This window comes from Acipenser ruthenus, chromosome 17, assembly GCF_902713425.1.
Source record: "Acipenser ruthenus chromosome 17, fAciRut3.2 maternal haplotype, whole genome shotgun sequence".
Lineage (NCBI taxonomy): Eukaryota > Metazoa > Chordata > Actinopteri > Acipenseriformes > Acipenseridae > Acipenser > Acipenser ruthenus.
The window spans coordinates 65,110-189,596 of record NC_081205.1 but is presented as its reverse complement, the minus strand read 5'-3'; the positions used below and the strand labels follow the sequence as shown (position 1 = coordinate 189,596).

Sequence of the window (124,487 nt, the reverse complement as noted above, 5' to 3'; positions counted from 1 at the left end):
AGAGGGCCCTGTAGTGCAGCTGCTCTCAGATCATTTCCCTGTACAGCACAGCTGCTCTCAGATCATTTCCCTGTACAGCACAGCTGCTCTCAGATCATTTCCCTGTACAGTACAGCTGCTCTCAGATCATTTCCCTGTACAGCGCAGCTGCTCTCAGATCATTTCCCATGTACAGTGCAGCTGCTCTCAGATCATTTCCCTGTACAGTGCAGCTGCTCTCAGATCATTTCCCTGTACAGTGCAGCTGCTCTCAGATCATTTCCCTGTACAGTGCAGCTGCTCTCAGATCATTTCCCTGTACAGTGCAGCTGCTCTCAGATCATTTCCCTGTACAGTGCAGCTGCTCTCAGATAATTTCCCTGTACAGTGCAGCTGCTCTCAGATCATTTCCCTGTACAGTGCAGCTGCTATCAGATCATTTCCCTGTACAGTGCAGCTGCTCTCAGATCATTTCCCTGTACAGTGCAGCTGCTCTCAGATCATTTCCCTGTACAGCACAGCTGCTCTCAGATCATTTCCCTGTACAGTGCAGCTGCTCTCAGATCATTTCCCTGTACAGTGCAGCTGCTATCAGATCATTTCCCTGTACAGTGCAGCTGCTCTCAGATCATTTCCCTGTACAGTGCAGCTGCTCTCAGATCATTTCCCTGTACAGCACAGCTGCTCTCAGATCATTTCCCTGTACAGTGCAGCTCCTTTCATCAGTGAGAAGCTCAGGCGATTACTGTTACTGTAATGTGAAATGCCATGGCAGTGTGGATGATTGATTCAAATCCCTCTACCCATTCAGCAGCAGCAGCAGCACGACAGGGTAATCAGTCATCAGATTGCAGATCCTGGGCAGCTGGACATGCCTGTAAGGGAGGTGCTGATGCCTCACTGCTCGTCTCAACAGAACCCTTTTGCATTGCACTTTGCACTGATTACTCGCCAGCATTTATCCCAAAGAGCTTCCCAGGTAACAGTGAATGTTCCTACAGAGCATCATTAAAATTCATTTTGAAAAGCTCTCTGGTTGCAGATAATTATACATCAGAGTCAGTTTTGACAAGTGCAATGAAGTACAATGAGAGTTGATGGGTTTCCTTAGCTGAGGCTAATACATCTCTTGCTAATTATAAATAATAGTAATACATCTCTCTCTAATTATAAATAATAGTAATACATCTCTCTATATATATTTAATAGTAATACATCTCTCTCTCTATATTTAATAGTAATACATCTCTCTATATATATTGAACTTTTCTTCCCTGCTTTTGATGTTTGCAGTTATTCAGAGTGGTTCTCATTGCGACTGCATGACTCAGATATCTGGGAGGTCTGTGTTACTTTAATTACTCCAGTGTGTGGCTTACTCCTAGAGTAAGAGCTAATGTGACACTCCCTGCACTGCCCCCTGTGTGTAAGACTCCCTCTGGAATCCCTGCACTGCCCCCTGTGTGTAAGACTCCCTCTGGAATCCCTGCACTCCCCCCTGTGTGTAAGACTCCCTCTGGAATCCCTGCACTGCCCCCTGTGTGTAAGACTCCCTCTGGAATCCCTGCACTCCCCCCTGTGTGTAAGACTCCCTCTGGAATCCCTGCACTGCCCCCTGTGTGTAAGACTCCCTCTGGAATCCCTGCACTGCCCCCTGTGTGTAAGACTCCCTTTAGAATCCCTGCACTCCCCCCTGTGTGTAAGACTCCCTTTAGAATCCCTGCACTCCCCCCTGTGTGTAAGACTCCCTCTGCACACCACGGGCCGAACCATTACCAGGTAAGCCACCTGGGATCCTAAACTTGAATATAAAGTTAGTAAATTCATGTGAATTTAACAGAATTGCAAAGGATTTCAGTGGAGTCTGAATTGCTCAAGTTTTGAGGTTCATTTGAAATGAATATATTCCTAATGAATTTAAGTGGAACATAATCTTAACATAATAAAAAGAACCCACTTTCCACTGCCTAACAATCCCTGTGGGCTGGACAAAAATATCAACACATTTTATTACCAAGAGAAATCATACTAGTGTATCAGCTGGCTGGGAAGAGCTGAAGCTAGTTACTCGCTAATATAACACAGCACAGCTTCTGGCCTGGTTTGCATAGCATCTTGTAATTAACAGTTAGCCGCTGTATTATAATGAGCTTGCTTCCCAAGGCTGCTGCTGTTGCTGTGCTTGGCTCCCTTGCAGCTCGACCCTGTGCAAACGAGTGCAGATCTCAAAGCAGTCACTTCCACCGAGCGCTACAATGGAGCCGCACTGCTCCCGGCAGCCCTTCTGCATGCCGGCTGCAGTGTCTCCATGCAAGCCAAACACCAAGGGCTCTGCTCAATGAGGAGTATGCGCTGGATACACTGCAAACAGCTGTATGAGAAGTGAGTTATTACACCAGCTCTGCATTTTAATTTCAGCTTAAAACGTTATTGCTTCCACTGACAATGCATGCGCAGGGATCACTGCATGAACAATAACTCTGCTAGTAATGAAGTGAGCATGACTGGGAGCTAATGGGCAAATAATTACTCTGTCAAGTCCTACAAAAGCCCTTCACAGCTGGTAACTGAGCAGGACTGGGAATATAGTAAAAGGAGACTGTTGTTTATGAACATTGGGGCGTGTGCAGATAGAATTCAGCACTGTGAGTCCTGGGAACACAAAGGAAGGATTCTAGGCTGGATGGAGTATGAAGCAGAGCTCTGGTCAGAGAGATGTGTTTCCCTGGGCCAGGCTGACTGTAACAGCACATCTCATTGCAGGAGCTGCTGAGTAGAGAGGGGCAGGCACTCTGGGGTCCCAGCGCTGTGGTTCAAATGCATCATCTGATCCCCTTAGCCAGACACCACTCCACCAGAACTAACTACATGTCATCACTGATATCACTGGTAAATCCTATTACAGGTCCTATGTGTGTCCTCAGTACCATTTCATCAACCCCTTCGTAGAGTGAGCGGACACACCTGAGAATGAGTGGCTCTGTGCCACGGCCTGCAACAATGCCTTCATTATAGTATCTCCACCCACTGTACTGTATCTCAGGACAGATAACCAGCCAGCACTGATGTGTGAAATGTGCCTTAGCAGCTCCACCGCCCGAGGACTCCAGTCAGCTACAAGTCTCAATTACAGTCACGCAGGTCCTTCATTAGACTGCTCTGGCATTTCTTTGTGTCCAGGCTATATCTGACTGCAGTTCAATTTGTATGGAAGGATCACCTGTCTATAGCGATCGCTCCAGGCATCCCTGCATGCACAATTCTCATGTTAATCACCCAGCTGGAGAAACACACCCGGCTATAAGCGTTGTTATAATCAAGCGTGACTGTGCAGTATGTGCTTGACAGCTAATGAAAACAATAACGATGAAACAAGGACAGCCTTGGTTAAATGAGAGCAGCATTATCACAGGACTCACTACTGACACCTGCAGGTGAGACGATGCACTAGAAGCCCTCAGAATACAAGCAGTCACCCCACTGGCTTAAGAGCCTGCCCCTCTCTGATCTGCTCCCAGCATCCACACCAGCAGCTCTCCTGACACAGGCTTCCACTGCAGCAGGGTAACCAGGGTAGAGTCTGGTACCAGCGCTGCCTCCTGCTGAAGAAACCCAGCTTGCTAGGTTCTCTCTCTGCATGTCCTCAGGGAGCGGATTAGCGAGCAGTGTAAACATTTCCTACCTGAGACAGAGGGGGCAGTTTGAGGAATGTACTGCCTGGTACCTCAGGGACGCTCGTATTCATCCAGTCCGAGTTCAGTAATAAAATCCAGCCAGTTTGCCAGCACGTGCCCAAGCCTGCAGAGCAGTGTGTGGCTCCTGAATAGATAACAAGACACAGAACTGATTACTGGGCAGGCAGACCGGGAGAATAAAGGCCATCAGAACACATCTGCCATCACATGACTCCTCTTCATCTGAGCATTGGTTAGGGTTGTCTTGTCAGGCACAGCATTGAATCTTTGTGACGTGCCATTACGGGCTATCGTGTGACCAGCTTCCTTCCAGTTTGATCCCTGGGTGTTTGGAGAACGCTCTCTGAACGTCATGGAGTTTCTTACGAGGTTAACATGTTCAATAAGACATAGAAGCAGAATCAGGGGCTCTGTAGTGAAACGGTTCCTCTAATGCTCTAATCTCCGATCTCATTCCCCGAGACCTGTCTTTAACTGCCTGATCTATCAGGGTCACAGTGAATGATACTGAACTAATTCTGTTAGTCCCTGACTGCTCACCCCAGAAAAGCTGAAGTCACTGAGGAATTCAGAGAAGTGAGGGAGTGTGCAGTGCCCCATCCTGCCAGTGCTGACCCAAACACACATGTACCAAAACTGATCCACTGTCCCTTTATGAGACAAAGCTTCCGTAATGCTCGTCAGACCAAAACAAAGCCAATCAGTGCAAAGTATTAAGAGAAGTAACACATTGCACAATTTTGTGCTTGTATAAAAGCTGATTAAAGGTTTTGAATATTTTACTAGAAATATATTGAGCAGAGCTCTCTGGAGCAATGTGATATCAGCAAAGCCACTAAGAATAACAGGTTGACCCAAGGGGGCCGAGGACTGAGTCCTGGACATGTTGACACAAGAGAAATACCAATTAATAAGACAGGTTTGAAAGAAGGACCTCCAAAGTTCAATAAACAGGAGAGATTATTTGCTATCTTGACCTTTTAAAGCTCTTTTCTTTTAATGATCTCCATTTGAGCATTGCATTTTGTCTTAATTATCAGGTACTGTAAATGCCTGTATGTGCTTCCCTTGGGCCATATTTGAAGAGACATAAAGACAACAGATTTCTAATGGGGGGATCAGCGATTAGGAATGAACCACAAACAGGACTAGAGAAACGTAAATCAGCCAGGTAAATGAAACACAATGCAGAATCTGGAATTCGAGGGACTGATGAATCTACAGCAGCACTGGGCACAGAGTCAAAGCTTTCTAATGGACTCTTTCTAAAGCTTTCTAGCTTTCTAAAGATAAGGAGCATTAGGCTTGATCAAAGGCAGAGATTAGAAGTCTTTGATGCTGCACAGTATTCAAGGTAGAGGTGCAGTGTGTCATTCAGATTCTCTGGAGAGGGTCTTGTGTTCAGTATGTAACCACAAGCTATTGTAATTCGTCAGGAGTTTACAGAAAGTGCCCCCCACCCAGCACCAATGCATTCCTGTCTAATTATTTTATGGATTACTGAGAAGATTAGACTTTATCATTTTTTTTCCAATCTTCATTTTAATGAGAATTTCACGCTTCTAATAGAAACAAACCTTGTGAATGTAGAAATCCGTTTACATTCCGTAGTAGCATTCGTGTCTTACTTTATAGTCAAGACAACCTAGACTCTACTTTACTAACTACACCTTCTCCTGTACCCTGCTGCCCACTATCCATAATGAAGCCATAATGACCTTTTCTGTAACGTCATCCAGGTAAGAGGTGAGTACAAAGTCATCATGAGAAATAATTCCAATGCTGTGTTAGATCCCAAGTGAAAAGACTAACCCGGCTCTCTGCAGCCTGGACATGATTGGAGCCCAGATCCTGTAAAGAGAAAAGACGATGACAGAATTGTAGGGGAGCTCTACAGCATCAACACCACAACAAACAATAATTTAGTTGTTCGCCCATTGGGATCTGAATTACAAGACGGTGACAAATTGGTCTTGACCTTATACAAAGCATCCTAGCGCACTGTATTTATCATCGTCTTCATGCCTGCCTGAGCAGACTCTAATGTGCAGATTGTGTGAGTAATCACTGTGTTTCTCACAAGCCCTGCCTTGCATTCCTAGCCGGGTTACTCTCTGCCTGGTTTTATAGATCTGTACTTTGGTGCCGCATGGAAAGAACAAGCTTCAGTGCCCGTGGTGTGACCTGTGCCTCAGTGTCTTGGGTATTGTCCTATCAGCTCAACTGAATGCTTTAATAACTCTGCATCTCTTATGGAAAGAAGTGCTTTTCAAGCCCTGACTAGTGAGACAGAGTAAGTTTGAGAAGACAATACACTATACAATATACAGGTATGCCCCAAGTCTGTGTTAAGACCACTGGTAAAGCGCTGCAATCAAAGCTACAGTAGGGTCCACTAAGCATCGACAACAAAGCGGTCTTGACCATTTGTTTGTGGCGCATGCAAAAACACTCACGGAGAGATAAACAAACATACAAGACGGGACGGGACAACAAAATGCCTTCGCCTCTCACCAACATCAACTCTAAAATTCGAGTGCGACACAAAGTTCATTTTACTTGCATAAATAAGTAAAATAGAATTTAAAGTAAAGTAATTGACATGTGAAGAGGTTTCTTCTACAACTCCAAGTACTGCAAACAGATGAATTTATTAGTGCATCGTCAAGCCTTCCTGTCAATGTGGTCGATGTGTTTCTCAACCTCTCTCTACCCCAGGGCTCAATGCTGCTATTTGGGGCTCAGCTTGAACAGCAGGGAGCCAATTAAAACAACTTCAAAAGGTGAAAAACCTGAAAATGAGAAAAAACTAAGAGCTAGTGGCAAAAGAAATCTCCTTTCAGTGCTGTGCCATTAAACAGTTATCTTACCTTACAGGTCCCTGTGCAGCCTGTAATGGGGTTTCTGTGCAATCAGAGGAAAGAACAATCTGTCAGCTATGCATGTGAAACACATGCCAAGTCTTATTCACCCGGCCCTGACGCTTCCTCACTTCTGTTACTTTTAAACAATCGGCTCGACACTTCTCAGCGGCGCTTTCCATTAGAGACCATCACAGAGGAGCTGGGACTGGAAAAGAGCCATTTTGTACACGTGGCTGTACAGAATGGATCTATTACACAGATTAGCGCTGGAGGTAACTAGGAAGCTCTGTTTCTTTAAAAAATAAACCACTGAACTCAGCAAGCTCATCAGAAAATCTAGGTAGGTAAAAATATTACCCCAGATGTGTTAATATTTATAATACTGACATGAGCACTAACACCAATACAAACTCTAATACCAATGCGAACTCTAACCCTAACACTAATGCACACTTTTCACAAGCTGCCCCTTGCAGCAATCGTAATCCATTACGACAACCTTTACAAAACTGAACTGTCACAGCGGTCCACTTGCAGTGGAGTGATCACAGGAAAAGAATTCCATTTACAGATGAATTTAACCACTTTATTTTGGCCAAGGCCAAGTCAAAAGGAAAAAGTGCAAAAAGTGCAACGACAGCCATGAACAGCTGGGTCTGTCCCTTCTCGTCATTCTAGTGCAAGGAGCATGGACTACATTTCTTATGGAAAACAGCTCCAGCTACCAATTCCATTCACATTCCCTCAGCTGATTAGTTGAGACCAAATACTGCTGAGAAAGGAATTGAAGACAGAAGCCATCAGTGAAGTCCAGCTCCCACGCTCCAGAATGTTTGAAGGGCTTTTTATTTCTAAACTCTTACAGTAGGTTAAACAGAGGTGCATCTCTCTGTATTTCTCTCCTTTAGCAAGGATATGAAAACATCTGAGCCTCACCTGCCAGCCTGTGATTGACAGCAGGAAAGAATCTGCGTCCAGCTCTCTTTCTAATAATGTAATGAAATAGAAACCCCTGTTTAACCACAGTCCCTGGAGGAAGGGCGATGGTGAGCTTTGCACTTAAACTGCACAGAAACCAAGCATAATGAGAACTCATTTCATTCAGTTCAGAAGCTACTGAAACATCCCCAGCACTAGACTCAAACAGAGACAGTGCGTGCTGTCAATGCACTGTTCTGTGTGTTTGTGTGTGCGTGCTGTCAGTGCACTGTTCTGTGTGTTTGTGTGTGTGTGTGCTGTCAGTGCACTGTTCTGTGTGTTTGTGTGTGTGCGTGCTGTCAGTGCACTGTTCTGCGTGTTTGTGTGTGTGCGTGCTGTCAGTGCACTGTTCTGTGTGTTTGTGTGTGCGTGCTGTCAATGCACTGTTCTGTGTGTTTGTGTGTGTGCGTGCTGTCAGTGCACTGTTATGTGTGTTTGTGTGTGTGTGTGCTGTCAGTGCACTGTTCTGTGTGTTTGTGTGTGTGTGTGCTGTCAGTGCACTGTTCTGTGTGTTTGTGTGTGCGTGCTGTCAATGCACTGTTCTGTGAACTGATTGAAACGTTTATTAATTGCTTCAATAATAAAACAACTCATAAACTCATAAGAGATTCTATCTGCCGTTCTGTCTCTAGATCCACTCAGAGCAGCCAGCGTGTCTCCTCTCAATCAGCCCATACACTGGCATTGCCTTCTCCTGGATCTTATCGCAGCTGTGCTGGTATTGATCAGCACTTTCAATGGCTTCTCGTAAGGGCCCAAACAGACTTCAATCTCTTTTACCAGATAGAAGAGATCAGGTCTGGGGAGAGCCGAGGGCTCCCGCTGCTTTTTCTTTTCTTTTCCACCGTTTTTCAGTTCATTAAGTTTCTTTTGTGCTCATAAATGCCGCTGTATGGGCTCGACGAGATTGGTTTTTATTTGGGCTGCTGTCAAAGAAATGGTTTAATCCTATGAGGTATAAACGAGCCCTGAACAATAGAACTCCATTAACTGTGGGGCTGAAAACAGGATAGTGTCCTTCTGAGAAACTTAAAATGAGACAAAAAAAATCAATTCAGATAGCATTCTGCTTGATGTGTGTGTGTGTGTGTGTGTGTGTGTATATGTGTGTGCGCGTATGTGTCTGTGTGAGAGATTGTATAAAACTGGGCACGTGTGTACCTGTGTATAAAACGGTGGTGTTTGGAATAGGTCCTCTCAAACAGGATAACTTAAGACACACAATCTGTATTTTTGTGGGTGCTTTCTGCCACAATTACACCGTTTCACCACTAAGGGGCACTGTAGGCTGTGGCAAAAAGGAACAATGCTAATGTTGGAAATATATGTACCTAATCAAGTAGAAATGTAATGAGGGATAACTGCACCAGTATTCATGTCATTATTTCAAGATATCTTAATGGATCAGACCTGCTGAGTTACAGTGTCTTCTTTTCAGAGAGATCCAAGTGTTTCAATGTGTGTCCCTCATTTAAATACTCCACCAGACCTCATAGCTGTACATTCATTTCTGATAACAGCCACATATTATTTGACTCATATTGATTTACTGCACATTCCATTACAGTTAATGGAATTCACTCTGCATCCAACATCCAATGTGGTTTTGCAGCGCGACTAACAATATACAAATCCTGAGACGTGCCCTAATCTGAATGCACCTCCAATTCCAGCCCTGAGACAGACAGCTTGTGTACCAGTACAGGATGGCACGGTAAATTCATTCAAATTTCTCATTGTATAATTAACACAGAACCTCTCTTCTGGTTTAATTTGTGTATAGAAACCATGCAGAAGGAGAGGAGACTTCATCCAATTCATTAGCGAGTGTGTGAGTGTGAGTGTGAGTGTGAGTGTGAGTGTGAGTGTGAGTGTGTCTGTGTGTGAGTGTGAGTGTGAGTGTGTCTGTGTGTCAGTGTGAGTGTGTCTGTGTGTCAGTGTGAGTGTGTCTGTGTGTGAGTGTGAGTGTGTCTGTGTGTCAGTGTGAGTGTGTCTGTGTGTGAGTGTGAGTGTGTCTGTGTGTCAGTGTGAGTGTGAGTGTGTGTCAGTGTGACTGTGTCAGTGTGAGTGTGTCTGTGTGTCAGTGTGAGTGTGTCTGTGTGTGAGTGTGAGTGTGTCTGTGTGTCAGTGTGAGTGTGAGTGTGTGTCAGTGTGACTGTGTCAGTGTGAGTGTGTCTGTGTGTCAGTGTGAGTGTGTCTGTGTGTCTGTGTGACTGTGTCAGTGTGTGAGTGTGTATGTGTGTCAGTGTGACTGTGTCAGTGTGAGTGTGTCTGTGTGTGAGTGTGAGTGTGTCTGTGTGTCAGTGTGAGTGTGTCTGTGTGTCAGTGTGAGTGTGTCTGTGTGTCAGTGTGACTGTGTCAGTGTGAGTGTGTCTGTGTGTGAGTGTGTAAGTGTGAGTGTGTCTGTGTGTCAGTCTGAGTGTGAGTGTGTCTGTGTGTGAGTGTGAGTGTGAGTGTGTCTGTGTGTCAGTGTGAGTGTGTCTGTGTGTCATTGTGAGTGTGAGTGTGTCTGTGTGTCAGTGTGAGTGTGTCTGTGTGTCATTGTGAGTGTGAGTGTGACTGTGTGTCAGTGTGAGTGTGTCTGTGTGTCAGTCTGAGTGTGAGTGTGTCTGTGTGTCAGTCTGAGTGTGAGTGTGTCTGTGTGTGAGTGTGAGTGTGAGTGTGTCTGTGTGTCAGTGTGAGTGTGTCTGTGTGTCATTGTGAGTGTGAGTGTGTCTGTGTGTCAGTGTGAGTGTGTCTGTGTGTCATTGTGAGTGTGAGTGTGTCTGTGTGTCAGTGTGAGTGTGTCTGTGTCTGTGTCTGTGTGTCAGTGTGTGAGTGTGTCTGTGTGTCAGTGTGAGTGTGAGTGTGTCTGTGTGTCAGTGTGAGTGTGTCTGTGTGTGAGTGTGAGTGTGTCTGTGTGTCAGTCTGAGTGTGAGTGTGTCTGTGTGTCAGTCTGAGTGTGTCTGTGTGTGAGTGTGAGTGTGAGTGTGTCTGTGTGTCAGTGTGAGTGTGTCTGTGTGTCAGTGTGAGTGTGAGTGTGTCTGTGTGTCAGTGTGAGTGTGAGTGTGTCTGTGTGTCAGTCTGAGTGTGAGTGTGTCTGTGTGTCAGTGTGAGTGTGAGTGTGTCTGTGTGTGAGTCTGAGTGTGAGTGTGTCTGTGTGTGAGTGTGAGTGTGAGTGTGTCTGTGTGTGAGTGTGAGTGTGAGTGTGTCTGTGTGTCAGTGTGAGTGTGAGTGTGTCTGTGTGTCAGTGTGAGTGTGAGTGTGTCTGTGTGTGAGTGTGAGTGTGTCTGTGTGTCAGTCTGAGTGTGAGTGTGTCTGTGTGTCAGTGTGAGTGTGAGTGTGTGTCAGTGTGACTGTGTCAGTGTGAGTGTGTCTATGTGTCAGTGTGAGTTTGTCTGTGTGTCAGTGTGACTGTGTCAGTGTGACTGTGTCTGTGTGTCAGTGTGAGTGTGTCTGTGTGTCAGTGTGAGTGTGTCTGTGTGTCAGTGTGTGAGTGTGTCTGTGTGTCAGTGTGAGTGTGTCTGTGTGTCAGTGTGAGTGTGTCTGTGCGTCAGTGTGTGAGTGTGTCTGTGTGTCAGTGTGAGTGTGTCAGTGTGAGTGTGTCTGTGCGTCAGTGTGTGAGAGTGTCTGTGTGTCAGTGTGAGTATGTGGTGCTTGCTTGCTTGTTACTAAATTATTTTTCAATTTCGGTTTTATTTAACAGAACCTGAGACAAAGAGCTTTGTTTCCTATATACCTGTACTGTACTGCACTGCACTGTACAGTTCATTTTTTGCAATGGATTTTTGTCTGAATTATGCACCCCTTTTCATTTTACAATTAGGTTTACAACTTGAAAGACACCGTGACATAACAGCATGTTACTCAACAGTGTGATAATGGGATTCTCATTACTTAGCTTTGAAAGCTTATTTTCCAAGTCACAATGGGAAATCTATATTACTTTTTGGCTTGATAAGCTATTTTTCCCCTAAATTAGGTGCACAGCTCTGAGATTATAGAAGGTTCCAGAAGAAAACCACAGGTATCCCGTGGCAACGGTTCGTATGAAAGAGAAGCAATCTTTCACCACAATGTGAAGAAAAAAAAAATGCATTTCTTACATTGATTTAAGGTGGTTTTGGATACATGGCAGAGCTAATCGTGTTGCCTGTGCTTATCACCTGATCTGTACGCAGTGTGTGTGTATATCTATCTATCTATCTATCTATCTATCTATCTACAGTGAAGTGTGTGCGTCAGTAACAGGGATGTCACTCACAAGACGGAACAGACAGCAATTCAGAAACAATCTTCAACTACTCTGATTAGCAGAGAGCCTGCCATGGCACTGCACTTAAACAGCACTCCAGGCACGCCACCCAGTCCAATTATCCAACAAACTCTGCCTGTCTCTGACTGTCACACTCATGTATTTGCTTGCTTATGAAGATAAATGGCGTTTGTATATATCATTTTTTCCCCTGCTAAGTTGCAGAACATTGCCTGGCTATTCCCCCCTGTCACAGCAGCCATTGTGCTTTTCGTTCTCATATTATATATTTCCTTTGCATTATACTGTCTGCTGCTGGCATGTCACTCAGCACTGTGAAGGCTCAGACCACATGCTGTTTTTACAGCTGCCAGTGGTACCCATCTACTCTGCAGAATTAGGGGGTTCACTTCCTAACGAGCGAGGCAGTACCCTCCAAACCCCCGAGACTTGAACCACAGCCTGAGACTTGAACCACATCAGAGTTAATACCAAGCTCTGGTTTCAAACCAAACCCTCTCCAACCCATTACATACGTTGACCCCTAATTAATTTATTACTGGCTTAATGAGTAAAAAAAAAAACTTAAATTCAGCTCAGACAGAACTAAGCATCACGGCGAAGATGCACAATAGTCACTAATGAAAAAAAATCCTCTTTCCAATTTAATTTCCCAGCAGTAAAATCTAATCTTGTAAATTGAATCTAGAAATATGACAGCTTTGTGCCAGTGTTCGTGCTGCATACCTAATCACATTGAAACTGTCCAGCAATGTGCTGCAGCCTGGGCTCTGTTCTGACAGGGCCTGCCCTCTGAGAGCTTAAAAGCCTGTGCGTGAGGGACAGTGTGAGTAGCAGAACACCCCAGAGGACAGAAGGGCACGTCTCCAGCCTCACACTCCCATCAGCAACACAGAGATGCCTGAGAAATGCATCGTGATAAGACTGCTCTATCTGATATCTAAATAAGATCAATATAAAAAAGTGTTCTAGCATCAATGTCAGGGGAGATTGTTGCTATTAACTTGGCCCCCAGAATGAGAGGTCAGGACTGAGATGAGCTCCAAGACTCAGCTGCTCTGCTTTTTAAACGTCCCCCTGGCCCTCTTCCATCAGTGACCCGCCTCGCTCCTCTGCTGTGCTTTCTCTCTTCCAGCCCAAAAGGAACATTTCATTTAGTAATCCAGGGGGACAAGCGAGAGCAACAGAAACCTGGCTTCTGACTCCACCTCTGGCGAGCCGCTGGCTGAATTATTACTACCCCACTGGGCAGTGCACTCTGACAGCCTTCCTAGATTCACAGAGACCCCCCACTGGGCACTGCGCTGACCTAACTCACCTACGAGACACACAAGCACTGCCTCTGACAAGGAGGAGGAAGGGATCCAGACACAGATCTACTGTTACACACTGATCTCCTCACTGCAGGACTGTGCAGAAGCAGAAGTGGTCTGGATTTTCAAAGCTTTTCTTAGCATGATGTATACACCTTATTATTCTTATTACAATGCACTGTATATGTATTTTTGAAACATTCTATGAATATTCTAAGAATGTGGTTGCTATGTGTCGTGTCCCTGGTCTGCTGTTTTTGAGGGTTCTTTGGTCCAACATTGATCCAACACTGGTGGAATCCAGTCCTGTCTATTGATTTTGGTTGGGATAAACACGGCTCAGTGTTATCAAAGCATTTACAGTACAAATCACTTTGTGTCTGGCCTGTGCGTTACTGGACTGCCTCGGAATGACAATAGGAACATTAGGCTCTACAGACCTTGCCAGAGTGAGGGTCCTTCAAAGTAATTACCAGCAGAATAGAGCTCTGCCAATCAGAGGCAGGCAAGTGCAGCCTCTTTACAGGTGTGATGTCACAAACCGGTTTAAATAAGCAACGTATGGAACGTTAGTCGTATAACAAAAGGAAAAGAAAACATCCTCTTTTTAATGTTGGTTTCTCTTCCTAACCCATAATAGAACATGGAGGTTTCATTTAGAAGAGACAAAAGCTTACCATTTTATTTGTTGCTTTGTTTTTGGCCCTGTTGACATGGTGACTCTTGGGATCATGTTTGCATTGCTGTCGCTTGTCGTTGAGTAATTACAAACAGGCTTTGGACATCAACTGGCCGTGTGCAGGAAGATGTGGAATCCCTATTTATTACTGTGCATGGTAGCTGGTACTGCAGCTTGCCGGCAGAATGGATCTCGTCTGGATTCGACAGTGCCCATTACTCATCAAGAGCAATGGCTGCTGGAGATATAGGTGACATCTGGATCATTTCTGCAATGCTGTCGGGGGAGAGAAGTGGAACTGCCACACAAAACAAAGCAAGCTTGTGAGGTGAGGTCAACAGAAATCATTGGAAGAAAGAGTTTTGTTCTGGACCCTTCTCAAGCAGAGGCTGCCTTTGTGTTGCGTTGTGCAGTGATTCAATTATTATTATTATTATTATTATTATTATTATTATTATTATTATTATTATTATATTGAGAATTTTTTTAGAAACTGAGCACTACTTTTGTGCACAAATCTGTATGAACATTCTGCTTGTGCAAATGAGCTAAACCAATACATATAAATGAAATGAACATGAGTGACCTGGAATGAGCCTTCAGTGCACGCCCCTCTCCCCGAGGCAGGCTGCAGTCATCTTCACAGTAATCACAGAATTTCACGCTGCACAGACTGACTCATAGCACAACTAGGTCAACAAAACATTGCTTAAAAAACAAGTTAAAGACTTTGACCAAGGCTGTGCAAGCAAACAGTGGAAAGAGGTAAAAAGAGAAGAGCTTGCGTAGACCTGCTAGCATGTGAAACACACTGCTGCAGCGATCAGATTAGCAATGGACTTTCAAACACTCATTTAAAAACTGTCCACTTACCCATAGTAAATGTGAACACAGTCACTGCATCATTACATTAACTCCTTTAGTAGTGAAAATATAAGACATTCTGAGAAATCTTCTCATGCATACTCCCACAATGAGGTTACATATGTTAGAACTGGGGCAGATTTAGGGGATGGGAAACTCCTGCCATTGGTTTAAGATCCCTGTGGAACTCCCGGTCTTTCCTTTATTAATCAACAACAGATCACATTTAATTATTAGTGATGTTCTATGGGGAAATCATGATATTAAAAGTCTTGTATTTCTTGTTAACCTTGAATGTAATTACTAGATAGAACACCACTTGCTATCAGCCACACATACCAATTCTCTTCTATACTATCTCTTCTATACTATCAAGTCTTAGGTCCCTGCTGTCCTAGATTTTTAGCAGAAAAAAGCAATAAAAAAACTAAATTATTGTGGCGCTATTGCACAAAGTCCCCTGAGGCTTTCACTTAAAATAGCTACAATGTTGTTTTTAATAACGTGCATTACTGGACTGCGCTGCCAGCTGCGGGACCGGATTGGAGCACGGCTGCAGTATGAACTGGATGCTTTCCAGGCCGTTTGGGGGACAATGCCCTGGGAAATTGTCATTATTTCTGCATTAACCTGCTATTTTTCTGCTACTTTTTATTTAATCATTGTCTGTCTTTTTCTCATCACAGTTCTGTGGAGCTGAGATGGGAAGGATTCTCAGAGGCTCAAGGTTAGCTAATCAGGACTCTCTTATATTTGTTCATGCAGTATACTCCTTTATCAGTATCTTGTACCCATTTAATCTATTACTCTGTTCCCTACATGCCAGACTACAGACACAAGCTGCCCTTAGCAGCACACAAAGCTGGAGGTAACTGCTGAGCAATTGCTAAGAGCAGCAGGTGCTGTGGAAAATGACACGGCTGCTCCCTGCACAACAAACCTGCTTCCACCTACCTTGCAAAGCGAGGCTTGCTTCTTGCAGTCACTGGAGCCTTTGACACTATTGTTCAAAATGCACTGGATTTGGATGGGTTTTCAGTTGCGGAAGGAATGGTCTTTGCAGGTGTATTGCACACTTTTTAAAGCACGAGTCTCTCTTTTTAGTTGTGCGGCTCTTTGTAATCTGCTGTGTACACTACCTGAAATCAGCAGTCGTTGCCGCTGTTCCCCTAAGGACAGTGATGAGTTCGCTTGTACTTCGCTACAGTGCTGAAGTGTCTGTAGAAACCTTGACAAATAGACAGTACACATTGATTACTGTTTGATGCAGTTTTTTTCAAAATAACTTGAACTTGTTTCTTTTCCCTACTGTTCTCTTTAGTGATGGTGCATGATTATCTGTCAAGTTCACACATCTGTTTGTAGCTCTCTGTCTGCATCACACATTTTCTTCAGTCCTTTATCTGACTGCATCTCTACCTTTTTAGTTTTGTGATTAAGTTGAATTGGTTCTTTTATTGTATTTCAAAATGTGTCGAGGATACCCATTGTGCATCATCCAACTTGTGTGCTTCAGAGTAATGAGAAAAATATCACAATGAAAATCAGTAGATAATTTCATTCTCGTAAGCGCATTCCTCGCGTCTCCTGTATTTCCAATGAGCTGGTCAGAATTCTAACAGAAATAGCTGCATTTTAAAGCTGCTCCCAATCTACAAAGCACATAGTATTGGTATACCAGTGTACCATTCCTGAAATGAACTGGAAATGGTTGCCATGACACCAAAACAGTGATTGTGATTACAGTAGATTACAATTGTCTGTATTGTTTGTCTGTATTTGTCTGTCTGTATTGTCTGTACTATCTGTCTGTATTATCTGTCTGTATTGTCTGTCTGTATTATCTGTCTGTATTGTCTGTCTGTATTGTCTGTACTATCTGTCTGTATTATCTGTCTGTATTGTCTGTCTGTATTATCTGTCTGTATTATCTGTCTGTATTGTCTGTACTATCTGCCTGTATTGTCTGTATTGTCTGTCTGTATTGTCTGTACTATCTGCCTGTATTGTCTGTCTGTATTGTTTGTACTATATGTCTGTATTGTCTGTATTGTCTGTCTGTATTGTCTGTACTATCTGTCTGTATTGTCTGTATTGTCTGTCTGTATTATCTGTCTGTACTATCTGTCTGTATTGTCTGTACTATCTGCCTGTATTGTCTGTATTGTCTGTACTATCTGTCTGTATTATCTGTCTGTATTGTCTGTCTGTATTGTCTGTACTATCTGTCTGTATTGTCTGTACTATCTGTCTGTATTGTCTGTATTGTCTGTCTGTATTATCTGTCTGTACTATCTGTCTGTATTGTCTGTCTGTATTGTCTGTACTATCTGCCTGTATTGTCTGTATTGTCTGTCTGTATTGTCTGTACTATCTGCCTGTATTGTCTGTATTGTCTGTCTGTTTTGTCTGTACTATCTGTCTGTATTGTCTGTATTGTCTGTCTGTACTATCTGTCTGTATTGTCTGTATTGTCTGTGGTTCAAATCCCGGCTCACTCACTGTGTGACCCTGAGCAAGTCACTTTACCTCCTTGTGCTCCGTCTTTCGGGTGAGACGTTGTTGTAAGTGACTCTGCAGCTGATGCATAGTTTACACACCCTAGTCTCTGTAAGTTGCTTTGGATAAAGTTGTCTGCTAAATAAACAAATAATGAAATGTACAGTGCAGATAACATCATAGCCCTTAGTTTACCCTGCTAGTCACGCTCACTTCCTTAGCCTGCCTGAAAGATCAGAAAAGTTTGACAAATGTGTGCGTCCTGATAGAATCGTTTCACTGGGATTAGAGCAATTTCAGCTTCCCCTTATCCATTATTTCAGACTGACTGGAGAATTCTTAATCTTTGGCTTCTCATCGGCTTGCTGCCTCACTCTTAACACAGCTTGGAGATTCATTACAATACACTACTATCTCTCTGTGTGTGAGAGTAGCTGGTTTGGGGTTTAAAGACACCAGGAATCTACTGAAAAGCATCGGCCAATTTTAAAACCTGCATGCAGTGCTTGATGGACACCAGAATCTTCAAGCATTCAATGAAGGACAAAGACCAACAGTTTTTAAAACCAAAAAGAAATATTTATAACATTGTTAATTACATAAAAAAATTATACTTTTTATTATTACTATTATTATTCTTATTCTTCTTCTTCTTCTTCTTCTTCTTCTTCTTATTATTATTATAATTATTGCACTGACTGGAAGCACTAAAGTAAATTAAATAAAATAATAATATTTGTTCCCTTTTGTTCTGTACAACCCGAGATTTCAACTCCTTTAGTTCAATTCCAAAAATATCTTCTCTCAGCCTGTAAGGTTCACATTGTACCACAATCTCTTTCTTTACAGTAACAAAGTGCTCCTTCTTTGATAAAGAAACAGTGATGTTTCCTGTGTAATGCTTCCAGGAGGGGTTCCTGCAGCTGCCTGGGTCCCTGGGGGTCATATAGCCCTCGTGGGCAGGGACAGTGTGCATCAGTGCAGCTCCGATCATGTCAGATAGCCCTCGTGGGCAGGGACAGTGTGCATCAGTGCAGCTCCGATCATGTCAGATAGCCCTTGTGGGCAGGGACAGTGTGCATCATTGCAGCTCTGATCATGCCCAGGTTATATCGAGCTTGAGCAGTGTTTAACAGTCGTGTTGCTGGAACTCAGGGCTGGGACTGAAACAGTGGAGGAACCAGCTGTGTGATGACATCATGAGTTTGTTGTTTCCTTCAGGTTGACTTGTCAAGTTGTGTGAAAGTCTCAAAGAGCTGCCCATATGGACAGACTCTCCTGCTCTCAGGCGTTCAGAGCTGTCCAGGAGCCCTGTGTCGCAGGGCTGCCCTGCTCTCAGGGGTTCCATCATAAGCAGTCCCTGCAGAGTGCCACCTGGCCCTTGCGGAAGTCTCTGCAGGGGCATAGCCTCTGGAATTTGCTGTGGAACCCGGCGCAGCTGAACAGCAATGGCTCCTTCTGGAGGCAGCAGTCCCGCCTGCTCACGGAGAAAGCTGGGTAGATGTGATTCATTTCAGACTCGAGAGCATCGCATTGGATCTGGAGCCTGAAAGGAAAGGAGATAGATCTGAGTAGCTTGCAGCCCACTCCTTTATGACGGCTCTCAGTCCACAACACTAGTGTAAAATCCTGTATATATGGCTTTATCTGAAGGTTATTATTCTTATTATTGTCATCATCTCTGGTATTATAATCCGGTTTTGTAAAAGAATGATTGTGTGCTTCTGCTTTACAGGCTATGTAAATTACAAGCAGATATCTCTCGTATCACACAACACGCAATGGGATGGTAGCTGAGACTGTCCAAGAGCACTGCTAATTAAGGTTCTCTGCAGCTGGCCGAAGGTGTGTCTGCAGAGCAACCCCTTGAAGGTCTGCACCTCACTGCAAGATAAAAGAGAAGGAACTCACTGGGTGAACGCCTCCTTGCTGTTGATGAAGTGGAAGAAGGTGGGTTCACAGACCAGGCTGTGGTCCTGGCACTGCTCAACGCAGGACTGCCCCTCCTCCGACAGCAGCAGCCTCATGGCACTCAGGGGGGGCCAGGTGGAGGGGCCGGCCACACTCCCAGCCCAGGCCAGGCCGCTGGAGTTCGGCAAACGGACAAAGTGACTGGAGCTGTTCCTAGGCCAGACTTTAGAATCATTCCCGATGGAAACACCTGGGATGCAGAAATCCTATGAGGGAGAGTGAACAGATAAATCACTTCTGCAGATGATATGTTCTCAAGCACAGTTTGCCACAGTGGACTAATGAACCCTCATGGTGATATCCAGATGGGTTTACATCACTGTATAGCAGTAGTGTTACAGCTCCTAAGGCCCTGAGTGTTTTCTATGTTGTATATTTATTGAGGCAGCTTTTCTTCCCCATGTTGACGAGCTGTTAAAGGAGGTTTCTCACACAAATAGATTAAAAGGCTCTCTGCTTAACTTCCAGCCCTGTTGATAAAAAAAAAAAAAACAGGCAAAAGTGGAAATCTTTACCATGCAACTAACATCACTTTGATCAGACACTGTTGGGATTAAGACTGCATTTCTGTATCCAATATTCAAGGCACTTACTACCAGCGTGTTCAACCTGTAGCCCTATTTAAATCATTAGGGCATAGCAGCAATACCAACAGTGGCACAACAATGGCTTTGGAACAACTATTGCACAATGATTTCTACTATCTGGATAGCATTAGTATCTTTATATACGTATGTTTCACCATGGTGGTGCCATTCTACCAGTGACTCGTACCATTGTGGCTCTTCATTAACACTGCAGATCATTCGGACAGGGGGCTGACAGTGCTTGATACTGACCTGGTGCTGGATGTAGGCGTGAACCCGCTCCAGCATCCCCTCACATGTGTACTCATAGGGCAGGTAAGGCTCCACCTGAGGGGCACAAACACACAGAGCATTCCCAGGGATTCACTGCAGGAGGTCAACAGCTGAAACTGCGCAACATTCCTAATAAAAGGGGCTTCCATTTCAGAGTGCCACTGCATAAATATGAACCAGGGGGTGCCTATCTATCAGTGATTCCAGTATATTTAGCAAAGGTTTGAGTGTTAGGGTTAAGCGGATATCTGAGGTTCTGCACCTGGAAAGCACCATAAAGACTTTTCCACACACAGCATCGGTTCTGACCCCAGACCAAAGAAACTCCCTTCCTTTGTGAGTGAAGAGAGGTTTGATCCCGGGTGCCAGGGGTAAAGGAAGGGGAACAGCGGCTCACTGTACCATTAGCATGTGAACCAAACCATTAAAAGATGGTGAGCTAGAGACTCAATCACAGAACTTCAAATAAGAGATGCCTCCTGCTGCACACACACTTACTGAAGCATGAATTGACACAAACTGAAGGGCCACGGACTGGGAGGCTTGTGTCTAACTGGTTAGCGGCGCTGGTAGGCAGTGGATGTTACTGGTTAATGCTGAGCAGAAGCGTATCCATGCAGCTACCAGTGTACATTTAATATAATAAACACACAGCACTAGAATACAGAGCAGTTCCCAAAACAAACAGCCCTCAGTGTTGTGACATTCTGGCAGACGTTCCACTGAAGCTAATCTGTGAAGCATGGCTGTGAATGTCTGATTCTCCATTAGGCTGCGGTTCATTCGCCTCTAATAACATGAACTCTCATCACTCACCAAAACCACACAATAGGGGCTCTATTAAATCAGCCGCAGAGAATATGTACAGGATAATCGAAAATGAACAGAGGCAGCGCTAAGCATTTAATCTCTCCCCTGACCCCTGCTTCTAGCTCCTTCTCTCATTAATATTACACTTTCTTTCTGTTCAAAGCACAGTGACTGCCATTTCCCATTAAAAAAATGATACAGTTCATTTGTTCTCAAGTGTCTCCTATTCCTGTGTAGTCTTATCATCTCTGAATGTATTTCATATATCAATTTAATATCACTTCTAAGGACTTGAATACAAACAGTTTATGACCAGTTTCCAATTCCAATAGCAACTCCTTCTTATTTGCATATCATTGTAGCTAATTAGTCCATTTCTAGAAGAAATGACATGTCTGCTATTTGTGCTATGAACTGCACTGTACTGTTGTCCTTCATATCTAAAATGTACAGCATCACCTCCGCCATCAATCCTGAAGCACAACTGCTGTTAGCGACACCTGCTGGAGGGAGCAGGAATAGCTACGAGCTTACCCCGATCCACTGACCATTAATGCTTGTTCTTAGGTGAGAAGTATGAGACATCGGGCCCTATATAATTCAAGTTGTTATCAAATGAATATTGTCATTGTATTTCTGCTAAACAAATCAAAACAGACGTTGCTCCAGATTCACTGTATCACTGTATCCTGTAGCATGGACAACAATCCGATGTGAATGGGACTGCTCATCTCTTTGCTCAGCACAATAAACCAGCAAAGTATTGATCAAGTCCCAAATTGCTGGCTGGTACCTTGGTTGTCATGACCTCTCGGATGGCAGACTCAAACTCTTCAGAGTTGTTGTAGTCCACAGTGAGAACATGGGGCCTCCCAATGTACTGCTCTGCATAGGGGTGCTGGGATGAGACCTGGGGAGAAATTACCACAATGTATTAGTCATGGGCAGATAGTAGTATTTTATAGTTTGATATCCACTTGGGTACATGGAAATAATGAATTTCAAAGACTGAGCTGTAATTGTGCTTAATGACCAGCAGGTGTAATTTGTGTACATACTGTACAGAAATCACATTACAGAGCTGGTCAGGAAACACAGCTGAGAAAAATAACCATCAGGATTTAATCTGCTCAATCACTTTGAGTAACAGCTGTAAAGAAAATCTGCAGTAGAAATAATGGAGTACTGTGAGAGTGCTGTCGAGAAGGTGACCCCCTCCTCTCTACATACACAAATATTCAACCAAGAACCGACTTGCCTCTCTCGATGTGGGCTTTCCTCTGAAGAACTCGTGGTTTAGGGAGTTGTGGGATGGGCGGAACTTGGGCTGCAGAAAGATGCATCCATTGGCTATGGCTTCCAAAGGGGCCGGGCCTTCGTAGGGAAAGCCAAACCCGATAAAGAGCTGGGGGAGACGGAGAAAGAGGTCACTTCCTGTTCTTACAAACACAGAGCTAATAGCATGATGTGAAGAAATACAAAAGCAGAGAAAACATAGAATATTGAAGACAATGGCAACGTAAGTCATTGATTTATTTAGTTTAGTATTTCTAAAATGTGCTTGTGCTAAAATGCAGCCCGGCTCACCTTGGCTCTGCGGAGGAGCTGCTGTAAGTCATTCTGGGGCAGCAGGCCGTGATTCTTCACAAAGGCAGGGACCTCCGGGGGGCGCTGCGTCTCATAGTACACCGTGCCGTGGATCTCCATGGAGCGATGCAGGATCTGCAGAAACCTCTCCTTCCCCTGCTCAGCACCCAAGAATAGAACAGCTTAGAAACAACAGCTTTTAAACATGATTGATTCATTGCAGTTACTGCTCTGGTCCCCATCGATCATTTTCTAATCCCAAATACTGCATCTATGACAAGGATCCTCAACTATATGGCGATACATAAAAAATGCTGACAAAAAATATAAAATAATATATAATGAACTAAGCAGACAGTGGGTGGGCTTTCTCTGTTTTGGCTGGGAATGCCTTTTTCTAACTGTTGACTTCCTCTTAGCTGTTGAGAAGCTTATTTTCACTCTGTTGTACGGCCTGTGGTTGTAATGGGGCGCAGCAGGACCAATCGACTCCGCAGTGAGGGTTTGCAGAGCCAATTAGGAGATTATCTCCTCCACTAAGTCTGCCAGGCAGAATGAATTCAAATAAAATACATGTTTTGCTGGGATAACAAGCCATGGGCACTGCTTCAAAAGAAGGGTAGCCCTTTTCTCTAACTAAAGGTATAATGAAATGTCTAACAAGCAGGCCCCTTCATTTTCTTTGAACCAATGGAAAGCAAATTCCTGGAGAGAGCCTTTGGGCACGGATTGGAGTTTCGAGTGTCTGTTTCGGAGCCAATCCCCAGCGAGGGAGTCTGGAGGGGATACCCCAAGGGTTATAGATTACATATAGAGAAGGATGTGAAAATCCCCAGCGAGGGAGTCTGGAGGGGATACCCCAAGTGTTATAGATTACATATAGAGAAGGATGTGAAAATCCCCAGCGAGGGAGTCTGGAGGGGATACCCCAAGTGTTATAGATTACATATAGAGAAGGATGTGAAAATCTCCAGCGAGGGAGCCTGGAGGAGATACAGTGATCCCTGCTTATAAGCTGTCCCTTTATACCGCGGAACAGGTTATAAACGCACCAGCACTTATTATTTTTGTACTGTACAGTGTCTTATCTGTGGTTCCCGACTACATCGTTACGATGAGGTAACACTGTAAAACACACTACTTTGTGTTTAGTTTCCCCACTAAGTTCAAACGAAGCTTAATAAAACAGGAAACACGTTGTATAAAATAAGAAGCTTCAGTCGCTATGCCATGTTCTCGCAGTGACAGACTGGATGCTGAGGCGCATCCCCTTCCAGAACAGTGCAATTAAAGCCAGTGGTCCAGGTCAAGCCATTTCTCTTAATCATGAGCATCAAGCTCCTGTCAGTCACACAGTTTAAATTGCCCATGTGTGTTATTAAGAGATATCTGCTGATCACTCTAAAGCCTCAGGTGTTTCATTAGCTCACCGTGTGTATCTGAAAATCTTTTAAGATCAGAACTCACAAGAAGCAGAACGACACCACAGTATATGCCAGTAAAAAGCAGCAGATTCCCCAAAGAGTATGAGATCCATTCTAATGTAATTCCACAGTGCTCTGCCTTCTGTCTACTGCAGTCCCCAAATTGTTTGCTATTTCATTGATATGTGAAACCACTGAAACAGATCTTTCTGAAGCGCACCTGAAGGTTCATTATGAATGCTCAAATCGTGTCACCTAGTTGAAAATCCTTCTTCAATGCTGGGAGTGAGGATCACAGTCAGGGAGTCATTTAAGAAGCTACATCTGTGCCTTCTTGTTTTCATCCAGTAATTGACAATTAACACAAAGCCGAAACTGGAAACATACCGAATCAGAGGGTCTGCAGGGTGCAGCCTCTCTGAAGGGTTTGAACGCACAGAGCAGTTTTAGAAACCAGAGAAGGACATGGAAGGGAATGGTCAGGAATGAAAACTAGGTTGTTATTTCCTTCCTTTTTCAGTCACCTCTGTATGCAAGCCTTGGAAGGTGTTTTCTGTTAGTGCATCATTAAACTCAGACACACTGCAGTCTAAATACTGCACAGTGTTATCTCCACACCTGTGATTGTTAATTCTAGTGAAGCATCATTAAAAAAAACACACACACACACACACACTACACAAAGACCAGTTAGCAAGAAGCATGAGATGTTTAAAATGTCCTTACCTGAAGCTGAATGCCAACAGTTAAGAAGAACGAAGAGACAGAGGAAGAAAATAATTAAAAAACTATATAAATGAATAAATAAACACATAAATAAATAAGTGACAGTAGGTGTTCTACACTTCCATAGCAGTCAATTGCACAATGCAGAAAATACTTCATTGAAGGCTCTGGGTTTGTAAGAGCCGGGATGAATTCTATGAGGGATATCTGGAGGAAGAGGCAGCACTTTACACCTTTGCCATTGCGTGTATTAAATACTCATTCTTTTGAAAGGTCCTTTTATCTGGGTCAGGGTGGAGCCTTGCAATAGCCCTTCCCTTCCCTTTCTCTTCTGGATAGAACCATAATGATCCCTTCTGAGCCCCCATGACTCGAAGTGGCTAACGGCTCTGAAAGCTCCATGTGCAATAAAGGGGAGCCCCGTGGTGCAGAATCTTCTAAATGTATTTCCTAACTAGGAGAACTTCATATTACCTCTGTTACATTACACTGCTACCCACTTTGTGTGGTTATGTAATAAAATGAATTGGTATTGATACTTTATTAAACATTGTGTTCTGCATGCTGTGACCAGCACAGAGTCCTTCATGCTTTCTGTTACATTAGGCACTGTGCATTTAAACCATTTCCCTTATTAATAATAATTGAAGGCAATTATCCTTAATGTTAATTGCATATTTATTTATTTATTTTAATGCAGGAATTTTACGCTGCATTGCCAGTTCAGTTTAGCAATGCATACATTATATTATACCTGTGTGTTTTTTTTTTTTTTTTTTTTTAAATAATGACCTTATTGAATTTTACCTTGAGGTTTTGTCAGGGATCCCCTGGGCCTGTTTCTTGAGGTTTGATATATTGGTATAAAGCACAGAAATAATACAGAGCTGTTTTTTAATTATTAATCTACCTCAAAGTAATTCTTGGTAGTAAACAGCACAGAGCAGCAGGTAAAGCAACAGTAGAGACAAGTGGATTATCTGCTGCCATTCAGAGTTCTGTTCAACTTGTCTTCCCACCCATCTCTCTGCATACCTTCCACATGCTGGCCTCCTTCCCATACACTACAGCCATGTTGTTCACTTTGTTCCTCTGAATGTATTCCTTCTGTGTCCCATTCAGCTCCTCCGACACAAACCCCATGAAGGAGTTATCTGGAGTGTGAGCTGTCGGAGAGGAAAGAGCACATGAGCATGCTTCTGTTTATTCTTAGACGCGAGATGAACACACAGCCGCAGCCCTGCTCTCTGAGTAACACTGAGAGCGCAGTTCCATTCCCCACAATCCCAGTCTCCTGCACCCTCGGGCCAGAGTCTCAATATGTATCACTGAGCAACATATGGGCTTAGCGCACTTTAAATATGTGAAGTCTCATTGGCTTTGTACAGCTGGCAGCATCCATCTCTCTTCACCACAAAGTACTAGAGTGGCAGATCGTGCAGCTCTCGTCCTTATGCTCAGAGACTGAGACTCCCCAGACCGCCCACGATGCTGGTATTTATAACAGCACTGGTTTGTGTTTTTGTTTGCAGGCTGTACTCACGGAACATGGTCATGTACTGTTTGCAGTGGAGGTTCCAGTAACCCCAGTTGGTGCGGTATCCGTGGAGCATGGCGTATTCCTCGTGGTTGTATGCGGGCTCCGTTCCAAACGTGTCAATGACTCGTATGTGGCACCTCAAGGGAAGAAAAAAGGAAGGCAGTGTAATCATGAAGTCAGTCACATGTTCTGGAAGCACTGGGGTAGCCAATTGATTTGGGTTAGCCTCTGATATTAAAAGGACTGCTTAAATGAGGAGCAAAGCTTGGGATTTCAGTATCGTTAAATAAAGGGGCGCCTTGGTGCTGTTTAACAAAATGAGGACTGAACCCATATATAAGAGTTAGAACTGCAATTTTGTTTTTAATAATTTTAAAGATTTAAATCCACAATAAAGACACTTTCTAAAGGCAGGAAGCCATAATAATAATAATAATACATAAAAACTGCTTTCCTGTTTACAAATCAATCACGGAACCGAAACTAACACAAAAAAACATATTACAAAACCAATTTGATTTTAACAGCACATCAATCCATGGGAGTAAAACGCATTCCCATGCGACTCAAAACAGCCTGTGCAGAAAACACCTCCTGAACTTAATGAATGCTTCAGTCTTTTCAAAGCCAGCACTCACTCACAGGGCTATGAAACCTGACGAAAACTCCTTCCAAGCATGTTTGCAATACGATAAGGCTGAAACATTCTGCACTGCGCTAGGTTGTTTATTTTGCAATTTCACTCACTTTCAGCTCTCAAGCATATCATTGCATTCCCTACATAATTACAGAACAGTATCAATGGCCGTCTCTACACCTGCTTCTGATAAAGGAATGGGTGCTTTAGTACAAATCACTGGAAACATGTAAGCAGGGTATGTTCTGTTAGAATGAAGCTTCTGGCTGGGGCTGTAGAGCTACACAATACATTATCAATATTACAGATACAATGGCTTCTTTGCTAAATTAATTCTGTCTCTCAAGAGCCATTCTCTCATCTCTTCTTCAAAGCCTCGTTTTTTTATTATTCAATGAACAATGGTGGGCAGACCCCTAAGAAAATGACATGCAGGCTTTTTATTTAATATATATATATATATATATATATATATATATATATATATATATATATATATATATATATATATATATATATATATATATATGTATTATACTTGATTATGACATTGCCTTTATTAACTCAGTTTTACAAGATCATTCCATTTCAGTAATTACTCTGCAGCTGCCTGGTACACTGCAGCTGTGCAAGATGGAATAAAACTGATAGTTATATGGGACAGGAAACACTCTGAGCAGTGGAGGGGTTAAAGAAGACCTGTGAGCTGACAGATAACACAGCCAGCACTGCTGCCCTCTTTATCAGTGAACTACATTCATTGCACACTGATCAATAAGCTGAAGCTGTTATCAGTTAGTTTTGATTTGGGGCTGCCTTCTATCACACTCAGCATCTTTAAACAGCTTGTGCATTTCATGCTGAAATCAAAGTATGGGATATATACTATGGGATGGGATAGATACAAAGTATGGGATATATACAACTCTGAAAGCACAATGAATAGACCTTGGTGGATGTGGACATAAATACAGGTAATTAACAGTGTTGAAGCTCCTATACACTGAGTCACAACTCTGGCTTTTTTAAAGAGGATGCACTGGAATTGAAATCTGCGATATTGGGTTTTATTGGGACAATATTTAAACACTTTAGTTCAGAGCCCATTAACAAAATACATAGAAATGTGTTATTAAAGAACCTGATGATTGTTATCATGAAATAACAACTGTAAGGGTGCTAAGGGTAGGTGCAATGAATATTGCTCGGAGGAGTTTAACACCTTGACACACAGCACTTTAGTTCTAGTCCTACAGTTAAAGACATTTGCTCTTCGAGACGGCGTGTTCTGCACCGATGTTCGCATATGTTCACAATCTTCCCTCCTGTCTACTCACTTGTGCTTCTTCAAGGACAGGCCCATGTGCTGTTTCATTTGCTGCAGCCCGTGGTAATCAGTGTAGATGAGATCAAAGGGCAACGGTCCAGTCAGGGGGCAGCTTCCTCGTCCTGGTGGCACACCCAGAAAGCTGCAAAACAAAACAAAGACGCTGTGAGCTCAAAGACACATGGGTAACCAGCGCTGTGAGCTCAAAGACACATGGGTAACCAGCGCTGTGAGCTCAAAGACACATGGGTAACCAGCGCTGTGAACTCAAAGACACATGGGTAACCAGGACTGTGAGCTCAAAGACACATGGGTAACCAGCGCTGTGAACCCAAAGACACATGGGTAACCAGCGCTGTGAGCTCAAAGACACATGGGTAACCAGCGCTGTGAGCTCAAAGACACATGGGTAACCAGCGCTGTGAGCTCAAAGACACATGGGTAACCAGCGCTGTGAGCTCAAAGACACATGGGTAACCAGGATCAATGAGAGCATACCGATTCTCAAGATCCATCACACGGAACACTGGCCTGTATCAATGAGAACATACCGATTTACACCCTTGTTTATTAAGTTGTGTTGAAAATGCCCCTTCATTTGAGTTGACTATCCATGTTTAAATAGGAAGCAATATGGAAATGATTGTCATTTAAGATAAAATTGAACAATATGACTCCAAGAGTTCTCATTGTTGAATTTACTGACTCAAAGACCCTGGACAGTTCTCAGTGTTGAATTTGTTGACTCTAAGACCCTGGACAGTTCTCAGTGTTGAATTTGTTGACTCTAAGACCCTGGACTGAGTTCTCAGTACTGCATTTACTAGCCCTGCAATCTCAGCACTCCACTGTCACTATTGAATTTTCTGTCTCTAAGAATTATTACAGCATTTTCAATGTTACATTCCCTGGCCCTCAGTACAATGTTGTTTCTATTGAATTATCATGCTCTAAAATCCTAATTCTACAGTATGTTCCCTCTATTAACTTTCATCCACTGAGATCTCAGCACTGTGTCACTCATTGGATTTGCTGCCTTTAAAATCCCTCTGCAGAATTTTCTCCCACTGAATTGAATTGGATGCTTGCAATTTACTGACACCGAGTTCTCAACACAGTATTGCATTTGCTAAGACTGCAGTATTGAGTTCCCTGTGCCAAATTTACAAACAGTGAGATTCTGGGTTCACTGTATTGAATACAGCAGTATAGCTCTAAAGACCTCAGTAGTGAAATCATTGTATTGATTCTGCTAACATCAAAGCTAAGGTCTCTGTTAAACAGCACCACTGAAATCACCAACAGTAAGCCTACTGCACATAATTGCAATGCATTTCAGTATAATCGTACTGCACATAATTGCATTTCAGTATAATCGTACAGCACATAATTGCAATGCATTTCAGTATAATCCCAGCAGAACACTTGCAAAACATCAGCAATAAAAGACTATGTGCCATTGTGCCTTTGCACTTGGCTGAAATAGTCCCTCACACTTTAGTTTAAACATCTATAATCAAGCATTTCTACATATGCTAATTAAGGTGTTGAAGATTATTAATAAGGGACAGACATTCAAATCTATACATTTTATGAGGGGAAAGTTGCATTCATATCATCTTATAAAGTATAATGTTTCTTAAAATGCTTTAATTACACAGATTATAAAGCTGTAATGATATTAATAATGTTAACAACCTAATATCACATCTAACATCTTTATACCATATTTATAGATGTATCATTAATAATGTTAACATCCTACTATCACATCTAACATCTTTATATCATATTTATAGATGTATTATTAATAATGTTTAATGGTTTAAAATACATCTGACTGTACGAACCAGCATCGAAACCAGTGCAAACGTTAGCTTTATTGTTCCTGGTAACACAACATTGATTTCATTTTAATAACCCAAATCAATACAATAAAGACTGTCAGACTAATTCACTCCTGATGGCATTCCAAAAAAAGATCTCTAATGAGCTTCGGAAATGTGCTCAAACTGTGTTATGTTTGCTCATTATTGTTGCAAAGCAATTTGTAAAATTAAATATCAAACAGTACATTTTTCAACAGAACTCATTTCCCTTTATTCAATTTGTTCTTTCAAAGACCCCTGTATCGAGTTACATTTATTTACTTTGGACTAAATTAGGTGTGCTGACAAATTATACTATTTTATTGCATGTGTTGTTATCTACCCAAGAAAAAAAAATGGTGACGTTTTTTCCTTCAATTTGACCCAGCATTGAAGGACATCTATCTACAGTGACTGTGTATGACACCTATTCCCTGGATATCAGTCCATGTGGGGCAGCAGACTTTAGCGTCACTTCAAACAGACATCCTTCAATGTTCCTTATAGCAAAAAGGATCCACTCTACAGCAGGCTGGCAGCGAAGAGTCAAACCGGCTTGTTCTCAGGGAACACCAACATGGCTTTCCAATCGGAGCGGTCGTGTTATATATATATATATATATATATATATATATATATATATATATATATATATAATTTTTGACGTGTTTGGAGTCGACATATAATTCAATTACAGACACAGCCAGTGCATGTGGAAGTGCCAGACACATTAGTAACTGGAATCAACACATCTCCTGCTCAGCTTCATTTCAAGCCTGGCTGAGCTATAATGGGGTTGTTTTTTTATACAGAGCAATGGAAATTGGTGCTGAACTGATAATAACATTTGCTGAGAGGCACCGGCTTTTTATTCACTCCTCACCTGTTTCAGTTCTTTCATTATGTAATTATTATGTAAATGGAACCACCAGACACTGCTGCCCGGAAGCAAACGCATGATCCTTACAGCAGCTCGTTCTGTGGGGTTGGGTTTAAATCCTTGCCAGTTAGGCTGCATCTCCCCTTTAAATGCTGATTGATGTTAAAGTGTGCCATTACTGGGGTTTGAATTGGACTGGTTTCATTTACTATGCATTCAGAGGAGTTCTATGTGAACCACTGCTGATTAGAGTCTAATCCGAGTGCAGTAAATGGCAGAACATGCAAATTATTTTGAATGCATGTAACAGTTGTTGAGGGGAAATCCTGTTGAGAAATCGTGTGTTTCTTGGAATAAATACTGGACTCCTTAATAGCAAATTCGATATCTTCTATATCCCAGCACATTGATTCATTCAATATAGTGAAGTAGAAGTGGAGCGAGTAAGAGATCTGTGTTCTTCCAATGCTCACTGTACTAAACTTGCACCATTGTTGAAGGATAACATGATCCATCATGTTTAAGGGTGTAACGTTTCAATCATACTATCCAGTGAAACTATAATGGCAAGGGGCTTGGTGGTACAGCTAGCCTTTCACCTCTGGAGTCCTGGGTTAGAATCTGTACATTCATTGGACAAGGTTTGAATCTCCCCCCCAACAAATGTTCAGTTGAGCTTGAGGGGTGCTTGTCAGGCAATAATGCTCTCGCTGCTCTGTGGAGATATAGAGACTATCCAGTGAAACCAATCCAGCTTTAGTTGTGACCTAACGTACATATAAAGAACATTGTGATGACAAAGGACTGTCCCTAACTAATAAAGAAATAAACACCAAGGCAGCAATTACCATGAGCCTATACAACTCGCACATTGATCCACCAGAAGCACATTAAGAATCCCCTTGCTCCACTTGTCTTGTTTTCTTTCAAGCATTTCTGCACCGGGGAATCGCTGGTGTTTCGGGTTGCTCATGCAGTTCTGTGCATTGCTTTTGATAGATGTCCTGCTGCTAGTACCATTTCCTGCCCAAGTTCCATTTAGTGCCTGAGTGCTCCAGCTCTTCAAGTGAAGCAGCATTGAGCTCAGGGCCTTCTGTGTGAATTTGTTTTCAAGGGCAAAGAGAAACAGAGTCCCGCTGAATATGATCTGTGAAATCTTCTCTAGCGAGATGCTGGGTATCTGGTATGGTGGGAATCACAATCAACATTTGCTCATTGCTTCATAGCACGTAAAACATAGTGTGTATTTCCTCCAATGTTTAAGAATGTTAGAGAACATGTCAGGGGGTATTGTGCTAACGCTTGAAGGAAATGCAACGCTTTTGTGTTTGAGAGAAAAAAGAGAAAAGAAAAGAATTCAGGAAAAATTAGAACCCGGCTCTCCTGTACGTAAAGCAGAGACTTCGAGAAAATAGACACCTGAGTGAGGAATTCTGACGCGTCTCTGTAAATGTTGAATACTCACCTCTCAATTACTGCCTCTCTCTAATTATTTCACTTCTCCAGACAATGTAAGATTACCTTGGTTTCAAATAGCAGCTATCAGTGCTGCTTGACTGAATTGCTTCAAGCCATTTTTGTTAGCAGCATATAAAATGTCAGACACATTAAAATCAACTTTAACGAACCTCACGACAGGAGGGATCCATCAGACAAGAAAGTGGGTCTGTCGGCATTGTAATTTAAGTGTGGATGGATCACATTCTTTCTACTGCTGACTTATCCATCCAGAATATTATTGATATATCGGAGAAATATCCAGAGAGAACTCAGACATTTTTTGTGAGGGCACACCAAGCCTCAAAGATAATGGTCCAAAAGTTAAGGAGAACAGATACTGGGCAGTAGCTCCATTGATGCAGGCGCTCTTCTCAGAGACTTTGCAGTTGTTCACGATTGATCACTTGTTAAACAGCTTTTCTCTCAATCTTCACTTCCAGTCGTTTACATTAATCAGGTAGACACAAAGGAAAAAAAGCGTTGATAAACCAGGTTCAACACAGCATAAACAAGTCCACAATATAGCAACACAGTTCAATGTGCTTTTCCACACCCATCAGTAGCCTCTGTTTTGTGCAGTATAATTATTATTTGAGGCTGCTATCGTTAATGTCACTATACTGGAAATGGTCATGGCATGTTTTTCAAGCTTTATTCCACCTCAGGAAATGAAATTGAAGCAGATATTCCCCTTGGCCACTTTGCACCAAGTCAGTCTACATAAGGATGTGTCAGTTAGGAGCGAATTGAACAGAACTGTTCGGAGAAACAATTTGATTCTGCTCATTATTGAGTCGACAGGGGAGTTTATGGGCAGCATGAATTACTCTGTTTCCTGTCTATTAGGCAGGCAGGGCTGTAAATATAAAGGACATATTGTCATTTTCTTTCCTATTCCACTCTGAAATCCAATTCCTCTTCAAATTGAAGCTCATTTTCATAATACTGTCTTTTTTTCAATCTACAGTTGAACCGGTCCCTGTGGTGAATTTGCTGGATCCACGGGCCCCCTGGTAATATGTACACATTCCTCTGCACAGTGGTAGAAGAACATTTAAATGAGATACACATTTGTTTGTACTGCAGCACGTAACATGCGTAATGTAATGACCTATTGTTTAAGCATTCCTGATTCTACAGCCAGGTTTATTACAGAATAGATTGTTTTAACTGGCGAGGGTAGAAAGGACAAAGCCACTGTTCTCTGTGAGGGGTTGGTTTAGTCTCTGAGCCCATCAATTCATTCTGCACTCTGAGGAATAGTCAGCAAGGCTAATAAGCAATTAATGGAAGCTATTGATGGGGCAGCTGGTCCACAGAGACCTGCCCAACAGCACCTGACCTAGACCTCTACTTTACATCAGGTTTCTGTCCAGAAAATACCTGGGCTGGAATCATACTCCTTGTGAAAGAGTCAGTCGTGAGCAGCCCAGCCCTCAGCCTGTGTCTAACAGCAATGGCCAGACTGTGCAGACAGCCTTCACCCGCCTGCAGAGCGGAGCCCTGGGGCCGACTGGCTTGCTATTTAGCTGGAGGACAGGGGTGTAGGCTGGGTCGTTCCAGCTCAAGTGGATCACTTTTAAAGGAGGTGTCTCCTCTTGATGGCACATAAACCACATGGGATGGAGAAACTGGTTCTAGGGAGGTGTTGTGTGCGTGATAAAGAAGAGCTTTAGATAACGGTGATAATGTGTCTGAGTTGTTCAATAAAAAGCACTGCCTGTCACGGTGAGTGAACTCTTTTGCAGATTCACATGTCTAGGACATAAACTTGCTCTAATGGATTTTTAAAACAGACTTCCCCTTGAGCATTTAATACAGTTCTTTACAGAGTTTTATGAGGAAAATGAACAAGCATATTCTGCAGCTTCTACTCTGGGAGCATGGGCCTGCATGGCACGATGTATCCCACAGTCTATACTGCACCATTCATTATTCTAACTCTCTGGGTATGATTTCTCATGTTCTGCAGCTTCTATTGTGGGAGAATGGCCCTGCCTGGCACTCTGCTTCAAAACTCTATAAAAGCTGCTGCAAGTGTTTCTGTGCCTGAGTAGAGCTCCCCCAAGCTGCTTTGTTATTGCAGAACCACTGAACGCTGACATCACGGAATTAATTGGAGTGCTTTTGCAAACCCGACCAAAAGCAATGTACTTGGTAAGAGAAAATGGCCAGGTATTGCAAAGCATTGCACAACACTAAACAATAGTGTTCTATACAAAGCAACATATACATCCTAAATTGAGTAGTGGATAGGGCTCTGGACTCTTGACCGGAGGGTCGTGGGTTCAAATCCCGGTGGGGACACTGCTGCTGTACCCTTGAGCAAGGTACTTTACCTAGATTGCTCCAGTAAAAACCCAACTGTATAAATGGGTAATTGTATGTAAAAATAATGTGATATCTTGTAACAATTGTAAGTCGCCCTGGATAGGGCGTCAGCTAAGAAATAAATAATAATAATAATAATGTGACACCAGACCAACTGCATGGGCTTCAATCTTTACCGCTGACAGAATGATGTACCCGTGTTGTGATCGCAGCCTCTCATATGCCACATTCCATCCTATAGAATACATTGACTTCAAACAACAACAAGTATGACCACAACAAGACATTTCATTGAGAGGGTCCCCACAAACACAGACATATTCCTGTATGTATTATACATGTGGACGGGGAATAAGATAGTGGTGCACACTCACCCCTGCAGCTCCTTGGCAGAGATGGAGATTTTCAGGCTGTGCCCCAGTGTGTAGAGAGCAGTCAGGATGTCTGCCCACTGCACCATCTCCCCCAGCGGCCCCCCCTTCAGCACCTTGGGGCTGAACACGTCCCCCGACTCCTCGGTCAGGAACCCAACGTGCACCAAAATCTGGAGCCAAGCAAAAGGGAAACCATTAATGAGTTATAACAGGGGCGATAAACACTATTACCAATGCATCTATCTAGCTATCTATATCTATATATATATATACACACAGATAAATAGATAGATATATGTCAGCGCATTGCAAATGTGTATATACACATGTTATAACACATGTTATAAACAATTAATAATGCTATTGTAATACGCTGCTATCCCTAGCCAATGATCACTACAACCTAATGTTATTGTAATACACTGCTATCCCTAGCTAACGATCGTTACAACCTGTAATAACACGTTTCTAGTAGATCCCTGAATTTAATGGAGAAATGTGAACCTTAACGGATTGAGGTTTAAACAAATAAAGAAGTTTGTCTGATTTTATAAACAGGTTTCTTCGAAAACCTTTATGATGCCCAATCAACGTGCATGAATTCAAATTCAATATAATCCATTGATGCATAGCAGAGAGTCCACAGGATTGGATTATACCCCAATGCACTGTGAAAGTTACATGGGAGACCAGGAGACCAGGAGTTAATGAGCTTACTACAATAGCATACTGCGCCCGTTGCTAGGAGACAAGACTTTTTCTCGTGAGGAACGTCCATTTATAATCCCCTGAGGTTTTTCCTGCGCTGAGTTAGAATGGTGTTTCTCATTCGAGGAACCCAAGTCATGCATCATTGTGAAAAGCATGCATACAGTAACTTCTTTATCCACATACACTGTCTGACTGTCCTTGTGTCATGATATAAGAGGGTCTGGTAAGGAAAATAATAGGGGCTGCATTACAAAAACAAAACCAAAACGATACGCAAAACATTGGGAAAACGTGACAGAGCTTGTAGTGTCTCAAGAGAATTCAGCGTTCAAGTGTGGTAACAAGCCTGCAGGTGAGGTTATTGTGAACAGCACTAAAATGAGTAATGTGCTGATTTAATAAACAGGCTTCTTTAAACTGTGTTGTTGCTTAGGAGTGTCCCTTCACAGATTAGGGGTCTCTATAATGGGGTTCAGTGGAACCAGTAGGGTCAATACTGTCTGGTGCTGGCCTGCTGCAAGTTCAGCTGTCAATGTAATGCCTGACAATCAAGGTTTTATTGCAATTAGAAACCAGTAAACTGAGCCTTTACTGCTATTTTTAAACCGTATTTCAATTCCAGATAGATTTGTGTTTTGCTTGTGTGGTGCAATAGCTTTCTGATTGGTTTCTAATAATAATCAGGAGGATTAGCGCACTGGGATATGGTTCCCGAGAGCAGAAACCAGGAACTTCTCTAACGGTGCTGACTTTGAGAACGTCAGGCTTGTCTCAGAATCGAGGGGGATGCTTGACATTCTAAACAAGTCACAGCGGCTCAGTGATTTAGGACACATGCATGGAATGGAATTGTTGCTTCTTCTATACAATATGTTAACATTTATTTGGTTGTCAAGAACAACATTTGCGGCTGTTTTCTTTTGTTATATCAAACGGGCTCTGTTTAAGTGGTATCTTAGTTCCAGTTTTGCAGAGGAACAGATGTTTGATTTGACAGCAATTGTTTCGAGGCATGCTTTGGAATGCAATATTAACATTAGGTGATGTAATAAGAGAATGAGAGATACAGCTGGAGGGTAAAACGGAACCCCTTTATAAACGAGGCCTCGGTCTCGATGGGTAAATCGACTGGTTAAATAAATAAAATGAATGTATTTCTTTTACTCATCTACAGTGATACAGCCACTTATTACAGCCACGAGCATTTGATTGCTTTGGGAGGAAAGCTGCAGCTTGAAGCCGTGTCTATTGGCAGATGGAATTTATCAAATGATGGAGTTATCAAAAAGCCTGATCTGGTCTACACTCTGCAGATGTATCACAAACAGGATGGTGAAACTCATTGATCTAAAAAAACGAATATTCTTCAACACGCACATGCATGAAAGAGCTGAGCTATTGGGGCATTGCTTGGGCACTGCCATCTGTTATTTGGTGCTGACATCTGTGCCCAAGCTCAGAAATCTCTCCTCTTGCACCCCACAGCTGTGCGCTGCTGCTGTCGATTATATCAGAGCTGCCTAGCTAGTGGCCCCGTGGGCTCTACATGGTTACGAATGCAATTAATAAACACACCCACATACAGGCTGCTCTAGGTGTAAGCACAGTGCATATACAGCCCAGTGTAGGTGTAAGGACAGTGCATATACAGCCCAGTGTAGGTGTAAGCACAGTGCATATACAGCCCAGTGTAGGTGTAAGCACAGTGCATATACAGCCCAGTGTGGGTGTAAGCACAGTGCATATACAGCCCAGTGTAGGTGTAAGCACAGTGCATATACAGCCCAGTGTAGGTGTAAGCACAGTGCATATACAGCCCAGTGTAGGTGTAAGCACAGTGCATATACAGCCCAGTGTAGGTGTAAGCACAGTGCATATACAGCCCAGTGTAGGTGTAAGCACAGTGCATATACAGCCCAGTGTAGGTGTAAGCACAGTGCATATACAGCCCAGTGTAGGTGTAAGCACAGTGCAACATGTACAGAACAGCCCTCACTCGTTTTAATGCATTTTCGTTCAATTACAAATGGTGTAAGAGGCACATATAAAAGAATCAATCTCTGAAATAATACTGGGTAGATTATTCAACTGATTCAACACAGAATAATTATTTTAATTTTAAATGTGATTAAACTTATTATGACTTGTAAAGCATGTGTGCTGCAAACCGAAGTAACTAAGGGTGTTTTTTTAATGCCCTCCTTAATGCAATCAGATTGAGAGAGACACCCTCACAGGTTCATCGAACTGTCTAGAATGGAAACACCTCCCAACTGCGAGTTTAGTTTTTTCGCTGCTTCGGGTTCCTAGGTGCCTGTCTGAAAGGCAGAAGGAGAGTTCAGGATTTTAGAAGCTCTCACCTTCTTCCTCTCCCTCCAGCTCCTCTTCAGTTTTTCCCCCAGTCTGTTTGCAGCCTGACCCCACTGCCCTGCCAGCCTCCTGATCCGCCTCTTCATGAAGATCAGAGACTCCTTCCCAGTGCCCACCTGCTCCAGCAGGGCCCCGATATCCGTGCGGAATGCCGCCTGCACAGGAAGCACACAGGATTTATACACACAGGAACAGAAGAAAACGTACGAACCACAGAGGAGGCCATTCATTCCATCTGTGCCAGTCCGGTTCCTAGTAGCTAGCTGATCTCAAAACTTTGTCAAGCTGGGTCTTAAAGGATCCAGCATGATTCAGCATCAACAACATGGCTAGATAACCCATTCCATACCCTCACCACTCTCTGTATAAAGAAGTGTCTTCTAGTCTATCGCCACCTAATTTCCAACTGTGTCCTCTGGTGTTACAGTGTGGAGTTTGATAAACGCTGACTGATAGACCAGCATGGTGTCGGTGTACATCATAGTCAGTAAAGAGTTGGCAAATCTGCTCTGTGCTGGTGGTGTGACCATGAAATGCATGATTTCCTTCAGGAATAAACCCCCTGGCAATGTAAACTAATTATATATAAGTATAAAATGCTTATCAATGATTTTAGGAGGAAATGTCAGCTTCAGTCTCTAGTGATTTTGTGCTGTCTCCGTAGCACAGCTTCTTTTCCCAGGCAGCCTCACCTGCCGCTTGCCCCTGGGTTTGGGGGTGGTCGGGGCGGTGTGGTTTCTCCAGGGCAGGGGCGGGCAGAACCACTCCACCTCGCTGAGGTAGATCAGGAAGGAGCACTCGCTGCCATCCACCCCATAGAAAGCATAGCATGGGTCCGAGGTCCAGCGGGCTCTCATCCACTGAAACACACACAGAACCCAGCGGATCTCTTTAATAACCACAGTCACTGAAACACACACAGAACCCAGCGGATCTCTTTATTAACCACGCTCACTGAAACACACACAGGACCCAGCGGATCTCTTTAATAACCACAGTCACTGAAACACACTCAGTGCACACTGATCTGCTAAATCAGGGATTTGTGCTCCACTGTTGTTACAGTGTCATACCATGTAATTACCTAATATTTCAAAGGAAAGGTGAACAATAGCACAGTGTATTGTAAAACCCTGACACAGAGATCCCTTGCTTTGGCAATCAGTCCTGTGCTGGGGTGTGCAGAAAGACACATGCACAGATATTGAGACACACAGGCTTGATTACTCACATCCAGTTTGCTGGTGCAGTCAGGGTATTTGGGATCTTGAGGAGCCTCACAGCGATTGGCTCTTCCATCTCTAACTGGAACATAAATAGAAGTGAGGGGACTGAGAAGAAGGAAGGGAATCTCAAAGAGTTTACAAGAACAATCTGGCCCATCGTAAAGTCTAGCAGTAAATGGAATAATGAACAGTAGCATATATTTTTTATATACAGCCTCAACTCTATAAAGTGTGTGAATCTGTGCAACAAGAAGATCTTAACTGAACACATGAGCGTTTGACTGACCCAAGCTTTTCAATTACTTATCAGTATTGGATAACAATTTTAACATCTTATGTGTCAATAAGGAGAGTTTTTGAAACGGCAACCCCCAAAAGAATAAAAAAAGAATTGCATAGAAATGAGTGTTAAAATGTTCTTTCATGTGCTTCTGACAGTCTGTCTACTGAGCCAGAGAATCAACACCTTTGTTACAAACTTGCTGCTTGATTTGTGCCTGTGTCTAGCTGCCTCGTCGTGAATATGCAGATCACTGCATCAGTACAGTGTCTGGGTTTCTGGTAGGTTTGTGAATGCCATGGACAGTACTATGATGACAGTACCTCTGCCTGCAGCCAGGCTGTTCTGGAAGATCTGCTCCACCTTCACTGCCATGTTGGACACGTTCTGTGCGATCGCCTGGATTCGCTCGATCAGACCGGCCGGCTGGAACCTGAAACGCAGAGCGGGGGGGGGTCAGCACCTTGGAGAGCAGCAGCAGCAGTGAAGGCATCAGCTAGCACCCTGATACTAGAGACAGCTAGTGTGGGCAGACGTCATCTTCTCTCTTCACCTGATCACTTATTCAATAAAAGCTCTGCTGTTCTGGACACCAGCTCCAGACTATCCCTATAACGTCCTAGAACTTCCAGGAAGCAGCAGCCACAGCAGCTCACGTGCCACACTCTGCACCTCACTTCCTCCTAATGCAGGCAGCAAACGTGCAGGTAACTCACAGCCACAGACTTCCGACATCACATCCAATTCCTCCTTACAAGCAAATGTGTCAGCGTCAATGAGAGTCCCTTCATTTGTAACTGCGTGGGGACCAGGTGCTGTCAGGGCGAATCAGTATAGCAGTGCTGCCCAGGTTCAGAGCTCCTGGGCAGGACTCCGAGGTCAATCACAACCTAGCGAAAAAGAGGGAGAGCGTACAGCATGAGCCGCCCATTCGACACATTGTTTCAGAACCACCTGCGATATGCAATATAGAAACGGACCTCACAGGAGCAATTATGTATGCAAATGCAATCCTGGCACACATTCTACAATATGCAAAATAGCTGCTTCTCATTTTGGAGAACAGACATCTGTGGAAGCATTATAGGCAGGAATGAAGAATGCTTTTCACGCAGCCATCAGCAGTAAGTGAATTGAATCAGACTTTTCTTCACACAGCTCCTGTTAAACAGACCCAGAGTACTTGAATGGGATTTGAAGTGGCCGTTTTGCGGAGACCCTACTGTGCTATCAAGCCCATTCCAGTACAAGTGGCATCTGACTCAGAGAGGAGAGGAAAAGGAGAGTGAAGGCGAGTCACAGACACTCTGGAGGGGCTGGAGTAAGCAGCAGACAGCAGTAAAGGAGAGTGGAGACGAGTCACAGACACTCTGGAGGGGCTGGAGAAAGCAGCAGACAGCAGTAAAGGAGAGTGGAGACGAGTCACAGACACTCTGGAGGGGCTGGAGTAAGCAGCAGACAGCAGTAACGGAGAGTGAAGCCGAGTCACAGACACTCTGGAGGGGCTGGAGAAAGCAGCAGACAGCAGTAAAGGAGAGTGAAGCCGAGTCACAGACACTCTGGAGGGGCTGGAGAAAGCAGCAGACAGCAGTAAAGGAGAGTGGAGGCGAGTCACAGACACTCTGGAGGGGCAGGAGAAAGCAGGCAGGCAGGCGTGGTACTGCAGGTGAGGCCCGCTCAGCTACATTGTTCTTCATTCTCTCCATCATTGAGATCTCTTTAATAGTGGTGCAATGCTCACATATTGTTTTTTTTCCCTCCATCATAGAGATCTCTTTAATAGTGGTGCAATGCTCAGATCAAAGGCATAGTAGTACTAGAATAGTGCATCCCATCTAGGCATTGCCATCTAGCTAGGATCTCATTTTCAATACAGATGGTTAATCACACAGAACAGGGGAGCAGGAGACATCGCTGTCAAGGAGAGGCTTGTTGATAATCTTTTATTTCTCATTATGATGTGTCCACCAGGATCAAAGAAGCTAATCAACAGTGAATACTGCGATATTCACAGGTCTCATTACAAAGAGTCTACCGCTCCCTCAGCCTGAATAAACATAGCGAATGTGCTGTTTGTAAGATTCATAAAGAAAGGTTTAACAGAGAAGCAAATAGCAGGGAGCTGCAGGTGAGACTGTAGAGATCTGGTGTTCTGCAACCATAGAAACTGGAGTCTTGAGTGGAGCTGAGACCACTAACACAATGTAACTGGGCAGTGATTACAAGTGTCCCATTGTATTCCATTAACTCAAGCATCAATTCTATCCTTAACCTAATCAATAAATACATATAATTCATTTTCACAACCTGGTGTCCTTGAACTGAAGGTCATGTACAGTATGAGTCTGTTTATTCCTGGGATCACCCTGTCCTGTGGTTGGTCTGTGTGTGTGTGTGTGTGTGTGTGTGTGTGTGTGTGTGTGTTTGTGTTTCAGCGCAAGGCTCTCCACTATCTTCATGCATCACACACTTTTTTGTTTCTCCTTTCTTCAAGTCCTATCAGATATAGTGGTAAACACACCCAGCCTATCAGTGCAACCCCATCATCTCCGCAGGGAAAGATACAGTGTAGCTGCTTCGACTGTCAGAGAGGGGGAGGAGCCACAGCGCTTTGACTTCAAAGACGCGGCCAGAGACAGCTTCAAATACAGACACCCTGATGCTTTTAAAGCAATTGAAGTTGAAATAATCCAACACAAACATTTCCTCTCTCCCCATGTCCCTTTCTCTTCTTCTCTCTTCATAAAGTCACCTTTAACTGTCTGTCTGCATCTCGATCGATTCCCCGCTAGACAGGCAGAATGGGGCCAGGCACTAAATTGCACTTTGATGGTATTTTAAAAGGACTGTCAAAATGACAAGACTTATAGAGGAGGAAAAAAATCTGGAGCATGACCAGTGCGACCCTTTCAAGACTTTCTATCTATTTACTTTCTAATTAAAGATAAATCAGTCTGAGAGCAAGGAGATTTAAATTCAGACTGGGCATTTCTTTCAGGATCCTGTTGCCCGCTCAAAACAAAGAACTGTGGGAATAGTCTGGATAAAGATCTCTGTGCGGAGCACAGATACAGCTGAACCAAGCTGTTTATTAACAAGCCATGCCCAGCAGGTACAGCACATAGATGGGGTGTAATCTGCTCTTTGACCTTGCCTGGTGGAGCCATGTCTGCCCCTTCAGAGCAAAACACTAGTTTTGCGTTTCCCCTGCGTGCTGGTTTCTGGTTGTGATGGATTGTTGAAAAGGTTTAGGGGGGATATCTGCCTGAGCCACAAGCCAAAGGTTCATGACAATGACCAGCTCTTACACAGCAGCTCATACCCTGCAAGCCAGTGGATGCTGGTGGCACTGTATTTAGCACTTTCATCTCTGGGTGAAATTAATAAGTCTACCAACCACCACATGCGCTGGCACACAGTGCAGTTCACTGTGTTTTCTGTTGTGTTTCACTTCCATTGTGGCATAGTTTGAATTGTTCACATTTTTCAAGTGAAAATCCCTGTGAAACCACCAGTGCAAGTACTTGTACCACAGTCCCACTTTTCAGAAGCCAAGATTAACACTTCTGAGCGTTTCAGATGGACTGCGCTTGCCCTGACTAGGTACCAGAACGCAGCTCAGAATGGTTTGATATCTTCACACCAGAGGCTCTCGTTCATGCAACGTGCTCACAAGACTTGAAATGACCTGTTTTTGAACTCATGGCTTCAGTTAACAGCCTCAGAGCGATTAAGGGACGCTGCTCAACCCCCCTCGTCTGTACCTGTGTATCATGTGATTAAGGGACGCTGATCAAACCCCCTCTCCTGTACCTGTGTATCATGTGATTAAGGGACGCTGATCAAACCCCCTCGCCTGTACCTGTGTATCATGTGATTAAGGGACGCTGCTCAAACCCCCCTCGCCTGTACCTGTCTATGGCGGAGCTCAGCTCGTCCAGTATGCGTGTGTCGCTCATGTTGTCCCGCTTCGAGAGGGAGTCGATCCGCTTCATTATCACTTCAAGCATGTCGCTGATTTTCCGCAGCACCCCTCGGGACTCCAGGCCCCCGAGTACTGGAAGGAAACAAGGAAACTGGGTCATTTCAACAGGAATGTATTTATAATGCTTTTTTCAAACCACACTGGGGGACTGTTGGATGATACTCACACATTATGATATTGTAATTTATTGGATCAAGTGTCTCAACAGCTACTTCTGTATTAAACCACAGAAATGCGTCTGTGTCAGGAGTTTTAGAGAAGGACATAATGATGTATTAGACCGAGAAGCGCATCAAAGAATATCAGCTTTAATAGGGTAAATATGAGCCTCTGGCACACAGTCAGGTTCTCATGAAGGACAGCTTATGTAATTAACCTTGTTAGAAGAGGAGCTCAAGTGACCTGACTGATGATAACATGGAAATGTCTATTCATTGACTTATTTCTACAGTGAGAGCTTGCAGTTAACTTCATGCCTCACTGTTCCACAAAGCTGCCAACCCAGCCCCTCAAACACTCTGTCAACACAACCAACCAACCCACCCACCAACCCAGCCCCTCAAACACTCTGTCAACACAACCAACCAACCAACCAACCCAGCCCCTCAAACACTCTGTCAACACAACCAACCAACCCACCAACCCAGCCCCTCAAACACTCTGTCAACACAACCAACCAACCCACCCACCAACCCAGCCCCTCAAACACTCTGTCAACACAACCAACCAACCCACCAACCCAGCCCCTCAAACACTCTGTCAACACAACCAACCAACCCACCCACCAACCCAGCCCCTCAAACACTCTATCAACTCAACCAACCAAAAAAGCCACTCAAACACTCTGTCAAAACAACCAACCAACCAACCAACCCACCACCCAGCCCCTCAAACACTCTGTAAGTGTGCCTGTTCCCATCCTAATGCATTCTGCTAATTTGTTTTCATCTCAAAATATTCGTTAGATGGATAACTAATCAAGTTTCTTTATTCTCTGCAAAACCTGGGGAACATTTAAGAACCTGGTCCATTAGAGCTGACAGCTCCTGTCATGTATCCTTTGTGTATAATTTCTTTTCAAAGCAGATGACGGCACATAAGAAAAAACAATTACCTGCATTCATGCAATTGATCTCTGAGCAGCTCTGCCTCATTCTCAGGGCTTCACTCCCCTGGCCATGCTTTGTGTTAGAGACGAATGAATGGAACTCTCAAGCCCATGATGTCTCCTGCTGCTTGAATCGTTTCAGCAATCTTATCAAATACACATTCCCAAGAGGACTATCCAGTGTACACCGCTTGCTGTTGCTTAAGTAGATTTAATAGCTGTTCAGAGCCTCAGAGTCGGTAGTGGGTAAAACAAACCTTCTTACACTTGGCAGGGACAATCTAAATATTTCCTAAAGGAAAGAAACCTTTACATCCACTCACATGTCATTTATTACCAAGTTAAACAACACTTAACTCTTTATGAAACAGGGGTCTTCTTGTAAGATCTTGATTCAGGCACATGCACATTTTGGAACGTTTGGTTATTGTACATGTTGCGGGGGAGAGTGGTCCCAGGTATCTGGAAGGGGTTAAATGCATGTCCAATACCCTGGTTTATCAAGGCTCCTCAAAACAGCTTGTCTTGTAAACATGTGGTATTATTTACAATCTTGTACTGTAACTTCATCAATCTGGATCACAGTGGCGTGGGACCAGGCACAGCACCTCACTGAAACAATTGGGGGGGGGGGAGGAGTCTTTTCACGAAAGAAAGCGGGGGCGCAACTTTTCCTTCCCCCTGCTGAAGCTTGGGCAGACACTAACATGGTGTGGCTGTCAGATAGTGAGTGGTCTTGCTTGTTAAAAAAGATATTCAATGGGATTATCCATCGCTCCCACATCTCTCTTTTGCTGTTCCTTCCTCTGTCACACTTGCAGCTTTTAATCGCACCTTTGCTTCCACCTGCGTTTACCATCATAATTCACCCTTCAGTGAATATATTAGCAACTGTCAGACACAGGCTCTGCTAAAAGCCTAGGCAATGCTCCTCAATTATGCTAAATAACACACATCATTGCCTCGCCTTATTTATTTATTTTTAATATATTTCTGTTTTGTTTAAAAGAAGCTCGCTCTGCGAAGAGGCCCCTAATGAGCAGGGCATCAAAACGGCAACAGAGACCTGCACTGCGAGGAAACGGGGAGCTGATGCATTTAAACAAGCTGCTGACAAAAGCATTGAATACCCTGCATCTGTAGGCTTTATTTACCACAGAGTAGGGGCTGAAATAACAGGCTTCGGAGTGCCGCAGCTAAAGCAAGCTAAGCACAATGTTCCTGTGCCTATCATCAGCACAACATAGCGCTTACAAAAAGGACCTGATTACCACATATGGGATTAACATACACTGCGCATACTGGATATAAACTGAGTAACATTTCATCTTCCAATTCTATGTAAGAAGCTCCTGCCTGTTATTGTTGAAAGAAAAATAGAAAGAACAGCAACAGCCATGTCGTGGCTATTTGTAGCTCTTCTTGCAATATTTTTATTCCCCTTGTAGGCTGTTGGTAGATTTCTAAATCCCAGGGTATCTAATACAGTACCTGGAGTGAGGTCTGGGTTGAAAGAATGGTTTGAAACCAAGACAGTGTTACATTAGACTAGGAATCAAAGCGCCAACTGTATCCACATTTAGATATAGCATGATAAATAACATCCAATGCTAAAAGTTAGGATATATAAAGCATTTGAAATGGTTGTTGCCATATATTGTAAATGCAGTTTGCACGGGTTTGCATCACACATGTTCACATAGTAACATGCAGGCTTCCTAAGCTTTGCTTCATGGGATGTGTTTCCTAAGCAGATTTCTAGATTTCTAGACAAAATGAATAGCAATTTATTTTAATTCAATTTGACATTTATACCTGCAGGGATACTGACAGGGTTTATTGGATGTTTTTTATAGTGATATAGCCTTACTAATTATTATCTACCTGTATGAAGCATAGCAGCTCTGGAACATGGCACTAAATAACCCTCTCTCTGAGCCACACTCTCTCACACACACACACTGATACACACACACTGACACTCGCACACTCACACTGACACACACTTACACACTGACACACACTGACACACACACACACACACACACACTCACACACTGACACTCACACACTGACACACACACTGACACACACTGACACTGACACACACTCTCACACTGACACACACTCTCACACTGACACACACTGACACACTCTCACACACACACACACTCACACACACTCACACACACAGACACACTGACACACACATACATACACACACACACACTGACACACACTCACACACACACAGCCTGAGACTTAATTGGAAATGTGTATTCGATCATTACAGTAAAGAACACACCAGAGCTCTAACCTCCAAATCCATTTCAGAAACATTGATCCTCAGGGAGCACTCTTCATCTCCCTTCTAAATGATAATAGCTCTGAGGGGAATCAAAGGTCGGCAACTCACAGTATTTAAAACAAAACAAAACAAAAAAGAGTCAGAATCAGAACAAGTGAGCAAATAGATACTGTAGGGCAGGAACACACACACATTATTATTATTTGATTATTTAGCAGACGCCTTTATCCAAGGCAACTTACAGAGACTAGGGTGTGTGAACTATGCATCAGCTGCAGAGTCACTTACAATTACGTCTCACCCGAAAGACGGAGCACAAGGAGATTAAGTGACTTGTTCAGGGTCACACAATGAGTCAGTGGTTGAGGTGGTATTTGAACTGGGGACCTCCGGGTTACAAACCCTTTTCTTTAACCACTGGACCACACAGCCTCCTTTCAGGTCTCTAGGTTAATGGACTGTGGCTGCCCATTGTCTGTGCAAAGCAAAAGCTGTAGCTTGCTTTCAAGACACCAGCATTACTATAAGTGGGTCCTGTGACTCCTTACCAGTCATTATCAACAGTGTTTATCCAACATGTAGAGTTGCTAAGGAGTTCTTCATGTAGGTGTTCTGCATTGAAACTAGAGAAGACTATATGAATGGTAAAAGCATGTGATGTAAATTAGAGCCCATTATAAAAGCTGACTGATAATAGTATAATCTTGGAGGTCCATACTACCCAGAGAATGTGGCCCCTCATCCATTATCGCATCCTCTTTTCAAACTAAACACAACTGATCCTTCACGAGTGGTGGAGCGAAGCAGCTGTGTGGGAGCGAAGCAAAGCCATGAATGAGATTGAAGAGGTCAGGTTAACGAGTAAACAGAAATCTGATATTTTGACCTGGGCCATGGCACATTAGATTTATACAACGCTTCTTTCTTCAGTTTGTGAATCGGGACTATGCTGCGTCCTCCCGCAGTCTGCAGTGATCTAGTGGTACATCAGTGTCTTGCTATTGGTTGTATGACTGAAGGAACTTTCACTTCATTGGTTCTTTGTTCCTGGGGGTGGGGCTGTTAGAGTGGCGTCTCTTTGAAGCTCAGTTGAGGATTCAACAAGTCAACACTTCAGCTGAGTTGTGAGCCAGACATATCCACACACAAACAATTCAATGTGTACACACAATTTAATTTAGCTCTGAGTGACCATGGAAACAATGGATTCCGTTCCATTAACTTGTGCTAGACAGAAAATCAAAACTCCACCAATTTATAGACAACAGCAGATAATAATTCACTGTGAACAATAACACACACAGATTCAGACATCAATTTGTCATGATGCCTTTACAAAAAGCTGTTCATTTAAAAAGCAAGCCAGAAGGTAAGTAATCAGATGACTGTGCCTCTGAGCAAGAATAGTCTTTTCCACATTAGCAAAACAGAAACTAACCATCCACAGGAGCTGGAGCCTCACATGGCCACTGGGACACAAGACAACTTGCATTAGCAGATCTCTGACTAGGACAGCTTGCATTAGCAGATCTCTGACTAGGACAGCTTGCATTAGCAGATCTCTGACTAGGGCAGCTTGCATTAGCAGATCTCTGACTAGGACAGCTTACATTAGCAGATCGAATGCAACAATTAGCTACTTCTCAAGGCTCCTCGAATCTGTGGTAGAGCTCAGTGATTTAACATCAATGGTTATTTCTACAAAGCCAAGTCTTCAAACAATATGCACTGGATGCATAACCCATGATCCCTTTTTTAAAACGTTATGAGATCCATGTTTCAGTCGTGATCCCCAGCCTCCTCTGAATGCTTTACTATCTCCCTAAACTGAATGCAAGATAAGTACTGCAACCCTCCACTGCTTCTCATCCACTTTCTCCACACTAAAGCCACACAATCCTGCCAATTCTTTCCCACATAGAGCCATTCCTTTTGGGTAATATGCCAATTCACTTGTTGTTGGCTTGCCATTCTCGCAATTGGGATGAGATGTTTAAGCGAGGTCCTGCTGGCTCCCTCTGCGGAGCAGGGATGGCACGCTCTGTCCTGGCTAAAGCACACCCCTTCCGGGTTCCAGAAACCGGCACTATTGATGCATATCTGTGATATTTTAAGTGACAGTCCCCCAATGTGAAGTAAAAAAAGAAGATTTCAAAATAAGTGTCAATAAATAAATGCTCCATGTGTCGAGGTCTCCTCCCCCTTCCCTTTCATATCTGTTCCACACCATTGTTTGCAGTCAAACAGAAGCAACACAAACATACAGCGAGCTCCGAGCTGTGTGGCAACAAAATGATTATAAAACAGGCTCACAGCCTGAAACAGAGTGAGAGTCAGCTACCTTCTGCTCGGATGGTAAAGGGAGAGTCTCCCAGTCGCTTGGCTGAGAACTGCCCCCCCAGAGACGTCATTAAGAAGCACAGGCTGAAGAATCCGATCCCCACCACAAAGATCCTGAAAAAAAAAAAGGCATGAAACAATCTGTTAAAGGCAAAGCGCTCTGAAATCTAAAACTAGAACAGTGAGCTCAACACCTGCAATTCTCATATCAGGAAATCAACGGCTCACACCCTTCTTCATTATCGGGGACTCCACATTTTACATAAAATCTATTACCTTTAGAGTGTTACCGTTCATCTTTAGTTCTATTTTTTTTACTAAACGTATGACTGCATTGTGTAATCACACTGTTGTTTTTGTATTTTAATGTTTAATGTGATTATTCTGCTGAGTTCAAGATGTATGTTTATATTATAGTTTCTATTTTCTAAAATCTTGTTTCCTAAATGGCAATGGCATTTGTACACATTCGTCCTGTGAAGGCTGACGTCTGCAGGGTTATTTATTTCTACCTCATACAAAACATTCCTCTCTTTATTCACAGCTTGCCATCAACTAATATATGCAATTTGCCCCATGTGTCAAGGGTAAGTGTGTCTAGATATAAACTATTGCTTTTTTTCTACATCTCATGCTGATCATTTGTTAGTCCCAACAGTGCCTTGTTCTGTATATGTGCTCCTGTCAGAAAGCTCACGGTGGAATGCTACAATGTCATTCTATGAAAAAATACACTTCAATAATTCTTACATTCTTTCCTAAAGAGAGTGACACACACAGTGATGCTGGATTCAGTGAGATTCACAGCGCCCACTCCATCCTCTCTCCTCTACCCTGGAGACATGTCACACTCTTACCAGGGAGCCTCATTACATTTCAATACCTATGTATCATACTGTTGGGAGTGTTGTATATTATTAATTAGAAGGCCTGGATTGAACATAATGTTGGGAATACAACTCCTATTTAACTCAACAAAAAGCATCAGGAAACCAGCAATGCTGATATGATCAATCACAATTAAGCAACGTTGAAAGGAAAAAAAAAACTGAATGTTGCAATAAAAAGCACAGTGCATTAGGTATTAGTATAGTTTAAACTTTCCATGAAAATAAATAAAGTAAACAGGCTGCCCATTGCTGTGCAGAGAGATTGCTTGCAGAGATGATGGTACAGAACTTCCTCACTGCAGTCATTACAGTTTATTCTCAATTTCACTTTCAAAGGAAGGGATTCGATTTTAAAAGCCTGTGTTTTAAACTTACTCTAGATAGATAGCTCAAGCCGTTTTATAACTAGGTACCCTATAGGTGTTTCATTTAATGGCAGTGTAACTGGCTTCCTAAAGTGCTGATAGACACTATTGATCTCAGAGTTCTGGGAGCATTGGGATGTCACCAGTAAGGCTGGGAAGACTTCTCTCATGAACCTGCTTCGTTCTGGGTAGGTGAAAAAAAACTCAGCACTCATTAAGTGAGACTCCTGAAAGGAACTGGGCAGAGAAACTGAAGACACACAGTTAAGAGAAATGTAGAATTTAACTGGTGTTCACACATTGTGACATTACAGTATGGATTGGACAGATTACATAGCAGACTTATGTACGTATACCCAGGTGTGCATTGTCCTATCCACACTCTGCACAAAGCATTTAGTTATTCAGTAGTAGCAGTAACATTAACATCATCAAGAAAAGCAATAACACAAATGTACAGTTGAACAGCAAGGTGTTCTGGATGCTGTGGAGTTTTCTCTGGCGATTGGGCACATGCCCTACACAATGATGAGTCTAATTGTGATGTTCTGTGCCAGTATCTCCAAGCCTACAAAGTGCTACTCCTCTTGTTAATATAATAGCCAGGTCTTTACTATTGATTTGGGGAATAATACAGGTTCAGTAGAAGTTATAAGGATGGACACTGCGCGCCCTCTATCCTGATTTACAAGAGCACAGATGGTTAATGAGCTGCTGGTAAGTGTGTCATTTTCACGACACTGAGTGGTGCGGATTTTGTTTTTTTATGTTTCTACCCCCTCCCCCCCCCATTATAATGAAAGCTATTTGATCTCTCACTTCTCATAAAGTGTATATTGTGCTCCGTATTAGACCAGCACAGTTCCCAAGCAAGCCTACTGCAATACATCAGGCATTACTGCTTTGAAACACCAAGCAAGGGAAATAGCAAGACCCAATTGTTACCTGTCACCACACAGAACAATGTAATGACGCTGAAAGGGTTAACATTGTACATTGTGTTTATGTCACCAGCCTAATATTACCCAGGGGGCAAGAATACTAACCATGGAAGTGAGATTACAGTCAGCATCCATTAAATATCAAAGAAACATTGTGTTAATAATAATAATAATAATAATAATAATAATAATAATAATAATAATAATAATAATAATAACATGGAAACATGCCTACTCTTTGGTTGTGTGCATGCAATGGTAATTCAAGTCATTACATTTAGACAATGATTTATTCATTACCTCCAGTAAATGTTTTAACATTGTACTCTTGATGTATTTTGTTATTCTTCAATGCCTTACCTTACGGAACGGTACAGTATTTATTACTCACAAATTTATCAGAATAGTTGAAGAAATGAAAAAAAAAACGTACTTACCTAAAAGGTTTGAACGTGACCAGGCATCTTCGGAACATTATTTTACCGTCTATGTGTGGAACTGTAACCATGTTCCGAGATAAAGACAGACAGACCGACAGGATGCACGGCAGGTATTAACACCTTCAACCCTTCTGACTGCGGGGCAGATCAGCGCTGTCGTGTCAATCATTCGCAGGAGTCAGTGCTTCTTGGTTTGATAATATAATAGTCTTTAAAAAAGAGCTAAATCTTTAGGCACAACTTTTACTTCAGTTTTTTTTTCTGCTAGTCGAGTGCAGAAGCAGAAGAAAAACATCCACCACAGGTGAGGTACTCCTGAAAGCGGATCTGAACCGCACACTGCTGTGTTGCGAACCACGCGTCTCCTCCTGCGATACCCCTGCACACAAACTAGACCTTATTCGTGTGTGTGTGTGTGTGTGTGAGAGAGAGAGAGAGAGAGAGAGAGAGAGTAAGTGAGAGAGATAGATAGACAAAGCGTAAGTGATAGGGAGAGAAAGCGTAAGTGAGGGAGAGAGAGAGAAGCGTATGTGAGAGAGAGAGTAAGCGAGAGAGAGAGAGATAGTGAAAGCTTAACTGAGAGAAGTAGATTTGATACTCAATGTGGGAATGCTCGTATTTAAATACACCACTAATACGGCTACCCCCTGTAATGCTCTCTACTCAATTATTAACACTGCAATCACAGTTTTTCAAAGTACTACAAAAAGAACAAGGCAACACATTGTGTAACATTTTAATAAAAAGAAAGAAAGTATTGGTATAGTAAATATTCGTGACAGATCTGGAACTGTGTTGCTGCTGTACCTCTCGATGAAGTCTGGGTTAAGTCACCTGACTCGCGTTAGACAGGTTCAGCACCACGGACAGCTCTCTTACTAAGACGGCTGTAACTGTGCGGGTGTAGGGGGAGCCACCTGCTGGCCTTCGGTAGGAACTGTCGCGTTGCTCTCCACAGAATCAACTGAAAAATCAATCAAAACGTTTGTTTAACTAGAACAGTAAAACAGATCCATTATAAACGCAAGCTACCAGTAGACAATCAACCATTTTGTAATTATCCACTCGAGATTCAGTAAGAGCATCGGGGTAATTTAAAATCCTTACATAAATCAACAGCTCCGTTAATTAAACCCTGGTGAAAATCAGCAGGCGAAGGCTTCCAGGAGGCAGGAATGCAGAACAGCTGTACCTCATGCTTTCTTTCAAGCCTGGGCTGGACCTTGGAGACAGCAGATATTATGAGATGTGTAAGGGTACAGGCAGGGTGATGTTATGAGATGTGTAAGGGTACAGGCAGGGTGATGTTATGAGATGTGTAAGGGTACAGGCAGGGTGATGTTATGAGATGTGTAAGGGTACAGGCAGGGTGATGTTATGAGATGTGTAAGGGTACAGGCAGGGTGATGTTATGAGATGTGTAAGGGTACAGGCAGGGTGATGTTATGAGGCGTGTAAGGGTACAGGCAGGGTGATATTATGAGATGTGTAAGGGTACAGGCAGGGTGATGTTATGAGGCATGTAAGGGTACAGGCAGGGTGATATTATGAGATGTGTAAGGGTACAGGCAGGGTGATGTTATGAGGCGTGTAAGGGTACAGGCAGGGTGATGTTATGAGATGTGTAAGGGTACAGGCAGGGTGATATTATGGCCTCATTTTTAAAGCTCTGTATTTTGATATTTTGCAGTTGAAAACAGTTCAAGCTTTACGAAGGTTGTGTAAACCCTCAGGGCTTGGTCTACCATCTCAGCCCAGAGCAGAGGCTCAGTGGTGAGGGGACTTGCACACCGGCACTGTATAAATAGGATTTATAAAGCAGTCAGCGGTGATGGTAGCCAAATCACCACAATCATGCATTTATGACTGGAATTGTCCAATAGGCCTATGGCAGTTCAAAATAGGCTGTCAGTCTTTAATTGGCTGAGAAAAGCAATCCAAATCCATGAAAAAATCAACAATGTTTCTGCATGACCTCCTCCTAATTCCATCAAGAGTGTGTCATACACTGCTCATGAAGAATGATAAGCCACAGTAAATGAAGGATCTCACTGCTCATGAAGAATGATAAGCCACAGTAAATGAAGGATTTCACTGCTCATGAAGAATGATAAGCCACAGTAAATGAAGGATCTCACTCCTCATGAAGAATGATAAGCCACAGTAAATGAAGGATCTCACTGCCTTCGCTCTGCACAATATTGTTGAAGGGACTGACTTGTACTGACAGGCGTGGAGGGGCCTATTTCATATTTCAATTTTTTGACATATTGGTGTACCCTCAGTGAACTCTATAGAAAGTACATTAGGTACTTTATCACTGTAAGTCTCCTCTATTTAATAAGATAAGGAACAGACATCATAGCCAGTCTGCTCTTAACAATCGTTCAGACCTTCATTATCAAACCCTTTTCTTCTCTCATTCATTATGAATATTATATAAAAACCCTTTCTTCTCTCATTCTTCCTTTGAAACTCTTCAGGGTGGACATACTGACCTGATTTCCTTTGATTTCCCAGTCAGCATGTACAAATCATTCTAGAAGTGAGTATCGTGTTAGCATCCTCTCTGCAGCTCCACTGTTTTTTATTCTTTTATTAATTTTTTTGTTGTTGAATTACTAAAGCCTTCAGAGAATAAATGTGGTTGTTTATCACATTCCTCGTTTTCTACCATCATTCTCCAGGCAATAAAACACAAACACAGGTGTGCCAACAGCTGTCCCTTCATTGTGGACTTAATTACACATCCAAGCTGGCTTTGTTACTTTACAAGAGGCAGTGTGGATCAGCACAGAGGAGAGACAAATTCATTTTTATCTCCTGTGTTCAGATTCTTCCAGACTAGAACTAATTCACCGGAGTCCCTTTCTTTTAGCAAAGGTTATGATTTGATTTAGAGCCAAAACAATAGCTTTCTGTTTGGTACAGGTGCAGCTGAATCAGAATACAAAGTAAGAAAATTGATTTGAAATCCCACAGCGTATTTCATCCCTGTGTTCTGTGTAAAGTGATTATGGACTTGGAAAAGAAGGTGCCGTACCAGACAAGCTAAGTGTTTAAATGAGCAGTTTGATCCCTCGCCTGGTGTGATAAACATTGTCACTGTGTCTCTGGGGAATCTGTGTTTGTCAAAGATGGACTTTTCTGCAGCTGCTGAGCCAGTTTCTTTGTGCTTATTATACAAGAAGTTTTAATGTATCTCTAAGGCACGGCACCCAAATCCATTCTTGCTATTTTTCTTTCTCTAAACATCTTGTTACAGTAGACCCTGAGGTCTTTCTGCGTCCCTGTTTTCGGGAGAGAGTCCACATCACCAGACAGGCCCTCTGCTATCGGAGCCCTGCCAGTCACAGCCTGGATGCTGCTTGAGTTCACTGTTCTCTCACAACCCACTAGGTCCATGCAGCATTGGTAAGCATGCTCCAGTACGTCTATTCTTTAGAAATAAATGGCTCCTTTGTCTCTCAGTGTTAGTAATACACTTGCATAAACTACTTGGGGGGGTTCCTGCACAATGTGAAGCCTACAGCCTCAAGCATGCCTGGTACAAGTCATAGTAAACCACGCTACAGAGTGGTGAGGCAGTATGGAGAAAGGCAAAGAAAGGTAAACTGCAAAATCACCAAACCCCCCCCCTCATCACAGCCCATACCAGCAGTGTCTAAACCCCCCATCCCCCCCTCCCCTTCGTCACAGCCCATACCAGCAGTGTCTGGAACTAGCCCCCCCCCCTCGTCACAGCCCATACCAGCAGTGTCTGGAACCAGCTCCCCCCCCCCCCCCCCTCGTCACAGCCCATACCAGCAGTCACTTTGGAAACACCCCCCTTAGTAACCTAGCAACAATGGAGAGGGGTGGACAGACGTATTAGTTTAAACAGAGAATTTTAGATTCTAGTTTTGTATCTATAGAATGAAGATGGAAATAATTCAAAACTCTGCATGCATTAATTCATAAAAATAATTAGAAAGGGAAAGGTTGATTATTCACCATTAGGCTGTAGAGTATATGTGCTGTTTAATAATCCCTCTCTCGCAATAATAGGGCTGCTGTTGACAATTCACCTGGAGGCGAGGGAATAAAAGAACAAGAACGAACTGCGGAATGAGATTTGCTGTGATTCACAGAGACGAGGCGATGCATGACTGGGACTGAGGAAGAAACGACAAAACCAATTTAAACTTCATTAAATGAATTGCAAAATAAGCACGACAACTGTGGCTAATAAAAACTATTAGACAGCATGCAAATCAAAAGCTCTTCCGAGGGAGAACTCGTCCTTATCTTTTAAACTGGGCTCTGATGGATGAACAGCGTTGGGATTTAATGTAAATAAGATTTAAAAGCACAGCCAGGCACTTTTATAACCAGCCTTTTAAAGGAAGAAAGCTAATGGAACATTATTAGCACTTATCCGAAGTGAAGAAGCTGTCTGCATAGTGTATGGATTAGGCACTTCCAATGAGTGAGGCAAAGTGGGAAAGCATGGAATAACATGACGTGTGCGTGCAGGTTGGCAACCTGTAGTAAAGAACTGGAAGACAGATCATTTCACAAACTCTTTTAATGGGAGTCCTGTACGGCTCCTGGAATGATCGCTGAAGAGGTGACTATACAGAATTCCACATTGCAATGGTAACGCTCCCAACACTTTCACACAACATGCGAGATGAAGTCATTTAATTAACACACTGACTCCGCCAGATCTGCACATCAAGGACTAGATAACTAGAGAACTGCATGGGCCAGGCTGCTTACCATGTCAGAGGGGCTAGCAGTGCCAGCACAGTGAGAGTGGAGTCTCTTCATGTGCCATGCGGTACAGGTCAACACAAGGAGCTAGATGGGTTAGAGCCAAACTTGATAAATGGCACATAATGTTGCACAACAAAAAATTGAACTTCCATTGTTGAGTTTTAAAACACCAGTTTCAGCACACATTTTCAGTTGCTTCTTCAATCTAATTCATAAGAACATAAAAAAGTTTATAAACGAGAGGAGGCCATTCGGCCCATCTTGCTCGTTTATTTGTTAGTAGTTTATTGTTCCCAGAATCTGGCTACAGATTAGGAGCACATTAGTATGGTTACAGATTAGGAGCACATTAGTATGGTTACAGATTAGGAGCACATCTGTATGGTTACAGATTAGGAGCACATTAGTATGACTACAGATTAGGAGCACATTAGTATGGCTACAGATTAGGAGCACATTAGTATGGCTACAGATTAGGAGCACATTAGTATGGTTATAGTGTAGGAGCACATTAGTATGGTTATAGATTAGGAGCACATTAGTAATGCTACAGATTAGGAGCACATTAGTATGGTTACAGATTAGGAGCACATTAGTATGGTTACAGATTAGGAGCACATTAGTATGGTTACAGATTAGGAGCACATTAGTATGGTTACAGAGTAGGTTCTGTTTTATTTTAGACAAAATAGCAGCAGAGTTAACTTCTTGTAACCTCAGTGCAATGCACAATGAAATTAGTCTTTTTGTCTGTTTTTTTTGTAATGAGCTTTGCATTTGCTCATCACAGTTCTACATGAAAACATGTTAAATGTATAGGTCAGCTACACATAGCCCAATATGCTTTGAAGTCATTCTGAAGTGAAACAAGCCAATGCCATTATTATACACACACACGCACACACACACACGCATGCACACACACGCATGCACACACACACATGCACACGCACACACACACACGCACATTCCCTATCATGGCTAATTCTTCTCTGTTGTAAAATGTAGAAATGTGCTGAGCCTTCCCCCCCCCGGGAGCTTATGTTTTGTGGTCTTTTTAAAAACATTTTAAAATGAAAAACTGGTCCCCAGCAAAGCAGTGTGTCAAAACCCAAGTGCTGCTCTGCTCTCCTGCTCCACCGTCTCCCCTCACAAAAGTGATTAAAAGAATAAATCATCACGAAGCCTCCTCTAAACTCTCTAGGTGTCCTGACGATGATTTGAGGGTTATCACATAGCGATGTCAGCGTTTTGTATTTGTCTATTTTTACTCTTGTAAGATGATTACAGTACTATAGAAGAGGCATCTGCTTCCACCCTGGGGATTGAGCAACTGTAAGGCACCTCACTTCCATAACCACACTGCAGGCATCATTCCTCACACAACACAGCTCTCCTCTAATCAAAACGCAGCGTTTCAAAAAACACAGACATCAAATCAGTGAGAGACATGTTAGGGAGGCCCATTGGGGTCTCCTGTCTGCTTATGAAATGCATTGCGATGTATAGGGCCCGCATATGGAGGCATCTGATAATGACAGTGCAGTGAAAACAATTCACAGGGATAGAAAACTGCCTGAAAACACAGGTAGAGCGGGCTGCCAAAACAGCACTATGAGAATAAATAACCCTGGAGATGCTCTATACTAAAACAAGACCGCAGCACTATGAGAATAAATAACCCTGGAGATGCTCTATACTAAAACAAGACCACAGCACTATGAGAATAAATAACCCTGGAGATGCTCTATACTAAAACAAGACCACAGCACTATGAGAATAAATAACCCTGGAGATGCTCTATACTGAAACAAGACCACAGCACTATCAGAATAAATAACCCTGGAGATGCTCTATACTGAAACAAGACCGCAGCACTATGAGAATAAATAACCCTGGAGATGCTCTATACTGAAACAAGACCGCAGCACTATGAGAATAAATAACCCTGGAGATGCTCTATACTAAAACAAGACCGCAGCACTATGAGAATAAATAACCCTGGAGATGCTCTATACTGAAACAAGACCACAGCGCTATGAGAATAAATAACCCTGGAGATGCTCTATACTGAAACAAGACCACAGCGCTATGAGAATAAATAACCCTGGAGATGCTCTATACTGAAACAAGACCACAGCACTATGAGAATAAATAACCCTGGAGATGCTCTATACTAAAACAAGACCACAGCACTATGAGAATAAATAACCCTGGAGATGCTCTATACTGAAACAAGACCGCAGCACTATGAGAATAAATAACCCTGGAGATGCTCTATACTGAAACAAGACCGCAGCACTATGAGAATAAATAACCCTGGAGATGCTCTATACTGAAACAAGACCGCAGCACTATGAGAATAAATAACCCTGGAGATGCTCTATACTGAAACAAGACCGCAGCACTATGAGAATAAATAACCCTGGAGATGCTCTATACTGAAACAAGACCACAGCACTATGAGAATAAATAACCCTGGAGATGCTCTATACTGAAACAAGACCGCAGCACTATGAGAATAAATAACCCTGGAGATGCTCTATACTGAAACAAGACCACAGCACTATGAGAATAAATAACCCTGGAGATGCTCTATACTGAAACAAGACCACAGCACTATGAGAATAAATAACCCTGGAGATGCTCTATACTAAAACAAGACCACAGCACTATGAGAATAAATAACCCTGGAGATGCTCTATACTAAAACAAGACCACAGCACTATGAGAATAAATAACCCTGGAGATGCTCTATACTGAAACAAGACCACAGCACTATGAGAATAAATAACCCTGGAGATGCTCTATACTGAAACAAGACCACAGCACTATGAGAATAAATAACCCTGGAGATGCTCTATACTGAAACAAGACCACAGCACTATGAGAATAAATAACCCTGGAGATGCTCTATACTGAAACAAGACCACAGCACTATGAGAATAAATAACCCTGGAGATGCTCTATACTAAAACAAGACCGCAGCACTATGAGAATAAATAACCCTGGAGCTGCTCTATACTAAAACAAGACCGCAGCACTATGAGAATAAATAACCCTGGAGATGCTCTATACTAAAACAAGACCACAGCACTATGAGAATAAATAACCCTGGAGATGCTCTATACTGAAACAAGACCACAGCACTATGAGAATAAATAACCCTGGAGATGCTCTATACTAAAACAAGACCGCAGCGCTATGAGAATAAATAACCCTGGAGATGCTCTATACTGAAACAAGACCACAGCACTATGAGAATAAATAACCCTGGAGATGCTCTATACTGAAACAAGACCACAGCACTATGAGAATAAATAACCCTGGAGATGCTCTATACTGAAACAAGACCACAGCGCTATGAGAATAAATAACCCTGGAGATGCTCTATACTGAAACAAGACCACAGCGCTATGAGAATAAATAACCCTGGAGATGCTCTATACTGAAACAAGACCACAGCACTATGAGAATAAATAACCCTGGAGATGCTCTATACTGAAACAAGACCGCAGCGCTATGAGAATAAATAACCCTGGAGATGCTCTATACTGAAACAAGACCACAGCACTATGAGAATAAATAACCCTGGAGATGCTCTATACTGAAACAAGACCGCAGCACTATGAGAATAAATAACCCTGGAGATGCTCTATACTGAAACAAGACCACAGCACTATGAGAATAAATAACCCTGGAGATGCTCTATACTGAAACAAGACCACAGCACTATCAGAATAAATAACCCTGGAGATGCTCTATACTGAAACAAGACCGCAGCGCTGCAGCTGGATCCAATCTAGTCTGCCGGGACTCACGCTATGCATTTTCATAAACTGAAACGAACAGCAGAAATAAAATCACTGTCTGAGCAGACTGATTTGCAAGCAGAACAGGGGCGTCCCGCTGCTTCTGAGCTTCATCAAGAGACCTGCACAGACATCAATTCTCTCAGCAGGACCCGGATACTCCACGATGGGGGTGATGCAAGTGTAGGCGCAGTGCAAATAATTGCATTGCGGCCAGGCAATTATTTTGCAATGCACCTTATGTAAGCTTAAGCGCAATGCAGATAAAGTCCTCTTGGCGCACAGAAAATAAGAAGAAAAGTTTTCTGAGAAGAGGCTGAGAGTCCTTACGGCTGAGGTCACTCAGCATGAAACGGAGTTGTTTGGAAAAGCCTCATCCAACATCAGTTATGCGAGTAACCTATCTATTGACCTGCCCTTTTCTGCATGACATCCAGAAATGTGCCTAGCACTCTGGAAAAGGTGGATTGGGCTTCCCTCCAGACATTCCAACCGTGGTTTGAAAGGAACCAGAGGCTAAGCAGCGCAGAGAACACAGCACTTTCACATGTGCAGGGATAGCGGCCCCTAGACTGATGCTGGGGTCTAGCTGATCCCTCAATTCAGCTATTAGGTCTAGGATGCAATAAAGTTATCCACAATTTAATAAGATGCTAATAAATTGTATTGCAGATAATGAAACGTGAACACAAGTCGAAATCACTTGCACTTGCACTTTCACAGGAGCTCTGTCTGAATGATCTGTGGTTTCAAGCTGTCTCTACGCATGAAAACAGAAACACAGAACTCCAATAAGGCCTCATGCTGTGTGCTTCACACCTTGATTCTTGTTATCTAGGCAACCAGACAGCCAATCCCCTATCCTTTCTAAGCGAGTTAGAGCAGAGTCTTCTGGGTGAATGCTCTGAGCCTTGATGTAGAAATGTGCTTCCTGCTGTTTACCACACTGCCTGAGCCAGCGCTATACAGACATGCACAGTAAGAATCAGCCCTATGGTTATAAAAGGACATTAGATAAGAAGTCAGGTCAAGAAGGATCTAAATTGAAACAACAGCGCATTATAGAACGCTCTCATAAGTAGTTATTAAACAGGTAACAACAGATTTATATCAATACATTATATTACCTGGTGAGAAAATAAAAAGGAACAGCTCAGTTTGATTATGTTCTCACTCACCTATATGCATGCAAATGAACTGCATAAAACACATCCATTTATAGCAAACTGACTGTGGTTTTTCCTGATTTTCTCTGCAATGCGTTGCTAACTCCAGGCAGTGGTGGAGCTCAGACAAGTGCTGAGCATGTGAGCTCCTACTCCTAGATATTCACTGAGGTGCTGGATGAGCTCCCACTCCTAGATATTCACTGAGGTGCTGGATGAGCTCCCACTCCTAGATATTCACTGAGGTGCTGGATGAGCTCCCACTCCTAGATATTCACTGAGGTGCTGGATGAGCTCCCACTCCTAGATATTCACTGAGGTGCTGGATGAGCTCCCACTCCTAGATATTCACTGAGGTGCTGGATGAGCTCCCACTCCTAGATATTCACTGAGGTGCTGGATGAGCGTGTGCGTGTGCGTGTGTGTGATTCTGACATCTCCCTCCACAATCCTGTCATAAGGAGAATAAAAATAAAAAAGAAAGTAAATGATATCTCCTGTTTGATTTGCAGCTCTGATGGAACTGGAGCTGAATAATTCAGTGATCGCACGATACAACGAGAACATCCTTCTGCATTGCAGAGCCGTGTCCAAAGGAAACATGACCCTGGTATGGTTTCAGTAGTTACGCCTTCTGAAAACAGCCCTGTACATGTTCAGCAAAGGGCATGAAGAATCCCTGCACTTCCCACGAATAACCACAGGAAAGACCGTGGTCAAACAAGGGTTTGGAGTCTCTCTTACGATTAACCAACTGAAACCCTCAGACGAAGGGAACTACACATGCAAAGTGCAGACAGGGCATGGAATGAAATTTAAAAATGTCACAGTAGAGCTGGAGGGTGAGTCTCAACTGGGCTTGTCTCCAATGCTTTTGATGAAGATGAAGTGAATGTCTTGTGCATGTGGTTCGAGCAGCTTTCTTTTCGTTCAGTATTCCCTGCTGCAGTCGTTTAATGAGCCCTCTCTGTTCAGCCATATCTGTGTTGCTTGAGATACACCATAAGCCAGATTGCAGCGCATTGATCCGCGCATTGTGTACTTGCGTCTGTCACCCAGGTTGACCCTGCTTTATTAAAAGCAGTGTGAAATCACGTACCCGACCAACATGACACCGGATCCCGACCTGGGTAGAGCATGTCAGTGTGAAAGAGGCTTTAGATAACGTTTCTCTTTCTGTTAGCCCCCTACAGTGATTCCTCACCCGATTGCATGATCCAGGTGAAAGAGCTCACGTGTGTTTTCTCTGGAGGGTATCCAAAGGGTGAGATCCACTGGTTTGACGAGGAGGGCAACAATGTAACGGACCGTGCTTCCAACAACTGCAGTGAGACAGGAGAGGGTCTATTTAACATCAGCAGCTCCTACCACATAGGAAACCATTCATCCCAATCCTACAACTGCTCCCTGTGGATTCCAAGGTCTGCAGGTTACTCAGCAACCAAGCAAATCTCTTCAGGTAAGTGTGTTCCAGACAAACACATTGGAGTAATATAGATACAGTATCAGCCAATAGGGAAGCTGTGATGCTCCTAATCCTACAATATCTGTATGTTTGGAGAAGTGCTTGTTTTTTTTATATAGGGAGATTTGGCAATAAATGAATTTCAGCACATCCATATTTGAGACCACATGACTATGTAGGATCCCTAGCAGTTTGTGAGCGTCTTGTCTGTCTCAGAAGCTGCAGACGTTTTTCTGTTCTATCCTAGGATGGAATTCCTGTGCTCAGGCGAGTCTCGATGGAGCGAGCTCCAGGAAGGGGTTAACGGCAGCCCTGCTTGTATGGGAAGGCTTGCTCTGTGGGATTCTCATCTTCACAGCCTAAACACAGGGGCTGGGTTTTAGGGCCTGTGTGTGGCATCACAGAATTGAATTTGAATGCTTTCATGCACTGTAAAGAACTTTTGATATGTATTTTCTTGAAATAAATAGTGGTATGTATACTTGTTATGATGATATTCTGCATTTCTCAATAAAAGTGTTTTCAAATTGAACATTACTAGGGCTGAATTTATTATCACAAGCAGCATGGCAGTAATTATATTAGAAATGGTAAGTCCTACAGATTGACTGTACTTTATGAATACAATCTGTAGTGTTTCCAGTCTATAGAGAGAGGTCTCACCCAGTTGTTAAAAGTGTGATTTTGTAAACCCGCACATATACTGTGTGTATATATATATATATATATATATATATATATATATATATATATATATATATATATATATATATATATATATATATTAACAGGGCTGTGCTGATACTCGCACCCAGAACTGCCTTTAAGTATATATTAACAGGGCTGTGCTGATACTCGCACCCAGAACTGCCTTTAAGTAGTATTTAAATCAGCCAGAATTAAATCCATCCATTCATTACAGATATTTTCCTTGTCAGTTTACGGTCTCGGTACGGCAGTGCATACATTTTATATTTCTCGAGTTTAAAAAGATCTGGAGCCAGCGGTCAGTTTTAGAGGTTGTATTCCATTTGGAATTGCTGTGTTGCTTAATCTTGTAACACTCCATGCACAGTACTGTATTCAGAATTTTACATCAAAACCCACAACCACGCTGCTCTAGTAACAGCTGTCTGCAAACTGCTACTGTACTCTTGTGCTTAATGTCTTACTTGGAAATGCCCAACAATTTTCACATTCGTTATACTCTACTGCCCTCTGGTGGTTCTTGCATAGATCTGCTACTCTTAAGCCAAAGGTGTAATTCTAACATTCTACAATACAATACATTACAATACAGTACAATACAATACAATACAGTGCAACACATATTGAATTTCTTCTAGAATATCGTATAGAAGCTCTCATCCAGTCCTCAAGAGTCCAGAGCAGTTACATAAGGGTTTACTACACAGGGATGGAAATAAGACTCCCATTGCATAGTAGTTTGATCCATTCCTGGTTTTACTAGGAGTTTAATAAGACACACCTGAGAATATATTATCCACTCGAATAATATATTCATTCTCTGTTGAAATGGCTTGCACTGCAAATTATATCGGTATCCACTCGAATAATATATTCATTCTCTGTTGAAATGTCATGTTCCGCTTCTAGCTTCTGACAGCCACCACAAGTCTTCACACATAGGTAACCTCCCTGCCCCATAACGGTAAACGACAGTTTCTTTGTTGTCTGACTGCTGTTTCCTGTGTTATAAACACCCTGAGAGCGCAGCTCCTCTGAACCTACAGAACGGACAGTCTGTGGGTCTGGAGGACCATGTCAATAACAGCTTTGTGTCTTGAAAAGGCAGCAGAAGCTTCTCAGTGTGTCTCAGTCCCATGGCACTGGTTTTTCTCTCTCTTTATCACACTGATAAAACTGTGGTCAAGACGCTAGACTGTTATCTGGTGTTCCATCTTTTAAAAAAAGACCAAACAAAATAACTGTTTTTACCAGAAGAACACAAATAAATCTTTGTGATAGATAGCTTCTTGCAAGCAATGCAGACTCTCCGTTTAACTTGCTGGGTCTTTCTAATACTGACTTCTCGATGCATGTTCGGTAAGTTCAAAATTGCAAACATTTCTTTAGGTTTTGATTACAGTATACTGTATGAAACAGTGTGCATGATGTCAATATGTATTACTATATTATGTGTAGGAAAAGTGATAATTTTCTGTATTGCCCCATATATTTAATTAAATATCTAGATTTACTGTGCAATAAAAATAAATTCACTGGGATGCATCCAATATGACTTATTCTTTTAGTGTGTAATTATATATAAGATGTGAGGTATTGGCAAAACAAACTAGGCTAATAATAATAATAATAATAATAATAATAATAATAATAATAATAATAATAATAATAAATAATACCATGTCCAGTATGCAATCTATTTAAATAGTTTTGTTTTATTTAAATAGTTTGTTTAAAATGTCTAACTGAACGGAGTGATGGGTTTGTTTAAAATGTCTAACTGAACGGAGTGATGCGTTTGTTTAAAATGTCTAACTGAACGGAGTGATGCGTTTGTTTAAAATGTCTAACTGAACGGAATGATGGGTTTGTTTAAAATGTCTAACTGAACGGAGTGATGCGTTTGTTTAAAATGTCTAACTGAACGGAGTGATGCGTTTGTTTAAAATGTCTAACTGAACGGAGTGATGGGTTTGTTTAAAATGTCTAACTGAACGGAGTGAAAACACAACAGAAGAGGCTTCCAAAGTAATTACTAATAAGTTTGGGTTAAATAGCATCAATGAACATAAAATAATTTCAACTCCTTTGTTATTTTTGATATTATCCGCACACGGAACAGAAGTAGTTCCTTAAAGCCCCTTGTTTTGTTATGTAGCATTATTTTAATTTACATGTTTTGTCTCTTTATGATGGTGATTAATATATTATTAAGAGCAAAACTCCAAAATCAATCCACAGACCAGGCAGAACTGAAGACAGTTCTAGTGACAGTACAGCATACTGAACAACACGAAACTCCTGGGGTTTCAACACAATGTATCTTGCACAATAAATTAGAGGGACGATGAGCTGCTCTTTCTGAAGCAGCATAGTCTCACTAATCATTTCCTTTTTCCTGACAATTATACCCACCTAAACATGAAAGCAATTATTAATATGGAAAGTAGAGGAGTACACATTTGGACTCACAGTCTAACTGTGTAACTGTAAATATTATTTTGACTCCGATGTATTCACATGATTTAAAGGAACACAAATATACAGACATTTGGAGTCAGAGAAAATACTAACTTGGACATATCTAACCCCTCATAAACATGAATAAATAACTGTTAAACAGTTTCTAATATAGTGTATAATAGAGCAGTATTAAAGTATATTGATTTTAATAACACACTGTTTGTAGTGGTGTGTGCATTAAATGGTAATAAGTATACAAAGGGCTTGTTTAATTTGATCACCTCTTCTTCTGTGCAACCCGTTCAGTGAGCAGCGCTCTTTTTTCTGTTTAGACAGAGGATCGGTGTCAGCTTCTCAAGAGCCTGTCTACCTGGAGAAACATGAGGGCCAGTCCGCTGTGCTCTCCTGCTTCACTGACCACTCCGAGGGCCACATCGCAGGCTTCTACTTGAAAAGAAAGTGGAGAACTGCCCTGGAGGTCCTTTTCCAATCCGTCGAAGGCAGCAGTGGGGCCAGCAGCCTCTACAAGGACCGATTTCACATACAAGGGGACCTGAATACACATTGGCTAAATATAACTATCCTCAACCTGCGGCACAATGACACTGATTTGTACTCCTGTGAATTCCTCTATGACATGGGGTCACACAAAACAACCAAAACAAAAACATATTTCATCTTTGTAGATGGTAAGTTTGAATGACCAGCATTGCTTTAAATCAGATGGGATGGTTATTTTTCCTAATAATTTCCTGGCTGGGATCCCAAGGCATTGTTGATATCCTTTATCAGTCTCAATTTAATACTGTAACACTATAGAAGTTAGATCAATCTGTAACACTATAGAAGTTAGATCAATCTGTAACACTATAGAAGTTAGATCAATCTGTAACACTATAGAAGTTAGATCAATCTGTAACACTACAGAAGTTAGATCAATCTGTAACACTATAGAAGTTAGATCAATCTGTAACACTACAGAAGTTAGATCAAGCTGTAACACTACAGAAGTTAAATCAATCTGTAACACTACAGAAGTTAAATCAATCTGTAACACTATAGAAGTTAGATCAATCTGTAACACTATAGAAGTTAGATCAATCTGTAACACTATAGAAGTTAGATCAATCTGTAACACTTTTGTTTTAAGAAGTTATGAATATTTAATATTAAAAAATAAATAATGACTCCCAATCTCTTGCATCTGAAAGAAGCAAAACAGCAATACACAAGTGAGATGAAAACAACACTCTGAGTTCCTCGTGTACTCTCTGTGTCTGTGATCTCTGTGCAGCTCTACAGAGATCTCTCAGCCCTGCTCAGACTATTCCACGCTGCTCTTTGCCATCTCCGGAGTAGTGGCCCTGTTCCTCATGTACTCTCTGTGTCTGTATTCTCTGTGCAGATAATGGCACTCGAGAGCAGTGCAGCTCTACAGAGATCTCTCAGCCGTGCTCAGACTATTCCACGCTGCTCTTTGCCATCTCTGGAGCAGTAGCCCTGTTCCTCATTCTCATCACCCTCATGCTTTGTGTGAAGTTCGTAAGTATGACCACCTGTGATAGAGACACTAGAGAAGGAACATGTACAAATGTTGCTGATCTTTGTAATGGAAAATACATTCAGGTCTGAATTAGACACTCACACCCACACTCACACTCACCCTCACAACAACACCCACATACTCACACCCACAAGATCACCCACACACACACACTCACACCCACACTCAAACTCACACCCACAAGAACACCCACACCCACAATCACCCTCACAACAACACCCACATACTCACACCCACACTCAAACTCACACCCACAAGATCACCCACACACTCACACTCACACCCACACTCAAACTCACACCCACAAGAACACTCACACCCACAAGAACACACACACCCACGAACACACACACCCTCACACCCACAAGAACACCCACACACACCCACACTCACACTCACCCTCACAACAACACTCACATACTCACACTTACACCCACCCACATACTCGCACTCACACCCACACACACTCAAACTCACACCCACAACAACACCCACACCCATCCACACTTACAATCACACTCACCCACACCCACACACTGCAAGCTGCTTGATATTAAAAGATAAATCCCTTATAAACAACACAGTCCTATATTCTGAGAAGTGATATTTTTCTCATTTGCACTAGCTCTTGTCATGGTGATGAAGTCTATCAACATGTGAATTATGATTGCATCAAGCTGGCAAAGCAACACAAGGTGTTGTGATCTGCCTCGTCACAATCTTTTAAACACAAAAGACGGTTCTGTAGTCTAAAAATCATAAGAACAAAAAGCTGAAATGTGCTTAATATTAATTTAATAACCAGTCCTGAGTATTGATTGGGCATCACAAGCTTACTGGCTTCAAAGCAACCTGTTGGATAACACTAGTATTTTTTTCTTAGGCGATATTTCCTGATGGTCTGAGTAATCACATATGAGATGAATACGTTTGTGTGAGTGTGTGTGAGAGTGCATGCGTGTGCGTGTGCGTGTGCGTGTGCGTGTGTGTTCTTACCCAACACTAGTGTTTTCTTGTTTGATGGCACCAAAGTGAAAGCTTGATCTTCTTTCTTATTTCAGGCTCAGCGGTGCTGTCGCCCCCAGCCTCCAGCCCCGGTCCCAATATATGAGGTAATGACAGGGCTACCCCAAGGGGGCGCTGTGGACCACTTCGAGGGAATGGAGAACACCCACTATGCCAGCCCAGTGACGATACCCACTGACTTCAACCTCTATTCCAAAGTGGACCCCCGCTGATAATTGGGTCATTTCCTTCTGAAACATGCCAAGGCTTATTAAGACTGCTGGACTTGTTCTCCCTATTCCTGGTGTATGGTGTAATGCAGGGTTGCTCAACTGGAAGCCCAAGAGGAGGCCATTCAGCCCATCTTGCTCGTTTGGTTGTTAGTAGCTTATTGATCCCAGAATCTCATCAAGCAGCTTCTTGAAGGATCCCAGGGTGTCAGCTTCAACAACATTACTGGGGAGTTGGTTCCAGACCCCCACAATTCACAGTGTAAAAATGTGCCTCCTATTTTGTATTCTGAATGCCCCTTTATCTAATCTCCATTTGTGACCCCTGGTCCTTGTTTCTTTTTTCAGGACGAAAGAGAAGAGAAAAAAATAGCAAATATATTAAATGAATACTTTTCACAAGTTTTTACAAAGGAGGATACGGACAACATGCCCCACATGTCGAACTGTTCCAATCCAGTTTTAAATAACTTTAGCATAACAGAGGCAGAAGTGTTAAAGGGACTAGGAGCTCTTAAAATAAACAAATCCCCTGGGCCAGATGAGATCCTCCCAAAAGTACTCAAAGAAATGAAACAAGTTATTTACAAACCGCTAACCAAGATCATGCAACAGTCTCTTGACACAGGGGTTGTACCGACAGACTGGAGAATTGCAAACGTAATACCGATCCACAAAAAGGGAGACGAAACCGAACCAGGTAACAACAGACCAATAAGACTGACTTCTATTATATGTAAACTTACGGAAACTATAATAAGATCCAAAATGGAAAATTACCTATATGGTAGCAGTATCCTGGGAGACAGTCAGCATGGTTTTAGGAAAAGGAGATCATGTCTAACTAACCTGCTTGATTTTCTTGAGGATGCAACATTGACAATGGATAATTGCAAAGCATATGACATGGTTTATTTAGATTTCCAGAAAGCTTTTTGACAAAGTCCAGCATAAAAGATTAACTCTCAAACTGAACGAAGTAGGGATTCAAGTAAATGCATGCACATGGATTAGGGAGTGGTTAACATGTAGAAAACAGAGAGTACTGATTAGGAGAGAAACCTCAAAATAGAGTGAGGTAACCAGTGGAGTACCACAGGGATCAGTATTAGGTCCTCTGCTATTCCTAATCTGCATTAATGATTTAGATTCTGGTATAGTAAGCAAACTTGTTAAATTTGCAGACGACACAAAAATAGGAGAAGTGGCTAAAACCCTTGCAGCAGCAAAGGTCATTCAAAATATGGGAGATAGTGAAATTGAAGAAGGAATCTATGAAAAAGACCTAGGAGTTTATGTTGACTCAGAAATGTCTTCATCTAGACAATGTGGGGAAGTTATAAAATAGGCCAACAAGATGCTCGGATACATAGTGAAAAGTGTTGAATTTAAGTCAAGGGAAGTAATGTTAAAACTTTACAATCCATTAGTAAGACCTCATCTAGAATATTGTGTTCAGTTCTGGTCACCTTGCTACAAAAAGGATATTGCTGCTCTAGAAAGAGTGCAAAGAAGAGCGACCAGAATTATTCTGGGTTTAAAAGGCATGTCATATGCAGACAGGCTTAAATAATTGAATCTATTCAGTCTTGAACAAAGAAGACTATGCGGTGATCTGATTCAAACATTCAAAATCCTAAAAGGTATTGACAATGTCGACCCAAGGGACTTTTTCCGACCTGAAAAAAGAAACAAGGACCATGGGTCACAAATGGAGATTAGATAAAGGGGCATTCAGAACACAAAATAGGAGACACTTTTTTACACAGAGAATTGTGAGGGTCTGGAACCAACTCCCCAGTAATGTTGTTGAAGCTGACACCCTGGGATCCTTCAAGAAGCTGCTTGATGAGATTCTGGGATCAATAAGCTACTAACAACCAAACGAGCAAGATGGGCTGAATGGCCTCCTCTTGTTTGTAAACTTTCTTATGTTCTATGTTACATTTTAATTATTGCTTCAAATATAAATGAAGAAAATAAATGCTTGCCTGTTTAATGCCATGTCTCGCCACTCCGAAAGATTCCTGCAAAAAAGAGAGAGAAAGTGCAGTTATACTGTAATAGAGTAGTTTTTTTTAAAAGGGAGAAGTAATTACTGTTTGTTTTAATATAAGTGGATGTATTTAGTGGGAATGTACATAGTTTTTAAAGTTTTTGAAGGTTTGTTCCAGCTGATTGCTTAGGGGATAAATACTTGAAATACTCTGCTTCAGCATTGAAGTGCTATACATACATTTTTATGCTCTACAAATTTCAGCTTCAATAAAAATGGGATTGCAACCCTATTCCTGCCTCTTGACTGTTCCCTGTCCCAACACCAGCCTCTCTGCAACATTTCCATGGAGCTTCACTGCACCAGCCTGCCTGCACATTTCCATGGAGCTTCACTGCACCAGCCTGCCTGCACAGTTCCATGGAGCTTCACTGCACCAGCCTGCCTGCACATTTCCATGGAGCTTCACTGCACCAGCCTGCCTGCACATTTCCATGGAGCTTCACTGCACCAGCCTGCCTGCACATTTCCATGGAGCTTCACTGCACCAGCCTGCCTGCACATTTCCATGGAGCTTCACTGCACCAGCCTGCCTGCACAGTTCCATGGAGCTTCACTGCACCAGCCTGCCTGCACATTTCCATGGAGCTTCATTGCACCAGCCTGCCTGCACATTTCCATGGAGCTTCACTGCACCAGCCTGCCTGCACATTTCCATGGAGCTTCATTGCACCAGCCTGCCTGCACATTTCCATGGAGCTTCATTGCACCAGCCTGCCTGCACATTTCCATGGAGCTTCATTGCACCAGCCTGCCTGCACATTTCCATGGAGCTTCATTGCACCAGCCTGCCTGCACATTTCCATGGAGCTTCACTGCACCAGCCTGCCTGCACATTTCCATGGAGCTTCATTGCACCAGCCTGCCTGCACATTTCCATGGAGCTTCACTGCACCAGCCTGCCTGCACATTTCCATGGAGCTTCACTGCACCAGCCTGCCTGCACATTTCCATGGAGCTTCATTGCACCAGCCTGCCTGCACATTTCCATGGAGCTTCACTGCACCAGCCTGCCTGCACATTTCCATGGAGCTTCACTGCACCAGCCTGCCTGCACATTTCCATGGAGCTTCATTGCACCAGCCTGCCTGCACATTTCCATGGAGCTTCACTGCACCAGCCTGCCTGCACATTTCCATGGAGCTTCACTGCACCAGCCTGCCTGCACATTTCCATGGAGCTTCATTGCACCAGCCTGCCTGCACATTTCCATGGAGCTTCACTGCACCAGCCTGCCTGCACATTTCCATGGAGCTTCACTGCACCAGCCTCTCTGCAACATTTCCATGGAGCTTCACTGCACCAGCCTGCCTGCACATTTCACAGCTTTCCAGACCTACAATACGGGTGCATCTCTGTGTTTACAATGATCCCATGTACTACACTGAGCTATTTATATATATGGTTCAGCATGTTGGACATATTTTTGAGTTTGGAGGTAGTTTCAAGTCTATTCTTAAAATCTAAATATAATCAGCAATCTAGTTAAATGACAAATAACCCATTTAGAGAAGAGAACGCCCCTAACGAACATCTGTGGTCCTGATAGCACAGGAGGAGGAAGGGCTGAGTTGTGCAAGTGGTTTGTGGTCTGGGTGAAACCTCATTTCCTTTCCAAATCATAATTTGAATAGTTAAGATGTTTTTAGTCTGTCACTTTCTATGTCTTTGGTGCAAGTTTGCTCAGTGCAAGGTTGGCAAGTATAGCAAACAGAATATTCTGAATATTTATTTGGGATCCAGAATATTTTTACCATGTAAATTGGGTATCTGTGATCTTTTCTCTTCTTCAAGGGCTTGCAATCTGACTGCAAATTGCAACACAGCCCAAAGATTTCAAATCCTGTGGGTTGGTGACTGAAAGGTCAGGCAACATTTTTCAGCCTGGAAATATGGTCTAGAACCAAACAGTAGCATTCGTTAGAGTATAGTGGAGCGCAAACAGTAGCATTCGTTAGAGTATAGTGGAGCGCAAACAGTAACATTGGTTAGAGTATAGTGGAGCGCAAACAGTAACACTGGTTAGAGTATAGTGGAGTGTCTTTATTAACATATTTTCTCTTGGTATGTACAACAAAATGTATACTTTGTGTATAGTTGCAACAGAAATGCAAATTGCACTATGCTTGCGCTGCGACTGGCCCATCTTAGTACATCTACCCCTCAACATGTAGAGTTGCATATTAAAGCATCATCAGACTGAATGCGTTTTTGTTTGCTGTACCTCCAAGTCAATGTTCAATACATTTTGACGACACTAAATAAATAGTTTCCAGAAGCACTGTGGCGAGTCACAAGCGTGATTTTAACAAGCAGGCTGCAAGAAGTTTCTGGAAATATCTTCATAAATGTTCCGTTTCACTTTGCCTGTGGTCAGGTGGAGCACAGGAAATGAATTGCTAGTGGTTTTGCCCATCTTTCACAGAACAGAAAGTAGTGCCTCTTATAGGTTTGTGTATTCATGTTTGTGAGCATCGACTTACCGCTTGGTAAAACTCTCATTTTCAGCCAAGAAGCAACAGTGCCCATCTTATACGGTCAGTGAGGACAGTACAAGATGGACAGCTGGATAATTGGGTGATGATAAAACGTATAAATGGATAAAACAACATCAAAGCAAGATACAGCACACAACTTTCGTAACATGCTTAAAAATACAGTAACAGCAACCTGCATGCCATTTGAATTCTTTATAAAACTTGAAAGAACTGATTGCAATATTTTTCAACATTCAAGAAAAAGCTGCAGTTTATTAATAGTTTGAAAGAAGCTCCATAGTTCATGAAAACTCTGACAATTACATTCTAGAAGAGAAAAAAAACGCATTAAAAGCCACCCCCTCCCCCAAACTGATAAATAACACACAGCCCCTCCAAACTGCTGGCCCCCACCCCCCCCCCCCCGCACTGAGGTGGAGAACAGAACGAAACAGCTTCTGAGCAGAGAGCGAGAGGGGGAGGAGAATGAAACAGCTTCTGAGCAGAAACAATTGTCTAGAAAACAACCCTAAATGAAAAGAGATACATAAGGAACAGCGCAGGCCTTCACCCCCAGTTTGTGCATAGTTCACGATCCATTTAAAACCAGCTTTGTCAAATGTGTTGCAGAAACCCAGCTTTTCATAAAGTATTCTTTATTACCTGGCACACTACGAGACAGACAGAGAGAAAGAAAAGTAAAGCACAATGTTCCTGATCAAGCAGGCAAGGGACCTCTGTGTAAGAAAATACAACAGTTTAAAACATACAGCAATGGTATGTTAGTTCACTGTCCTTTAAAACAATCAAAGAGCATTGAGCATTTTGTTTAAAATGTAAAGCAATTCTTTTAATATATAGATTTATATATAAAGCACTCCTCAATTTTTTTTTCAGTTCATTTCGAGTCCATTATTTGGTAAATATGTAACTGCTACGGATTCAGAAACAAAAGGTATTTTCTTCTTTAAAAATCCATAACCTTCAGTGCTTGGAGTTGTTTTTTTTATTATGTTCTTTTTTTTCATAAAAATGTACATTAAAATGGCGTGGAGTTGGTACTCTGGAACCCTAGCCTTCCTGAGACATCGTCCACGTTTTATTTGTGTGCAAGATAGTGAGCAAGTTACGTTTTCTTTTACAAAGGAAAATAACATAACAATTAAAAGATACAGGCTTGATAGTCCGTAAATCAATAACATCAACAACATCCATACAACAACAACACAATCAAATCAAATCAAAGTGAACTAGTACACAACAACACTGTTCAATCCCAGAGTTCTGAAAGTAGCAGAATCTTCATTCTGAAAACAAGTTCATTTTTCATTTTATTGGAAGAGTATCTTTCCTTTTTGTTTTCCAAACGCTCCTGTAATAAATTCCTTTTCTGTGAAGTTCAGAAAAAATAAATGTTTGTAAACGGTAGGTGGCCTTCCAAAAAAAAAAAAAAAAAAAAAAAAAAAAGTAGGCACCTCTGAAATGAGTCTCATTCTGGAACCCGAGTCCTGCCTCCTGCCTCCTGCCTCCTGCCTCCCTCTGTTGTCCAACACAGAGAGCCTTCCTCCTTCTCTAACGACATGCTATGGCCACAGTTCTTCAAAAATCCTTTTTTTTTTGTAATAATAATTTTTGTCTTTTTTCTATAAACTGGAAAAAGAAATAAAATGGTGCAATACTCTTATTCTAATCCTGTTCTATAATAATAATAATAATAATAATATAATAATAATAATAATAATAATATTAATAAACATCTGGATTATTCCACAATAAAAGCCACTACAAGGTAGATAAACATGTTACAGATTGGTTAAGTCCTTGAGTAAACATTTCCACATGAAGTGTCATCGAGTCCCCTCTGTACTTAACGATCGCAGACACGCAGTGCTAATGACAAGAATAACAATATCCATCACTGCGTTTCTTTACAGACAAGCAAATAAAAGCATATACTGAATAAGAACACAAACACATTCACCCACCCTGGCACATTCATACTGGTTTCTTACCACAGGCTCTCTCTCTCTCTCTCTCTCTCTCTCTCACACCTGCTTCTGTGCAAACCCTCACTACAACAGTTTCATCTTTTTGCCTTTTGTTTTTTTTTCACTTTGAACTGGCGTGTCAAACTCGGAAGTGTATGAGTGACAAAATCATTACATAAACAGTGTTCACATTACATTATTGGCATTTCATTTTTGATTCAAGTATTTGTATATTTCTGTTTTGATATGTTTATGATTTTTTTTACTTTTTTGGGGGAAAAGAAAGGTGGAGTTATATGATGATACTACTACTACTACTAGTACTAATATAATAATAATAATAATAATCAGCACATGCATATTCAACCCAGGCCCTTAAAAAGAAAGATGAAGTTCTTAATGTCTGGGGGTCATGCACTCAACATATCTTTCAGAACTGCAATCATTAATGGATGTGACCGTGACAGGTTATCATTGCTGGTGCAGCCATTACATCAAGGAAAGCTTCAAAAGCCTGACGCTTGGAGAAGTCCTGGGCAGGGCAGGGAGTACAGCGTTTTTAAAAAAGACATTTCTAAATGCAACTTGCAGAACACTGCAGTTGAGGTAAGTGCTGCGTTACCCTAGGGACAGAATAATATAGTTAATACAGTTCCCAAGGGCATCTCGGACTCTGCATGCTGGCTCATGCGGGCGCACTGACACTGCTTAGGGAAGGACAGGCTTAGGACCCCCTTCCAGCAATGGCAGAGCCCAAACACTAAAATGAAAACAATCTTTTTGGTATAAAAAAATATGTACTCGGCTAGCCCGCCTACAACAGTGCGTTCTTCTTATTGTAGAGAATGAGAAGGTTACACCGTGTAACAAATTATTTTTTTGGTTCCTGGGTAGTAAGTGTTATTTCCTAATTGCTTATGCCTCAAAAGTATAGAAAATTGATATTCCCCACAAACTTTGCTTTTGTGACCAGGACAGTGATATTTTGAAATTTACCTATTTTCCAGAACATTCCAGATAGATTCAGTGCTGAGTAAACTTGGAGTAACTTCTAGAACTTTCCAGTAATATAAATAGTAGTATAAATACAGGGGCCTTAAGCCCACCAGTTTAGTTTAGTTCCAGCTGCCTAAGTGGATTCATATCTGCATTTTTCTGAGATGGCATCAAGAGGCTGCAAGCATCCAGCAGACGCATTTTGCTATGTCTGCGGCCAATTTATCAAGACAAGAGCGAAAAAGTACTCCGTGGAAGCATCTGCTAAGATGTGTGAGGCCTACAAGACATATTTCGGCATGCCTGTCGGGGATCAAGACAAACCCTGGGCACCTCATTTCACCTGCGAGCACTGCAAAAAAACGGTAAGATGGACAATTGTTGCTCGGAATTATATGTTATAAAATTTGTTAAAATTTTTAAAATTGTAAAAGTTTTTAATTTTAAAATGTTTTACAATTTTCAATGTTATTGAAAAAATATATCATATATGAAAAATGTTGCGAGAATCTCTTACACATTAGTCATGGGTGAAATAAATGTATTTTTGTAGGATGGTACAGAGGGGAAAAGAGAGCCATGAAGTTCACTATCCCAAGAATTTGGTGGGAACCCACTGACCACTCAAGCAACTGCTACTTCTGCATGGTGGAGCCTTCCAAACATCGAACTGGCAAGAATACACCTGCTATCACGTATCCGGACTTTCCTTCATCCATCGCCCCGGTGCCACACTGCCATGAGCTCCCCGTACCCACTCCTCCGGAGAGAGAGCAGCAAGTCAGAGAGCGAGGAAGACGTTGTAGATCCAGATGACAATTTCAGAGGTGGAGCTGAGGAGAGAAACCCATACTACCCCAACCAAAAAGACTACTCGTTTCTAAATCTTTTGTAGTCATTTTTGTATTACTTTAGTATAAATACATGTTAATTTGGATTCATATGTTGTTTTTTTCTGACTTTATGTGAACGAAAAGACACAAATTCGCCCATTTCCTCATTGGAAATAGGTAAATTTCAAAACATCACTGTCCTGGTCACAAAAGCAAAGTTTGTGGGGAATAAAAGCCATTTTCTATACTTTTGAGGCATAAGCAATTAGGAAATAACACTTACTACCCAGGAACAAAAATTGTGTTACATAAAGTCATCTTCACAACTCTGATCACTCCTTCCCCTTGCTATGAATAGTTCCCAGCTATCACTCTAGCTTTGTTTTAACAACCTTGCCATTAACCAATTAAACATCCTGCCTGCTTGACTCTAATTAATGGGCCTCACTGCCTCCAGGCACTGGAATGGAATGGATGCTCCTTCCTGCCTCCACTCGCCTGCAGCGTGGCTCCAAGTGTATTTGTGCAAAGATCATTTAACTAGATGAGCATGAAAACAGGAAGCTGTATTTACCACTGCTTGTCAAGCACTTGGAAATGGACTTTGTACCTGGCCCCTGGGATCTCTTTCTAAAGTAAATGATGGTGCGGACCCCACCTATCTAATACCACATTAGTTAACAACAGTTTTTTTTTTTCAAGTTTCTACCCCAGCTTTACCACTTTCACATAAGAGATGAGTATGCGCAAGCACTTTGGGGAGGATTGTTAAACCCTTGCTAGGACAGTGTCCAGTGTCCACGAGTAACAGTGTCTCCTCAAAGCAAAAGTAACAACCAGCTCGTATTGGCACATGATCACAGGGGGGTGGCGCTGTCCACAACGCGTCTGTCTTGGGCCAAACCCTCAATGGTTTTCAAAACGTTGTAAAAGCACCAGCTAGATATATAAAGGTCAGCCTTTGTTTCTTTTCTGAAAGAGGACTGGCCCTGCTTTAGCCACCCACTGTCCAAGAGGCTGCAGTGCTGATAACCAGTGAAGACCACTTTGCTTGTCTGGATATCGAGCCTAGTAATCTTCACTGGAGGTGCAGTTCTGTAAGGCAGTTTGGCCCACCAATCAGAGCCCTGGGATTCCTGAATGCCCTGCCTCACTGGAACCAGGAGTTTCTCTAATATCTCACTCCAAAACTAGGTCATGCTTAACACGATAGTCCCATGAGACTGAGCAGGTACAGCACACTGCTAAACACCCTGATTAGGAAAACTCAGAGATAGTACTGTAGTGAGAAGCCAATGTGCTGCTATCATTGAATACACTGAACTCATCTATAAAACACTGGAGCCTGTTATAACTGATCGGTGAAGTGAAGTGAGCAATGGAAACTTTACTGATCTTGAGCTGGGACTGTCAGCCTCGCTGAACCCAGATCAGCTTCACTACACAGAATGGCAGCCAAATGCACATGTGCTTTACTGATCTTGAGCTGGGACTGTCAGCCTCGCTGAACCCAGATCAGCCTCACTACACAGAATGGCAGCCAAATGCACATGTGCTTTACTGATCTTGAGCTGGGACTGGCAGCCTCGCTGAACCCAGATCAGCTTCACTACACAGAATGGCAGCCAAATGCACATGTGCTTTGAGCGGGAGTACCGCTAATCAAAGTGAATTTTCAGAGAGGCTTCACAGCAGACAGGCACCCGATGACCAGATGTTACAGTACAAGGTAGAGTTACAGGGACTTGATCTTCTGTGTAACGCTACAAGTGTAGCATCTTGAAGGAGTCCAATCTTTGATGTAACAGTGGTATTTACTTTGATATTTTAAAAACATATTCTGCAATAATCATCTACAAGTAGTTTCAAACCAATAGAGTGCACAGAAAACACAGAGGAACCAGCAGCTTGATCCGCTGGAGTCGTTCTGTTCAGCAGCTTGATCCGCTGGAGTCGTTCTGTTCAGCAGCTTGATCCGCTGGAGTCGTTCTGTTCAGCAGCTTGATCCGCTGGAGTTGTTCTTCTCCTTCAGGGTTTACAGCACTGCTTGTTTTCAGAGTCACTGGCATCGTAGAGTAGGAGTGTCTTGCTCTTGTAAGTGCTATAATCAACCGAAAAGGTTGAAAAAAAGTCTCAATTTACACATTTGTACATAACCAATATATACGCACGCTTGCCTACACCTTTATAAGAAACACCCCCGATTTGGTTTGATGGTGGGTTGCTGTTCCCACACCTCCCCTATCCGCTGTACACAAAGCAGCCAGTCCATATCGAAGGTTTCACACTGAAAGCAGTCAGGAAGGGGGAGAGGAAGGGCAGCTGGTGGTCATGAGACCAGGACTGCAGTCATGGAGGGGGAGAGGACGGGCAGCTGCTGCTCATGCCTCGCAGTCCACCGGTGTCTTAAAAACCCTGTGTCCGGTGATGGCAGCACAGAAAGCAGCGTCTGCCCAGGAAAGTGTCTGGAAATGAAGCTGCTGCTGCTGCTGCACCTCTCCTGAAGACGAAGGTCACGTGACAGTGTTGAGAGAACAAGGCTGACACACCATTGCAGTGCTTTCAGAGGTGTTTTCCCATAAATGAGTAGACAGGGGTACATATGCATTCACACACATCACATCCATACACATAAGACACCGTTTTTGATTACATTTCTTGCAGCTTATTTTGCGATCGGTATATAGATATTATTAAGTATTAAACAGCAGTGCAAACCCTCGAGTCGCGGTGTAACAGAAATCATAGCATCATTATTGTTAAAACTTGTTCTCTGTTGCATGTGCTGGCTCAGAATGGGACTGTACAACTGAATCAATGATTTTCTTCAAAATTAAAAAACAAACAAACAACCGGGCTGGAGAGCAGTTAAGGCTAATAGTGCTGAAGAGAGTACGTGAACCATTCCTACTGGGCGTGCTCGGAATGATGTAGTATTGAGGGGAGGGGCTTGAAGGGGTGGGGTCATGATGGGGGAGGGGCTAGAGGGAAAGGTCAAAATGGCAGCTTGTTTTATCAGTTCTCCTGAAAACACAATTCCTACTGAATGTCAGAATTAGTAGAAACACGTCATTCAAATGTTTTCTTTTTATGTATTTTTTCCACTAATCTTGAAAACTGTTTTGAATACTTATAAAATGAAAAAAGGAAGTCAGCAGCCTCCAGCCCGCCACATTCCGTTTCTGTTTCCATTGGCGAGTCAGAGCAATGGTTCCTTTCTCATCTACGGATTATCTCCATGTGATTTGCTTGGCTAGCTTTCCATCCCTACATGGTCTCTCCACTCAGCAAGTCTCCCGGAAGCAGTGTGTTGATGGGGGTGGGGCTCCCGATCCCCCTGGAGTCCTCTCCTCCAGGGGGTCCCCAGAGACTGGAATACTGGGGGACCCCTCCCCACAGCAGCTCGCTGCCCCCCTTCCCTCCGCCGCTATTCCAGTGCCCTGCCCCTCCCAAACGCGTCTGATTGGTGCCCGGATGGGCCTGCCAGCTGGTGGTGGGGGTCAGAGATTGACCCTGTGCAAAGAAGCGGTTCACGTCCTCCTCCCCGGCGAACTCTGCCAGGATGGTAGTGTTACCCAGAACGCACCTGGACAGGGCAGAAAAAGAACAATTATCTACCCCACAAGGATTTGAAGAAATGATACACACAGGAATGGCAGAAGAATACACAAAGAGAGATGTGCGCATACATGTGCAAGGATTTCTGTGCTTTGGCTGCCTCCTCCTTGGAGCTATAGCGGACGACGGCGTTCCCTTGGGTCAGGTTCAGATGGAATGTAAGGAGAGGGCCGTGCTGCATGCATAGCGTCCGCAGAGTCGAGCCGTCAATCTGCAGCAAACAAATGCAAGGAAGAAAATTCTTGGTAAGCTCAGGAATGACGAGACTGGCAGTACTGGAGCCTACGATACCTATGAACCAAACAAGGTCCTGTTCCAGAACCCTGGACTTTATTACAACACCTTTTAATCGCTTAAAAAAAAAAAAAGAAATACGTCAGAAATGCTACAGCTTATTTAACATAAGGAATGGTGCATGTTGAACAGAGCTGCTTGGTGTGAGTGGCAGGGCAGTGTCTCTTACCTGGGGGGTGAGGTTGCGCAGAACCAGCCAGCTGCTCGTTCTTGCCGAGCTGTCAGTGCTCCACGTGGTCCCTGGAATAGGAATTAGAGACTGAATCTCAGCAAGACTCCAGACACAAATCAAGCACCAAAACACAATGCTTTTAAGAAGCTTGTTCTGGTCATGTCAGGTTCAGTGAGGTGTGTGTACAGGCAGGTGGCAGTATTCTGGGAAGGCACTGGTGCTTACCGGAGGTGTAGGAGCTGCTCCAGCCTGGCGTCAAGCCCAGTGAGTTGCCCCCCCAGGTGGATGATGGCTTGGTGTTGGTGAGCCCTGGGGGGGGCCGCGTGGGAGCAGAAGGGTTTCGGGGGCCTTGAGGCACCTTCCAGAGCTCATGGGACAGGGAGGCCTGGGGGTGAGAGATGGGGCCAGGGGACCAGGTCGACTTCATATCTGATAGTTTACCTGTCAAAGGTACAACAAGCCCATTGTTACTGGAAGATACTTACTGTACAGTAAGTGACGACACCACCCTTTGATCAATCTATCTGTCTACATGCAAAACGGAATGCTTCATCTCTTAACATACTCAAACCTCTTACATGCTGTCTTCATGTAGTTTGATTGGATGTTGTGAGTGCCCATGTGTTGAGCAGTTTGAATGTTTGGAAGGAGATACCTGTTCTGCAGATGTACACAAGGCGCTACAGAACAATGTGTTGTCATGTATAAACTGTGATGCAATGCAGTAGCTGGTCGACTGTACATTCCCCAGAGCTTGGCCCCTCGCTGCTTCCTGGCAGATGGGGGGTACAGCAGTGGAGGAGGGGTTGGGATGGGGTGTCCAGGTACTGTCATTTCTCACACTAGTGAATGGAGTGTTACAAGTAAACACCATTTATTGTAGGAGATATCAACTAGATCCACTTCCCACAAAGACCAAGGAAGTGCTCGTAATTGAGGTTTTACCCCAGGGGTCTGGAGAGGGGGTCAGGATCGAGGGAGTCAGGAGAGGGGGGTTTGGAGAGGGTCAGGTGTGAGGGGGTTTGACGAGGGGGTCTGGTGTGATGTGGTCAGGAGCAAGGGGGTCTGGAGCGAGGTGGTCAGAAGCAAGGGGGTCTGGAGAGAAGGGGTCAGGAGCAAGGGGGTCTGGAGAGGTCAGGAGCAAAGTGGTCTGGAGCGAGGTGGTCAGAAGCAAGGGGGTCTGGAGAGAGGGGGTCAGGAGCAAGGGGGTCTGGAGAGGAGGTCAGGAGCAAAGGGGTCTGGAGCGAGGTGGTCAGAAGCAAGGGGGTCTGGAGAGAGGGGGTCAGGAGCAAGGGGGTCTGGAGAGGAGGTCAGGAGCAAAGGTGTCTGGAGAGAGGGGGTCTGGAGCGAGGTGGTCAGAAGCAAGGGGGTCTGGAAAGGGGGGGTTTGGAGGGGGCTGGCTGGCTGGCTGGCTGGCTGGTGGGAGGGGTGTTAGTACCTGCAGTGTTGGTTGCAGACTCACACATACTGAAAGAGCTAGTGTAGGCACTGACAGGCCAGACACTCTGTGAAGGCAGCGTGGTATTCTGAGATGATGTGGGGGATGAGCCTATGATGCCAGCGATGGGGAGAAAAAAAACAAAACAAGAAATTGGAGACAAGGACCCCAAGATTCCTCTATCATCCATCCACCCAGAATGAAGGGGGAGGTGATGCAGTACAAAGAGAAAGAAAGAAAGAAAGAAAGAAAGAAAGAAAACTGTAGGACTGTCTAAACTGGGTTTTCACAGCACTACTGCAGTACATGTAAAGAATCAGCTCTCTGTAAGTGATGGCTGAAACCAGTGTAGAGACACAACCTCTCTTATGTGGTACAATATCATTGCCACTGGTCCCGTCACTGTACAGGAAAGATTCTCCCATTTCAAGTAATCTCATTCATGTAAGGGGCAGACGATCACAGTGGAGTTGCACAGAATCACTGTTCTGATACGGTTTCTATAAGGAAGGCACAATGGTGTGCATTCATAAAGCATCCCAATAAAAAACATCCTAACTGATTCTGTGAATGAACAGAACCAGAATGCATTGGAGAAACATGCAATTTTAACGCATCCTTAAAGTAAGAAATTGTTGTAACAAAAGTAACAAAAAGTAGACGAATGTGGAAATTATTTAAAAGTATTATTTTCTTCTCCATAATCAATTTTTATAATCAAGGCTGTAATAAAGGCCTACAAATGAGTCCTATAGGTCAGCTGGATCAAATTTCACAATGAAGTTACAGTATTTCAGAGATCCTCTGTGCACAGTGCAGTATTTCAGAGATCCTCTGTGCACAGTGCACTATATCAGAGATCCTCTGTGCACAGTGCAGTATATCAGAGATCCTCTGTGTACAGTGCAGTATATCAGAGATCCTCTGTGCACAGTGCAGTATATCAGAGATCCTCTGTGCACAGTGCAGTATATCAGGAGATCCTCTGTGCAGTGCAGTATATCAGAGATCCTCTGTGCCCCTACCTCCACTCCTGTCCCTGAGCAGGTAACGGTTTACATCCTGGATATTGGTGTTGATGGTGGGGCCGCTGGGAACACTTCCTGGGGTCACATTGGGGTCAGTTTCAGGGTCGATATTCTGCAGTCCTTTCCAGGGCACGCCAGGACAGAACTCTGAAACACACCCAGAACAAAACCTTCAGAAAAGTGCAAGTGAGAGAACACACACCACGCAAACAAAGCAACCTTTACAGCGTAAAACAGGGAAGCAATCTGGCTCAGTGGTTGGAGCTGAAGACAGTAAGGCAGTGTGGCCCAGTGGTCCGAGCTGAGGCTGCGAGACTCTGTCTCGCTATTTTAAATGTATCATTATTAGTTTTAAATGTTAGTCTTCTGTGGGTCAGATAAATAACTAGGGGCTGGTAGGGTTAGGTGCCAAACCCAGATCCATCACATGGGAAACAGAAGAAGGACTTGTTTCAATTTCACAGCATCATATAAAGTGTGGTGTAACACTATTCTGGAGTACAGAACATATTCAATTCCAGCTTAAAGCAGGCTTTGTGTAGTTCCTCACCAGCACACAATCGTGTTCTTTCAGGCACACCCAACATACTGGCTAAAAGAACAATGGACCTGTCCAGAAATGTGTGCTCTATTCCTGCTGTATTGTGCGTGTGTCCTTTCCCATGGCGGTATGATTGAATTTTGGGTTTATAATTCATTAATTATCACAAGGCGGTGGGTGGGGGAGGGTTAACACATCCAAAAGCAGTGCAGAGAGAGAAGGGGCTCTTTCAAATCCACTAAACTAAACAAGCCCTCCTGCTGTCGCGTTTACCAACCTGGTGGCCAGCTGATGTTGGTGCCGTTGCAGATTTTGTCATTAGCGGATTTGGCCTGTGTCCAGTTGTCTGGGGCTACTAGTGGACTGGCCGGAGACTCGCTGCTGGGGATTAGATTGTAGGGGCTGTAGGAGTCATCCATGGGGGACTTCCCTGGGGGGCTGATGCTGTGACCTGCAGGGATAGCACCTGAGAACCAGGCCAGAACAGAGACACAGGTCTGAGAGGAACACAAACCCAACACGAAACAGAGCGTTCACTACACTTCTACTAGGAGGCTGTGTGGGGAGGTCTAGAGTGAAGACATTGCTATACACATTCATAGAGTGGCAGTGTGGTTACACATGAAGGTTTGGCCGAGGACCCCTGGGAACACAGAGAGGTATTCTGTGTAATAAGATCAGAAAACCTTGATCCTCTTTTGAAACCCAGGCTAAGACACTGACTTACTGTCTGACCTGCTGCAACCACTCCACCTTCTGCCCCACCAAGCAGGAGAAGCTCCCAGGAAACAACAGCAGCACACGCATTGTGGGGGGCGGCCCTGTTTAACACACACTCACACAATCAGACACAGAGCTGGAAATGGACTCTGAGGGACGTCTTCCTGCACCCCTGTACCGAGACACCGTGGGAAGAGACCCACATCCCAATGCATTACATCCTAAATACATACCTTTCCAAACTGAAACCACTAACTTCTCAGGAATAACAATGGATTCTTGTGTGTGTGTGTGTGTGTGCTGCCTAAGTGATTCTGCAGCATTCCCCTCCGTTGTTCTTACCAGTAGAAAAGCAGATGCCCTACATGCTGCATGAAGGGGTAATCATTGTTAACTGGTAATATCCCCAATACTAGCAGGAGTGTTCACTTCAAGGGGCTTGTGCACAGGATGTGTTTGGGCCTCTACTGGTGTCCTGGTGCACAGGGTCTGCTATCAGTGTTGTGGTCTGAGAACTGAACTAGATAAGATGACCATGGTCATAATCTGATCAACACAGGAAATGCTGCAAGATTAGAACTCCCATTGCAGCATGTACCAGCAACTGCTCAAACCTCCGAATGTATCCGGAAACAAAACTGCAGCACAGCATTTACACATATGCTCTGCGAAGGTTGTCACTGGACACTGTTATAGAAGGCTGCATGGTCCGAAGTGTCGCACAGTAGAGACTGATAATCGTAGGGAAATGTAAGCAGACTATGTCAGCACTCAGGCAAACAAAGACTGCAGCATCTGCAGTAGTTTAAAATTCATCACAAACCCCCATAAACCACCCAAAGGGCCATTGTTTCTGCTTGTTTTCATTTTTGTCCTAAACTGCCGTGTGTTGTTGTTCATGTTTAATTTCCTCTCGAACACAAACTCACTGATGCCAGCCCAGCACACGAAGAAGCCCCCTATCACATTTCTTCTGTTTCAATCACACACCCACCCATACCGTGCTTGCTGAGGTTCTGCTCCAGAGGAGTGGAGGTGCCAGAGAGGTTCTCCATGGAATTGGGGTGTGTCCACTGCGGGAGACGGGACTGAGACTGAGAGGAGTCCTTCATGGACAGACCGCTACCCACGTCCATGCTGTTTACATTCATGTTTGGATTCAGTCCAGCTGCAGGGATAAAAACTACAAAGTTTCACACCAAGTCTCAAAATTGCTCTTTATAGAATTGATACTGCAGCTAAGTTTTGAAGCCAGTCTTCAGACACAATTATGAGATAGGCTGGTACTCAGGAGTGGGTGAGGGGGAGGGTTTATACTCACAGAGTGGGTGAGGGGGGAAGGAGTTCGGAGAACACTGCTGCTCTTTGGTCTGCAGGTCAGGTAGGCCCGGAGCCTGGAGGTGGGGTGGAAAGCTATCCAGGGCTGATTTTCCTGTGCCAGGGTGCATGCTGGGATGAGGTGGAGGCTGCTGCTTCATGAGAAGGGCCTGGGCCAGCTGTCGCTGGTGCTGTTGGATTTGCTGCTGCATGTTATTGATTGTACGTGCGACCTACGTGCAAGAAGAGCAGAGAGAAATTCACACAACAAACCGACACTGTGGGATGTGGTAGAAAGATTTCTCTCCATGTCTAAGATCAATATCTTCCAATGATCTATTAAAAACAATAAAACATATACGCAGCCACCCCACTTAATTTCACTATGACACTGAAACCAAAATTATAAATCAGCACTCTGATCGCAAACAAAAATAACATACAGTTCAGCACGGAAATGCTCAATGCCTGACCTGTCTCAATATCGCATACAGTTCAGCATTATGGAAATGTTAATAGGAATTGGAAATGGTGATTTTCATCCAAAGAACTCAACTTCAAAAAACTCAACTTCAATTTGACTTCATTTATTTTCTCCACCTGCGTTGTTAACAAAGACGCCTCCCATAACCTCTTAACGACGCAGAGTGTTAACGTCCGTTAACGGCAGGCGGAACACAAAACCAGCTTAAGCAACAATGTAGTTTGTTTACTGGGGTGGGGAAAAGGGAAACCACAGAACATTGGGCTGGTCCTCGGAAAGAAACCACAAACCAAAACAGAATTGAAAAAACTTCAGAATTAGCCAAGACCAGTTTACTTAACCATCCCTTGTAATGAGAAGGTTCTGAAACACTATGTAACACTATTTAGTTTCTAAGGAGAGTGCTCTCCCTTGTGGACAATACTTGAACATCATTCATCACAAAACATTGTGAACTGCAACAACTAATAAGAATCATACTAATAATATACGTGTGGATGGACTGGTCTAGGGCTCTGCTTCTGATAACCGAGCTGCATCGGAAAGGGCTCACCTGCTGCTCTTGCTGTCTCATGGGACCGGAAACACTGCGCTGAGCCTGCAACATCTGCTGCTGGATTTGTAAACGCTGGTACGACTGTGGAGAGCGAGAGCAAGAGCGTGAGAGAGCGAGAGCGAGAGAGAGAGAGCGAGAGCGTGAGAGAGCGAGATTACAGGAGTGCAGGCACAATGCTCTATGAGCGGGGAATAAATACAAAACAAAGCTATCTGATGGAGCCTTTACATTTCATCACTGAACTACATAAATTTATTTGTGAAAATGCAAAGTGCAGTTTAATAGCATCCTTGGAAGGCACTCGTTATAAGAAGGTGCACATATCTATTGCAGATGGAAAATCTCACACAGGGACTGACTGGCACAGGCAGTTTACAAAGGGTAGAGCCTGGCAGAGGCAGATCACACAGCGCAGGGCAGGGCAGGACTCACCAGCTGCAGTTGGTAGAGCTGGTTCAACAGGGTCATGTGCTGAGGGTTCATTGGTGAGGTTAAAAGTGCAGGGTTCAGACCAATGTTTTTTGCTGCAAACTGCAAGAGCTGTGCTTGAACCTGAAAACAGGAAGAAATCACGTTAGAAAAGCACTACGTGGGAAACACACAGAAAGAATTAAGTGCGGCATGCAGTCCTACTCACTGACCTGAGGGGAGAGAAACTGAGGCACTTGAGCGCGAACACTAGGCTGGGAGGAGTTGAGAGGCGGCACTGCTGGCTGCTGCTGCTGCTGCTGCTGCTGCTGCATGGCCCTGAATTGTGCTGCTCCGCTATTGCCAAACATGCTGCTCTGCATCTGAGGGGAGAGGAGAGAGGGGAGAGGGGCAGGGGCTGTTAGAGGCAGCGCTGGAACAGAGGGGCAGCTGCTAGGAGCCCAGGTCCTCTGAAATCCAAATGTTGAAAAACGTCCCATCAAAACAAACAGTCCCCCGGTTTCTGTGCAGGAGCCTGTAGAACCCTGTGTAGGACCCTGTAGAAAAAGACTGGACTTTGCCATTTTACAATGTATATGTACCTTTACAGTTTCTCAATTGCTAAAGCAAAATTCCTGAAACTATAAGCACAATTCTCAAAACAGTTCCCACAAACAGCGAACTTGAGTTCCAATACAGTTACAGCTGATGTGACCAATACAAGTTTCACAGGGGGATGTCTTGTTTGTTAAACACGTATATCGTATTGCTGTTGCTCACAATCAATGCTCCTGAACTACAAATAGCACAACTGCTAGTTCTTGTATTTAATGATAATGTACTCCACAAACATGTCCTTCAGATGAGATCAGAACTGAGGTCTTGCTCCTCTCGTTGTTGTAACACAGAGCTCTCATTGCCCTCTCTTCCCCTGTCTACTCAGGAAATGTTCCCCCTGTCTTGGCAAATTTTAAAAAATCTGGATCGGATCAGCTTGTCTTCAATTTGAGCTGTTCTGGAATTGAATCCCTCTCCTCCCTCTCCTTCTCCTCTCTCTTCTCTTCTCCTCCCCTCACCTCCCCTCTCCCTCCCCCCTCCCCCCCTCTCTCTCTCCCCTCTCCCCTCCTCTCCTCTCTCTCTCTCCTCCCTCTCCTCCCTCTCCTCCCCTCTCTCTCTCCTCCCCTCCCCTCCCTCTCTCCTCCCCTCTCTCTCCTCCCCTCCCCTCCCTCTCTCCTCCCCTCCCCTCCCCTCTCTCTCCTCCCCTCCCTCTCTCCTCCCCTCTCTCTCCTCTCTCTCCTCCCCTCCCCTCTCTCTCCTCCCCTCCCCTCCCCTCTCTCTCCTCCCCCTCCTCTCCTCCCCTCGCCTCTCCTCTCCTACCTGTCTGTTGTTCATGTTTTGCATGGCCAGCCCCAAGGGGACCCCGCCCAGGGCCTGGCTGGGCAGGGCACTGCTGGAGAGTGGGAGCTTCAGGCTCGGAGAAGGCAAAAATGGTGAGGCTGGGGCGTCTTCCACTAGGCCGCCGTCCTGATCAGAGGACAAAGACAAGGCATGAAGTCCAGGAATCAGCAGTTACATTGATGACTGTGTGTGTTTGCAGGGGCTGAAGAGTCTTCCTACCTTATCGAGGAAAGGGGAGCGGTCTGAGGAAGACTCTTTGGAGATTGCGGGGGGCCGGCAGCCCAGCGGTTTGGACAGCAGGCCGTTGTAGTCGCACATTCCCATCCCCCGCCTGTCCAGCTCGCTCTTCTTTTCCAGCAGGGCGCCTGGAAGAGTGAGTGTAAAACAATACAGATAGATAGATAGATAGATAGATAGAGATAGAGAGATAGATAGAGAGATAGATAGAGAGATAGAGATATAGATAAATAGAGATAGACAGATAGATAGATAGACAGATAGAAGATATTTATTCTAATGCACACATCCTCCTCCTGGTTAACATGAACTGACTCAAGCACTCTATGTTCTTCCACCATGCTGTTTTGTTCTAACCCTGCTGCAGTCACTCACTCATCGCCTGGTCCAGGTTCATGCTGTTGCTCTTCAGGGCTTCCTCAGCCGGCTCCCGCTGCATTCAGGGAAAAGAGACAATCAAAGAGCAAACCGGGGCCCAGAAGCATATTTAATGTCACTCCACTGGTAGTTCAAGTTAACAGTGTCACAGTGTAGTTGCCAGGGCGCAGTCACTCACCGGGAAGCCAATGTCTGTGAGCTGTTTGATCAGCCGGCTCAGGATCCAGGCCTCGTCCTGCTTGCTGGGGACCTTGATGACCTGGGAAGACGGGACGGGACGGAGATCATGTGTTGCCCATTTAACACAATGCGCTGCCCATTTAACACAATGGGTTCATATGGTAGGTCCGTTATCTTACGAGTTCACATGCTACGGCCTTGAATGGATACGCACTGAACACAAAACGTTTTTTTTGCCAGTGGGATTGTGATACGTTTTATTGGACTGATACTTGTGCTAAATGCACAAGCTTGTGACACAAGGTGAAAGGTCTTTACAATCCAACCGGCTCCAGTGTAAGCGCCCCTCCTGCAAGCCCCGGCCCTCTCCCACCTTTTGCGGTCCCTTCTTGGGCAGGTTCCCCCAGGAGCTGCAGGGCAAGTTGTTCTCCTGGGAAGCAGCGCTGTTCCACACATCCCCCTCCTCCCGATCCCACCCGCCCAGCTCGTCCGGACTGCCTCCCCAACCATCTTGCATAGATTTGGAGGCTAGTGCAGGGAACAAAAAAACAGCTCAGTACAACTCATGAGATGCATCTTAAGGTATTGGTTATCTGTGATTAAAAAACATGGACCAATCCCATAAGTCATTTCACACGATTTTTTATCTCACAGTTCGTTTTCATGCAATAATAATGAAGTAATACAGATGTTTGTATAAATGTGGTTCAGCAGTTACACCTTGTTGCCAGCTGATGGCAGTATTAACCCACAGAAAGCAATGCAAGTCTCAGGAGCTTCACAGTACCTGGCTTGCAGGGGGCCGGTCCTGAGGGGGGGTTCACCCTGCCGTAGGGCCCTGACGGATCGGAGGGGTTGTCCCCCCACCCCCCACAGCTGCCAGGGGGCTTCCCCCAGGCCGAGGTCCCGTTATCCACCGCTGTTGCCGTGGAGATGGGCTCCCCCCACGAGGGCTCAGGTTTCGGCCGAGCGCTGGGCAAGTCTCCCCATCCTGAAAGAGAGGCACAGGTCCATGAGAGGCTGCTCTCACATTAGATTCTTTTATATCATTGAATCCCCTCTCAGCCAATAAAAACAGATTCTCAGCAGCATTGTAGCACTCTCCTGTTCAAATCCCCAGTCTGGCTGCTTCAGTTTAATGCATTTGAACTTTTAAAAACCTGTCCTGTGCCAAATGAACTCTCAGCGAGATGCTGGCATAAACTGCTCAGTGCAGACTGAATGAGCCGCAGCCTTCCTCCGCTTGCATGGGTTAATTAATCCCTCAATTGGCTTGAGGTGCACTTCAGTCAGCAGGGGGAGTCTGCTCAATGCAATGGGAACATGACCAATTACAGATGGCAGTCTACTAGTACAGAGCTCGTAATTTGCTGTTTCTATTATGAACAGGACAGTGTATTCCAGTTTTCTAGTACTATATATACAGATGTAACATTCCTATTTCATGTGGTACTCAGTGTACTTTATTAGCAGCAGATCTGGTAGCTGGGAACCACTGTGCTGTCTGTGCTGCCCTCTATTGCAGCTCACATTAAACCAAGGCTCCAGGCTGCTCTGCAGATGTTAATGATGGATCTTGGTACATGCTAAATGAAACCTGTCTAGATTCCAAGCCCACGGCTTCACTTCCCTATCAGCACCTCTTTGGACAGAGGCCAGCTTGCTGCCCTGCACTTCCCCATGCCAGCAGGAACACAGACTGTCCTGCTTCAGCACATCCACCTCACGCTGGCCCACATACACACAAAAATCCAGACCTGCTTGGGGATCCACATTCTTTCTTTGCTCTATTGGGCTTAGTGCCAGACACAGGAGAACATGCCCTGAACACAGCCCTGCAAAAGCATGAATACAAACCTCTGGATAAGCTCTTCATTGAAAACATCTGTGTAACTCCACTCTGGAAAAAGTCTCCAAAAAGCAGGGGGAGTAACATAGGTTATAAAGCAATATTCTATTATTATATTCTATCATTATTATTCTACATTTTGTTAATAAATATAAAATGAAATCAGAGGATCTGAGGATTTACCTGGCCCAGCGAGTACAGATCTGTTCTGGGGGGCACTTTGTTGATGAGGTGTGGTTTGCTCTGGTGGGTTGTTATTTGTGTTGCTGGGTGCGTGGCTGTGGCTCTGGGTGTTGGTCTGGTTGTGGCTCTGGGTGTGACCCTGGGCGTGGCTGTGGTTCTGGGCATGGCTCTGGGCATGGCTCTGGGCGTGGCTGTGGTGGTGACGGTGGTGGGTGCTGTTGCTGGCAGCAGCGCTGCCGTGGTTGTTGCTGGCAGCAGCGCTGCCGTGGTTGTTGCCGGCAGCAGCGCTGCCGTGGTTGTTGCTGGCAGCAGCGCTGCCAGGGCTGCTCTGAATAACAGGGTTGTTTTTGTCCCACAAGTTGACAGTCTTCTTGTAGGTGCTCGGGTCTCCCCAAGCTGAGGTACCATCGTCGATCTCCATCTTGCGGCGCATGGAGGGAGGGGAGGGCTCTTCCCAACCCGTAGGTTCACCCCCTTGCTCTTGCTTGCTCCCACCCCTACCCCCTCCCCCCCAGCCCGTTCCGCACTGTTTCACTGTGCCTGCTCCCCCCCAGGACCCTACGCTGCCGCTGCTATTACTATTGTCTTGGGGCTTGCCTCCCCATCCTTGCACCGGAGCATTGGGCCTCTGTGCTTCCATCCAACCTCCCCTGACTCCTGCTCCTTGCTTTCCCCAGCCAGCATTCCGGGGGTTCTCTTCCCAAGAGGCTGCAGTCACACCGTTCTTCTTCTCCTCCCTGGGCTCCCCCCAATCCCCCCCCCCACTCGCCCCTGTACCCCAGCCATGTCCAGGCTTGGGTCCCTCGCCCCAGCTCTGAGGTTCGGGTTTGGCAGGTGGGTCATCCCAGCTGGGAGACTTCTCCTCCTGACCCCAGGACATCCCACCTTTGGGGGCAGTAGAGTTGGAGCTGCCGGCACACTCGCCAGGCCCGCTGTGTGCTTCCTTGCTGACGGCCTCACCCCAGCTGGAGCTGGGCTGGCTGGAGGCTGGTGTGGGTATCACCGGGGCAGGGTTTCCCCAGCCCGGAGATGCCGAGGTATTGGAACTGGACCCTTCACCCTTCCCACCTGAGTTAGACATGTGAGCAGCAGCAGGGTTCGCACTGGCGGTTGCAGGCGCTGGCGGGGGGCCGGACGAGGATGATGAAGATGACCCTGTGCTCCAGGAGTCGGCCCCCGTGTCGTTCTTGCGATCAGACCGTGCCAGCTCCTCCAGCTCCCAGGCTGTGTGCTGCCTGACAGGGGTCTGGCCCCAGCCGGTGTTGGACAGCACCCGTGGGTCCAGGTCTTGTCTAGGCAGAGAAGGGGGAGCATCGAGCTCCCCATGAGGTCTCTCCATCCTGCAGGATCTCCCTTCAAGGCTGTCGTTGCTTCCTTCGCTGGCGGGGGCGTTGGACCAGGAAACGGTCTGCTCCTGTGGGGGGGAGTCTGATGTCTCCCACCCTTTGGCCTCGCTGGAATGCTTGCCCCAGTCTCCACCTCCACTGCAGGCCGATCGGCCCCAGGCCCCTGCATTACTGCCGCCTCGGCCCCAAGGCGTCAGAATTCCAGGGTCACTGGGAGGCCCAGAATCCCAAGCTGAATCCTTGGAAGCTGTTGGCTTGGCGTCTCCATTCCCCCACACTGAGCCCCCCTCCCCATTGACCTGTGGTTGCACAAGAGGCACCATGTCCACAGGGACAGAACCCCAGCTTGGCAGGCCATGGATGGGGCTGAGGGGCTGCTGTTTAGTGTAATTTGGTCCATCAGTGCTAAGGTTCTGAGGTTCGACGCTAAAAGACACATTTGTGGACGGTGAGGGTCGTGACTCTGTTGGGTCTGGTGGAAGTATGCTCCCCCATGGACTGTTGCCACTGCCCCCTATAGGGTTCCCATTGGTGCTGCCCATACTCCCGCCCCCTACCTGGGCTGGCGGGGCACTAGCTGGACTGCAGAGGTTTGGGGGAGGAGGGGGGTTGTTGCCTCCTAGTCCACCACCCCCCATTCCAGCCCCTTCGTGCCCCAATACTGGCCACGCAGCCGGGTTGGCGTTAGGGTTGAGGTTCAAGTTAAAGTTGGAGGACCCCCAGCAGGGCTGACCCCTCCCTCCCATTGGCATGCTGTCTGTCTTCCCCTCGCTGCCAATGGCAGAGGGGCAGTGGGTGGGAGCAGCGCCCCAGCCCCGACTGGCTCCGCCCTGGTTGGAAACCATGTTTCCAGAGTGGTTGCCGCTGTTTTTACTGCTGGGGTGGTGGGTCGAGAAGTGGCTTTGCTGCCCGGCCCCCGTGGCTATGCTCATGTTGCTGCTGCTGCTTATCTCTGTAGTACAGTCAATATCTGTGGTGCATTCTGGGGGGGCGTGGCTCTCGCTGTAGGAAATGGAAGGCCACGCTTCCGTGTCACTCTGGTCGATGATCACTTGATCCCAGATGCGGTTGCTGGGCTGGTGTCCCCAGTGGAGATTCTCATACTGGGCACCCAGGCCACTCTGGTGGGGCAACTCTGCAACACAAAGAAAAGAAACGATAGAGGAGAATATCGCTCATGCCTAGCCCTGCTAACCCCCTTGATCTTGAGGATACAGACCAGTTGTTTTGCAAATAAAATTCCTTTTGCTGACACAGCTCCCTAGCTCAACTGGCCAACAATACATACAAAATAAATATATATGGTATAAACTGGCTTAAAGTGCTTTGCAAACCACATCATTAATCAAATCAGGAGCCAAGGGACAGCTAGTCAATAACAGGCAGAAATGCTATTGTATTAATAGAGCACATTGCCACTGCAGTTTGTCTGGTTCTACATGCATAAATCAAGTAGTAAAAAAATATAACTATACTACATTTCCCTAACCCACACCAGCCCCTAGTCCTCAGCTCTAACCCTAACCCACACCGGCCCCTAATCCTCAACTCTAACCCACACCGGCCCCTAATCCTCATCTCTAACCCTAACCCACACCGGCCCCTAATCCTCAGATCTAACCCTAACCCACACCAGCCCCTAGTCCTCAGCTCTAACCCTAACCCACACCGGCCCCTAATCCTCAGATCCAACCCACACCGGCCCCTAATCCTCATCTCTAACCCTAACCCACACCGGCCCCTAATCCTCAGATCCAACCTACACCGGCCCCTAATCCTCATCTCTAACCCTAACCCAGACGGGCCCCTAGTCCTCAAATCTAACCCACACCGGCCCCTAATCCTCAGCTCCAACCTACACCGGCCCCTAATCCTCAGCTCCAACCTACACCGGCCCCTAATCCTCAGATCTAACCCTAACCCACACCGGCCCCTGGTCCTCAGCTCTATCCACTAGGCTCTGCTGATCTAGATTCTTGTCACTGGAATTCCAGCCCCCCAGTTTCCTCAGCTCAGGACTGATAGATGTTTTTTGACATCAGAACATTCCTAACCATCTGAAAAATGACAACAAAAAATATGCCCTTTATTACATCACGGCAACATTATTTCCTGCAGTGTTAAACACTTGGCAAGCACTCTTCTGGCATTTGGCATTGTTTCAGATTTTTGTGAATGTGCTTGTGAGTGTGTGCGTGCATGTGCGTGCTTGTATGTGTTTGTTTGTGCATGCGTGCGTGCGTGTGTGTATGTGCGTGCATGTGTGTGATTGTGTGCATGCTTGTGTGTGTGTGCGTGCGTGCGTGCGTGCGTGTGCTTGTGTGTGTTTGTTTGTGTATGTATGTGCGTGCTTGTGTGTGTTTGTGTGCATGCTTGTGTGTGTGTGCGTGCGTGCGTGCGTGTGCTTGTGTGTGTTTGTTTGTGTATGTATGTGCGTGCTTGTGTGTGTTTGTGTGTGCGTATATGGGATTGTTCTTATTAAAACCAGAAACTGCAACAATGCACCATGTTTACCCCCTACCCCGAAAAAACAGGAAAAAAAGGAAATGGACTTCACACTTGAGACACACACTGTCCTCCTCCGAGCGGCTCTGTTTGTAAGGACGCCATTTTATCAAACCTGAACGGAAGCCAAAATCTTAGAGCTGCTGCTTCTCGCTCGACTGCTCTCACTCAGAAAGGCTGAGCGATAAATTAATCACACAACAGAACACAAGCTGCGGTTTCTAGTTTTGATTATTTGAAATAGAGAAAAAAATAAAAGAAATGCTAACAAGGGGGGGTGGGGGGCGGTGAGAGGGATGAAATACCTGAGCGGTGCCACCCGACCGTCCTGAGAGAGGATACCTTCTGTGTGGAGCTGTGCCCATCCCTGCTTCAATGTGTCTGCTGCACAGCATCTCAACCTCATTCTGTGAGCCTGCCAAGAAGCTGCTGCTCTGTGTGCAAACGCCAGCCCCTCAAGAGCTCCCAGGCTGGCTTGGCTTGATCCGACCCCAGAGCCTCTCTCTCTCTCTCTGCCTCTCTCTGTCTCCCTTTTCTGTTTATCACAGTCTAAAGGCTGAAGGTGTCCCTTTGTCTGGCATGATCCAGACAAATAACAACAACCACCCAATCTAAACCAAAACAAAGGGCTTCCTTCGGTTTCCCCTTTACTTTGTGCTGTCCCAGAATATTTAGCCTCCTCCACTCTGGCTGCAATTAGAGGTACAGCCAGCGCTCACTCTCTGAAGAACAGCCAAAAACAAAGCTGCTATGCTCTCTGATTGGGTGTCCTGAAAACGAGACTCTGCTTAATTCATCTCCTTCCCAAAATACACACACACGCACAGAGATACACACACACACACACACACACAGATACACACACACACACACAGACACACGCACAAAGATAAACACACACGCACGCACAGAGATAAACACACACGCACAGACACACACACATTATTATATTTTATTTTTTTGTGTTCCTATCAAAACAAGAATGCTCTGAATTCCTGTGCCTTTTTTTTTTTTTTTAAACAGGAAAAAATAGAAGAGAAATGTTTTCTACTATGGGCAACGGGCCAAATGCGAAATAGCTTTGCACACAGTGAGTGAGTGGAGAGAGGGGGCCAGGGACAGAGAGCTGGCTTACAGCATGAAGGATTTCATTGTATACAAGTGATTCCACTGCCTCACAAAAACAATTCATCAAAGGCTACAGAAAGGAGGCCTTTCTTCTGTGCTAATTCAGTGCCAATGCTTCCCAAGCCAAACGTGCACTGATGTAATCTAACCCTTTTTTAATTACTGCCTAGTGTTTAAATCCCCGTTTTTTTTTATCAATCCCCAGCCTCTCGGATCAGAAACGCGTTTTTCTTTTCTCCGGTCTGAATGCAGCTGAATGAGGAGCCAGGTCTCAGCTGGGTCTCAATGAAACTCATTTGATCAGAGATGCAAAGACAATGAAATTCCCTCTACCACAGCAGCACAGAGCCCAGCTGAGTCCTAGTGCAAGACTACTGCTTTACATTTATTACCATCCGGGCACCACATCATTGCCAACAGCCTTTCAAAAAAATACATTCATTAATGATCCACTGTTTTCAAAAATAGCTTAAACTACTTGCAAATTATAACCTACTTATTTTCCAATATAGCTTGCTAACTTGTAGATATTCTTCGACAACAGCTAGCTTCAGTAAAGCCTCCACCTTGCTACATATTTGCCACTGTAGCAGCACCTCCACATACATAGCCAAGGAAGATCTGCTTTACACAGCAGGGATCACATGACACCCAGTCACATGATGCAAATGCAGGACGACACAAATCAGGACACGCAGACAGCAGAGTCCCCTCTGGGGGGGTCCGGGACACCTCCATGCGATATTAACAAGGCTGGCTGTGGGCTGAGAGACAGGGCAGGGCAGCATGTCAGCACCACAGGGGGCTTGCTCTTTCAGTGCTGTACTAATGAAATGCAACCTTTCTTTCAGGACTGAATTAGGAGCCGGGGTGGGGCATGGGTGGATGGAGGCTCACCTGTTCTGTCAATCAAGCCCAGATATTTTTACAGAAGCGTTCTAATGGAATATGGATGTGGTAAACCCTCACTGCTCCTCCACACTCCCAGGACAGCCTTCTCCCTGCAAGGCCTTAGGAAGGTCCTCCTAAAGGAGAGGGTGTCACTATTCAACAGGACTGCTGCCTCGCTCAGGGGAACACAAACAAGAACAGGGGGCAGACATGTCTGCGGAGTCACTGAAATAGAAGAATTTCCCCTTCACTGGGAGCCAGTGTTCCTCAAAAGGCCAAGGCCAGCTGCTCAGAGCACAAGCATCCACAGTGTGATATATAATACGGGTGGTTCTGAAGTCAGTCCCTTATAAAAAGAAAGGTCTTCCCATACAGCATTCCAGCAGCCCTTGGGTTATGAGGGTCTCTTATCTATTTGAGTGTCAGGTGTTAGCACCTCACAGAGCACAGGTAACTGTACTGCTGCTACATATAAAATACAGTGCCAACTCCAACTACAGTAGTGATGAAGATACCGGCTTCTACAATCTCAAAACAAACAACTAGACTATAAAATCCTTTTCTGACCAGAGGAACTTAACAAATGCTCTGTTCAACACCTCCAGTGTCTCACCCTGCATCAGAAATCATCTGTTAACAGTTTTGTTAACCCATACAGTCAGTAATCTGCAAAACACGAGGAGCTGTGGTTTTAAAGCTTGAGTGGGTTTCAGCAGTACTCAAAATGTTCAAACTTTTTTTTTTTTTTTTTTTTTTTTTTAAAACTGTGAAGAAGAATAAGCAAGTTGCTGTAAATGTAGAAATGCATGTTCTGTTAAAGCCTTTTCTAAGAGTGCAGAGACTGAAGAACAGGCAGCCTTGTCCTCACCTGTGTGCTGCTTGCTGGGGCTGGCGGGGGTCTGAGGGGGCGAGCTGGCCCCTGGCTGTCCCGTGGTGGCGAGAGTCCCTGCTGGCAGTGGCTGTCCCCTCTTCAGTAGCTGCTTGTGCTCCTGCTGGCGGAAGCGTGGGGGAACCTCGCGGGGAGGGAAGCGCGGGGCTGCCGGCGGCGGCTGCTGCTGCTGCTGCTGGGCGCTGGGAGGAGCTCGCTTGCCATTGCCGCTGCTGCTAACCGTGGGGATGGGAGGAGTCACGCTGGGATTGGCAGGGTGGGGAGGGCTGGGGCTGAGCTTGGCAGATACTGGCACTGTGAATACAAGACAGCAACGTTATTAATGTGTTTGCATTTCTTAGGTAGGGTGTGACATTGAGGCATGATTCCACTTGGCAAAGCAATTACAAAACTACAAAGCAATTAAAAATATCAATAATAAAACAAACGTAGAATGCATGCAAGCAAGTGTCAACAGGTCAGCAAATCTTCATGTTCATATGCATATGTGTGGATGCTTGTGTATGACTCAGTAAAGTGTGTCTGTCAGTAAGCGTGCATTAGAAATGCCTGGTTTTTAGACAGAACAAGCTGCTTGCTTTCTTTTTCTTTCTTTCGTAAAGCACGGAGTACCCCAGACTTCGTTTGTGCCTGCCTGGGGCTCCATGAGATTGGCAGAGAAACGATGAATTTCAAAATGCCAGAGCGGTCTTCACAGACACAGCTGCTTGAGAGCAGCCCCTGCAACACCTCTAGTAAAAACAAGAAGCTCCATCAATATGAACCTGGTCTTCAAGAGCATGTAGCCACCTGGGAGCGAATAAAGGAACTGGGTGAGGAACTCCCTAGCAAGCCAGTCATTACAGAACCCTGTTCACTCCACCCCAAGCTCCCACATTTCAGTGCCTTCAGAGCCCAGCTAAATGACAGCTGGGAAGCCTGTTACACAAACCCAGGGTAACTGCTCTTATCAAGGCTGTTCTGAAGCTCAAAATGAGGGGGGTTCTGCAGTTTTATATTGAAATCTCCAGCTCCTGTGCCTCTTAACCTTGGCTTATCTAAGCACTTCCCTCAGTATGTTTGCAAGGACATCATGTAGTAAACTCTCAAGTTCAGACACTCTGAGAACTTGAAATCTTAGCTCATGTCAAACACACACACAGACAGGTGCACGCACACACACACACACAAAGCCAGACAGGTGCACGCGCACACACACACACACACAGACAAACAGACACACAAAGACAGACAGGTGCACGCACACACACTCAGACAAACAGACAGACACACATACAGACAGGCAGACACACACACAGACAGATCGCATTCTCATCATCCAATCCCCTGCCTTTGGAGAGGTTTCATTATCAGGCTCTAACCTGCAGAGCAGCTTCATCCCAGGGAGCTGTATGTGAAGTGAATCCGATTAAGAACAGGCCTGTCTCTCGCTGGGTGAAACCGAGAGGATTTCAATCAGCTCATTGTTCGAGGCCGTTATGAATATATTACAGGAAGCAGAGAGATTCCCTAAATTCAGTGCTTTCTACCAGCCAACCTGCAACCTGCTTGCTTCCTTTGCCTTTTTTTTTTTTTTTTTTTTTTTTTAAAAAGCTCAGCACTGAAGCCGGTAATTCAATCTTGGCTCCACCGTGGATCCTTCTGGAAGCATTCGGGGGAGCAAACAGCCTCCTCCTCCAATCAGAGCGGTACAGTGAGGGGGGGGGGGGCGGACAGACTACAAAGGGCTTGTAACCAGGAGGTCCCTGGTTCAAATCCCACCTCAGTCACTGACTCATTGTGTGACCCTGAGCAAGTCACTTACCCTCCTTGTGCTCCGTCTTTCGGGTGAGATGTAGTTGTAAGTGACTCTGCAGCTGATGCATAGTTCACACACCCTAGTCTCTAAGTCGCCTTTGATAAAGGCGACTGCCAAATAAACAAATAATAATAATGACTGAGCCAGCATTCAGGGGAGCAGACAGCCTCCTCCTTCTCCAAACAGAGCGGTACAGTGGGGGGGGGGGGAGGGGGGGGGGGGGTTGGACGAGCCAGCAGAAGCACAGCCTGGATTCACAGCGACTGAGGGGTCAGGGGGAGAGGGGCTGTGCACTCCGGGCAGGAAAGAGGTCAGTGCTGGGTTTCTGTCGTGGCTTACACCCTAAGGAAGCAGAAAGAAATCCCCCAGTATTTACTGTGCACTTCACCCCTTTATTGATGGGGTGCAGTGTTTCACCCCACAGGAGTTCTTACTGATGACACTTTTTATTAGGTGGAGTAATTATACAGCAATTACACTGCTAACAAAAATGTCATTCTACAGTTGTGGTGTAATTGCTATCTCATTACAAGCGTGATTACAATCAATGTGAATGAACTTGCTTTGTTATTACAATGCATTATTTTTATTGTCACTGAAGTATGTATCTGAAATGGCAGGATGTCAGGTCTTCAGGCTCCCCTTTATGACGAAGTCACCAGCAGCACCTGCGCTCTCAATAAACAAACAGGCAGCTCTACTGTTGGTATAAATGGCAATTAATAAGAAGGTTAGCAGCAACCCAGGTCCTGTTACTTGCACATTTCTACACATTATAACACTTAGATATGTGCATAAATATGCTTTTATAAATATTCTGATCAGTTTAAACCCTTATCTCTCCCATTGGAAAGATTAAGACTGACCTCCACTAAGCAAAACTGCAACAGATGGTTTTTGATGTTATAAATATAGATCTAAATATATAATTTCCACTTAGGTAAACCAAAGCTTTTAATATTATCTAATGTAACATTAAACACGTATGCAGTCAATTCTATGAAACTGTCTGATTGAAGTAATATCCCTAATCTCTTCCAATCTTGTGAATGGTCTGCCGATGCTGAAGAGCCCATTATTATTTGTTTATTTAGCAGACGCCTTTATCCAAGGCGACTCACAGAGACTAGGGTGTGTGAACTATGCATCAGCTGCAGAATCACTTACAATTACATCTCACCCGAAAGACGGAGCACAAGGAGGTTAAGTGACTTGCTCAGGGCCACACAATGAGTCAGTGGCTGAGGTGGGATTTGAACCAGGGACCTCCTTGTTACAAGCCCTTTTCTTTAACCACTGGACCACACAGCCTCCATTAAACACCAGGGCAATGAATATCACTGCAACCAGTCGCCAAATACACACTACTACTACCACCTTTCTATTTACAGCATCTACAACCTACAAACCTACGTTACAAGTACAGAAGCAGACAAAGTGTTCAATCATACAGCCCAATAGATTTCATTGTTGTGCCTCTTGCATTTTCTACAGAGTAATTGCACATGGAAAACTAACAAACTGTCACATTTTAAGCGAGAGCAAGGGTCAGACTAGACCCGTGTTACACTGCAGAGCTGTCAGACCACGCCCGGTACAGCAGCACACTCACCTTGGCACGGCTCTTTCAAACACGCTTGCTTCCTTACTTGTGAATCTGATAACATGATGTTAAATAGAGTATTTGATTTATAAATAATACATAATGAAAGGAATTTGTTGGGTTGGGCATATCAAGCTGTTTCAAATGTCTTGAAAAATAACATTAGAAACCTGTTCTTTACTGATCGCACACTTTGGTATATTCCAGCAATGGCACAGATGCCTGTGTGTAGACCGGTATATGGATCTGTATAACTGGGGGAGCTGCTCCAGCCCAGGCCCTGCCGTTGCTCTCATCACCCTGCGTAGGCAAGTTTTCATGCAGCCTGATGCACCAGCACTCATGAAAACAGCTCCTGTGTGAACAGCAAACAGAGCCCATCTGTCAGTGTGTTTGCAGAGCAGCGGCCTGGACAGCACTGAGAGAGGCTGAGCCCTGCTGTTTGTTATGCAGGCCGAGACAACTCTCCAGATACCAGGCTGTTGCCATGGCAATGCTGGCTGCTCACTGCTCCCTATGAACCCCCGTCCTCAGAGTAAGCACTTCTCCTGCGGTGGCAAAGCTGAAACTGCATTGTGTCAAGGCTCTCTACCTGGGGTGTGCATTGTGTCAAGGCTCTCTAACTGGGGTGTGCATTGTGTCAAGGCTCTCTACCTGGTGTGTGCATTGTGTCAAGGCTCTCTACCTGGGGTGTGCATTGTGTCAAGGCTCTCTACCTGGGGTCTGCATTCTGTCAAGGCTCTCTACCTGGGGTGTGCATTCTGTCAAGGCTCTCTACCTGAGGTCTGCATTCTGCCTAAAAGCAGGACCCGCTTGGAACCTCCCTTCTACTGTAGTCTTATAGTTCCCCCCAGAAGATGTTGAGCAGGTGGATTCGCAGTCATCACGCCTTACATGCTATTGCATTAACTGTGATTTTTTTGCCTTCCGCCACCTACTCAAGCCCCCCCTGTTAAACTGCACTTGTAGATCTCTTGATCTACCCCTCCTACTATGCACTGGACTCCACTCATCTACACACCATGTTTCCATTTCTATGCTGATGATGCTCAGATTTCCCTCTCCTTCCCCACCTCTGACTCCACCATTTCCTCCCGTATCTCTACCTGTCTGTCTGCTATTTCCTCCTGGATGCACTCGCATCACCTCAAACTCAACCTCTCTAAATCCGACCTCCTTTTCCTTTCCCTCCTCCTCCTCCCCCTCCTCTGATCTCTCTATCTCTGTTCCTCTGGAATCTACCACACTCTCTCCCTCTTCCTCCGCTAAGAACCTTGGAGTCACCCTGGACCCCTGCCTCTCTTATTCCCAGCACATCTCCCGGCCCGCACACACACCCCAATTACAAACCCTGGGGAAGAGAAGGCGCGCACACACACACCCCAATTACAAACCCTGGGGATGAGAAGGCACGCACTCACACCAATTACAAACCCTGGGGAAGAGAAGGCACACACTCACACCAATTACAAACCCTGGGGAAGAGAAGGCACGCACACACACCCCAATTACAAACCCTGGGGAAGAGAAGGCACACACACCCCAATTACAAACCCTGGGGAAGAGAAGGCGCGCACACACACCCCCCAATTACAAACCCTCGGGAAGAGAAGGCACACACACACACACCCCAATTACAAACCCTGGGGAAGAGAAGGCACGCACACACACACCAATTACAAACCCTGGGGAAGAGAAGGCACACACTCACACCAATTACAAACCCTGGGGAAGAGAAGGCACACACTCACACCAATTACAAACCCTGGGGAAGAGAAGGCACATGTATAAATAAGTGCAGTGTTCTACACTAATGCAAGAAGCCTTTCCAACACCATGCGGTACAGTAGGTAGGTAACACACATACTGACAAACCTCACTCCAAACTAACAACGCTTAACCCAGCACCAAACCACACCTGCGCTCACACACAGGACCAACACTCACTCACATATAAATAAACGCACACCAGCACGAATACAACTGAAAGAACTGCACCTGTAATTCCTCCAAAGTGCAACCGTTTTATAAAAGGCATTCATCCGAGTATCAGCCATAGCACCAGCAGCAATGACAGAAATGCATTATTCAAATCGGAGACCTTTCTCACTTCACATGCGTACAGAATGAACAGAATCACTACACGCACTAATCAACCTGGAAAACATCATTCACTGTGTGTACAAGATTCATTTATTGAATTTATAAATGCGACAGTTACAAAGAACTTTCTACAGTAATTAGCTTGTAATTAGATTACATTTCATGAAATCTGGTGCAAAAGTGTTGATGTAATTAATTGAATGTGAAATTATGAATCCAATATGGAATTATAATGTGCTTGCTATGAAGTAATGCTGTTATCAGTCAAGTGCTCAGCACTTCGTAGAGGCTGAAATAAAAATAAAAGTCCCACGAGGGACAAAAATACAAATACATCATTATTTAAATTAACATGATTCCATTCGGACTCAAGCATATGCTTTTAGGGTTTGCTTTTTTACTGCAAATTTGTCCTAATGTTTCTAGATTGTAGATGCGGTCTGTCCTCCTGACCTTAAATTAAAACAGACTTTAACCTCCCAAAATAACGTGGTGAACTTCTGTAACATAACGCACAAAAGTTTTTGCTGTAGAGATTGCTGTAGCTCATGGCCTTGCAATGCACAAACGTGCAGCCGAGACCCGCGCTGGCAGAGCGAGTGCAAATCAGGGGCTCAGGAGTTAATGAGACAACACCAGAGTCTATCTCATTATCATACACAGAAATATTCGAGACAGGATCGATTACTGCAAACAAATTGAAATGCCCGGAGGCGACTCAGGCAGCAGGAAGAGAAGAGCACAGCTTGGAGGAGATGATGAACAGCACTGCAGACAGACTATCAACCTGAGGCAGTTATGCAATAACAGTGCAACTAATAAATCAGACGGGTCAAAGCAAACCACAAGCCAAGCCCCTTCTCACTCAGTCAGAGACGCACACCGTAAAGTGTACCATCACGTCCTAGTTATTGAGGTTGTGACAAACAGAATGCCGCCTTTTGTTTTAGCTGCACAGATTTTCAGGTTCAACTTTGGCTGCCTCTTTGACAAACAAGCAGAAAGCAGTTTGTGAGACTCCAATTGCATAGCAGTTTCACACATTCCAGGTTTTACTACGCGCTTGATTCACTCTGGTGTATAGGTAACAAGCTCAGGTGTGCCTAAACTCATATTTAAACCAGGAATTGATCAAACTGCTATGCAATGGGAGTCTTATTTCCATCCCTGGAGCCACTCACTATCCTTGCTATTATGGAGACCTGACTGTTCCCTGACTGTCCTTTTGATCCTTGGAAACAAACTGCTTACAAGCAAAGCGTGATGCCCAGCTGCTGTTTCAGTGCGTTCTAGACACCACTGCAGTGCAGAGCTCCCAGCAGCTACACAACTAACTCATTTCAGCTGGGAAAGGCTTACTGGTCTAACTGGGTTTGTTTGTCATCTTCATGTCCTTGCCCTGTGTGCAAATAATGCTTCTATTTGGGTTTCTTATATTTGTATCCTCTTCAAAACAAGCATAAATATGAAAAACAAGACATTTCAATTCAAATCCCAATATTGTATCAGTCAGTTACTTGTATCTCAGATTCATTTTGCTTCTCACCATGATATCCGTGTAGAGCTGCAAGGTATTTCTGGAGGCCCTGGGAGCAGGACGCAGCTGCTCCAGCTTGTTTTGTCAGCAGTTAGAAGAGGTTTAGAGGCCCCTTGAGTGCAATCTTACAGCAGCCAACATGGAATATTTAAATCACACAGGAATCCCGCTCATGCTTGCTGCCTACCTTGCCTCTGTGCATGACCCTACCTCTTGCTATTCTTTCAGTTCGAACTCTTTCTGTCTAGCAATGGTATTTTTACTTAATCTCCATTTTCTTTCAACCTCTCTCACTCCTACGCTTTCTCAATCTCATCCTCATATCACCTTGCAGCTTCTTCTCCTCTCCCTGCATTTCTCTCAGATCACCTTGCAGCTTCTCCTTCCCCTTCTCCTCTTCCTCTGGTGGGCCACTCAGTGGAACACGGCTCCCACATTGTCCAAAAGAGACTCAGGTCCTAATTCTAACTGAAGTGCTCTCTGCCACATCAGTACTTACAAAGAGAGAAAAACCAAACTCAAGCACACTGAGAGCTCCCACAAAACAGACCTTAACAGTCCTGTCTCCTGAATTGAATTCACAAACGTACACAAAGAATGAATCATTTACAGACACACAAAGAATGAATATAAATTTACAGACACACACAAAAAATGCAAGTCAGAGCACAACAGATTTTCCAACTCACCTTTGGTTTTCTGTTCTGCAGCCTGAAACAGAAATAAAAACAAATACAAATGTTACACGACGAGAATCCAACTGTGTCCATGTTGAGATCAAGAAGGGATTATCGATAGGGTTCAATCTGCTGAATTTAGCAGGAAATCTGCCTTGAAATGCCCCACAGACACATTGATCAGATTACAGAATAGGATTCTAAAACAAACCTTAAATGAGAAGTATAAAACACTTGAGCCCCTTTCACACTGGCACTCCTAACCAGGTCCGGACCCGGGTCACAATCCCACGTTGCATGAAACCTCGTACCCGGGTTGAGCCAGACAAAATGCTTGACAGACGTTTGTGAGCCAAAGCAAAAACAAACAGCCACACCTGCATGAAGGTTTCACTTCTGCAAGGAACGTTTTTTTATTCTGTTCAGCCATATTTGCGTTGCTCGAGACACACCATGAGCCAGATTGCAGCAGGGATGAAGAAACGTTTGCTCTAATCAACATTTGGCACGATAGTTCAATCCAGAGAAGCTTAGATGGAAGCGTCAGTAACAAGCTGCTTCCGGGGCATTGATGCGCGCATTGTGTACTTGCGTCTGTCACCCAGGTCAACCCTGCTTTATCAAAAGCAGTGTGAAATCACGTACCCCACCCGCATGACACCGGGTCTTGACCCAGGTAGGTTCTGACCTGGGTAGAGCTGCCAGTGTGAAAGGGGCTTTAGATTCTGATACAGTAGGCCTATATTAACAGTAAATGAGCACACCGTTAAAACTACATTTCTGGTCTAGTCACTAAAGAATACACTTTATATTGGCCCCATTCCAGTAATCAAAAGGGAAATAGATGGGCTGAGCACTCTTACAGGCTGTAATAACAATACTCCTCTTACCCAGTAATCTCAGAGTAATAAACTACAAGAGCACAGTAACTAAACTCTTCATTAAGGACTTCTTCTCAAGGCTCGTATAGCAATCAACAAGCAACAGCCCCAGAGGTGCAACCCTCCACAACAGCAGGCACTGCTTTCTAGCAGGAACATGACAGACATGTCCTGTAATGGCACGCGCACAGCAGCAGCTGGTTCACATTGTGGACGAAGCACAGCCCTTCAATGGGGAGTAAAACCAATTCGCTGACCTTTCTGTGAGCCGCTTCCTTCTTTTTCTTTTCTTCTTGCTTTTTCTTTTTCTTTTCTTCCATCAAATGGTTCTCTTCTTGCGTTTGCTGTTCCTTCTCTGTTGAAAATAAACAGCTGTTGAACCAGAGATAAAACTGCAGTAATACAGATCAAGCATCTGCAAATTTCCTCAAACGTAGTCAGTTCTGCTGGTAGCCAAAGGTCTGTCTGTCATCTCAGTACACTGTAAGGTTCACAGTGAAAGAAAAAAAAATATCCAGAACATATTGCAAGCTTATACAGCACATAACATGGCATGGTTCTCTTTCAGATGGCCAAGTCAAATGCTACAGCTCTATTCTACAACACCCTTGTCAGCTACTTCTATTATTTAGAACCCATGTTATTCTGGATACATCCAAGCTACATCTTCACAGCTCACTGCCCTCCTCACAAGAGATATTCAGCACAGTAACACCCATTGTTTCTGCATTACCAAACTTCAAAACATCATTTTCTGCATATTAAAGCAGAGACAAAATAATAAAAAATATCAGCAATAGGCAAGAAGTTGACAGACGTGTTTATAATATCGCTGTCGATGTTTTTGTTTGTGTTACAGTTAGACAGATTTCGCTCGTTCTGACAGGACTGCTTAATCTGCAGCCTCTACCAAAACGTTGTACAGCAGTGGGTGTGTAAAAACTGCTCTGCTGCCAGCTGAAGTTGAATCATCTGTGCTGGGACTTTAATGACAAATGACCCCCCCCCCCCATTGTTCAGGCCGGTCTGTAAGCGAGACCCATGCCTAGCCATTACAATAGGCCTCATTGTGCTTTCTCTCCTGACAGCTAAAGAAGCACAGCGATCGTGGTTAAATATGCCCTCCCTAAACTCCTCTTCTCACCCAGCCTCTAGGGACAGCAGTAAAAGTGACAGCATCAGCCTGTTTGTATGGTTTGGAGGAGATTGGGGAATCCTGTAGGACAGGATAAGGACGTGCTGAACGGCCGGTATCACAGCGTCTCGCAGTGCTTTAGCCAGCAGGCCTCAATCTCGCTCCCATGCTTCTCCTGACAGACAGCCTGGAATCCAGATCTCCGACTGACTGATGGATTAACAGCTGCAGAGGACAGAAGACAAATCCTGGAGGAAACGGAACAGGGAGTCAAGCAGAAGCCATCCCTGCAGCCAGTGCAAAGCAATCCCTTTTAGAGGACTTCAGAAAGTAGCCTGGTAAACACATACAGGACTCTTATTTGATCTGATGCTAAATGCTACCCCAGTTTTTAACATTCATTTCATTGGTGATGCTTCAGTAAAGTTATTTATTGCTAGTTTTATAATAATGGTAAGAGCAGAGGAAAGTGAAACAGTTGGAGAATAAAATCACATGGAAACTGTGAAGGAATACGAGGCTGGCTGTGCGATGCTGGAGACTGGAAGAGAAGGAGAGGGAGGCAGTGGCAAGGTGGTTTATTAAGAGTTCATTCCACCTTCAGCCATGGTGTGTGTTTCTCTGTGAGCGAGAGACAGACGAAACTAGAGGGCTGTGTGCAGAGCAACGAGACATTCTCGGCATAGGGCCAAACATGCCAGTGCTGCAAGACAGGCTGAGCACTGCATTCCCGTGAGCCGTCTGGCTAGAAACAACAACGCAGAAAGGATGGACTCTGCAGCGATCAATGGCAGCTCCTCCAGTGCCATGTTCTCACATGAGGAAGCCGCTGGCAAGGGGTAAACCCAGAGATTCTGCAAGGCCTTTACAGCAGTGTCGTAGTCTCGTGAATATAATCCTTATTGTGAGAACTCTTCATTACTATTTAATTTGTATTGATGGCCTGGAGGAATGAGCAGAAAGCACCAATTCCCCCATAGTCCATTAGAGCTTCTGGATCTCAAGGTCTGACCAGCCTGTCTCCCTGCCCTCGACTCTCACAGTAACCCGCCTCCCTGCCCTCGACTCTCACAGTAACCCGCAATACCTTAAAAGGCGTTCAATTGTTCAAAACAATAAACTGATGCCTGAGGTGCAACACTGTTTAGGAGAAACTCAGTGCAAACTTTAAAGGGTTACTAAAAACCAAGCATACTGCAAAATGTGAGTCCTAGTCCTGTGTAAAGATGCACAGACTCGCCAACCAGACAGTCAGTTACGACACACACAGGTGCCAAGTTCAAATAAACCGTGGCCTGCGCATTAACAAGCTGGGAGGAACCAGCCTGATCCAGGAGAGAATACATTCCAGGACAGATTAGCAGATCACAGGGTACTTAACAGGGATTTTATTTTCCATTAGCATGTGCAGGGTGCAAGGGATAAACATCCACAACTTTCTGCCGTACCATTTGTTTCTCCCCTCAAAACTCCAAACATTTTCAACAAAAAAATAATAATCTGCACACATATATCTGCACACTGTCTGTCTGCATCAAGGCATTATATGGCTGCTCAGGCCTCAGGAGGAAAGGGAACATTTATTTGAAAGCTCAGATTTAAGATGATTTGTGTCTGACACACCATACTGAAGGTCGCTCTCAGTACCCCATGCTGTTACTGAAATTCTTTAATAAAGCGTGACATGCAGTATGTACACAGGCCTCCAATGGAGCACAGGGCGATATGCATCTGAGAAAATGCTGCTTATTCAAATGGTTCACGTTACCTTTTTTATAACCAGAAGGTGCAGCTGTTTCTGTGACAATAATCTCCTGTGCAGCTCCCGAGAGATCTTTAGTACAGGCAGCTTATACAAGACAGGACTGAATCTCAACACCTCAAACCCACAGCACTGACCCCAAGAGTGCTTCAGTACAGGCAGCTTATACAGGACAGGGCTGAATCTCAACAAACCCACAGCGCTGACCCCGAGAGCGCTTCAGTACAGGCATCTTATACAGGACAGGACTGAGTCTCAACAAACCCACAGCACTGACCCCGAGAGCGCTTCAGTACAAGCAGCTTATACTTGACAGGACTGAATCTCAACACCTCAAACCCACAGCGTTGACCCCGAGAGTGCTTCAGTACAGGCAGCTTATACAGGACAGGACTGAGTCTCAACACCTCAAACCCACAGCACTGACCCCGAGAGTGCTTCAGTACAGGCAGCTTATACAGGACAGGACGGAGTCTCAACACCTCAAACCCACAGCACTCTAACAGCAGCTGTTCCTGTCAAATTCTGCATGCAAACCCAAATGCTGTTGCTGGTTCAGGATCAATCCCACACTTAATACCCCTGTAGTCCTGCAGCCCTGGCTGTTCCAGGGTTTAAACTGAATTCACAAACAGGAACGCCAGATTTCTCTAGAGCAGACTTTTAAATGTGGGTCTTACCCTGCAGTGGCTTCTCTCAGATTCAGAAATGTATCTGTGTGTGTGTGCCTGGGAATGTGCATGCAGTTAAAAATAAATATGCATTCGTTGTGTACACTCTACAGTAACTGCACACCGATATGTTGACAGGATAGCTTTGTTTAGGTTTATTGACGCTCTAAGGCAGAGGGATATAGTATATTATAAGTAGCGCACAGGCTCAGTGGATTGATTACAAACCTGTTATTTAAAGATGAGTGCTGTCAATGCTTTCTTCATGCTGCTGTTTCATCTGCTTTTGCAGGGCGAGGGTCAGAGTGCTCCATACTCAGCTGTTCTCTTCTCACCCTTGGTTCCTTACAAATCTAACTTGTGTTCACGGCTGTATGTATTCACTGTGAGGAAAGGGGACAGATTTACAGTTGTCACCTGTCAGCTTCTAAAAATGCAAAATGGGAAAAGGGACCAAACTAGCTTGTTATCATCCAGCCAGGACTGCAGCATATGGAAATGCAAAGGGCAGGAAGGCATGGCTTACTTAATGTAGATGCATGAAGAGGAGAACTACAAGCACTGTACTTCAAATCAATATCAGGCTATTCTGTCACATCAGTAAATAAGAACGTTTGCTAAAGACAGAAAGGTTTTAGAAAGTATAATTCATACCAGAGCATTCTCCCTCAGAAGCATGTCTGTGGACTGACTCTTGAGTTTCTACTGGTAACTCTTGCATGTCGATATACTGACAGATAGGGGTTTCTTTGAGTTAGAGTGATTGGATTGTCTGATTTGATCCACAGCAGTTGCAACAGTCATGGAAACAATCCACCCATTGCAGAGCAATGAACACACCAGGGCTGAGCTCAATTGTACAACAGATTGTTATGCAGCTAATTCTTTTCCTACCAAGACGTGAAATGGCTTAATGTAATGGAATCTAGGATTGCATCGAGGCCAACAATATCCTTTCATGTGTGACCAAACCATGCTTTCAAAGTCCCCTGGACCGAGACTTTCTGTCCAAGCTGTAATGCTTCACTCCAGTTCAGCCGGGAGTGTCTTTTACACTGCACTGCTGCAGGGCCCCACACTGAATTAGACAGGGGCTCTCTCTCACATTCTGTGCCTTACCACTACCTACAAACACAACTGGACATGCTTAAACACCGAGACCCAACCGTACCCGTGCACATGTGTTACAATATCCCAACAGAATACCAGCGGCCACACTGACATGAGAAGATCTTCAAAATGGTCTACAGCTAGGAGGGGACCGGGTTAACATTTACTTTTTGAAGAAATCAATTTATTTATTTATTTATTTTCTTTCACTTGCTTTTTTATGATTTCAGGAAACAGGGAAAACAGACAAGCTGAACAAGGCTGCCGCTAGTATTGCAGAGTTGTGTAGGATCCTGCGAGGAGGGAAGACGGCCTGTGCAATGTGGATGTTTTCTGTTTAACTCGTCACCATGTGCCAGTGGTTGGCCCTGCAGGTGTCTACGAGATAGACTCCTAGTGATGAGCAAAGACGTCAACAGCACAAGCCTCTGTGTGACTGTCAACAGCAAGATCCTGCTCAGGAGACTGGAGTGGAAGTAGTAGCTCTATCACTGCAGAGTTAACCCCATCTCTTCACATAAGCACTACTGTGCACATACGGTACTGTTAAATAGCACACAAGCAGATTCATGTGACCATACACATTGTACAAAACCAACCAACAACCCACAGTTCATGAAAATGCAACTAAGAATCTCAGACCATTCACTGGGCATAAATGATACTACAGCTTAGTTGTATTAGTGCCTTCTCTGAATCTGGAGATAAAGAGGCATTGAAACACGCAGTTAGTGCAATGTATTAGGAAAGCAGTTACACTGGTCTTAACGGCGTAGTTATATTTACATCATAAAACAAGTGTGTTAACGACCTGTTAATTAGTGGCCCAGTCAATGGACAATCAAGTTTCCCCGCAAAGAATCTCTATCAGAAAGCACCTTGGTGTGTGTGCGCCACTGAGCGAGTCTGCAAGGCATTAGAGCAGGTTAACATCGGTGTGTGCGCCACTCTGAAGAGTCTGTAAAGGTGTCTAGAGCAGGTTAACACCGGTGTGTGCGCCACACTTAAGTCTGTAAAGGTGTCTAGAGCAGGTTTGTGCCATTATAAAACCGGTGTGTGTGCGCCACTCTGAACGAGTCTGAAAAGGTGTCTCCAGGTTTGTGCCATTATGCAAAGTTAATGTATTTGAGAGTCAAAGAGCGATATGGGGAGTGCTAGAGTAAGCTACAAATACAGCGCTTTTATGGAAATGAAATCTTAATAGTGCAGCGATTTCGTTTTTAGTCGGGCTGCAAATCACTGGACTGAACCGCGTACTTTACACATTGAAAAACTAATAGAATACAGTAGAGGCTACGGCACAGCAAGATCCCAAACTATACAAAGCAGAGTCGAGATGATCTCCTCTTGTATAAGGACAGAAACCAAGGCTGGCATTTATTACTCGGGTTTCAAAGCGACTCAGATTTCACGTTGACGAGTCAAATTCTCACGCTCTTGTGCTCTGTTCTTAACGTGTTAATTATATACGTCGTGCAGCAGCACATGGTTCAAGTCCCGTATCAGAGTTTACTCTTATAGCTATCTGTAGTCGCGTTTTCTGAAATTGCTCTTATTTGAAATCATTCTCAGCCATTTATCGTACTTACTACGCGTTCTTACTGGACTTTACTTATATAAGCAAATAGTTACTATAAGGTTTAACTGCACTTAATCGAATTACTCTTACCTTGTAAATTACTGTATGCCTTACTTTGCTCTTACTTGAATTGATTTTATGCTACTTTCATATCTGCTCTTATCTGTATTATGATATTCTGTAATGTGACATTTTACAAAGCGATTACTTGTAATACGATATTTTATAAATCTGATACTTTGTACTGTGATAACTTGTAACAACTGTAAGTCGCCATGGAGAAGGGCGTCTGCGAAGAAATAAACAAACACACCACCAACACGGGTCAAATCTGACCACCAAAAACACATGCAAAGCAGCCAGATCCAGATGCATACACAACGCAGATTAAGTTAAATCGATTTCTTCGTTCAAAAGTAGTTTGACATTGATAAATTACGAGTTATAACCTTGTCCCACAATTAACCAAATCCATGCGTGAGCCAGTAAAACACACACCGACTGCCATTAACACATGATGAAAATAAACAACGGGGCGTGCCATAACGCTTCGATACACGTTTCAGTTTTTGCATGCGAAACTTAGTAACAAGCACCCGAAGGTTACTTTAGAGACAAGCCCCGCCCCGACAACACATCTGCTACAAAATAGTACATTTAAATCATTCACAGTTCTCTACTCCAGAATACCCGGGTTTACTTCTTACCTTTTTGTTTCTTAATCTCAACTACCCCCGGCTTAGTTTTGGCAGCTTAATATTCAGATTCTCCAGAAAAAAATACTAAAAAGAGCGTTTCCTTTTCTGAAAAGTACCCGTAATTTGACAGATCAGGATTTCAGGCATATATTCACTGAAGCGCTTCTCTCCTATCCTCGCTCACGTTGTTGCAGAGAAGAAATCGCAATGGAAGACTTGTATCCAAAGCTGGCGAAGCGGATCAAATTCAAAATCCCTGGGGACAAGCCAGAACAACGGGTGCAAAAAACAAAACGAATTCCCATCAGCTGTTTATTTGTTAAAACAAATCGTACGGAGAGGGAGGAAAAATAAAACAGTCACGTTTATTTTTCTCCTTAAAGGCGAGTTTCTAGTGAATGCACATTAAAGAAATCAAATGCATTTCTTTAATGTGCAAAAGAAGAAATGTAAAAAAAAGAAACACAGACAATTGATATCCGAGAGACTAAAGTCTTGAAGAGTCCAATTATTGGAGCCTAAAGTCTCACCAGATCCCAATGAGAAAGCGTCACTGAGTTATCCGTAACTGTGCTCCTGCAGCCATTTTGTAGTAACTGACAACAACAGCTCGCTTCTGAGATGAACTCAAACAGGAAGTTCCGCCCCCATGCTCCAGCTGCTGATCACGTATTCGAAACTAACGCACAAACTACACTCTTAAATAGGCCTCCTCCGACACGCTCCGCCTTGTAGTTGCCTTGACGACTGTGGTCTGGCCAACCTCTCTCTCGGCTGCAAAATTAAGCTTTGTCAGCTGCAGCACTCTACAAATGACCCGGTACAGTAATCGCGCAATTGCGCTAATCTGACAGAGCTGTGCCTTGATCTCCCTGATGCTCGTCCCTTATAGGAAGCCAGTAGTATCACTAGTCAGGCTGCAAACTCGAGCCCTGCTGGCACGATACAATCTTGAAACGCTCACTTATTTATAGCTGTATTGAAATGCAATAAACCCAGACCATATTCCAGTGGAATGCACATTTCTTTTTTGTATCTGATTCAGTACTGCTTAAGTGAACCAGCAGTGAAGGCTCTTTTAGTCGATTCAAATCCAGGAAATGAGTACATGAGAGTTATCAAAACAGCAACTTGACATTATCTATGTCTCAAACCAAGCAGCTGGCACAACCATAACAAAGCCCGAACATGTGAATCAAGTGTAGCTTCATGCGTCCAGTCACGTTTGCATTTTAGCAATAATAGAAATAAATAAATACATACATAAAAGATGAATTACTGGTAAAAAAAAAAAAAAGCACTCAATGAAAACTAAGTACAATACAGCATGAAGAATATTCCGTGTATTTAAAGCTAAAAAGAAATGTGTGAGAATAATAATGCTCTTCTTCAATGGAATACAGAGGTATTAACCTGCGTTACTATAGCACCTCAAGGTCTACCCCAGACTGTTTGTAGCTGTAATAAAGAATACATCTCTGCTTCTGGGTCTCTGCAAGAACACTCATCTTTTCATGCCCACTGACCTCGGGTTCAAGATCAGACCCGGGAGGTCTCTGAAGGAAATCCTGAAGTTCTTGATACAGCCCTGGATGGTTTAACTGAAACGGCCAGCTGTCCACCACGCTTTCATTAAGAATGTGCTCCGATCTGCCCGAAAGGTTTGGTTTGATGGCACGTTGGATTGCTGCTTCACCTGCTCGTTCATTCTCCCTGTCTCCGGAGGGAACTTATTCCTGAGACACTGCTAATTCACAGGCTGCAAATGAATTCATCGTTCTTATGCAAGGACACAATACCAATGAACATCAGCAATTCCACCAGCACTGCCTCGAGTCTCAACCAGTTCCATTCGGAAGAAGAAAGCACAGGGGAAGCTGCTGATGACAAGCAGACCCCTCAGTCATCCAACAAGCTTGTAGGTCAGACAGCTTGAAGTGCATTTCTTTTAAGTGAATTCAGCAAAGTTATACGTGGAGTCCTTTGAGAGTCAAGAGTGTGACTAATAAGCATTTCAGTCCACTGACTGTGCAGTGTAAGTGCCTGCAAGTTATGGGTAAGATGCCACTGATATAAGTGCCTGCAAGTCATGGGTAAGGTGTCACTGATGTAAGTGCCTGCAAGTCATGGGTAATGTGCCAGGTAACCCTCACCCCTCCCACCCTCTGAGGCACAGCAGGGCTCAGCTGATCTTGTAATGTCTCAGGGGCTGACTGCTTAATCACATTTATTGCATACTTAAACTACATGGGTTGCCTTTATGAATCTAAATGAATAATTAACTGTCAGCAAGGATTTTTTTTCAGCAAACTGCATCATATGTAAGTGTTTGGTGATTTGTTTCCACTCCGATACCCAGGTGGTTAAGGAGTAAGGAGGGGTTGCTTTGATTCCAGGAGCTTATCTACATGCAAGTCAACATGATCCCAATGGATGTGTGTCCGGTATGGACCTAATTTACACAGTCTGGTAACTTACATTGAGTAATCAAATAAAATGGATAGAATGATCAGCAGGCTAATCAGGTCTGTGTTTACTGCTCCCCATGAGTTCCTAATACCTGACTTTGCATGCTGGCTGTTAGCAATCCCAGCCATGGCCAGAGCCCGATGCTTCACTGCTTCTGCTGATCCCACACAGTGTGAGAGCCAGTCGCACTGGCTCATGAAAACAACGCGGTAGTTGTTATTGTTTCGAAGCATATTGTGCTCTCTGTGAGGTGTTCCATTGTATTCTGAACCCGTTTCAATGTACATTGTCACACTATCATTTTACTTGTGAGTTTGTGTTTATAATAATGAGTGTGTTGACCTGACTGGCTAATGAAGCCTCTTCAGTAAGGCTGCTCTTTGCTGTGTCAGTAGCATTCTGCTATGGGAGATCCCTGTACGGCACTGACTGTGTCAGTAGCATTCTGCTATGGGAGATCCCTGTATGGCACTGACTGTTTCAGTAGCATTCTGCTATGGGAGATCCCTGTATGACACTGACTGTGTCAGTAGCATTCTGCTATGGGAGATCCCTGTATGACACTGACTGTGTCAGTAGCATTCTGCTATGGGAGATCCCTGTATGGCACTGACTGTTTCAGTAGCATTCTGCTATGGGAGATCCCTGTATGACACTGACTGTACACCTTGAATAAGTGCTGGATAGCAGGTAGATCTGTTTAGATGTACCAATGGGTGATTGATTTAGTAATGAACCAGGCTCTGTCACGTGTGACCACTTTGAATCTTCTGACCTCTACAGCATCTAAGAGCAGGAAATTCTTTAAACATAATCTTTAGCGCATCAGCAGCTCCACGCATTTCCTAATCCTGCCGTTTTCCTTCAGTGAAAGACCTGCCAGCAATTCCGATGCATTAATATTGATGAATTCATTGCATTGTAATGCATCTCCAAAGCCTCCCTAAATTCCATCAAGCAAGTTTAGCAGGCTGAAAATCATTTTAAAATTGGGAACTCATGGCCACCTTATGTTAGGCATTATAGGAAGATAAACTCTCCTGTCAGTTTTTAATATATGGGTTCCAGTAAATGCCTACATTAGACTGGAGACAGAATCTATCAGTGCCTTCTATTGCAGGTTTTATATGTGTCTACTGTACATGCTAGACTTTTCTATCAATCTGTAGCTATGATTCTATCCATTCTTCATCATGCTTTCATTTATTTAAGCAGTGGAAGTATTTACATTCGCTGCAAGTTCGAATCATTCCAATGTATTTTTTATTATTGCTACTGGATGAAAGCTCTCATGTTTTAGTATATTCGTTTATTTGCTTACATGTTTTAATAACAGATAAGATTCATGTGCTGCTTCAGTCATTTTCCACACCACCCTCGTGAACCCTGTCCACTCTTGTATATAGAGCCAGATACTTAAATGCATTCAGATAGACAGATTTCCAGTTTGTAGGCATGGCATATATATTATATCTCATTAGTTTTAGGAGGTGCGCAATGAGATCCCTACATTTCCAGGGTTGTGGAGCTGCTTGATCTGTGTGCCGCTGTGCTGAGAGTCTGCCTCACGTCCCTGTGTCACATTGATTAATGCTGCTTTCCTTTCAATGACCCCCAAGGTCACGTGAATAGAGGGAATGGAGCCTCCCCAACAGCACAAGCTGGGGAAACGGCTGCATCATCTCCTCCCTGCAGGATGGGCGAGAGTCATGCTGCTCTAATCTCAAATGCAATCAGACTGTGTGTTTGACAGTCCAGACCAGACAGCTTCCAGCTCACCGGTTTAGCGCTAACCACCAGCTATCAGTTCTGAAGTGAGCTGATCAAGTGGAGATCAAGCTATTCCGCTGCCTGTCCCCCACTTCAGCGAATTGAGTTAGCATGCCAGCCTGCCTAATCACTCATACATGCTTCTGCAGAAATCAAGATCTTTTTCAGAATTATGTATCAGGCGAATTGTTACTAAATCCATCTTTCATGGAAGCGTGTTGAAGAAGGACAGAGAGTTTCCATTGCCATCAAATGGGCGCCTTAAGGATGCTGGTCCAAGTGGTTCTCAAACTCCCATCCTGAGCATTTTCAGTAATGAACCAGTGGAGCACAACACAAATAAAGTTCATTTTCTGGCATGTATTACTGTGAACAATTCATTGACAGTGAAATGGAGCAATACAGAATACACAGTACAGTACGGTTCTCCATCCACCGTTTCAGCATTTCCTGTACAGTACCAAAGGTAATTAAATAAAACAATAAGGGTATGAAACAGCTTTCTGATGCACACAATGATTTCTTTCAAAGCTACATGACCTCAAGCTGGAGATGCTGCATCTTAGGTGCGAAGGATAACTCAATTGTAATTGCATGATACCTTCCAGTCCTCCTTGCAAGGCATGATTTACCTGTTTAATTAGCATTGCCATAGCTATCAGGTAATATTGGGGTCACAGCATAAACTGTGAAAAGCAACACTGCTCCACTAGAATGAGCGCTGGCTTTGAAGAGGAAGGAGGCTTCAGTGCCCAGAGAGGAAATGAATCTGGCCTTCCTGGCACATGCCTGACCGCCTTAATGTCATTCAGACCCACCGCAGAAAGCCAGCTCCCTTCCAGGTCATTTCTACTCCACCACAGACTGGTTACATCTTTTTTTTGCTACTTGCCCCCTCTCCTCCCCATTAGAAAGGGCTTTGGTGTCTCCATTTGAGCAAGAAGGAAGGGCTTATTAAGCTGCTTAGACCTTCTCCCACTATTTGCAAGCTTTGCCCTTCTTTGTGCAATTGATGAGCGCTGCAGCCCTTAATTATAGTGTCAGGAAACCCAGGCAAGAGAGCTTGTGTAGAGGAAGGCTGCAGGACACATGTCCTCAGAATTCGTTTTTCAATGGGAGGCATTTTAAGCAGTAAGCTTTCAAAGCAAATAACCAATCCGGGCCACCTGACCACTAACAAAGAGCTTCTTTCTCTTGCAAATGAAATTAAATGTTAATAAGCTGCTTTCACATTAAGCAAATTATGCAATATCTGTTTAACAGCCTCTGATTACTCGGTATATTTATCTAATTAGCCATCTTTATAAATATGTGACATAAAAAAGAGCAGCATCAATGCACAGTAAACTGAGTCCAGCTGAATCAATGGAGCAAAAGACAAATGCAGGTTCTGAAGAATATCCCGAATCAGATGATAAAACAATGGGTCTGCCCCCCATAAACAGTGCGCAGAAACCAATGTATCTTCACACATGTGCTTCTAGATGGGATGAAACAGGGCCTTTAATGCAAATGAGATGTGCAGCAAAAAACAACATGCATGTCATAGTGAGGTCACAGCCTCTCCTCTTAGCTCTGGCCCTTTAAAATAAATTCAGGTACTAGGGGGTTTGTTTTGTTTCAACTTAAACCCAACCTGAAGATGTATTGTAGTCTTTCAGACCAAATCAAACAGGGTGTGCCAGTAACACCTTAGGCTCATAGGTACTGATCAGTTTCCACAGAGCCACCTAGCCCAGTATTGGCCCACTCCCCTTGTTCCACACTTCTACAGTGGCTCTACTTTGGTAAATACTGCAGTGTAAGATTACAGCATGGAGAGATACAACATAAGAACATAAGAACATAAGAAAGTTTACAAACGAGAGGAGGCCATTCAGCCCATCTTGCTCGTTTGGTTGTTAGTAGCTTATTGATCCCAGAATCTCATCAAGCAGCTTCTTGAAGGATCCCAGGGTGTCAGCTTCAACAACATTACTGGGGAGTTGGTTCCAGACCCTCACAATTCTCTGTGTAAAAAGTGCCTCCTATTTTCTGTTCTGAATGCCCCTTTATCTAATCTCCATTTATGACCTCTGGTCCTTTTTTCTTTTTTCAAGTCAAAGAAGTCCCCCGGGTTGACATTGTCTATACCTTTTAGGATTTTGAATGTTTGAATCAGATCGCCTCGTAGTCTTCTTTGTTCAAGACTGAATAGATTCAGTTCTTTTAGCCTGTCTGCATACGACATGCCTTTTAAACCTGGGATAATTCTGGTTGCTCTTCTTTGCACTCTTTCTAGAGCAGCAATATCCTTTTTGTAACGAGGTGACCAGAAATGAACACAATATTCTAGGTGAGGTCTTACTAATGCATTGTAGAGTTTTAACATTACTTCCCTTGATTTAAATTCAACACTTCTCACAATATATCCGAGCATCTTGTTAGCCTTTTTTATAGCTTCCCCACATTGTCTAGATGAAGACATTTCTGAGTCAACATAAACTCCCAGGTCTTTTTCATAGTTCCCTTCTTCAATTTCACTATTTCACATGTAAGACATCGATTGTAGCTTGGTGTACAGTAATAGAATGTTTTGTCTCCAGAAGTCCAATGCAAAGCAAGTGTGGCTCAGGAGATGAGTTAAGATCTGATATATGAGGGTTCATGGAGGAAGATCAATACTGGGAAGTCTAAGGCACTCCCTGATTGTAACCCCTGCAAGCAGTGGAGTGGGCTGTCTTCTTTTCTGGATAAAACATAGTTCTTTTCTTTCCATTTTAAGATTCTCTGAGGACTGCCTATCACCCTTTTCAGGTTATTAGACGGTTACACGGAGACAGGCAACCAAAGGGTATCAGTGACCAGCTCAGGCCCCTGTGAGTGGTTCCTAGGCAACAACAAGCAGGAGAAATAGAACCTGCCAAATAGAAAATGTCAATTAGGGTGGATATGTAGATAAAGTGCAGTGAAGCTTACAGAGTAGAGCGAGGAGGAGGGGGGTAATGTTCACTGCTGACGAATACGATCAGATACTGAAGCACCGCTGGCTGGGTCTGTTATTGTACCATTACCTGGAAAACACCCCCCACCCTTTATTACAATTTCATTCAGGTTCTGAGACAAGGTTAGAGGGCAGATAACAGAGAGAGGCGCACTGCTCCTAATGTGAATATTGAATATTGATCATGCTCTCCACTGTGCAGACTAGCGACCTAGGGTTAGGGTTTTTAACGCATGTGTGTGTGTGTGTGGGGGGGGGGGTTAGGGTTTGGGTTACAGTTAGGGTTATGCATGTGTGTGTATGTGTGTGTGTGTGTGGGGGGGGGGTTAGGGTTTGGGTTACAGTTAGGGTTATGCATGTGTGTGTGTGTGTGTGTGTGTGGGGGGGGGGGTTAGGGTTTGGGTTACAGTTAGGGTTATGCATGTGTGTGTATGTGTGGGGGGGGGTAGGGTTTGGGTTACAGTTAGGGTTATGCATGTGTGTGTGTGTGGGGGGGGGGTAGAGTTTGGGTTACAGTTAGGGTTATGCATGTGTGTGTGGGGGGGGGGGGTAGAGTTTGGGTTACAGTTAGGGTTATGCATGTGTGTGTGTGGGGGGGGGTAGAGTTTGGGTTACAGTTAGGGTTATGCATGTGTGTGTGGGGGGGGGTAGAGTTTGGGTTACAGTTAGGGTTATGCATGTGTGTGTGTGTGGGGGGGGGGGTTCAGTCTTCTTAATCCTCTACATTAGGCTCCTTGATCAGAGCCAATTGCTTAATGTCTCACTAGAGAGAGGTTGTCTCTTGCAGTCTATTTTGAATTCCTTCAGTAGCTTTTCATAAATCTTAAACTGCTCCAGGGCACATCTGTTCTGAAAAATAATAACACATGCAACTAGAATCATTTTTTAAAAGATTTTCTTAAAGAACATTCAGAACAAATGATTGCATACAAGTTTTTTTTTTTATGATGAAATACATTATAAATAGCTAACAACTTAGAGAAGGCTGGTTACAAGCAGACGATGTAGTAGGGAAGGTGATTCGAAGAACAAGATGTTGTGCCCTCAGGGCATATTGCAAATAAATAGGCTCCCTGAAAAAGCAAATAAGCCAGCTGAAAACAGAGAGAAATGTTCATTCTAGAGTGTGTGATGTCATAGAATGAAAACGTCTCTAGAAGACTGTACCGCTGCAGTCTCAAACACAAACTATGACATCACACACTCTAGTCATTTTTTGTTTGTTTGATTTTAAGAATTATTCGAACCCTGTTCAAAAGCACTTGAACCATTGTGATCTGCTTCAAACCTCCACGAGATGGACAGCGCCGGACAGCGATGGAGCGTGATGGAATTTCTAACAAACATGATTCTGGGCAGCTCTTTTATTTCTTGATAAAAATGCTGGCATATGTGAGTGTCCACTTTGCACAGTTATTATGCAGTCCCCTTGGCACAGCAACCTCCCACACTCCTATTTCCAAATATGTCATCTCCCCAATAAAACAACATACGGGCTTCAGTGTCAGCTTTCTAACAAAGCCAAATTACAACATTCCTTATCTTGATTGACAATGAATCTGAAAGGGTGGGAGAGGGAGCGAAAAGCGAGCTGTAATTACATCTCAAATAATAACTTCAAGAGAAGGGCGGGGGTCATTATTTTATAAGTAGGTTCTCATTAAAAAGGTACGCTTTTAGTTCTTGTATACGGATACCCTCTGCTTTTCTGTCGTACCTGATCTCTTCACACATCACATCCTAATTACACAGAACCTGAAATTCCGGCATTGTGTTCTTTGTTTGATGGGCTGAGTAAGGACACAGCCTGGGACAGATCCTTATTTTATAAACTGTTCCCTATACTTATTTAAAAAGACATGCCATTCATTCCAAACTATTCAATTAAATATATTTATTCAAGCTGTCCTTTATAATACCCAAAATAGGTTCCAATGCTTAAAAAAATAATTAAATGGGAAAAAATGGATTGTATGCAAGTTTGTTTCAACTTGCATCACAAGCAGGTGTGGACAGAAACCCAATAATACACTGAACTGCATATTAATGGACATTAAATGAACAGACAGCTCATGGCAGCTCAGGCTACAGAATCTAAGGGTATAGTTGTGCTCCAGCCATTCATAGTATTTGAATTTCAAGAATGAATGACCTGGCACGGCTGCAGGGGATGCAGTTGAGAATGTGGTTGTATTTAATAATCAGACTGTATTCAGAACCAATAATTAGGGAGGTTTTACTGTAACGCCTCTTGCAGTAAGAAGGCTGTGTTTGCTGTCTGGCTGGCACTGCAGGAGTACAGTAGCTCATAGAGGAGCAAGTGACTAAATTAAGAAAGGGGCTGCCACTTACTTCATTGTAATTTAATCTCTTTTAATCTTCCCTCACAACTGATATGCCTAATTCCTGTTCACAGCGTATGAGTTAGTTTGTGCAAAGCCCAGTAGTGCATTACTGTCTGATAATCCAATGAGCGGAGTGTATGTGTGTGGCCTGCAGGAGAGCTGGAATGAACAGCATTGTGTGAAACTCAGCAAGCGGCTGCATGGCTTGGGAGAAGCACATCAGATTGCTGCATGCACTGAGGGGCTAATATTCATAGCACAATGAATATTAGCCCCTCAGTGCATGCAGCAATCTGTGTTACCTGCAGGCTCCTGTGTTACTGTACAAGGTCCCTGCTTGCCCCTGTAGATAGTAGAGAC

The 124,487-nt window shown here is 44.0% G+C and overlaps 3 protein-coding genes across 6 annotated transcripts; 1 reads left to right on the top strand and 2 right to left on the bottom strand.

Annotated features, from left to right (window-relative positions):
* Window positions 1–17,728: 17,728 nt before the first annotated feature.
* LOC117423141 (alpha-1,6-mannosylglycoprotein 6-beta-N-acetylglucosaminyltransferase B-like) lies at window positions 17,729–52,502 on the bottom strand. 2 transcript variants are annotated; one of them, XM_034038603.3, is made up of 17 exons: window positions 51,923–52,502; window positions 49,291–49,403; window positions 43,461–43,605; window positions 39,872–39,981; window positions 39,274–39,347; window positions 38,735–38,902; window positions 38,033–38,197; window positions 34,962–35,131; window positions 28,019–28,150; window positions 26,048–26,181; window positions 25,540–25,670; window positions 22,355–22,510; window positions 22,026–22,172; window positions 21,561–21,677; window positions 19,937–20,011; window positions 19,038–19,303; window positions 17,729–18,672 (listed from the first exon to the last, which is right to left on the bottom strand). In XM_034038603.3, the coding sequence occupies exons 1-17, from the start codon at window positions 51,991–51,993 to the stop codon at window positions 18,474–18,476; spliced, it is 2,373 nt and encodes a 790-aa protein (XP_033894494.3). In that variant the 5' UTR covers window positions 51,994–52,502; the 3' UTR covers window positions 17,729–18,473. The 2 variants fall into 2 exon arrangements, with proteins under 2 accessions (XP_033894494.3, XP_058845646.1); XM_058989663.1 differs by lacking the exons at window positions 43,461–43,605; window positions 49,291–49,403; window positions 51,923–52,502 and adding an exon at window positions 40,265–40,640 and having other exon boundaries at window positions 17,730–18,672.
* A 12,359-nt stretch (window positions 52,503–64,861) lies between these two features.
* On the top strand, window positions 64,862–71,732 carry LOC117974103 (uncharacterized). Its single transcript, XM_034928558.2, has 4 exons — window positions 64,862–65,193; window positions 66,630–66,986; window positions 67,703–67,839; window positions 68,923–71,732. Exons 1-4 carry the CDS (start codon window positions 65,133–65,135, stop codon window positions 69,097–69,099), a joined length of 732 nt encoding a protein of 243 aa, XP_034784449.1. The 5' UTR covers window positions 64,862–65,132; the 3' UTR covers window positions 69,100–71,732.
* A 2,885-nt stretch (window positions 71,733–74,617) lies between these two features.
* On the bottom strand, window positions 74,618–115,244 carry LOC117423395 (trinucleotide repeat-containing gene 6C protein). Of its 3 annotated transcripts, XM_058989660.1 has the most exons (24): window positions 114,570–115,244; window positions 111,402–111,556; window positions 107,863–107,960; window positions 106,737–106,758; window positions 98,986–99,300; window positions 92,248–94,728; window positions 91,003–91,206; window positions 90,589–90,743; window positions 90,214–90,294; window positions 90,033–90,090; window positions 89,640–89,785; window positions 89,400–89,546; window positions 88,256–88,405; window positions 88,047–88,166; window positions 87,612–87,695; window positions 86,579–86,807; window positions 86,258–86,425; window positions 84,815–85,003; window positions 83,994–84,143; window positions 82,969–83,079; window positions 81,756–81,971; window positions 81,528–81,598; window positions 81,136–81,275; window positions 74,618–81,032 (listed from the first exon to the last, which is right to left on the bottom strand). In XM_058989660.1, exons 3-24 carry the CDS (start codon window positions 107,923–107,925, stop codon window positions 80,714–80,716), a joined length of 5,619 nt encoding a protein of 1,872 aa, XP_058845643.1. In that variant the 5' UTR covers window positions 107,926–107,960; window positions 111,402–111,556; window positions 114,570–115,244; the 3' UTR covers window positions 74,618–80,713. The 3 variants fall into 3 exon arrangements, with proteins under 3 accessions (XP_058845643.1, XP_058845644.1, XP_058845645.1); XM_058989661.1 differs by lacking the exon at window positions 82,969–83,079; XM_058989662.1 differs by lacking the exon at window positions 84,815–85,003.
* Window positions 115,245–124,487: the final 9,243 nt, after the last annotated feature.

Coding starts and splice junctions, on each gene's coding strand:
- LOC117423141 (XM_034038603.3), bottom strand. CDS start 51,993: ATGGTTACAGTTCCACACATAGACGGTAAAATAATGTTCCGAAGATGC. Junction 39,982..43,460: donor CTGAGCTCCGCCATAGACAG/GTACAGGCGAGG, acceptor TCTGCGTTTCAG/GTTCCAGCCGGCCGGTCTGA. Junction 38,903..39,273: donor ACTGCACCAGCAAACTGGAT/GTGAGTAATCAA, acceptor TGTGTGTTTCAG/TGGATGAGAGCCCGCTGGAC.
- LOC117974103 (XM_034928558.2), top strand. CDS start 65,133: ATGCAGACTCTCCGTTTAACTTGCTGGGTCTTTCTAATACTGACTTCT. Junction 66,987..67,702: donor ATATTTCATCTTTGTAGATG/GTAAGTTTGAAT, acceptor TTCTCTGTGCAG/ATAATGGCACTCGAGAGCAG. Junction 67,840..68,922: donor TCATGCTTTGTGTGAAGTTC/GTAAGTATGACC, acceptor TTCTTATTTCAG/GCTCAGCGGTGCTGTCGCCC.
- LOC117423395 (XM_058989660.1), bottom strand. CDS start 107,925: ATGGAAGAAAAGAAAAAGAAAAAGCAAGAAGAAAAGAAAAAGAAGGAA. Junction 91,207..92,247: donor ATCTGTACTCGCTGGGCCAG/GTAAATCCTCAG, acceptor CCTCTCTTTCAG/GATGGGGAGACTTGCCCAGC. Junction 81,972..82,968: donor GTCTGCAACCAACACTGCAG/GTACTAACACCC, acceptor TACCTTTGACAG/GTAAACTATCAGATATGAAG.